This window comes from Eschscholzia californica, unplaced genomic scaffold, assembly GCF_041429995.1.
Source record: "Eschscholzia californica isolate CP2 unplaced genomic scaffold, dmEscCali1.0.p SCAF_5, whole genome shotgun sequence".
Taxonomy (NCBI): domain Eukaryota; kingdom Viridiplantae; phylum Streptophyta; class Magnoliopsida; order Ranunculales; family Papaveraceae; genus Eschscholzia; species Eschscholzia californica.
The window spans coordinates 29,730,985-29,851,079 of NW_028238472.1; the positions used below are offsets into that span (position 1 = coordinate 29,730,985).

Consider the following 120,095-nt stretch of genomic DNA (forward strand, 5'->3'; position numbering starts at 1 on the left):
TGAGCAATGTGAAATTTTTGCGTTGGCCCAAAGAGAATGAATAGGTTGAGTTTGACTTGACGCCTCACGTGGTTAAATTCACAGTCCACTGACCTAACACGAAATTTGGCCAAGACAAACATCTAATACTCTTAGTATATTTTTGAATAGCAGTAGATAAACAAATACAATATTTCTCCTAAGTTAGGGTTATGCCATGCTTGGTTTGCAACACAAAGTACTCTCCTCTAGTCCTCTTACTGTCTGATATCCACTTGGGATTTAGATACATCACTGCTGTGGAGGTATAAAGTAGACCAATGTCGTTTGTCATACTATCTAGTATTTATTTTATAGTAGAATATAGATTTAGTACAAGCCATATCTGGTATCTTCCCCATCATTTACTTTTATAAATTACATTTATGTTTTAACTTTCTAAAACATTCAATGTTTATTGTTCGTATTACGAATTAGATTTTGGTATAAGTTTCAATACATGTTACCTCTCTTGAAAAAAAGATAAAATACAACTAGGATCTTGCATAGGTATGAGTTCCAATGTCTACATGTAAATTTGATTGTACGTGTTATGAGATCATCAACTCCATATATAATATGTTCTCATTGAGCAACAATTTTCTTTAATATTTATCTTCCATTGTACGCTCCTTGTGTCTCATAGTTTTGCATTGTTTTGAAAATTTGTCATCTTGTTTTAACTGCACAGAATGTTTTTTGGATGTATGAGTTTAGTTTCTCACATGGAGGAAATGGTCGTCATCAAATTGGAGCTTGCAGAGGTTCATTTCATTGTTGCAAAATATAAAGTCACGGATCCGATTCCAAACTATTTATTTTTCTCCAAGACCAATTTCCAAGGTAAGCTATACTCTATTTAGTTCAGAAGATATAGCGAAAAGTCAAGAAATGGAAAAAGCGTTTCTTGATAGATGTGCACTTCACTATCATGAACTGAAGGATAGTAATAATATGATGAAATTTGTTCGAACATTCGGTTCTAAGGACTTGAAACAAACTCTTTCGCAGTCTCTTCACTCTCGTGGTTATCTTATGGAGCTTGTGTTCCTAGAGGCGGAGTCTGGATATTTCAGTGAGGCTGCTAACATAGCACGGCTCAAAGGTGATCTCCACTTTTAGGCTGATATGTTTGAGAAGGCTGTCTGGGTTAATGTTCAAAGAATCATCAAGGACAATTCTAAACTACGTCATATGGAAGATCAACACATTTCCACTTCTTATAAAGACGAGCATCATGATATATTTTCCATTCTTCCTCTTTTCTACAATGAAATCTACGCGACTTGTTACACTCTGGATAAGTAACAAACTCGTCTCGATGTGTAACCCCCACGAACCTTTCCGAGGGATGGGCTCGTTTGTAATACTGAAGGAGTGATGTCCTTTCAAGCGGAACCTTATCACTCTTAATCGTTACCCAAATATTCTTTTTCCGAGTCTTGCTTTGGTTTCTTTCAGCATGGTTCTCGAATTCAGCTGGTTTAATCTTATTTGCTCAACATCCATGAATCCAAAAAAAAAGTCACATTAAGGTACTGTTTGTTTTTTGGAAGTCTAAAATCTATTTGGATATGATTCATATTTATGTATATTTTACAAATTTTATATGAAATAATGCATATGATTTTGTGAACAAAGTCGATGTAGAATTTTATATTTTAACAACGTCATAACTTAAAGCAACTTTTCCTATCAAATCCCGACTTATTATGTTTAGTGTTGTTTGATTGATAAATTTAAGTAAACACTTTTCTAGCGAACAAAATAAAAGTGTTAAATTCAAGATACATATGAACCATGGAATTAAGATCCAATGGATTGTGTCTATCTTTGAAAATCTTCAAACTAGATTGGACCATGACATCAAGCAATCTAGGGTTTGTGACAAAGATTTTATAGAGCTGGTGGAGGATATTTTTGGGGTGCTCTTTATATAGAAAGTTGTACTATTCATTTTTACAAGAATGAAAAATAGAGTATATTTTAACGGTCTAAATATAATAGAGATATCTTATAACGAGATCACCGACTCCACTAACATGACATCATCTGTTTTCTTTATTTTATGTTATTTAGATATAATTGTTTGTTATTATGTTGACAACTTATTCACCAATTTATTCTGACCTTACAAATATTTATTTTGGCTACAGATGTAGTTTCTGTCATGGAGGAAATGGTCCTCATTAAGTTTGGGCTAGTTGAAGGTCATTTTAATAATATTTTTCCAACATTGAGATCACGGGTTCGATTCCAATTTATTTTCGTTTGTGGAAAAAGAAACTTTGGAAGTAGTGTATCATAATGAGGCGATATGAATATGTTAACTGATAACTTGGGCAATGGGAAGTTTTTAATATTTCAATCTTTTGTTTATAGCAACATCATTTTGTGATATTATACACCAGAATGGTATGAGTCCAAAATTAGGAGTCATCAGACTCGACTGAATATGTTAACTAATAACTTGTGCCCAACTGAAAAATCAGGAGTCATCAAACTCAACCGAAGTGACGTCCTCCAGAGTGGTCTGGGTCCAAAACGGTGAAAGTGGACACTTTGAACCCAAACTTAATCAATGGTCTCATATTTTGGGTTTTGTATATGTCACTTCGAAATAATATTTACACTCTAAATATATTCGTGACATGATTTAAGTTGCAGCTTAATGGGTAAGAGCTATGATCACGTGTAAGATGTCAATGGTTTAAATCCTCAACTAAGCGCTACAATGATTTTTTTGTCGAACATGCATTATATCGGGGGCCACTTTTGAACTCTGCTTAGGTCCTCCCAAATGTTTTGACCAGCCCTGAATATTCATTTGCATCTTGTAAATTAACTTTGAATAATTGTGACTTTGGGACATCCAAATATTATCCAGCGCATAAAGATTTTCATCAATTAGATGTGATTTAAGGGACAACCTCGTTTAGAGTTCAAATCGATGTGTTTGTTATCTTTACTCCTCCCCCCGATCTTTATCTCCCACCGCCGACCACCACCGCAACCAACTCTGACCACATCCATTTCCAACCACAATTACCATCATTTCATTCTCCTTCTTTAGGTACAGCCTTCGCCGAAATAAAGAGAGAGTAGAAGGTGAGGGGGAGAGAAGTGGTGGTGGTGCCAGTAATTGGAAGTGGTGGTGGCACTAATGGTCGGGCGTGGTGGTGATGTTAGTACCAGGAAGTGATTTTGATGCTAGTGGTGGTCGAAGGTCAAGTTCAAGATCAGGAGGCAGCAAAGTAAATAAATTATTTTGGACTCAAACATAGTTTACTCCTATATAAAATCTAATTGACTAAAGTTTTTCTGCCTTGGAGAATATATTAGATGCCCTGAAGTCAGTGCCTTCCGAGGGGTTTATATGAATACATGGGATCAAGGACAAACTTTGAAAAAGAATGGTCAAACAAAGGTTATTTTTTTTTGTATTGTGAGCGTACCTCGAACCCACTACCTACAAAGTAGAAAACTAAACCTCATGCAACTCCAATTATTGAAGTGATTTGATAGTTGTATTAGTGATCATTTGCTGGTTGGGGTGATAATAAGCAAATGATGTTTTCTTGTGATTTCAGTTGGGGTTTCCTTCTTGTGATTTTAGATTTTTCCTCCCATGAAATCAAATCCTTCATTAATTTCTAGTGTTTCTCTTGCCCCAAACATATTTACAATTTTATCTGGCTAATATCTTTTATTTTAATTTCAGCATTTGTCATTTTTTTAATCATTTGTATCCCGTTGATTTGTTTTTGATTTTTTTAGTTATATCCTTCCGCCTTTGAAGTGTAATTAGCTCAAGTTTCGTTTACAAATGGTTCAGTGTGTATGATACGACAGTATTATGTTATGAGCATGTTCCGTCCAAATGATATATAATTGTCTATTGCACTCGTGTAGTCTTACTGTTGAGGAAAAATAAGTTCAATCTTGAGCTTAGATAACTTAAACTATGTGGATTTTGAATTTAGACTTGGATCCTTCTACTATGTGCTAGCTAGCTCCAAAATTTCTAACTTCGAAAAGAAAAAAAATTTAAAGCACATAATCACAGACAAAGTTCAACTCTCCTCATTAATTTTTCCCACTCCAAGATCATCTTTCGCAAATAAAGAAAGTACTTAAGGTAAATAATAAGTCTTTAAAAAGTCAAAGTTCAACTCGTCTCGCTAATTAAAGTTTAGGTAAAAAATTGAATAATCCTTTAAAATTCTATCTCAATTTGAAATTTATGGAATATTTATTATTATTATTTTTTGTTGCAAGCATGCAATGTTTCTTATGGAAGACGCTATTTGATTTTCCTCTAGGATTCTTGTAGATGACGTTACAAACAAAATGAATTCCTTATATGCTTCTTGCTCTCGTTCACATCCAACTTGTTCATGGGAGATTTTACACCCCCCCCCCCCCCCCCCCCCCCCCCCCAACACACACATTCTTGATAAAGGGTCCCTCCTTTAAAAGTGCCCCCCAAATTTGTCATTTTGGTTAGAAGAGGCCCTCCAGAAAAAAACACTATACCTCTAGTTTGACCTAACGATAAAGTTAACGCCGTTAGGTCAAAATTATTCAAACCAAGAAAAAGTCCCCGGACCGATCAAAAGCCCCACCCCTCTATCATCTTCCTAATAACCTTTGTTTCATTTTATTCTTCTTCAATTTATCTTCTCTATCTCTCTCTAAAATGTATCACTACCGCCATTTTCATCTTCATCTCTCCCTCATTCTCTTTCGGTTTCTCATTCTTATTCTCTCTTTCTTTCTCCCTTTTTTCATCTTCATCTCTTCCTCATAATCCTAGGTTTAGTTTTTTTTCGATTTTTTGAAACTACATGGTTTGAATACTTGAATCTACTAGCTAGCAACACAAGGAATAAGATTTGCAGACCTTATTTGGAAGCATTTCGTCTAGAAGCAGGTGAAAATCGAGAGAGAAAGAAAACCCCCAAGTGAGTTTTTCGGTCGCACCAGATCTAAAAGCTACTGGTGGCATATACGGTGGGATCGAGCTGTAAATGTTGCATAATTCGGCCTGAGCCCACCGAAAATTGGGCTAGTAGCATCAGTAGATGCTAGACCAATTTTCTGTGGGCTTGGGCGGAATTATGTAACATTTTACGGTGCGCTCAGGACGAATTATGTAACATTATACGGTGGGCTCGATCTGTAAAAATTGCATAATTCGGCTTGAGCCCACCAAAAATTGGGCCAGTAACTCTGTTTCATCTTCTTCTTCTTCTTCAGTTTATCTTCCCTCTCTCTGTAAAATCTATCACCTCTATCACTACCGCCATTTTCATATTCATCTCTCCCTCATTCTCTCTTTCTCCCTCCCTCTTTTCATCTTCATCTCTTCCTCTCTCATCTTTCATCTTCCTCAAACCCTAGGTTTAGTTTTTTGGATGTTTGGTTATCACCAAAGTGGAAGAAGAAGAATGTTTAGGGATTTGAATTTTGGAGAGACTTAGGGTTGAGATATGTAGATTGCTAATGAGGGTGATATACACCCTTAAAGTGGATTTTTTAAAAACATTGCATGGGGGACCCTTTAACCAAACAAGGCAATGACTATTTACCAAGTCAATGAATTCATGGGGAGACCTTTTAACAAAAATGGGAGGCCCTTATAAAACATCCCCTTGTTCCTTTCAATTTTATGTTACTTGACCATTAAGTTGAAGGAGCAACCTTAGAAAAGGAAGTGAGTCATAATCAAGGTTTGGTTTCTGATTTTCAATTTTATCTTTCTTTTTTTCCTTTTAGTAGTTCAAACCTAATTGATTTTCATTGTCTCTCCTTTTATTATATTTGTTACCTTTAGTTTCGGATTAACATTTTTTTTCTTTCTTATTCAACAAAATAAAAATGTTGCATTCCAGATGTATACTCAATCATGAGATTCAAGAACCAATAGATTGTGTTTGTCTTTCAGACTCTTCATTCGAGATTGAGCATGATAAATAAATAGACTTAAACATGAAAAGAAAGTTACTTTTTGTTGAACAATTAAATATATATTTTAAAGATGAGTAAATTTCTGATGGTCTAAAGAGCAATTTTGTTCATCATACCTTTTGTTTCTTTTATGCTCTTTAGATTTAATTTTTTATTTTTGAGAAATCGACTGCGATCTACGTTAGTCGTTACAAGGCATTGGCACATCATGAAGATCTGATAAGCACAATAACCGTCTAAATTGAACCATAATCAAAGAGGTCTAAAGCCCGACAACATGAAAGAGGCCTAAAGGATGACAAATATACTACAGTATATTATATTTAGTACATATATATATATATATTGCCTAAATTACATCGAATAAATCTTGATGGAAAACTGTTTCCACAGAGACTCGATCCCACTACCTCATGGGATTAAGAGGGGTTTCAAACCGTTGCACCAAAGAGTGGTGGACCTTTACATTTAATTGTTATGCCTCATTTGAGCAATTTGTTCAATTACTTTGACCTTGTAGAGTTCCCTTGTGGGTACACAAGTGAAGTTTCTCATTGGTGTCTATCAAATCTTATTCATCTATTTATCTGTCCTTCTAAATACATTCTCATTTTAATTTCAACCTTTGATTCATGTCAAAAAATTGTTCCTCCCTCTGTTTCACCTCGTCTCTCCATTTAAATACTCCCTCCGTCCCATTTTGTTTAGTTGTTATTCCTTTTATGAATGTCCTAAAATGTTTGGTCACTTTCCTTTTATAACATTCATTTAATTATTAAAATGACGAAACTTCCAAGACTACCCTTTATTTTGAATACCATTCAAAGGTTTTAATTGTTTCTATGCTTTTACTAGTGTTGTATTAAATGAGATCCCCTTATATTAAATGAGGGTAGTTTCGGGAAAGTCTTTATATTTATAAACAATAAATACTATTTCTTAATAAGTTGAACTCCCCAAAACTACAAACAAAATGGGACGGAGGGAGTATTTAATAAGCTCTAATGTTTTTTCTCTCTCTTTCCCCTCAGTCCCCATTCAATAAGCTTTAAATTTCTGGGTTATTTCCCAAATCACCCCTTAGTTTATGACCAGCTTCCTGCATAGACCCCTTGTTTATCGAAAATACCTGGATGACCCCCTCTTTGTTGTTGCCGTCCATTGACCATTAAAATCAGATTTTTCTTTCTAAAATATATATTTTTAAATCTTTTCTCTCTCTAAAAACTCTTTGTGGTTCATCTTCTCCAAATTGATTTTCTCTCAATTTTTTTTCTCTCTCTCATCAACCCAAATGTTCATCATCAAAACACTTTCCCTCCCCCTCTCATCAAAACACCTCATTAGCTTTTTTGTTGATAAAATCTCTAGGCCTAAGACTGTGGAGATTGAAATATGAAGTGTAAAGGGAGAAAGAGATAAAACCAACCCACCATTTATTTCTCTCTAAAGTATTCGCTCTTAACTGTCTCTAAAATCACTAACTTAGGATATAAGATTTACCCTAAGTGATAGCTTTTTCTTCAGATCTAACGGCTAGTACCAGTGTACTAATGTAACGCCTAAATTTTGTTTGTTGTTGATGACGAATGATGATGTGGGGATTCAATCCCTAAATTTTGTTTGTGGTTGATGCAGAATGTCAATGATGAATTTTTTATGATGATGATGAATGTTGATGATGAATTTCTGACGATGAACATTTATTTCTGATGATGATGATGAATTTTTTGTTTATATATGAAAATTTCATATAATATATAAAAGATTTCTTTTGTTAACATTGTGTTCATATATGAGGATTATACTTGTTTATTATTATTTTTATAAAGTTCAAATAATATTTAGATAAATTTATCTTTTTTGTTATGACTGAGCGCTAGGTACTAAAATAATTCTTGAACATTTGTTACTAAATTTTTGCTATGGCTGATGTCATAATTAAATTGTGTTCAGTACTGCAATACATTGGCAAATATATCATCTTTTGTTATGGATTTTGGTGTAACTAAAACTCGGCTTTTTGTTATAGTATGTCGGCCATACAAAGTTCGTAGCTAATGGTACTTGTGAAGAGACTTAATTATGGAGATCGAGTCGTAGCAAAAGGTCATTTGTTATGGATATTTCTTGTTTTGCTACGCTTTTTGTCCATAGCAGAGAGCTCTCGATCAATATTTGAACTTTTTCATTGATCACTTTATTCCTTTCAGGAGGAAATTTTCTCCTTCGGCTTGATTGTAGGAAAGCTTGGGTCACCTTGTAGTTTATGGACTATGACTCGAGGGTCAATACATGTCATATTAGCGAGTGGCCATGTGAAACATGTCGATGGCCATGTGAAACATGTCGAGGTTACATTTTGGAATTTTAGAAAGGACATGCCCTTGAGTTTTATTAGTTGGTTGTCTGTATAGGGGGTTTAGTGGTTTCTTGTTCTCCCAAGATAAAGGTGCTCTAGTCGTCAGATATGGTTCTACATGTTGATGACCAGTTCTCCTGTTAGATTTTTACCCATGTCCATGTTAATACTTTTGAAAGTGTATTGAATATGGGTTGATATCGGACCCGGTTTACGACCCGCCAACCCGCTTACAAAGAATGGCCGATATGGTTGCATTCACACTTAGTGTGGGGGAAAACATTGATGGAGGTGAGTCATGCACCTATGGAGAAGCTATGAGGAGTGATGAATCGAGGCAATGGTCTTTTGCCATGAATGAAGACATTGAGTCTCTTAATAAGAACCGGGCTTGGGAATTAGCTGAGAAGCCTAAGGGTCAGAAGTTTGTTGGCAGCAAATGGGTTTTCAAGAAGAAGGAAGGAATCCCATAGGTGGATGATGCACGATACAAAGCACGGTTAGTAGCCAAGGGATTTACACAACGAGAAGGAATTGACTTCAATGAGGTATTTTGTCTTGTTGTTAAACAAAGCTCTATTAGAGTATTACGTGCTATGGTTGCTTTGTATGATATAGAATTGGAGTAACTTGATGTTAAGACTGCGTTCTTACATGGGGAGTTGGAGGAACAAATTTATATGCGTCAACCGGAGGGGTTTGAGATTCTCGGGAAAGAAGACCAGGTCTGTTTGCTGAAGAAATCCTTGTATGGATTGAAACAATCTCCTTGGCAGTGGTATAAGCGGTTTGATACCTTTATGTTTAAAAATGATTATGATAAAAAAAATATGATAGTTGTGTGTATCACAAGAAACTATCAGATGGTTCTTATGTATATCTACTCCTATATGTGGATGACATGCTGATAGCTTGCAAGGATATGTCGGAACTTCACATGTTAAAATGTCAGTTAAAGGGTGAGTTTGAGATGATAGACTTAGGAAACTGCTCTCTTCTCAGAAAACGTACATCGAGAAGGTGTTAGAACGTTTTGGTACGACTGAGGCAAAACCTGTCAGTACTCTATTGGCTGCACACTTCAAGCTTTCGGGGGAACTGTCACCAACAACTGATGAAGAGACTGAGTACATGTCTCGGGTGCCTTATGTAAATGCAGTTGAGAGCATTATGTATGCTATGGTGTGCACAAGGCCGGATATTTCACATTTTGTTAGTATAGTAAGCAGATACATGGGAAGACCTGGGAGAGGTCATTGACAGGCTGTGAAATGAGGTATCTGGGAGGAACTGCGAAAGTTGGTCTAGTTTACGACAGAAGGGCTGACACTTCTGGTTCTGTAGTTGGATTGGTAGATTCAAATTTTTGGGGGGATGTTGATAAGAAGAGATCGCTGACGGGCTATACGTTCACACTGTCCGGGAGTGCCATTAGTTGGAAATCAGTGCTACAGTAGGTAGTATCCCTGTCTACAACGGAAGTTGAGTACATGGCAGCAACAGAGGCGGTGAAGGTGGCAATATGGCTGAGTAGTTTAGTAGGTGATTTGGGCCTGAAGTAGGAGGTGACAAAGGTCTACTGCGACAACCAGAGTGTGATTCATTTGACCAAAAATCAAATGTATCACGAGAGAACTAAACACATTGATGTCAGGTATCACTTCATCAAGGACGTGATTAGAGAAGGGAAGATCACGATGAAGAAGGTGTCTACCGCAGATAATCCAGCGGATATGTTGACCAAGGAAGTTACAACTTTAACGTTTAAGCATTGCTTAGACTTGATTGGGATTTCCTGATGTTGAGCCCTGGCAGGGCGGGAGTGACGACGGCTCAGAGCTGCTGAGCTATGATGGTGGCAGATTTAAGTCAAGAGGAACATATTCAAGTCAAGTTAGAGAATTGTTGAAAGTGTCTTGAATATGGGATGATAGCGAACCCGGTTTACGACCCGCCAACCCGCTTACAAAGGCAATGGTAAGCGGGGCTGATATGCGAAGCAGGGCTGTGAGAGAGCTGGTCTCCGAGACAGAGCTGGAATGCAGAGTAATGCTTATGTCGATTATTAATGTTAGGGTATCCATGTGTATTTCGGATTTAGAAAGAGAGAGTCGGTGAGGCAGTAAGATTAGGGTTTTAGTGTCTATATAAACTAAACCACTAGGAGATATCAGTAGCACAATCTCACGAATCTCTTGTGTAAGTTGTTTGCTTATCATAGTGGAAATCATCGCGCCGTTCTCGCCCTGGAGTAGGTCTCACCAACCGAACCACATAAATCTCTGTGTTCTGTTCTTGATTGTTCTTTATTTCTTATTACTTTCTTGGATTACTCGTTATTGATCACATTAAACCCTAATTGTCATAACAAATACGTCTTCCATTGTAGTGTCATTAAATTTTGTTAGTTTTTTTTAAAGCTCTTTATCTGGTCTGAGACCTTTTTCTAAAGGCGTCTACAATAGTCTCCTGGTACTGTGAGGGATATGTACATTCTCTCTATTAAATAATGGCCATGTTATCACGTACTGGTTCTCCTCTCCGGTGATGAATTTGGTATTGGTTACCAGAAAGTCTTTCCAACTTCTTGCTACCGGCGAACTGCTCGACAAAAGTATCGGTCAACTGGGCGAAGGATGGCATGAATTTGTTGGGGAGGTTCGTGTACCACTGCAACCGAGGACCAATGAGACTGAACCCAATTTTTTTTTCAGATGCATGTTTCACGTAAACCTCTTGGAATAACTGTTGTTAACATTCTTTACCTCTAAGAGGCAATGCAATCATTTGGATCAGAAGTAGTTTCATACATCTTCATTTTTGGGAAGGAGAACTTCTGTGGCATTTCCACTTGTGTGGTGGCGTTGAGAGAGGGGGAGTCGGCATAGAGGGAGACTTTTCTTGAATTGAGTGGGCATTCCTGGAATACGTCTGATTAACACTTACATTTCTGCCAACTTCTTTGTCATTGCTTGTTCTAGAGGAGTGCCGGTAATTGGAAAAGGAAGCGGATCAGAGGATAGGTTAATATGAGCCCGACCCATTGGTTATGTGATACATAATAAGCATAGTAGATGGAGAAGAATAGCAGAGAGGTACACCGGTTGCTTGCGGTATTTGAAGAGTGTGATGCATGTGCCAGAAGACATGTAATGGTGTGACATGAGGTGTCATATGTGAGAGTGTAGCGTCGGGTACTGAAATTTGTTCTCCAACTGTTTTAGGCATTTGTTAACTTCAAGGTTTTCCGCCTATTATAATTGCGGGGGTTGGTCTCACATCTAGCAAGGGCGGATTCTAGAGCCTCCTCGACTCATTATAGAAAGTTTTGTGATCTTTTCTTCAATCAACTCGTTCTCTGCTCTAACTTGTTCTCTTCTTCCAACACTTCGAAGCATTTATTTTTTTTGGCATATGGGCGATAACTGGGGAAAATGTCGAGAGGAGCAGATGTTATGTTGTCGTCCATTTGGTTGATTACCTCTATTGTTAGTTGTTGAGGCCCCAAAGTGGACGCAAATTGTAGAAGGTCGAAAGTCTAGGGTCGGAAGTCTGAAGGTCAAACACGTGAATGCCATCTGAAATTCCAAACATCGAGATCTTGATTGATGGGCACCAAAAATGTCTAGAAGACATCTGCAAAAGGAGATGAAAAGACAAAAAACCCGTGAAGATTTGGGACATGGGGGTGGTTGAAGAAGATACCCTTCAATTTAGATGACAATGCATTCAATTTTTCGGATAAGATAAAACGTGAAGAAGATTGCTCATGCCGAAAAATGTCACCTCCGGTTATCAGTCAGAAAATTGAGAGCTTGATGCTGGATCGTCTGATTGAATGATACTCCATCTAGATACTCTTCCTATGAATCCCGCTTTTTGTTCCCAAAAACCTGAGGGGAAAACCTGCAAAGAGTTCGGAAACCTCTCCGATGATCAAAACAGTCAAATTGCCCTTTGCAGATAAAGCTAGAGTATTGAATGATCCTTGTGGAATGTAATGGGCTTACCTTCGTGAATGTGACGAGGTGCCCTTTTAGGCTGCTTAGAACCGACTGTGGTAAACGGTGTGGATGAAGCGGTTTTGATCCACTGTTCGGGGATTAAGACTATTGTACGTAGTTAGGGTGTCCTTTTTAGTTTATCTCGTATCTAGGATAATTAGAAGTTCTTCTGTTCAAGGATACTTCGTAGATATCCTGCCGAATTGGTAGCTCTTCTAAAAGATGTTTCCTCCTTTGAGACTCTTGAAGCCCAAGTTAAGTAAATACATAGGATCGTAACCGACTGAGATCTTTAGTAAGATTTGGGATCAAGTCCGTAAGCGTGCGACGCGCTTCTACCTTCCCATGTTCAGGGTGTAAGGCATCGGTCTAGCTTAAGTCCACCCCTATACTTCTTGAGAATCCCAAGGAAGACCTAGTTGTGTTATTAGGCGAAACAGAGTTAGAGCTCCTTAGAGAATTTAGCCGACCTCCCAATTATGGGCTTAGGTGGCGGATCTCTTTGGGCCTAACGGTCCTGTTGCCTTGGAACGGGTTAACTTGTTGGGCTTCTGGTCTATTCTTGACGTCAGTCAACTGTTGACCATTTTATGTATCATCACGAGTCTTGCCACTCCTTAGTCGAAACTAGAGAAACTAAGGAGTAGAAGTACTCCGAAGTTATATACATTAAGTAATTTAAATAAATAAATAAATCATAAAGGTAGTAGATATACCTGAACCAGAATTATTCGTAAAGCTCGGTCGTTCTTTGCGTATTTAGTTTCCTGAGCTCCGTGTTTCGGGGTTGTTCTTAACTTGACGTGACATCAATGTGTAGCTCCAGAAGTCTCCACTTGTCGGGGATGTCTTGCTAGGGCAGGCTTGGTTGAGAGATCTCAAGAGTTTATACACGTGTCGATTTATGTGTGCTACGTTTTAACCTCGTGCCTTGGGAAGTAAATTTCCATTTTCTCGCTTGATTTTTGACGTCACAGATTTGATCCTCTGATCACGCGCTTTCGGCGTTGATCTTTTAGGTAACTGCTCACAGTACCTTCGCTGCCACGCGTGGGGTACGTGGCCTCTTCTTGTTGGATGAACGGTTGAGTCTTGTCAAGTCCCATTAATTCTCCTCTGACTTGGTCATCTTTTCAGTCGTGATTTGACACATAATTATTATGACTTAGTGCGTTACCGAGGTACTTTAGTTTCCTATTCAATGTTCTCTTCTACCGAGCAGACCACTTGATCTTCTTCTTCCACTATAAATAACCTCCCCAAATCTTGAGTTTTCTTCAAGAACAACTTCTTCTAAGTAGTTATTTTCCCTTGATTTTCCCTCTTTACTTCTGATCATTAGCGAATTCACGATGTGACCCCTATATGAGTTTTGTCTTTAAACTTCTTTGACTAATCTTTTCCCTCGAAGAGAGGGTGACTTAGATGCCGATTGGGGCTCCGCCACGATTAGGAAGGAAATTAAGTGGTGGAAAATTCTTTCCTCAGTTTCATCTCTTTATGAAGTCTAGTCGATGAATTGTCTTTTCAGGGCCAGATGAAGTAGGTGAAACCTTCAGAGTCGTTTCCCTATAGTTTAGATTCCTTCCTCTTTTTCTTTATTCTTCTTTCTTCTCTTCTCTGTAGTCTTTCTTTCCTTTCTTCTGTATAGTTGCTCTTAGGGGAGATGACTGGATCTCTTCCCTTTTGCAATTTCCTCTGTAATAGACCTAAGTGGGTGTATCTATTTTGATGTCCTTGATTGTAATTTCTTTTGTAATAGTTTTTCTTGATAATGAATAAAGGATGTAGTGGTTGCCTTTAATTATTGTTTTAATTGCTTCACTTGTTGACGACTTTTCGTTTATCCACGTAAAGTTTCATTGGTCTTAACTTCTATTTACTGCTTCATTAAGACCCTTTGGCGACTGCGCCTGTTCGATCCGGCTCTTTAACTATCCGACTCTATAAATATTATCCTAATGGAAGGTGGGGGACAATTATATCTTTCTTTATTGCTTGTTTGATGGTTCATGGGACTCTCGTTGAAGGTGATATTGGTGTGGGTTCTTATATGATTCTCGATGGTCCCGATTTCGTCGTAAGGCATCGCTGTATTGAGATTGGAGCTCTGGGTTTTGCCATTTCCCTCTGTCTAGTTGACTTAACTAATTTCAGAGACCGGGAGACGCTCCTCTATGTTGATCCTTTTTGTGACGCCCCGTGTCCCAAACTAGGCACGACCATGCCCCGGCAATTCACTGACGAGACAGAAATCCGACAGAGTCTCCTCTGTAAATCGAACCGGTCGCACCTGTAAAACCTGTCATGCAAACCATACATTCGCATACACAAAGAAATAAACTATCGAGCGGAAGCTAAACAAACTCAACTCAGTTTTGGGTCGAAACCCGAACCACAAAAATACAAACGCCTCATAAAACGCCGATACAACTTATAAACAACTCTAAGTGTTTTACCTATTTACATATTAGAGTTTGGTTTCTGCAATAAATACATAACTTGGAAATAACGAAAAACCATATAAAACGACAAATTAAACTCCACTAGCCTAGTCAGACAAGATCACCGGCTGGAATACACACTCCGCCTCCAGGCTACAATCAAGAACCTGCACACTGACAACTGGTAGGGGATCAGAATACTCACCGACACGAGTTATTCTGGTAGGAGACCAATCCAAAATCCATCACGTTTTCAAAAGTTCCTTTAATAAGTTGTAAACATCATGACATAACGAGTTATCAACCCAGTTACTGTATATACTATATACAAAACCATTTTCCTTAATCTAGCAAGCAATAACAGTGATTAGCTGCCCACCCATGGTGTACTCCCAATAAGAGGAGAGTTCCTCAGGAGAGCCTAGAGTGCGTTAGATAGTACCAACCCATTTAGGCACTAGCTAATGCACTACGTCTCCTCGAGAAAGAGACTAACCCCTAGCCGGTAAGCCCCTCACCCACTAAGGGACTCCGCAATCATTGAAGAGTTTACCTCATGATACATATATACCTTAAGTATCTAAATACGTTTTTGATCACCAACTTCGAATAAGAGAGCCGTCCCCCAATTACCATGGAAGAACCTGAACCTCATTCTCTTCGGTACCCTCTCATGCATCTAATGCGATCTTTCAAAATCAGTTTCATTCATTTATCAAAACCCATATTCATATTCAATTCATTATCTTATCAAACATGGAAGTGGAACAACCAAGAGTCGTATCGCCCCAAAGCAGAGGGATTCCTAATCAATCACCTCCCAGACAAGCGGTCAGGCGTACGTCCCTGAGCCTCGAACTGGAGGCACGAGCATCAATGGCCAGCAAGTGAAGCACTCTACTCCCACAGGTCTCATGACTAGTGTCGCCCACCTCACCGGTCTCACACGAGTCACACCCGTGTCCACATGTCATCCTACCCTCAATGGCTACGTGCCCGTAGGTTGACATAATCCGCAGTCGAGTACATACAAGAAAATCCCAAGTAGTTCACAATCATCGTAAAATCAGTTCGAAAACATTTCTCATCGCATCAAAACATTTCAAGCATATTTCAGTTCATCACATAAATAAAGTTTCATGCTACCTAAACTCTAGTTATAATGGCGCATATATAACTATAAAATCTAGCATATTCATTGTCTATAAAACCATGCTGGATAAAGGATTCAGAACCCCTACCTGGCGGTACTTCTGCTCCGCCAAAACCGTAGCAAAATTGTCAACGATAAGCTCCGACTCCCCCTCTACCAAAACCATAAAGAACCGATACAAACATTAGGTTCTAAACGAAGAACCTTCGCATGAAAAAACAACAAATAAAAGAAAACGATGAAAACTCAGAATATAAGAGAAAATGCGCCAACTTCAGAAGACTTCGAGTATAACCAAATTTATCGATTCCTAACTTCATACCTCTGTATACTGAATACCCAAAATATATATAAACCAACCGACCAACTTCCTATAAACACTATTTTACATTTTAGAGTCTTCATAGGGTGACAAATCATATAATGAACCTCATAATATAAATCTTAACTGAAATTGTCCATTCATATGAAATACGACAAAATTCGGGTAACCATCTCTATTCCAATTCATTTCCACACTATTCCAAATATGAAATCCGAGCACTAAAATAATTCGGCAACACCCCGTCTATATTTGGACACCCCGAAATAGTCTATAATCTCCTAAACATGTTTCTGAACACAAATTATTCGAAGAAATTGAATAATAATCGTCTAAATAGCTCCAAATTTCGATCTCAAATGAAATTAGTATAACTATACAGTTATCGATATAACCATCAATACAACCATCAAATTTGGACGAAATTGAAAATTCTAAACCGCTAACTATGTAGAACAAGTCGAATAGAATTACCTGACACAAATTTCATTGAATTCCGACAACTGAGCGCGAAGAAATTGACGAAAGAAATCGAACCACCATCCTACGGCCAAACCCATTTTTATTCACTTCATTATATGCTTCCTTAGTAAATGGTTTGGTTAAGGAATTAAAAGGGTATAAGAGGTGGTGGGGTACGTGGCATTGTGTGGGTAAAGGATTGAATTCCTTTTAAACGTGGGGGACGTCATGTGTACAACATAAAGTGGTCATACCATTTAATTAAATCTAAGTCCTTAATTCATATATAACTAAACAAATAGTCCCCTCATATTTGTACCCAATTCCAATCTCCATTACTTAACATTTGACCCTTAATATTTCAACAAAAAAAAAAAAACATTTGACCCTTAATTTGACTTTTCCTAAATGCCAGATAGTCCCTTTTCTAACCGTAGTATTTTATTTCTTTTACCGAAAACATGGGATGTTACACTTTTTGCCCACTGATTCATTCACTGAGGGGCGTCTTAAGGGATTCTCGTCCGGTGATAGTATTCCTTTCCTACCAGCGAGGGGCTGGTCGACCTCTGGCTCTAGTCATCCGTGCTTCAGTGAATTTAATTGACCCTCCGGCGGCTATTCCTTCTGCTTCTTCTCCCTCTTCTTCTTCTTCGGACATGTAATTAATTTTATAATGAAAAATTTCCTTCAACCATTTATGTTCTCTTTTTTATACTATCTTGCTCTACATGTGAATTCATTCTATGAGAACGTGACTTAGTGTAACGGTGTATGTTTTAATTTTCCCTAGCTATTTTCACCCAATTTACTAATCTTTCGGACGGGTTTCTTCTTAGCTTGTTCCTGGATATAAATTGAAAAGACGAGAAAAATTTGTTATATCCTGTTAGCATAATCCTAGGCTTACTAATGCGATTTTCCTAACTTACTACATCCGGTATGAATGTCTTTCCTGCTAAACAAGAACATAATCTTGTAGGGTTTTATACTAGGGTTATTTCCCTAATGGCCCCCAACTTTGTGACCAGCTTCCCGCCTGACCCCCTACTTTACGAGAAATACCCATATGGCCCCCTTCAGTTATAACACCGTCACTCTCTCTCCTCCATCATGTTTTCTCTCTCAGTCAAGTCATGCAACATCATCTGTTACGCCACCTCATCACCTTCTCCGGCAAGAGTCGCCGGCCTGCCAATTTCCGGTCGGCGACTCTCGCCGGAGAAGGTGATGAGGTGGCATAACAGATGATGTTGCATGACTTGACTGAGAGAAAACATGATGGAGGAGAGAGAGTGACGGTGTTATAACGGAAGGGGGCCATATGGGTATTTCTCGTAAAGTAGGGGGCCAGGCGGGAAGCTGGTCACAAAGTTGGGGGCCATTAGGGAAATAACCCTTTATACTACCTAATGTTGTTAGAGGAATCTCAAACATTTATATGTTTAACACTAGGCTTTCAGGATCACATGTATGAACTAGTGATGAGTTAATAATGGAAAGAAGAATACTATATTCGCTTTCCTCGAATTCGATTTCGTTGCCTTTTCGGATGATCAAAAGCTTAAAAGTAGTAGTTCCTCCACTTGAGACACCGAGTAGGTTGGCTTGAACTCTCTCCCTTTAAGTCAGCTAGGACCTTGATGAAGGTTGAGACGAAGAACTCCTTCTTCTTGACTAGTTAAAAAGAACTGAGAGCTTTTTCTCTACAACCTTCTCTCTGTAAGATGTCTGAGAGAGATGATTTTTTTCTTGAGAAAATTTCACACTTTTCTATTTGTCTAATGACCCTTATATAGAGAAACCCTAAATAGGAATCCTATTCCAGTTAGGTTTCAATCGGGCCCAGAAAAGATAAACATCAGAATCCCATCTAATTAGGAATCCTAGATGGGAAGGGATTTCCAATATAGGGTTCCCTTGATGTGGTCGTCCAGAGTAGCCCATTAATATCCCCAAACTTTAAATTTGCTAGTCCTCGAGCAAAGAAAACAAAATAAAAGCCTAACTCACTTTCGGAGGAATCTCGGTTGCATTTAGCATATGTGTAGAATACACCCACAAAGTTCAAGATTTCCAATAGACAAAAGAGTTCAACTATCGATGCAAATAAGATGATGATTAACAAGTGAGAGACTTGAGTATGTCAAACATATGTGTAGACGGTAAAATGTCTACGGGTCGGAAAGTCTAACAGTCAACGGGTTTGACGGTCAGAAGTTTTGTCGGATCGGGTCGGATGCTTCGGGGACCAACTACGTGTCGAAAAGAACCTGCACACAAAAAGAGAGAAGAGATCGTGAAGCCTAAGGGACACCGGGATGGTGCCGGCCTAAGGGGGCTCCGACGGTCAAGTCAGATACTCGATCAAATATAAATAAAGTGAAAGTGGGCGATAGGGAGGTAACCGCCGTCGGAGTGCTTAGGTGTCGCGGCTCGTGGAGTTGTCAGAACAGATCCCCACAGTAATGATATACTTACTGTAATTAAGAGGGTGATGGTAACGATGTATTCTCGTTAACTTGCTGGTGGTAAAGGGATCGGCAATAAGGTGCTGGTCGTAAGTGGATCGGACGGTGAGGATCGTTGGATGGATGATGGCGTTACGCCTAGCGTCTTATCGCTAGATGAGTGATGCGGTAAGGAGGTGGTGGTATTAGGATGGTGATATGGCCAGCTAGTTACTGCTGGATGGGTGTTATGGTCAGCTCGTTACCGTTGGATGGGAGATATATCAGTCCAGAGAGCTCTTATGCAATAAGGTGGTGGTCGTATGGTGTTGATACGGTTAGTTAATTGTTGTTTGATTTGTGACTGTCAGACTCCTATCTCCCAACTTCTAAGACGATGAGTCAAAGACTTTGAGAGGATCAGAAGATCTTTGAGATGTTTATGAGAAAGCAAGTGAGTGGAGAGAATGGATTAGGCTACTCGAGTACTGTTGTCGAATATTCGATGCCTTGTCTGAGTGTTGCTTCTCGTATTTATAGTGGTGGAGAGGGATTGCCTTGATGACGACCAGTAAGTAACTGACGTATTCATTCCAGAACGTTACTCATGGGAGGTACGTTAAGGGATAGAGTATCTGAAGTATCGACCTTCAGATGAGTATTTGAATTTCTTGAGGGACGGCTAGGGTGTTACCACGTGTGCGATAAGCTACTGGCCGGTAACGTCCGTCTTTAAGTGGGAGATACGAGATATTCAACACCAACGTGGTCAGGGGTTGTGCAATAATCCTCTGGCCGTAAGATAGCGTAGTACTGGCAGGTAGCTATCGTGTGACACGTGTCAGATATGCTTAGTGTCAAATGGGCAGGGGTTTCGCCGGCCAGAGTAGCGACATGGGCCATTATCGGGCCTTGTGATCGGGTTTCGCGGATTTTATCCTTACGAAGCGGTTGTTCCCTTATGTGTGATGACAGGAACTGTCTCTAGGACAATCAGCAAAGTGGCAGAAACAATAAAAGGATGGACGTCAGAGTCGAAGTCCAGACCACCAGAAGAGTTCCGCACTTCGACTGGGGGCATGAGGAGGCTATAAGAAGACTATGAAGAAACACAAGAACAATACAGGTTAAGCAACCCTCACCTGTCCAACAGGCAACTAAAATCACCAAGCACCTAAGTTGAATGACGAACACTTCTTCATTTGACAACAACGAGTTCAACGTATTGTTCCTCAAAATTGATTTAGAAGGAACAAAGTCCCGCACTTATTCCTCAAGTTCGATGTAATGTTCTTTAAATCTAAGATATCACTTCCAATGTAAATAAAAATTCTAGAAATAAAATCTCAAGTATTTATCCAGTACTTACTTGTGTACAAACTTTATTTCTGAATCAATATCGGTGTCATTTCACTACAAGGGCATCTAATTGCTTGTCTGGAGAGGAACAGTAAGTCGCTGGACAATCCCAACACGCAATAAAGTGATGGCCATATCCGTTATATAAGTTAGGATTTTCAATCCATTCAAGTTGGGACAACAAGCTGCTAAGCTGTCACCTAAACACAATAAAGTGTTGGTCGTATCCCTTATATAAGTCAGGATTAGTAATCCATCCAAGATGGGACAGCAAGAAGCTAGCCGTCTGCTGAACACGGTAAGTTAATGGTCGTATCTCTTATATGAGTTAGGATTGGTAATCCATCCAAGTTGGGACAGTAAGTTGCTAGCCGACACCTGAACACAGTAAGGTGCTGGTCGTATCATTTATGTGAGAAAGGATTAGTAATCCATCCAAGGTGGGACATCAAGCTGCTAGTCGTCGCCTGAACACAGTAAGGTGCTAGTCGTCTTCCCTTCATAAGATGATATCAAAACCACCCAACTAAAAATCATAGTACCATGTCTTTAAAAGAAGAATCACAAAGAAATCCAGTGGGTTCACCTGAACCATCAAATTACAAGAAGTCTAGTTGAACCTGAAGTCAACTCTATAACAACATATACTCGACGTGTGTCGTCCAAACAAAAGGGCTGAGCGCCTAACGACACACGACGACGACTACATATAGTTCGTCACTAAGGAAAAGGAATCAACAACACACATAATATTTTAAACAAGTCAAGACAAAGGAAAGCACTAATGAGGCGAACCATCACCGCCCCTCATCACCTTGTCCATATATATCGTCATCTCTCCCGCCCGCTGCTCCGCCAAGAGCTCCTCATGACAAATCCGCCAGGCCTCTACGTTATCATCCATACCCATCCTTCGGGTCCATTCTCTCGGTACTCGACAAACAAGTCTGCACGGGTCCGTAACGCCGCGTCAGTCGCGATCTGATCCCTCTCACGAGGGAAGTCATCAACAAGTTGCTGGTTGTAAGCAGCTGTTCGCTCCATCACGACGTACTGCCCCCGAAGATCTTCCAGCTCTCTCTCCCGATCACGCAGCGTGTCACTTTGCTCCTGAAAGGAAACCACCTGTCTGTCGTAACGAGTCTGCAATCGGGAGAATGATCCTGTCAACTCCGCAACTCGGTCCACACTCTCGCTTAACTGACGATGAGAGGAAATCGATGCCATGAGAGCCTACCAAGAGCCAAACCAAAGATGAGCATGTAAATATAACAAGAAATAGCTGCAACTTGAATAAGAGACAAATACCTGGTATTGGTGCGAAACACCATAGTCCGCACCCCCGCAGGGACCGTAAGCAAGGAACTTCTGATGATCCTCAGAAGAGAGCAGCTGGTCTCCTCCAGTAGACAAAAAAGTGGAACCATCAAAGGGAGAAGCAGAAGGATGATGCCTCCACATGGAAACCCCACCAGAAGACCCAGATAGGGGTATCGCCGAGTAAACTGGCTCCGAAGCTGGGGCCTCCTCGGTAATAGGAGCAGACGAAGAAGAATGCGGAAGAGAACTCGAACCGGTACCTGCCTTGGACCTCTTCCTCTGGCCACCCTTCCGGATGTTCGCGTAAGGAGCAGGGATGTAACCAGATCCCACCATTTGCGACGATGCGAACGACTCTGTACTCGGGGTCTATGTCTAAATTACACTCATTACTCGGAAATATGATGCAAGAAGGTATGCTAGCCATATTAGGTTCAAGGTAGTCTCTAAGACTTCTAAGCCGTCGATGAACCTCATACCCATCATTCCAACTATCATTCCCATAAACATCCATTGAAGCACAATTAAAGCAAAATGCAAGCAATCACAAGTGTTTAATTCGACTACTACTATCAATAATAGACAAGATGCAAATACACTTAAGCCGCTCAAATAAGTAAAGGTTAGGGAATGATACTAGAGGTGGTGTTCGTTACCACAATTTGATCCTCTTCCCTTTTCTTGTGTCTCCCTTTATATCCCCAAACTTGTTAACTTTCGTCCTTTAGAGCTCCTTGATGCACCCGAAAAGGTTGCACACCCAAGCGGAGGTATCAAGTAGTAATCCAACAAATCCGGGATCGATCCAAGGATAGGAAGGTAGTTTGGATGTCGAAGGGTCTTATCCCCAGGTCTAGATATCAAATGCTAACTTAGACTAAAAAGGAAAGGAAACAAAGATAAATGGGGGTTTTAGATTGAATCAGTAATAAAAGAAGAAAACGAGTAAAACTAAACTAAACAATGGAAGTAAACGGGCGAGAGAGATTCGAGAGAAGTGCCGGAGAAACAAGAGTCGGGAGACAAATAAGTGAACGAGGTGTCAAAGTCCGGGAATCCATAATGACAAACCTACGACTATATGTAGTCCGATCTAATGTTTCAAAGTATAATCGATGTTCGACTCCTAAGGTAGATGTCTCTAAGTACTACGTATATCCGGAGATCATACTTAGTCAAACAAACGTCAAAATCGGTTTATCCCGAGTCAACGAAAGTGTTGTCTAGTCGCCTAACTATGTGAAGTGCATGACAAGAGACATGAAATTATGACTTAGACTACGATCGTATCGAATACTTCGTTTCGTCTATTAATGCGAAGTGTTTGACAAGACACATGAAAATACGATCAAAATGATAATCGAAATAAATGAACATCAATTTATAATCAAACATCATCAAGTCATATTAAACATAATCACGAATTCATCACATTTCATCTCGTAAAATCGACACGCTAAAGTTAGCTAAACATGGTGATTGAATAAGAAATGGAAAGAAATTGATGAGAGAATCCCCCTTTTTCGATGTGGTTCGAGGCTAAGATTGTCGGAAAATATGAGTCTTTAAGGTGCAGCCGATCTCCCCTTAGCAAATTATGGGTTCCCCATAGCAGCCATCATCATCTTCTCCATTTAGAACTCAACCTCCATTAAAGCTAAACCCTAGCTTTCTCTCTCTAGAAATTTCTAACCCAAACACCAAATCAAACACATGGGAAGCAAGATCAAGACATGGGGAGTAAAAACCCTAAGGTTTCCGGCCAAGAAAATGGTCGGAAACCCTAGAAAACTCTGGCCAAAGAAGGGGACTAAATTCGGCCAAAACCCTAGATCCGACCAAATGAAGATGCACCCGACCTCAAGCAGCCGTGTCCCGTGAGAGCTACCCGCAGCCGCATCCCGTAAGCGCGTCCCGTTGAGAAGGTGTTGCTCGGAGCAGCTCTGGTCGCGTCCGGTACCAGCAACTTCCATTCGGGTGCGCTATTGCTGAGTTGCTGTTGTTCGTGTTGTTGCTGTTCTTCCGTTCCGGACTGCTGCTCCATCCCGAGCATGCTGCTGCCGGCTTCTTGAGCAGCTCCAACTGCTGCCGTGCAGCCCGAGCAGCTGCCTGCCGAGGCTAGGCCGGCCTAGTGTGCTGGCCGGCCCTCCTCCTTCCTTTTCTCTTTCTAACTCTCAACCCTTCAAGCTCTTGAACCAAAAACCCTAAAGTTCCTAGCCTCCTCCCTTCTCAGTCTTCCTTGGTTGATTCTTTGATGAAAAAGAAGATGAATAGTAGCTACCCTTTTGACTACTCAAAACCCTAATCAATCTTGAGTTTGACTCAGACTTGACTTTGAAGCATAAAGAGGGTGCCTCCAAGATTCTTCCTTGTCTTGTTCTTCTTCTTTTCTTTTGTGGGCTTTGGGCTTGAACTTGGTTTTGATTTAGAAATCAAGAGGTTCCTTCATACTTGGTCTCTACAAATCTCATTTCAAGAGGCGACTTTGGCATGCATCTTCGATAATTTCTCCGTCCGAACTCCGATTCAACTTCCATTTTTACCGTCGGACTCGTCATTGACTCCACTTGTAATTTGATTTGCTTGAAATCTTTTTCTCTTGTTTTCGGCACATGAAATGATAGTGATAATTCGCTCTCTTTATTCCAAATTACATGTTTAACTCCAAAAATGATACCTAACAAGAAAAACACATAAAATATTATTGATAACACTCGAAATGACTAATTAGTCTAAGTTAGGCTCTCAAAATGTGACATTTTCGTGTCACATCAAGATCCCCAAACTTAAACTTTGTTAGTCCACCAGAAAATAAAACAAAATAAAAGCCTAACTCACTTTCGGAGGCATCCCGGTTGCATTTAGCGTATGCAACAAGCCTTTAAACCTCTAGGTTACCCCTAGAGGACGAGTGTTGTCTCGTGAGGGTTTCCATAGATGACACCCACAAACATCATGACTTCAAATACACAAGGGTCCAACATCCAAATCATAGATAAAGATGATTCATATAGTAAAGGGTTTAAGCATGTCAACACATAATGAATCAAGTAAACAAGCTCATGTAAAAGCTAAAGACATCTTCACTAATGATCTTACCCTAAAATGCAAGTGTCATACCATAATGAGTGATGTGACACGAAAATGTCACATTTGGAGAGCCTAACTTAGACTAATTTGTCCTTTTCGAGTGTTATCAATAATAATTTTATGTGTTTTTCATGTTAGGTACCTATTTTGGAGTTAAACATGTAATTTGGAATAAAGAGAGCGAATCATCACTATCATTTCATGTGCCGAAAATGAGAGAAAAAGACTTCAAGCAAATCAAATGACAAGTATAGTCAATGATGAGTCCGACGGTGAAAACAATATTCAATTCGGAGTCCGGACGGGGAAGATGTGGAAGAAAGAAGTCCGAGGGTATTCTAGTCCGTTGTAAGAATTTGAAGATGTAGAGACCAGGATGGAGGCACTCTCTTGGTTTCTAAATCAAAGCCCAAAACCAAGTCCAAGCCCAAGAAATATTAAGAGAAGAAGAATTGGGTAGAGATTTTATAGGCACCCATTTGTGGTCTAAAGACTTAGTCAAGTTTGACTAAGTCTAGGGTTTGACTCAAGTTAGAGTAAGGGGTCAAAGGCTACTATTCATCTTCTTCATTGATCTTCAACCTTGGAAAAGAGTTAGGGAGAGAAAGAGGCAAGAGGGTTAGGGTTCTTCATAACTAAGTAGAACTTGAGAGAGAGAAAAAAAAAAGAAGAAGGAGAAGGAGGAGTGCCGGCCAAGGCAAGGCCGGCCTAGCCTTGGCCGGCAGCAGCTCGAGCTGCTCGGGAGAAGCTGCTAAGCAGCATGGACGGGACTGCTTCACGGGAGCTTCCACAGCAGCAGCGAACAGCAGCTTGCTAGGGCACGAGAGGAGCAGATCCGGCACGGGGCTTGGCTAGAAAACGACCGGAACAGCAGCTCCGAGTTCTCTTGCACGCGACCAGCAGCTCGGATCTTCATGCAGGGCTGGGGTTTCACGTCATGGAGCACGAGACGGTTGTGGGACGTGCGCGGCAGCTCGGAACAAGCACGGGACGGCTCGGGACCATTTTGGCCGGATTTTGACCATCCTTTGGCCGGAATTTTCTAGGGTTCCGGCAACCTTCTTGATCCGGAACCTTAGGGCTTTTATTCCCCATGTCTTGATCTAGCTTCTCATGTGGTTTGATTTCATTTTGGGCTAGAAATTGCTAGAGAGAGAAAGCTAGGGTTTAGCTTCAATGGAGTTTGTGATAAATGGAGAAGATGATGGCGGTCGCTATGGGGAACCCAGAATTTGCTAAGGGGAGATCGGCTGCACCTTAAAGACTCATATTTTCCGACGATCTTAGCCTCGAACCACATCGAAAAAGGGGGATTCTCTCATCATCTTCTTTCCATTTCTTATTTAATCACCATGTTTAGCTAACTTTAGTGTGTCGATTATATGAGATGAAATGTGATGATATCGTGATTATGTTTAATATGATTTGATGTTTTGATTATAAATTGATGTTCATTTATTTCGATTATCGTTTTGATCGTATTTTCATGTGTCTTGTCAAGCACTTCGCATAGTTAATAGACGAAACGAAGTATTCGATATCGATCGTAGTCTAAGTCATAATTTCATGTGTCTTGTCATGCACTTCACATAGTTAGGCGACTAGACGAAACTTTCGATGACTCGGGATTAACCGATTTAGACGTTTGTTTGACTAAGTATGATCTCCGGATATACGTAGTACTTAGAGACATCTACTTTAGGAGTCGAACATCGATTGTACTTCGACACATTAAATCGGACTACACATAGTCGTAGGTTTATCATTATGGATTCCCGGACTTCGACACCTCTCTCACTTATTTATTGCCCGAATCGAGTCTTACCGTCTCCCGACTCTTGTTCCTCCGACTCTTCTCTCGAATCTCTCTCGCCCGTTTACTTTTATCGTTTAATTAGTTTATTTATTTTCTTTATTGCTTATTCAATCAAAACCCTCGTTTACCTTTGTACTTTTTCTTTTTAGTGTAAGTTAGCTTGTAATATCTAGACCGAGGGATAAGACCCTTCGATATCCAAGCTACCTTCCTATCCTTGGATCGATCCCGGCTTTGCCGGATTACTACCATGATACCTCCGCTTGGGTGTGCAACCTTTTCGGGTGCATCAATGAGCAACATCTATGTTTCGAAGGAACACAACTTTGATCCCTAGTTTAGTACATTTCGCCTCGACTTCGGCCTCACGGACATACACTCCAAATATGAAATCGCTCAAGAATGGTTCACTCGTATGTGTGAGTGTGATCACTAACATGGACTCAACACATAAAAAGGGGTGAGGACAACATTCTGGAACGAATGATCTACGAAAATGAATTAGCCACTAAATAGAGTGGGGAAGCTCACTCGCCCTTCTCACCCATTCTACCCTCTAAGAATGCCTTCTAAAGTTTAGCGAATACAAAAGATAGATGAAATGGTGGATTCCCGAGAATGTCGACCTTTTCATGATAGAACCTCTTAAGCAATTTCACATTTGTTTCTTGCTTCGAATACTTATTCACTAACACATATTTACAAACACATTACTCACACAAAGGAGCTAAGACATGCTCAAACATACTCATAAACTACTTTTATTCCATTTTTGCTTTCTTTTTTCTTTCTTTTCTTTTCTTTTTTTCTTTTTTTTTCATTGTTTTTTTCTTTTTTTTCTTTTTCATAACACAAATACAATGAACCAAAACAAAATACAACACACACAACTCTATTCTTGCAATCAAATTTTCATTTCATTCTTGCTTTTGACATTCTTCATTATTTCTTCACATGTCTTCATTCTCAGGATATAAGATGATGGATGGTGATGGAGTATACGCCTCCCTCTAGTTGGCATTCTCATCGGGTTTCATGGACTATAAGGGCAAGGTTAATTCGCTATCCTAATGTCACTCCTAGTGGCTAAGGAAGTTGACACGAGATCAAATGAGCTCTTTTAATAGTTACGAGGTTGAGTAGCTCTTCATTCTACTCGGAGTTAGTGCGGAAGAGTACACTCGAAGGGCAATTTAGAATTTGAGCTCTCAGATGGGTTAAGTCTCCATTAATGACTACTCTAGGTCTCTTAGAGATGTTTCTTCTTCACTAAGATGTCACTCCTATAGTATAACACATACACTCAAAGACTCGACTTTCATGCAAAGACCATTAGCAATCACAAAACTCATCAACTCGACGCATATGCATCAACATTCTTAAAATTATCACTATAATCACATGCAAATCTACTAAAAAATGTTCAAAATTTTTTCAAATTTTGGCTAATTGAACCCTTTTGTCTTTGAAACCCATGGTCATGCATTGGTTATGGTCAAATCCCGCATCCCCAAACTTAAAACTAACATTGTCCTCAATGTTCTAAGCATAAACTCACCAAAAGATAAAGAGGCACATCAATTTAAAGAGAACAGTGGAGAGATATTACCATAACCGAAGGAGATAAAGGATGATACTACCAAGACTCATGTATAAGAGGTTCCAAGTTGATGCCAAGCTCGCGCCATCCCCAAACTTGGAACAAACCACGCCTTAGAAGTAGAACATATAAGAAATGCTCATAAAATATCCAAAACGTAATGAGAATGAAGCACATAAAAGACATGACCATATAAAGTCTACCATTAACGCGGGTTTACACGATTACATTGAGCTATGCAATTAGCCTTTGATTCTCTTGTTTTCACACAAGAGCACGAGTTATGTCTTGCGGAGGGTTTCCAGAGATGATACCCACAAACATCAAGGCCCAACTTAGTCAGCCTAACGATTATAAAGCAAAAGACGGAAGATTTGGGGGTCAACCCAAAGAAAGCTATATACAAATGGTAAAAGTCTCACAAAAATATTTAACCAAAGAAGTGCACGTGAGACGAAAACCTAAAAGAGGTCATCCCCAAACTTAGTGGATGCACGGTTCACTAAGTTAGCATGAATGCTAAGGGCGACGACTAAGAAGTCGTCAAAAGGATCGATATACAAATGAAGGGTCAGGAAGTCAGTCGAAGGTAAAAAGTCAAACTCAAGCTTATTGGATAAAACATCCACTAAGTCCCTAGACATGCTAGGGAAAACATCGGAAGTGTCCCAGAAGGGGTCAACAACCGAGTCTGAGATCATGTGGAAGGTCGAACTAGATTCTAAGGATAAGGCAATAGGCTCAGGGGCCAATACAAGGTCCATAATTTCCTTAGGTAAATAATCCAACAAGCTATCCGCTATCTCTCTAACTTTTACGTTATCGACGCCCTTAAAGGCATCAGGAGCCTCAAAGTTGGTTACACCACCATTCCTTCCTAATATGGCATCTAAGACTGCCTCCTCACAAGTGTCAAAAATTGGAAAGTTCATAATAGTTTCATCCCCGAACTTGCTCATAAAGCCCTCATCTTGAACATCAAGGTCTACTGTAGTCCTATCATGGTGAGATGACGAAGGTCGGGAGAGTAAGCAATAAGGGTCATCGGTCAGTTCATACTCAAAGGGTCTATCAGGAGCTTCTTCAAAATTTAACTTAAGACTAGAGTTAGGTGTATTACCCTCACCATCATTCATAGTATCTTCTTGAGTTTGGGGTGCGCAAACCCCTTCCTTGTCGACGATAGGCTCCAACTCAAGTCTATCAACAATTTTGAGAATCCATTCCGTGATCTCTGCTACATCTCGATTGAACCTAGTCTGATACTCCAAAAATGCTTGGAGACTATCTTTAGATGTCTCCTCGTAATGAGCCACATGAGTATAACTAGATAGAGACTCTTACGGAACACGGCTTATGGGACAATACTCAGTCAAATGGTTTAAGCTCGCACAAATAGCACAGACCGGGTTAATGGTCTCCATGGTCCTTTCTTCACTACCTTCATGTAAATACATAGACTCGACTCTTGGATGGAATCATTGAGTCGGGAATTATCATCACGAAGTGAACCGTCCATATATGCTTGTCGATAGTCACGAAGACTTCGACGTGGTCGATGAATACTAATGTAACTACGGTTATCATCAAATGACAAATCCATACATGAAGGTGTGGTCATCCCAAATTCTTGTCGATAGTCTCGAAGACTCCTACGGGGTTGATTACCCTCATGCTCGTAATCCCTAACACCATATCTATCACGAGTCTGACCGACTCCATACATTTGTCGATATTCACCCATGGTCATCCTAGGTCGGTCAGACTCAACTCGCCTATTCCTATCACTAATCGAACCATTTCTATATAAGTTTGAGTAGTCTTGACGACTTCTAGGTGGTCCACTAGTGTGGGAAATAGTTAGAATAATGTCATCATCATCATCATCAAACGACAAACTTGCCATGATTTCACAATCTTCAAGGATGCTAACACACAATCACAAAATGGAGACTAACACTAATAGAACTAAACAATCACGCACAAGTAAAACAGAAAAGTTAGAATGCGAAACTAGCAAATGCTCCTTTCGTTTCGTTCGTTTTTCCTCTTTAGCTTCTTGATTCCTTCCTTTTCCTTGGCCTTTAAGAGCACACTGACTGTCTTGAGCGTCGGAGCGGTTTTCGAACCCTTTGCAGGTTTTTCTCCCTCGGGAACAGGCGAACAGGAGCAAGAAGCAAGGAGCGAAGATCAAGGTGTAGGGTTTTGTGTATCCTATACACTATCTAGTGTTCTAAGCGGAATCTCAAACATCATATGTTAACACTAGATTTCCCAGGATCATATGCATAAACTAATCAATGAACTAGAAGAGGGATAAATACCTTGACGCGTTTTTCCCTCGAACCATTCCAATCGCATGTAAAGATCAAGAGCTCCAATTGTAGCTCCTCTACTTGAGACACCGAGTGAATAGACTTGATCTCCCTTCCTTTCAGACTGCTAGGACTTACTAGAAGGTTGAGAAGAACTCTTCTTCTTGACTAGATTGATAGAACGGGAGCTTTTTCTCTATATTCCTCTCTCTCCAATAGCTGTATATTCAGAGAGAGAGAGAGAGCTGTATAATTTTCCTTAGAGAAAAATCCACACCTTTTCTGTTCTCAACTGACCCAATATATAGACAAACCCTAATTAGAATCCCATTCAGATTAGGTCTTTCTATTTTCGGGTCACAGAAAAGATAATTACCAAAATACCCTTTTGGGGTATTTTGACAAATCCCTTTAGTGTGGCCGGCCGGCCCACTTGCTCTGGTCGGCCATCATATGGCCGGCCTTATGAGCCTTCCCCGGGGCACCCCTTTTAAGGCCCGGTTCTTTCTATCTTGATCCGAATCTCCATTCGAACCCTTTCGGCCTTTCTAGTTGGATCCCATCCATCTTTAGCCTCTTCCCGTCTAGTCAAGTCTCTCCGATCAAGCTACCACTCTTATGTGTAACCCGTTGTAGGATCCGGTCTATGTTAGCCGCGAATCAACTCCTTGATCCGACGATCGTAGTTGGCTTCTAGCAAAGCATTACGACCCCTAATTGGACCGGACTTGATGATCTTCACGTGTGGTCATCATTATCCTAACTGACAAATTGATCGCATTGCCACCTTGGTCGAAGGACACTCCTTCGGAAGGACATCTCCTTCAGACCGAACGGATATATCCTTCAGTCTCCCACTTGTACTTAAAACAAGTGCAATGCTCGATTCCCATGTCTCTTAGTATCTCATCTGATACGTCATATCTTTCAGACTTTCTTGATCTGGAGAACAACTGTCAATACAAATGATTAACTCTTAATCCATTTGAGTGTGGCCACACATTTTCCAGTTGCTTCTCCTCAAGTGGCCCGGAGATACTTAATCCTAACTTAATAGGAGGACATCATCCAGTCTTGTACTCCCACTTAACTCCATGTCTATCCTGTCTCCCCCAGTATGCCGCCTTTATAACCTCCTTTTACGGCGCGGCGTTTGACGGTACCAAAGTTCGACATTCCTTACATAAGATGAGTGGAGCACTCATGTTTACGGAATCTCTCCAATCTCGCCTATGAGAGTTTGTGACGTTTTTCAACTCCCTGAAAAAACTCTCATCTTTGGGTTATCCAGTGTAGATTCCCCAATCATACACCCATGTAATTGACTTAAATACCATATTCCTATAGCCCATGGAACTGCGCTATCAGTCAATTCCCATGCTAGTCTTCTTGAGTCATTGTTGTCCATGCAATGACCTGGACTAGGGACTGAATAATGAATCTATTCCATGTTCACTTATTAGGGTTCCATTTACCAGATCACGTATCTGATAAACCTACCTGGAATGCTTCATTATGTTTGGACTGTCAATTAAACACTAAACTATTATTTAATGACAGAAATAATTTATTTATTTCTTTTATTGAATGTAGCTAATTGATTACATGAAACTCCTTTCATTAATCCAATTACAACTTAAAGCCATTCATCGATGCGCTTTATACCTATGCCCCTTCTATGACTCTCATACTTGGGCTAAGGCAGTGGTTTAGTTAACGGATCGGCAACATTGTCATCCGTATCGACTTTGCAAATGACCACATCTTTTCGCTCAGTGATTTCCCTAATCACGTGGTACTTCCTTAGGATATGTTTGGATTTCTGGTGTGTTCTTGGTTCCTTAGCCTGGGCGATAGCTCCATTGTTGCCACAATACAGAGTAACCCCATTTTCTATGCTAGGAACTACACCAAGTTCGGTGATAAACTTCTTTATCCAAACTCCTTCCTTGGCTGCTTCCGAAGCGGCAAGGTATTCTGCTTCTGTGGTAGAGTCTGCTACAGTAGTCTGCTTTGAGCTTTTCCAGCTTACTGCTCCTCCGTTTAGACAAAAGACATAACCCGACTGCGATCGGAAATCATCTTTGTCCGTTTGGAAGCTCGCATCCACATGGCCTTCTACGATTAGTTCATCTTTCCCGCCATATACCAAGAAGTGATCCTTTGTCCTTCTCAAGTACTTCAGGATATTTTTGGCTGCGGTCCAGTGTTTCTCACCTGGATTAGATTGGTAACGACTACACATGCTCAGAGCATATGAGACGTCTGGGCGAGTGCAGACCATGGCGTACATGATAGATCCTATTGCCGAAGCATAAGGCACCTTCTTCATGTGTGCTAGCTCATCAGGATCTCGGGGACACTGAGTCTTGTTTAGCGTCGTACCATGTGTCATGGGTAGGAATCCTCTTTTAGAGTCTTCCATCTTGAACCTCCCAAGAATCTTATCGATATAAGTCTCTTGACTGAGTCCAATCATCCTCTTCGATCTATCTCTATAGATCTTGATGCCCAATATGTATTCTGCATCTCCTAGGTCTTTCATTGAAAAACACTTCCTAAGCCACTCTTTTACGGAGTTAAGCATAGGAATGTCATTTCCAACGATCAGTATGTCATCCACATACAGGACCAAGAAAACTAGGTTGCTCCCACTAACCTTCTTGTACACACAAGATTCCTCTTCATTCTTCAGAAAACCAAACTCTTTGATTTTCTCGTCGAATCGAAGATTCCAGCTCCGACTTGCTTGCTTCAACCCGTAGATGGACCTTTGAAGCTTGCAAACCTTTCCAGCATTCTTGGAGTCCTCAAAACCCTCAGGCTGTGTCATGTACACATCCTCTTCCAGTTTACCGTTCAGGAAGGCGGTTTTGACATCCATTTGCCAAATCTCATAATCGTAATGAGCTACAATTGCTAGAACAATCCTAATGGACTTAAGCATCGCGACAGGGGAAAAGGTTTCTTCGTAGTCTATTCCTTGGACTTGTCTGTAACCTTTTGCCACGAGTCTAGCTTTGAAAACACTCACGTTTCCATCCTTGTCTGTTTTCATCTTGAAAATCCATTTGCATCCGATGGGTTTTACTCCATCGGGCAAATCAACCAAGTTCCAAACTTGATTCTCAGACATGGATTCCATTTCGGATTTCATGGCTCCCAGCCATTTTTCGGAGTCTGGGCTCGTCATAGCTTCTTTGTAGGTGCTGGGTTCATTATCCTCTATCAACAACAACTCTTGTCATTGAGATAACTCAATCAGCCTTGCGGACCTACGCGGGGCTCGAACAACAGGTGAGACACTCTCAACTCCTTGAGGGTTCTCCTGCGAATCACATTCGCTCTGCGCGGGAGGATCTACCATCTCTTCCTCTCTTTCCTTTTCTATCGGCTCAGAATAGTTAGGAATCGCGACTTCTGACATCGGTACAACGGTGTCAGTTTGTTGCTCGGATCGAACTTCTTCGATTTCTATATTTCTCCCACTTGTCTTCTTGGAAAGAAACTCCTTTTCAAGGAAGACACCATCACGAGCAACAAACACTTTGTTCTCTGATGGGTTGTAGAAGTAATACCCCTTCGTCTCTTTTGGATAACCAACAAAGAGACACTTGTCTGATCTTGGTGCTAGTTTATCTCCTTGTAAACGTTTTACATAAACATCGCAACCCCAGACTTTGAGAAAAGACAACTTTGGAACCTTTCCAGTCCATATCTCATATGGCGTCTTTTCTACAGCTTTTGACGGAGCTCGGTTTAGTGTGAAAGCAGCCGTTTCTAGAGCATACCCCCAGAAGGTGTTAGGAAGATCGGCTAAGTTCATCATCGATCGAACCATGTCCATCAAGGTTCGATTTCTCCTTTCGGACACACCATTCATCTGAGGTGTTCCTGGAGGAGTGAGTTGGGACACTATTCCGCAACTCCGAAGATGATCCTCAAACTCTTGACTCAAATATTCACCACCTCGATCCGATCGAATGGCTTTTATTTTCTTGCCAAGTTGATTCTCTACTTCATTCTGGAATCGTTTGAACACTTCAAACGATTCCGACTTATGCTTCATAAGATATACGTAACCATATCTAGTGAAGTCATCTGTGAACGTTATGAAGTAGCCATAGTTACCTCTCGCAAGTGTACTCATAGGTCCGCATACATCTGTATGTATCAGTCCTAATGGTTCACTCACCCGATCTCCTTTCCCCTTGAAGGACGATCTTGTCATCTTGCCCACTAAGCATGGCTCACATGTATCGTATGATTCCAAATCACACGATCCCAGAAGTCCATCTGAATGAAGCTTCTGCATGCGCTTCATGTTAATGTGACCCAAACGACAATGCCAGAGATAGCTTTGGTTAGAATCATGAGTACGAAGCCGTTTCGCGTCTATGTTCAGGATTTCGTCTTCTATGTTCACAACATAAAGACCATTACGTAGCTTAGCACTGGTATAGAACATCTCACCTTTGTATAAAGAACAACACTTGTCCTTTATTATAGCATGATATCCCTCTTTGTCTAACACTGACACAGAGATGATGTTCCTTGATATAGTGGGTACATAATAGCAATTATGCAGCATTAATATCAATCCAGTCTCTAAACTGAGCTCAAAGGTTCCTACAGCCACAGCAGCAACTTTTGCCTTATTTGCGACTCGTAGAACCATCTCGCTCTTTGTCAGATACCTGACCTCCTTGAGCTCATCTAATTCTGAAATTATATGTGCTCCACATCCGGTATCAAATACCCATGAAGGAGAGTCAGCCATATCTGCCAAATTGACCTCTATAACATAGGCACCGACTTCCACTTCCCTTTCTGGTAGCTCTATTACGCTTTCTTTATTTGAAGCATCGAGAATTCTTCTCTGATCTTCTTCCCAATCTAGAAAGTCGTATAGATCTCTATCTAAACATGAACTAATACTATATGCCATCTCTACCATACATAAACATAATAAGGATTTTGCTAAGTACTACATTCAATGTTTACGCAAAAACAGTTTTTGCCATATTATTCAATGAAAACCGTCCCCTTTTGAATAATACGATTTCAAGATCCCATTCCTGTGAAGTTAAGCGTACTTTGGCACTGCCCTTAACTTCACCCTCCTGGGTGAGTAACTCCTTACTGATCATATCTCATATGACTCTTGGTTGATGAATAACACTTATGTGTTCAATTCATCCTTTTGCCTCGAAATCCAAAACTCTTTTGCTGACTCGTTGAGAATAACCATTTAGACATATAGACCTCTTCATAGGTCTACCCGTATTGTCCCGAGGTAAAAGATGGCACCCTGCTTTGGCATGACCCACCATCGATGAACAAGGGCTCAACAGGTGTCTTAATCTGGGTAGGCATTACTCAAAATTCCTTTTGGGGACTTTTACGTTTTTGTTTGCATGCATTACTGTGAACTCTAACATAATCATACACCACATAAAACGTAAGACATGATCCTAGTATGGCCCCTAACCTAAAAGATCTAATCTTCTTAGGTTCTTGCTTGTTTTGCCTCTGTTCGCCTGGATCTCCATCCTCGAACCTCCATTGAATTCTCCCACTCGAACCATGATCTCATCCTTTGGTTCTTCAATGGACTCTATTGGACCCTTAACTCTAATTACAAGACTCAACGATTCGCAGATCGTATAAAACTTGAAATTAAATTAATTACATCGGGCACCCATCCATGCTTAAAAACAAGATAGAACAATTCTATGGCCATACTAGAACCCGCATTCACATTCATACATACATAATAATATGACACTCATAAAACACCCAAGTATGTATGAGATTCGCTTCCTTAGGTCGAATCTAGGTTTGCTATGTTCTAGATAGCTATTCGGGAGATACTACCGACATCTCTATGTCTAACGTGCCTTAAGTCTAATTTTCTCAAAATTCCGACTAATAGCTCATTTTGGTTTTATCCTAAGAGATTATGAAATCGTTTTGGAAAAACTCCGTTTTTAGGCTTTTGATTGGCCCGGGTCGCTTTCGGAAAAAAAAAAATATGGTTGAAGTTGGAAGAAGAAAAGTCAAAACCTCCCACTCAAGTCAAGGCCCAAAAAAAGCCCGAGTCAAACTCTAAAGACTTAAGTCAAACTTGGTCAAACACCCGCGGACCAGTCTCGGTTTGACCCAAAACTTGGCTCGGACAAGTGTTTAGCACCGGCCGGACCGAGAAAACATGTTCCAAGCATGTCGGGTACCCGGTTTGGACGCGTCCTGGCCCTAGGCCAGACGTGCTCCTTGGCCACAGACGCGTCCTAGACGCGTCTTGGTGCATCAGACGCGTCCTAGACGCGTCTGGACGGTCAGACTATGTCTCGGCCTATGGCCGAGACCTTCTCAGACTCCCTGTTGCATATGGACTGGGATTCCAGACGCGTCTGGGATGTCCGAGACCCAGTCTCGGATTCCCAGTCCCACTCGGATTCCGTCTCGGTCCTAGACCGAGACGGACTGGGATTCCAGACGCGTCTTGCACGCGTCTGGGCGTCCGAGACTTCATGTCTCGGACTCCCAGTAGGACTCGGACTGGGACTATCCCAGTCCGGTCTTTCCACATCTCGGGATTCTGTTTCCCGAGATGTCTGGACTGGCCAGACGCGTCCTGGCTGGTCCGGACCGGCAGTTTCTATTTCCAAAATAGAAACTGCCATCCGAGCATGCTGTCTTCTCCCTTTCTCAACCCTAATTTGCTGTTTTTGATGAAAAATCATAAAAAAAAAAAAAAAAAAAAAAAATAGGTTTTGAAAACTTTTTTCAAAAAACTCATTAACTTTTAAATTCCCTTTTCGAAAACTCTTTTCAAAATCGAAAATTTAAAGTTCTCCCAATTGAAACACTTTCAATTTCTATCCGATTACATCTAAATCTAATTTAAACTAATCAATTTTATGTCTAAATCCATATTTAAACATAAAACCATCTAATCAATCAAGTTCGAATCTAATTCGACTAGTCAGAGATAGTTTCATGCAACCGGCTCGTGATGCCACTGTAGGGTTTTGTGTATCCTATACACTATCTAGTGTTCTAAGCGGAATCTCAAACATCATATGTTAACACTAGATTTCCCAGGATCATATGCATAAACTAATCAATAAACTAGAAGAGGGATAAATACCTTGACGCGTTTTTCCCTCGAACCATTCCAATCGCATGTAAAGATCAAGAGCTCCAATTGTAGCTCCTCTACTTGAGACACCGAGTGAATAGACTTGATCTCCCTTCCTTTCAGACTGCTAGGACTTACTAGAAGGTTGAGAAGAACTCTTCTTCTTGACTAGATTGATAGAACGGGAGCTTTTTCTCTATATTCCTCTCTCTCCAATAGCTGTATATTCAGAGAGAGAGAGAGAGCTGTATAATTTTCCTTAGAGAAAAATCCACACCTTTTCTGTTCTCAACTGACCCAATATATAGACAAACCCTAATTAGAATCCCATTCAGATTAGGTCTTTCTATTTTCGGGTCACAGAAAAGATAATTACCAAAATACCCTTTTGGGGTATTTTGACAAATCCCTTTAGTGTGGCCGGCCAGAACAGCCCACCATGGGCTTTCTATGGCCGGCCCACTTGCTCTGGTCGGCCATCATATGGCCGGCCTTATGAGCCTTCCCCGGGGCACCCCTTTTAAGGCCCGGTTCTTTCTATCTTGATCTGAATCTCCATTCGAACCCTTTCGGCCTTTCTAGTTGGATCCCATCCATCTTTAGCCTTTTCCCGTCTAGTCAAGTCTCTCCGATCAAGCTACCACTCTTATGTGTAACCCGTTGTAGGATCCGGTCTATGTTAGCCGCGAATCAACTCCTTGATCCGACGATCGTAGTTGGCTTCTAGCAAAGCATTACGACCCCTAATTGGACCGGACTGGATGATCTTCACGTGTGGTCATCATTATCCTAACTGACAAATTGATCGCATTGCCACCTTGGTCGAAGGACACTCCTTCGGAAGGACATCTCCTTCAGACCGAACGGATATATCCTTCACAAGGAGCAAAGAGCTGGAGCGAGCAGCAAGGAGCTGGAGCTAGCAGCAAGGAGCTGAAAACAGAGCAGAGAACCAGGGCTGAATAGAGGAATCTCTCCTCTCATAACAGAATATACCATCATAACGGAGGTTGTCATGCATCAACTCCCTTTTTCATCCTGATTTAACGGGAGGCCAATTTTCAACATCAGCACTTACTTAGTAAGATCTTGTATATGAATGCAGTAATAGTACTTATTTGAGAGGAAAGAAGCAGGACTATGTGATGAAGCGAGACTCTCTCAAAGAACAAGACTCTATGAGAGAGAAAGTAATGGTCGTCTGATCGTCCTTCCCTGGTTGTCAGATTGCCCAGGAGAGAGAAAGTAATGGCGTGTACTCGTTGATTGTAAGATGATAATGTTTAAGCAAGTACTCGATGTGCTTGCCCGGGATAAGATGATCGAGTGATTTAGATGGGAATTGGATGATAGTATTAAGTCTATACTCGATGTGTTTGCCCGGAATCAGATGATCGGTATCATTCTTGGTTCCGTCCTTTTATAGTGTCTTGGGTCGACTGTTACCTGATGATGAGTTGTCATCTTTAATGGTGGTAACGCATGGGTTGTCACCATTAGTTTGGGTTTCATAACCCCTAACGGATATATCTGGGGTACGGTCATCTTGAATGACTGTAATGTCTCTTCAACGGATATTCGAGAGGAGGTCTGTTGAGGATTTAAGGCGGATCTCTTTATCCAGGGTTGGATGTGCTTCTTAGGTCTGCTGAGAAGGCGAGGGCGGACCTCTTCTTCCAGGGCTAGAAGTGCTCACATATTTCACCCTGGTGAAGAGGCGAGGGCGGACTTCTTTCTCTAGGACTGGAAGCGCTCCTTTATTTTGGCGTTGCTTCGGGGTGCCCGAAGATAAATGGGTCGGGCCCATTAGCCATTAGTTCACGGGGTTGGACAACGAGTAAGCCCATTAATCGTAAATTTCTTGGGGCATTCTTGGTGACGTATTTTGGCCCATACAGGGTTTTTCCGTAATTAGGCAATCCTAGAGGAATTAAACTCCTTTTATGCTTATCTTTTCTGAGGGACTTTTTAGGATTCCTTATTTGAGTAGGACTCTACTAAGGTAATGCCTATATAAGGACCAGTTCTAAGTTCAGAAAAGGGTGTGAATTTTTCTCAAGAGAAAACATCATCTCCCTCACAGTATACACCTAATAGAGAAAGAGGGTTTTAGAGAAAAAACTCTCAATCTATCTATGGAGTCAATAGAAGAATAGTTCTTCTTCTCAACCTTCGATGGAGTTCTAGCTGACAACAAAGAAGAAAGATCAAGTTATTTACTCGGGTGTCTCAAGTAAAGGAGCGACAATTGGAGCTTTCATCTTCTTCGGGATAAAGTTAATAGAATCTAGTTCATGGGAAAGCGAATCCAGCTATTCTTCTTTCTGTTTCTAGTTCATTATTAGTTCATGCATATGATCCTGGTTAGTTAGTGTTAAACATATGATGTTTGAGATTCCGCTTACAACACTAGTTAGATGATTAGTATGTATTAGATACGTCAAAACCCAATAGTGGCATCATGAGCCGTTTGCATGTAACTAGTTATTACTAGAACGAAATAGATTCATACTTGATTTATTAGATAGATTAGTTTAAATATAGATTTGGACAAGTTCTTGAATAGTTTGAATAAGATTCGGACATGTTCTTGATTAGTTTGAATAGAGATTTGAACACGTTTTGATTAGTTTAAATTAGATTTATATGTAATCAGAACATGGTTTTGAAAGGGTTTCAGAGCATAGAAATCTTGGATTTTGAGTTTGTTGAAAAGAGTTTTCAAAAACTAAAGTTCTAGGGTTTTGGGTTTTTGATTTGGGATTGAAAAACCACTGTTTTTATGAGTTTATCATCAAAAACAGCAGCTAAACAGTAGCAATAGCAGGAAAAAAGGACGAAGAAGACAAGAGTTTAGAAGTTTCTAAACTCTTGTCCCGGGCCAAGCTGGTCGGTCGCGTCTAGGACGCTACCGGGACGCACACTGGATGAGTCCAGGACGCGCTCCAGACACATCCAGGACGCGATCCAGTCGCGTCCTCTCGGACTAGGAGTCCGAGATATACTCGGACCATGATCCCGATGGATCCGCGTTCGAGCATATCTGGTCGCGTCTAAGACTCGACCAAATATGCCCGACCAGACGCGTCCAGGACGTGCTCCAGACGCATCCAGGACGCGATCCAGCCGCATCAAGGACGCGACATTATCGCGTCCTCTCGGACTCGGAGTCCGAGATATACTTGGACCAGGATCCCAATGGATCCGCGTCTGAGCATATCTGGTCGCGTCTAAGACTCGACCAACTATGCCCTACCAGACGCGTATAGGCATACCTAAGTCATCTCGGACTTGGAGTCCGAGATGATCAAGGATACGAAAGGATCGGTCTAGGTTTGAGACCTCGACCATGCTTCCAGATGCGTCTACGACGCGTCTGGTGCTTCCTAGCTTCTCAGACTTCCTGTCTGAGAAGGCAACAAATCGGTCAGACGCGTCCAGGATGCATCTAGAGCACTGAGACGCGTCCAGGACGCGTCCTAGGCCAAAGGACGTGTCTGGCCTAAGGCCAAGACGCGTCGGGACCAATGGGTCCGACACGTTTGGAACGTGTCGGTCCGGTCCGGCCAGTGCTAGGGCTAGGTCCTAGACTTGTCATGGGGCAACCCGGGCTAGTCAAGGGGATTGTTGACCAAGTTTGACTTGGGTCTTTCGAGTATGACTCGGCCTTTAATCCGAGTGGGAGGTCTTGACTTTTCTTCTTCCGATTTCAACCAATTTTTTCGAAATCGACCCGGGCCATCCGAGGGTCTAAAAGGAGTTTTTATTTGAATCGATTTTAGAAATCATTAAGGAAGAAACATAACGTGCAATTGTCCATATTTTACGAAAATTAACTTAGAAGCATGTTAGACATAGATATGTCACAATTTCCCACAAATAGCGAACCTAGAAACGAATCTAGGATACATACTTTATTTTATGAGTGTCATATTTTGTATGTATATGTATGTGCATGCGTAGAATAGTATCCTTTAGATAAGTAATCGACTCTTGTTTCTAATCACATAGGAGTATATGCCCGAATAATACTTAGAGTATAGGGTCGTATAATATATTGATGAACCGAACGATGAGATCATGGTTCAAGTTGGAGTAATCAATGGAGGTTCAAGGAAGTAAATCCAAACGAACCATAGGCAAACAAAAGGTAACCTAAAAGATTAGATCTTTTAGGGGCTATACTAAGAACTAAGTAATTCCTTACGCAAATTCACATAAACTTTACGTATTAAGTCATAAGTGGTTACGATAGAGTTCACAGTAATGCATAATTGATAAATTACGTAAGAGTCCCCAAAAAGAATTTTGAGAAACGCCTGATGTGTCCAAAAAGGTACACCCGCAAGTATACGGGTGTCAAGTAGAAAAACCTGATAAGACCAGGATCGAATCCTCAGGGACTAAGTATAATTTATTCTAAAACTTGTATCTATGGTGATTTCTTTTTTAAAGATTGTTTTTAAAGTGAAATAACTAAAACAGAAACAATAAAAAGTTGATAATCGGGAAACTTATGAGAAGGGAGAATCTAGGATTTCAGGATCCACTTTAGCAAGTATGACATCTAAGTTATGCAATTTAGATCTTCTTCTTATATAACTCAAGGAATAATAACCAACCTCGGATGATTTTGACTTTTCAAAACACTTACTTTAACACTTTCAATTTCGATACGTATCACGGGTACTCTAACTATTAGATATCAAACGTAAGCATGAAACATTAAAGACCTAAAGCCTAACTATGAAACATCAAACATAAGTATAACTAACGAAAGGGGTTATCGTGAAAGATACGCGAAGAAATCAAAGTATTTAAGTACTTAAAAGTGATTAAGTCAGAAAATCACACAAAACTAAAGCTTAACCTTAACCCTAGATCGGGAAACTTAATTACTCATGATGGATGAGAGCATAATAATGATTAAAGAGAAGAAAAATAATAACATTAAAGAAAGAAAAAGAATCGAGAAGAAAACACTTTTTTTCACGAAATTTTACTCTGCGCAGCCAAACAGACCCTTAGGGAAAATAATTTTCTCGTCTTCTCGGAAAATACTTTTCTGTGGGAAAATTATTTTCCTCAACTGATTTTTCTCTCTCTCTACTGTTTTCTCTTTCTTTCTCACTCTAAATTTTCTTTTTCTCTCTCTATAACAAGAATAGAACTCTCTCTTTCTCTCTATAACCGAAACAGTAAAGAAAGAAAAGATTTAAAAGCTTGATTTTATTAATTCGAAATCTCTCTCTCTTTTAACAGTATCTCTCTCTCTCTTAACTCTTTGAATCTAACCTTCTCTCTCTCACAAAGAGAAGAATCAAAAGAAGAAGAAAAAGAAAAAAGAAAACTCTCTAACTCACTTTCTCTTTCTAGCTCGGTTTTAAGCTTTAATGGAGGATGCCTCTATCTCTCGGTTTCTTCTCCTTTTATAGGGTGGTTGAGTCGGTTCCTATCTCTCTTTCTTTCCTTTTTTTTTTCTTCTTCATCGAGTCAGTTTCTTCATCGATTTGTTAAGTTTCTCGGCCAAAACTATCACTCTGTGTCGTTTTTAGAAACCGGAAAAAAAAAGACATTCGGGTAAAGCTTGGTGTACTCTTGACCGTGACAGAATGTAGCCCGCTACTTCTCCGGTCCATCCGATTACTTGCTGGATGCGCGCCACGTGTCCCTCTTGACTCTTGGTACATTGAAATTGACCCGAACTTTGACTCGCTATATTTTACTCATCCGAACTCCGATTTGACTTCCGTTTTGGCCTACGGGTTTGTCTTGAACTCTACTTTCCATCCGAGCACTAATCTTGACCATGAAATCAGAATCAACAAATGACCAAAATACCCCTAGTCTGCATTTTCTCCGACTTTTATCCGTTTCGCACACATAACTCTGAAAAAAGTACCTGAGTAGAAAAAGGAGTAATTCATGAGAGTAACTGCCCTAGATAGGCTAACTTGTCCAAATTAAGAGACTAAGATGAGACATTTTCATGTCTCATCAAACATCCCCAAACTTAGATTTTGCTACTCCTCGAGCAAAATAGAAAAATAAAACTAAACCTAATTCACCACTTTCGTAGGGAATCACGATTGCACTTAGCACGTGCAACAAGCCGTTAAACCCCTAAGTTACCCCTAGAGGACGAGTGTAGTCTCGTGAGGGTTTGCAGTGAATCTACCCACAAAATTCAACATTTCAAAAATCAAGAAGGGTGTAAAAATACATGATCAGGAATTATTTATCCAAGAGATTTTTTAGGGTTAATAGAAATGCAATCTAAGTCAATCAAACCATCCAAAAGCTAAAAATCCATTCACTGGTAATCAAGACTCTAAGTGAACGTGACCAGCCATTGTGAATATCATTTCGGTTCTGAACAGACAAGACCTCGATTACCGTCTTAATACATTTCGCCTCGACTGTTGCTTCACGGTCATACACTCAAAAATTCAAATCACTCAGAATTGGTTCACTCAATGTGTGAGTATGAGTATGAAAGAAAACTCAACACATTACAAAAGCTGGACTAGAATTTATGATGGACGATTGATCTCATAGAAAGGAAACAACCACTAATACGGGATGGAGAAGTTAACCTACTCTTCTTACCTGATCTTCTTTCTAACCGTGTTTCCTAGAGGTCATTAGACACTAAAAATGAACTAGAACTCCTGAGAACTCGACTTCTTCAAATCTTCAAGAACTTTTTCAAGGGATAAATACTTAAATCAAACAAACACTTTCCCCTTCTTTTTTCTTTCTTCAAGGGATAGCCACTTTTTTCTCTTTTGTTTTTTTTTTTTTTTTTTTCTTTTTTTTTTTTTTGACTTTGACTTTGACTACTTCCTCCTTGATTTCAATTCTCTTTATTTTCACTTTCATGCCTTATTCTCAGGATTCTAACTAGTGGATGGAGTTCCTATTTTCCTCTAGTTGACACAATTATCAAGTTTCTCAGACTACAAGAGAAAGGTTTGCATTCCTGATGACACCCTTAGTGGTTGTGAAATTTAAACTCAGGAGATCATCTGAGTTCTTTTTAATATTGCGAGGTTGAGTAGCTCTTCATTCTACTCGGAATTAATGCAGAAGAGATCACTCAAAGCTAAAAGAAAGGCTCAGAATCTCACACGGGTTAAGTCTCCACTAATGATTAATCAGGTTCTCTCAGAAGCGTCTACTCTTCACCTATCTAACACTCACATGGCTGGTGCACAGACAATTTCAAGACTCAACTTTCATGAACAAACCCTTAGCAAGCAGGAACCAACTAGAATTTATAACTATTAACAAGCAAAAATAACTAGATTCACAAATCTAGAAAATTAAAAATTTGACCCTTTTTAATTTTTTAAATGAAGGACAAAAATTCAATCCCCATCTTCAAACTTAAACCGAACATTGTCCTCAATGTTCTGAAGACTATGCAAAAATAATGGAATGAGGGAAGGATATTACCAGATTCGGATGTCCTATATTCGGGTTGCCTCCCAAAAAGCGCTAAGTTTAACGTTTTCAGCCAGACGATGAGGATTCTGAAGAAAAGCTAATGAAAACCTACTGGATGAGGGGCTACTGACTCGCCATTAAATAATAATCGAAAAACTTGAGGATCAACCCAAAATACAAAATCACCAGTGAGGCCTAAATTCTCCTCTATGAAATAGTATGACACAACAAGAGAGACTTTCAGGGTGAAGATACCATCCCCAAACTTAGATAATTGTAAAATCACTAAGTTTGCAAAACAACCTATAGGACTCTCCATAAGACTTGGATCTATACTCAAACTAGGAGTTTCTAAAATAGGATCATTGGGCCTAGCCACTACATTAGGTTCATGCTCCTTAGGTTTTAACTCAGGTAAAGATTCGGACAGACCTTCTAAAATTTCTCTCATTATTGGGTCATCAGTGTCCTTAAAGAACTCTAGGGCTTCACCTACATCGAGTGAGTCGTCACTCATTTCCCTTAGCCATAGTTCATCTTCCCATTCATTTTGTTCCAACATAATATCATGGGTAAGTTGAGCAGAAGATTTAGGCACATGAGATACTACAGACTCAACTCTTGGTTCCTCTAGAAGTGGCTCGAGTGTCATCTCAGAATCAGCAATAGACTTAAGTGGTATCTCTGTGGCTGGCCAAACAATTGGCTCTGACTCTAGTGTAGTATCTATCTCATTACTACTACCCTCATCATCAACATCTAAGCCCAACAACTCTAACAGAGTCTCTAATGGGTCCCTTACCAGAGTGGTCGGTAATGCATCCTGAACTAATAAGTCTATCAAGTTCAACTCACTAAACTCGTTTTCATCATCAGGGTGAAGTCCAGCATTAAAAATACTCATCTCTACAGTCATATTTCCAAATGACAACCTTAGAAGACCACTTATACAATATATGACAGCATTTGATGTAGCTAAAAATGGCCGACCTAGTATCACTGGGATTTGACTATTAGAGTTATGGACATGTTCCGTGTCTAGGATAATGAAGTCAACAGGGAATATGAATTCCCCAACCTTAATCAGGACATCCTCAACAACACCACGCGGGTGTCTAATAGAGCGATCTGCTAACTGAAGAACCATAGGGGTTGGTTTGATCTCTCCTAATCCCAACTGTAAATACACGGAGTAAGGAAGAATGTTGACGCTGGCACCTTGATCCAGTAAGGCACGTTCTACTTTAAAATTTCTTATGGTGCATGGTAGTGTAGGGCTTCCTAGGTCCTTGTACTTTGGTGGGATATTCTCTTGGATGATTGAACTAACCTTCTCAGTGAGGAAAACTTTTTTATGCACATTCATCTTACGCTTCCTAGTGCATAAGTCTTTTAGAAACTTAGCGTAAGCTGAGACTTGTTTAATTGCATCTAGTAATGGAATGTTAATGCTAACCTGTTGGAATAATTCCATTATTTCCTCAAGCTGAGACTTCTTCTTTGGCTCTACCAGTCGTTGAGGATACGGGGCTTTAGGGACATAGGGCTCAGGTACCACAGGTGGGTTTCAGGCTCAGGTACCTTGTCAGGTTCTCCCCTAGGGATGTTGGTTGGTAAGGAGGAGGATTCAGGATTTGATTCACTATCTTCAGGCACTCCTACCTTATTGTCAACTACCCTACCACTTTGAAGGGTGGTTACTGCATTAGCTTGTCCCATTGACTGTTTTCCTATAGAAGTACCTTTTGGATTTTGCTCAGGCTGACTAGGAAACATTCCTTTTTCCCTCTGACTGAGGGCTTCTGCAAGTTGACCTACCTGGGTTTCTAAACTAGTTATAGACTGGGTGGTCTTTTGCATAAATTTTATTTGGGTCTTAGCTAGTCTATTCACGGTCTCCTCTAGAGATTCCTTATTCTGAGAAGTGTATTGGGTACTCGATTGGCCTTGATTTTGATCATAAGGATTCCTAGGAGCATTGAAACTAGGTGGGTTCATAGAACAGCTAGGCTAACTTTGGTTTTGACCTTGATATTGATTTTTGGACCATGAGAAATTAGGGTGATTTCTCCATCCCGGATTGTAAGTGTTCGAATAAGGGTCAAACTTCTGACGATTTTCTGGCCTAAAGTTTTGATAAAGAGCATTAGCTTGTTCTCTGCCATCAGAACCACAGAATAGGGGACATTTGTCCCCTGTATGAGATGGGTCTCCACAGACGGAGCACAGATGTAAAATGGGTTCATTTCGAACACTCATGGCTTGAGTGGGATCTTCCCTGAATGCTTTAGGCTGACCAAGCTCTAGGGCTTCGATCCTTTTGGCTAGGGTGGACAGTTTTAGTTCTGAATCATCTACTCTATAGACGCCATCTCGATTTGGAGTAGGATTTGTCCCAGTGGGGGGTCCTCTAGAAGTTTCCCATTGCTGGGATTTCTCAGCTAGATCTTCTAGAAACGCCATGCACTCATCGGCAGGCTTATGGGTAAAGCTACCGCCACAGAATGCCTCGACCATGGATGTAGTGGGATAGTTTAGTTCGTCATAAAGAATCTGGACTAACCTCATTTGATCGAACCCATGGTGAGGACATTGAAGTACAAGTTATTTAAATCTCTCAAGATATTTATAGAGAGATTCTCCTTCTTGTTGCATTCAACTATTAAGACTTTGCCTTAAAAAGGTAGTTTTATGCTTAGGGAAGAATTTCAAAAGGAACGAACTGCTTAATTCTTCCCATGTAATAATGGACTGAGGTTGTAAGGCGTACAACCATGATTTTGCTTTCTCTTTCAAAAAAAAAGGGAACAACCTAAGTCTCAGGACTTCAGCAGACATATTTTGGAAGTTCATGGTCCCACAGATTTCTTCGAAATCCCTAATATGGTAGTAGGGATTCTCGTTCTCAATCCCACGGAAGATAGGGAGCATTTGGATTATGCTCGGCTTTAACTCGAAGTGAGTTGTAGCCTGAGGCAACCGTATACATGATGGCTGACACGTTTTAGTGGGGTTCATGTAATCCTTTAGTGTCATAGGTTGGGTTCCTTCCCGTTCTTGGTTCAGATTCTCACCCATAGTGTCACTCACAGAGGGTTTTTCTAGAAGACTTAAATGGTTTTCTCTACTAATGAAACGACCTCTCTGATCACGATATCTATCGGGCATAAACTAGAGACCAATGACCACGGAAACAAGTGGACTGTTTTTTTTTTTCGAAAACCACGGAATCACTACGAAGATCCTAAGGAAACAAACACAATCAAGCTGACTCCACCAAGCAACCTAAACAGAATCTAGCAACAAGTTATTAGATATAGATTTAGTGAATGGCTTGTCAGATTTGCCTAATAATCTAGACAGTTCCTACTTCGCCACAACACTTGAACTCTAACTGTTATAAAGGTTACTCGATCAGAGTAGACGGTAAACAATTCTCCAGGAAGACAGCCAACGATGAACGTTGTAACAACCGTCTTCCTTTGGCAAACGTTTCCTCTTCTCGAGGCAGCATTTTTGACAAGAATTACTCACACGCTTTCTTCTGAGAATGCCCAGATAAAAATCGAGTTCTCGAGTTGTTTATGAATGTCCTATGAGCTCGATACCCTAGGGTCACTGTCTAAATCAGATTTTAATTATTAACGAGGCTTAGGATCGTGAATGTTGTTTCCTAAATGGGCAAGAGAACGGTGATGAAATCCGAACTCCTATCTTGTAATTGGGTTTTGTGCCCTTACTAAAATGCTTACACTAAACATTTCAGCAAAACAATGAGGCAAACAAATTCACACAATTACCCACTTACAGGAGATTCGTGGGTGATCAGAAAAATTACCTCCCTTTCTAGACGGGCGATGACCTTCGCAGACGACCCGGACCACTATTCCCTTAAGTGTTCGAATCCGAGGCTTCTTTTTTTTATATATATATATATATCAGAAAAATTCCTTTTGAGTCCTTCTTCTTGTTGCACCTCCTCTTTTGATCCTTAGTATTCTGCACACCAAAGAAAACTGAGAAGCAAGTCAAAGAATTCAAAAAGAAAAAAAAATTACTGAAAATAGAAACAAGATTAGAACAAATCCGCTATTAGTCCTCGGCACCGGCGCCAAAAACTTGATGTGTCTAAAAAGGTACACCCGCAAGTATACGGGTGTCAAGTAGTAAAACCTGATAAGACCAGGATCGAATCCTCAGGGACTAAGTATAATCTATTCTAAAACTTATATCTATGGTGATTTCTCTTTTCTAGATTGTTTTTAAAGTGAAATAACTAAAACAGAAACAATAAAAAGTTGATACTCGGGAAACTTATGAGAAGGGAGAATCTAGGGTTTCAGGATCCACTTTAGCAAGTATGACATCTAACTTATGCAATTCAGATCTTCTTCTTATATAACTCAAGGAAGAATAACCAACCTCGGATGATTTTGACTTTTCAAAACACTTACTTTAACACTTTCAATTTCGATACGTAAAATCACGGGTACTCTAACTATTAGATATCAAACCTAAGCATGAAACATTAAAGACCTAAAGCCTAAATATGAAATAACAAACATAAGTATAACTTATGAAAGGGGTTATCGTGAAAGATACGCGAATAAATCAAAGTATTTAAGTACTTAAAAGTGATTAAGTCAGAAAATCACACAAAACTAAAGCTTAACCTTAACCCTAGATCGGGAAAGCTAGTTACTTATGATGGATGAGAGCATAATAATGATTAAAGAGAAGAAAAATAATAACATTAAAGAAAGAAAAAGAATCGGAGAAGAAAACATCTTTTTTCACGAAATTTCACTCTGCGCAGCCAAACAGACCCTTAGGAAAAATAGTTTTCTCGTCTTCTCGAAAAATACTTCTCTGTGGGAAAATTATTTTCCTCAACTGATTTTTCTCTCTCTCTACTGTTTTATCTTTCTTTCTCACTCTAAATTTTCTCTTTCTCTCTCTATAACAAGAATATAACTCTCTCCTTCTCTCTCTAACCGAAACAGTAAAGAAAGAAGAAGAAAGAAAAGATTTAAAAGCTTGATTTTATTAATTTGAAATCTCTCTCTCTTTTAACAGTATCTCTCTCTCTCTTAACTCTTTCAATCTAACCTTCTCTCTCTCACAAAGAGAAGAATCAGAAGAAGAAGAAAAAGAAAAAGAAAAAAGAAAACTCTCTAACTCACTTTCTCTCTCTAGCTCGGTTTTAAGCTTTAATAGAGGATGCCTCTATCTCTCGGTTTCTTCTCCTCTTATAGGGTGGTTGAGTTGGTTCCTATCTCTCTTTCTTTCCTTCTTTTTTCTTCTTCATCGAGTCGGTTTCTTCATCGATTTGTTAAGTTTCTCGGCCAAAACTATCACTCTGTTTCGTTTTTAGAAACCGGAAAAAAAAAGGCATTCAGGTAAAGCTTGGTGTACTCCTGACCGTGACAGAATGTAGCCCGCTACTTCTCCGGTCCCTCCGATTACATGCTGGATGCGCGCCACGTGTCCCTCTTGACTCTTGGTCCATTGAAATTGGCCCGAACTTTGACTCGCTATATTTTACTCATCCAAACTCCGATTTGACTTCCGTTTTCGCCTACGGGCTTGTCTTGGACTCTCCTTTCCATCCGAGCACTAATTTTGACCATGAAATCAGAATCAACAAATGACCAAAATACCCTTAGTCTGCATTTTCTCCGACTTTTATCCGTTTCGCACACATAACTCTGAAAAAGGTACCTGAGTAGAAAAATGAATAATTCATGAGAGTAACTGCCCTAGATAGACTAACTTGTCTAAATTAAGAGACTCAGATGGGACATTTTCATGTCTCATCAACGCCTACCCAGAATAACACACCTGCTGCGCCCTTGTTCATCGATGGTGGGTCTGCCTCCCCAGTGTGTCATCTTTTACCTCGGGACAGTACGGGCAGATCTATGAAGAGGTCTACATGTCTAACTGGTTATTTTCAACGAGTCGGCAAAAGGGTTTTAGATTTCGAGACAAAGGATGGATTGAACACGTAAATGTGTTATTCATCAAGCAAGATTAATAGGAGTATGATCAGTAAAGAGTTACTCACCCAGGATGATGGGTTAAGGGCAGTGCCCTAGTACGCTTAATCTCAAAGAAAATGGGATCTTGGAATCGCATTATTCAACCGGGGACGGTTCATTGAATAATGTGGCAAAAACTATGTTCTTGCTACGATAATAAGTTTTAGGATTTAGCTTTTTCTTTTAATGTAGAGTATATCTGACAATTAGAAAATAGTTTTCTAACCTTCGCTCATTCCTTGAGAAGGAATAAAACGAAAGTTATTTTCTCGATTGGATTAGAATCCGAGAAACGCTCTCGAATTCGAAACAAAGAAAACGTCTGAGAATATCCCATTCCTAATGTCCGCTGCTACATTAGTTAGATAACTGAAAAGAATATTGAGGAACGTTTGAATCTAAGAAACAAGTTCTTCAGATTCAGCAACTAAAGTAATATGAGAAGAGTTCTTATGATTCATAGGGACAAAGGGTCAGAGTTTTAAAAGCAATGGCTAGGCCATTACGGGAAACTACCCTAAGTACTTGGAAGACAAAAGAAACGGAATTGCGAATTTGGGTTCTTGTATCTTTGTAAACAAAGTTAGTTTGCCAAGTATAGTAGACTCCCTTCATCATGTGTTTAAAACCTGATGTGCAGCTCAGTAGGAGCTCAAGGGAATTACATACTTGACTAAAAGGATAAAAGGTCTAAGAGGAAGTAGAAGCAAGTAATTGTTAAGGATGCTGAATTGGATCAAAGTCTTCTTTTCGACACTTGTCTAGCTTAGAACTTAATAAGTGTTATTATGTTCTTCTAGAAAGATCTAATATTTTAAATCAGTGTTAAATTAACAAAAGTTGGTTCTAGGAGAACTGAAACGTTAACAATGATACTATAGGCTACAGATTCAAACCGGTCAACTCTTGCTTTTACATTGCGTAAAATTGACATAAGAAACATGAGGAAGATCCAATGGTATGGACTTCCAAGTCTAATGATTTTGAGTCATACGACACATGTGAATTTTATTCAAAAGGACTATTTGACAAAGTCACTTTTTCGAAAGAAAGTTGTGACTAGTGAACTAATAGTCTTCATACATACGGGTGTATGTAAAACTATTAATACACTAACGAGAGTTAACCAGAATCCACTTGACAAAAATATAAGTCAGTCGATTAGATCGAGATGGTGAAAGACAACGTATTTCTGTATGAATAAAGAAATATAGGGGATTCTTCTACAACCCATCAAAGAACAAAGCGTTTGTTGCTCGTGATGTGTCTTCCTTGAAATTATGGTTATTTCCAAGAAAACAAGTGGGAGAAATTTAATATATCGAAGAAATTCGATATGAGCAACAAACTGACAATGGTATTACAAACTAACGGTGGTATACGAATGTCAGAAATTGCGGTTCCTATCTTATCTAGCCGATAGATATGGAAACAGAGGTAGAGATCACAGATCTCGGAGATCCTTCCGCATAAGTCGAATTAGATTCGCAAGAGAGTCGTCAAGCAGTTGAGAGCGTCTCAAAGTTGTTCAAACCCCTCGTAGGCCTTGAAGGCTCATAGATCTGTCTTAGAGGATTGAAAACCTGTTGAAGAAGAATATGAGCTACCTACAAAAGCTATGACGGAATCAATCTGAAATATGGCTTGGACCCATAAGATCATAATGGAATCCACGTCTGAAGTCAAGTTTGGAACTTGATCTATTTTCTTAAGGGAATAATTCCCGTTAAGTACAAATAGGTTTTTCAAAGAGTTTGAAAAACGTACAAGGATGGAAACATTAGTTTTTCCCAGAGCTAGACTAGAAAAGAAGGTCAAAGAGTTCTTGGTTTAGACCATGAAAAGACCATCTCTCAAGTCAAGATGCTTAAAGCCATAATGATCAATCACTAAGCAAAAGAATGTGCACATGACACATTCCGAAGGAGAGTTCACCTGAAAGCTAAGTGACAATTGCAAGCTTTAGAAATCCATCGAAGGATTGAAACATGCAAGTAGGAGTAGGAATCTTCGATTCTGCAAAGTAATCAAAAGTTGGTTTCTTTAAAGAATGAAGAGAAATCTTGAATTCAGGAAGTTCAAGAAGGTTAGTGGGAGTGATCCAGTTTTCTTTGGTCCGGTATGTAGACGACATACTAAAGATTCAGAACAACATTCCGATGTTGAAAAAAGTTTAGAACTGACTCACTAAAAAGGACCACACACAAAGGTGAAAGGCTTTTGGGCATCAAAGATCTATAGGAATAGATCGAGAAGATGATAAGACCCGTTCAAGAAAAGTCTTGAAAAGTCCAATTTGAAAGACTCTAATAGAGTATTTCTACCCAAGTCTCATGGAACATAGCTTGGCAAGATTCAGAATTCGAGATATTCTGATGAACAAGCATGCATGAGAAAAGATGGTTATGCTGAAAGCATAAGATCGGTCATGTTAGACATTATTAGCGTTCACCTTGACGTCTCATAATACTTAGAATATCTATGGTCGTCACCAATCAAACCTAGATAAGATTATCTGGATCGCATAAAGTTCTTCAAAAGAATTTTACGCGGTAGGGAAAAAAACGGTTGAAAGTCATATGTTTCAAACTTCTAAAATAAGATGACAATCTTGACATGGAAGAACAGTAAGCTGGAAGGATTCCAGGCAAAGACTGTTGCAAACTTTACAAACAAAAGAAAATAGTTAACACTTAAGAAGCTTTAATTTAGTATTAAAATACTAAAGATTATCATCGGGATGATAACCAGCAAAATCCACATAGATTAAATCTACTAACTAGACTGTCACCTAAGACTAAAAATGGAAGTGATACCAGGGTCATAGGCATTAAGCTTTCATGAAAAGCTTAGACTAGTAAACTTGAGGGTGTAAGGAGTTACACGGGATGGCTCAAGATTTACAAACTCTTATTATCTGAAATAATTTAATTATTTCGTCGTTAAATCGTGGTTTAGTATTTAACCAACAGTCCAAAAATAGTGAAGCATTCCAAGTAGGATTATCAGATAGTTGATCTGGTAAATGAAACCCTACTAAGTGAATTTGGAATAGATTCATTATCAATTCCCTAGTCCAGGTCATTGCATGGACAACAATGACTTACGAAGACTAGCATGTGAGATTGACTGATAGCGCAGTTTCATGGGATATACGAATTGGGAATTCAAGTCAATTACATGGGTGTATGATTGGGAATATACACTGGATAACCCAACATGAGAGTTCTTCAATGAGTATTGAAATATGTCATGAACTCTCATAGGAAAGATTTGAGAGATTCCTTAAACATGAGTGCTCCACTCATCTTTTCCTCCTAACAAGGTTAGGATTAGTATCTCCGGGCCACTTGAGGTGAAGCAACTGAAAATGTACGGCCGTACTCTAATGGATTAATAGATAATCATTGGCTTTGCAGTTGTTCTCCAGATCAAGAAAGTCTGAAAAGATATGACGTATCAGATGAGATGCGAAGTGACATGGGAATCTAGCATTGCACTTGTTCTAAGTACAAGTGGGAGACTGAAGGAGTGTCCTTCGACCAAGGTGAAAATGTGTACAATTTGTCAGTTAGGATGACGATGACTTTATCCGGAAGATCATCTAGTCCGACCCAATTAGGGGTCGTAATGCTTAGCTAGAAGCCGCTTACGATCGTCGGGTTATTTCGGTAATCTGCGACTAACATAGACCAGATCCTACAACGGGTTACACCAAAGAGTGGTAGCTTGATCGCTGAGAGTTGACTCATGTGAGCTTGCCTATAGATGGATATGATCCAGTCTGATAGTGCTTATAAGATAGAAAAGAATCGGGCTCGAAAGAGAAGTCTGAAAAGGCGAAAAGCACACTTTATGGGTCGGGAAGGGAACCCCATTAAGGGATTCCCCTGGCAGGCCATATAAGATAAGTGGGCCGGCCAAAACAAGCCCATAAGGGGCTGTTATAGCCGACCACACTAAGGGGAGACTTTAATTAGGGTTTTTCCCTAATTAGGGAATCCTAGAGGAATTAAACTCCTTTTGTGCTTATCTTTTCTGAGGGACTTTTTAGGATTCCTTATTTGAGTAGGACTCTACTAAGGTAATGCCTATATAAGGACCAGTTCTAAGTTCAGAAAAGGGTGTGGATTTTTCTCAAGAGAAAACATCATCTCTCTCACAATATACAGCTAATGGAGAGAGAGGGTTTAAGAGAAAAAGCTCAAGAAGAATAGTTCTTCTTCTCAACCTCCAATGGAGTTCTAACTAACAACAAAGAAGGGAGATCAAGTTATTTACTCAGGTGTCTCAAGTAGAGGAGCGAAAACTGGAGTTCTCATCTTCTTCGGAATAAAGTCAATGGAATCTAGTTCGTGGGAAAACGAATCCAGGTATTCTTCTTTCAGTTTCTAGTTCATTATTAGTTCATGCATATGATCCTAGTTAATTAGTGTTAAACATATGATGTTTGAGATTCCGCTTACAACACTAGTTAGATGATTAGTATGTATTAGATACATACAAAACCCAACACCTTGAACTTAGGAACTTCTTTTTATCCTAGATACGAGATAACTACAAGGGAAACCCTAACCACGAATAGTGGCAAAACTTCCCTAAACGGCGGATCACAACCGCCTCATCTAGACCGTCTAATCACAGTCGGTCTACCTCAGCCTATAAAAGGGCCCCCCCATCGTCCTCTATAGAGGACAAGCTTTCACAGAATCTCTTAACCAGAAAGATCACCCCTTACACACCCCTTACACAAAGTTCCCATACTCGCCCCCAAAAGGTTCAATCAATACTCAATCTTTTACTGCATAGAGCAACCTGACTGTCTTGAACGTCGGAGCGGTTTTGGAACCCTTTGAAGGTTTTCCCCCCAGGAATCAGGAGCAGGAGCTAGGAGCAAGAGCGAGGAGCAGGAGTTAAGAGCGAGGAGCTGGAGCGGGGAGCGGGGAGCTAGGAGCGGGGAGCTAGGAGCGAGTAGCGAGAGCGAGGAACGAAAGCGAGGAACGAAAGCGAGGAACGAAAGCGAGGAACGAGAGCGAGTAGCGAGAGCGAGTAGCGAGAGCGAGTAGCGAGAGCGAGGAGCGAGAGCGAGGAGCGAGAGCGAGGAGCGAGAGCGAGGAGCGAGAGCGAGGAGCGAGAGCGAGGAGCGAGAGCGAGGAGCGAGTAGCGAGAGGGAGTAGCGAGAGCGAGTAGCGAGAGGGAGTAGCGAGAGCGAGTAGCGAGAGCGAGTAGCGAGAGCGAGTAGCGAGAGCGAGTAGCGAGAGCGAGTAGCGAGAGCGAGTAGCGAGAGCGAGTAGCGAGAGCGAGTAGCGAGAGCGAGTAGCGAGAGCGAGTAGCGAGAGCGGGGAGCGAGAGCGAGGAGCAAGAGCTGGAGCGAGGAGAAGGCGAAAGGAATCTTATTCAACTTAACAGAATATTTGATCATAACGGACGCTGTCATGCATCAAGTCACGGTTTCATGTTGATTTAACGGAAGACCATCTTTCGACATCAGCATTTGGCGCTAGAATGAGCGCATCTCTCCAGCAATACCATCAATTCGGTAACCCGAATTTTCTCTCAATCTAAAACTAACCGTTTTCTTTAGCCCTTCAAGCAACCATGTCTCCAGACGACCACACCCCTCTAGGGTCTCAGGCCAGGCTTCCTAATCCGGTCGTACTCATGGACGAAATCCAGTAACTCAAGGCGGATCAGTTGCAAAAGGAGGAAGAGATGAAGCAACTGCAAGAAAGCCTTCGCAAGGCGGAGACAGCTAGGAAGGAGCCAACAACAGAGGAAAGGATGGAGGCGACCAAGATTCGAGCTCGTAAGCTATTCTCCACACCATTCAACACTTTCTTATCTGGGACAACGACTGGAGAATTGGTGCCTAGTGACCAGATGTATTTAGAGAGAATACTATATGACGCCAGAATATTGAATCCGAACCGACCATACGTCCCTAAGCCCACAGGAGTCGGCAAAGGATGCACTGATGACCCAACCGTCTATGAGGTGCTCATACATCAGGTGGCGGAGCTAAATCGGGCCAGAGAAAAAGAAAAGCTATCAGTTAAGGCAATAATCAATCAACCCCCTCTCAGTAAGGAAATATTAGAGGCTGAGAAGCCCAAAAATTTCAAGTGCCCCGAGCTTGAACACTATCACGGTCTAGAAGATAAAATATTTGTCAACAACCATGCCGCGGTAATGAATCTCTGCCCGACCAACCGAAACGTATGGTGCATGGTCTTCGCTACAATCCTGAAAGGACCAGCGGAGGCCTGGTACCAGCCCCGGAACACGGAGTTCATAAAATCAAGAACGATCGAGCTTGACGAAACAACTCTGGTCCAACTATGCCCGTCACCTTCAGGGTTATTTAAGATATTTAATGTCAAAAATCGAGAGTCAATTCTACTCCTTAGTTTCTCTACTGTCGACTAAGGAGTGGCGGATCTCATGATGATGCACAAAATGTCTAGTCGTTGACTGATGTCAAGAAGTCAAGAGTAGACCAGAAGTCCAACGGGTCAACTCGGCTTAAGGCAGCAGGATTGCTGAACCTACAACGCTCCGCCCTTTACGCCAAGCATTGGGAGGTCGGCCAGGATCAGCTAAGAGGTATGAGCCCTATTTCGTCTACAACACGATCAGGTCAACCCTGGAATCTCTAAAGGAATGAGGGGGTCCACGTAAGCTAGGTCGATGCCTCACGCCCTAAACTGGGAGGGAGAAGTGTTCCGCAAGCTTACCGACTTAATCCTAGAATCTCCCTAAAATATCCCAGTCGGTTAAAGATTAATGGTTATTTACATATTGATACTGATGCAATTATTGGAAATGATCAAAGAGCGGATACATTTGAGAACAAGATTGTCGAACACTTGGACGAACTTACAAAACAAAATCTTATTCTGAAGGGTCTTAAATGTACTTGGAGTGAGATTAACAAGCAATGCTCGAAGTTTTGTGGTCATTTGGCATTGTTGCAAAGGAACCCAAAAAGCGGAGAAAATGATAATCATTAATTACTCTTAATATTACATTTTTTAGCCTAGTGTCTTTACTTTTTTTTCTTAACAACATTATGAACTTAATTTATTTTTTTTTGCAGTTAAAGTCTGCATATGAATTGTTTCAAGAAAACAATGGCGACAAAGCTTTTGTTACAAAATTTTGAAAGACCATCCCATATGATCATCAAACTTATCTAATCTTCAGCAAACAAAATAAAACCTTCTTTCGACAAAGACCAACAATATCGCTCTACAATCCAACAAAGACCACTTGGAAGAAAATTGTATGGGCCAAAATAGGTCACCAGGAGTGCCCCCAGAAATCCACGATTAATGGCCTTACATGGTGACCAATCCCATGAATTAATGACCAATGGGACCGACCCATTTATCTTCAGGCATCCCGAAGCAACGTTAAAGTGCGGGAGTACGTCCAGCTCTGGACAAAGAGGTCCATCCTCACTAGCAGGCCAAAGTACGGAAGTGCATTCAGCTTTGGATAAAGAGGCCCGTCCCCACTCCCTCAGCAGACCAAAACACGGAAGTACATCCAGTTCTGGATAGAAGAGGTTTGTTCTCTCCTCCTCATCTGACCTCTCTTCGAATATCTGTTGGGGAGGCGTTACCGTCATTCAAAATGACAATATCCCTGATATATCCTTTGGATGAGAGTTACAATATCCCCATTCATGGTAACAACTCCGTGCGTTACCGTATTCAAGGCAACAGCTCACCACCAGGTGACGGTTGACCAAAATGAACAGTTGACCACAAAACTCTATATAAGGGTCAGCTGGTAATCGACTAAGGCATCCAACGACGGATAACAACAACCGACTTCCAAATTCACTCGTAATCAAACCACTTATTTTCTCTCTCTTATCGATCATCCAAACCACTGACAGTCAACCATCATCTGCTTAAGGAAGACGAACGATCATTCTCTAATCCAACCATCATCTGCCCAAGGAAAACGAGTGATCATTCTCACTCCTAACGATCACCTGCGCAAGGAAGACGGGTGACCATTCTCTCTCCTAACGATCACCTGCTCAAGGAAGACGGTTGATTATTCTCTCTTCTTATGATCACTTGTTTAAAGAAGGCGACTCATCTTTCTCTCTCCTGACGACCAACTATTCAAGGGAGACGACTGATCATTTCTCTCACCACACGACTAAGGGGTGCAGGCGCTTTAATTTGCTCGACGACCAGAACTAAGGCAGGGATACACTTGGCTGTATCACCTTTTCTCCCAACGACCGACTCTCTTAAACAACATCTCCAACTCCATAGCTCCAACTCTGCTTTACAGTTTTTATTTACTCTTTGCCAAGTTTACTGACTTGACCGTCAGAGCCCCCTTAGGCCTGCACAATCCCGATGTCCCCTAAGATCTCACGGTCACGTGCGTTGTTGTCTCTTTTGTCACAGGTTAAGCCCAAAGACGTTGTCGGTTCTCGTAAAATTATTAACAGGTGGAGGTTCGACTTCCGGTCAACCACCCGGTCTCCGCTGACTTCTTGACCCCGCGAATTCTTACCCTCACAATTTGGCCCTAAAGGAAGGGGGATCTCTCCAGCAAAATCATCAATTCGATAACCCGAATCTTATTTAACAAACTGTTCAAACTAACTATTCTTTCGAATCCATCAGGAAATCATGACGTCAGAACACGGCACCATCACGAATTCAGGGATAAAGTCGCCTCCCCCAGAAAACAGGGAATCGGAAATCAAAGAATCAGAAAAAAAAAAAAATCCAGGAGAAAGAGGAAAGGACAGCGGACCTAACCGTACCAGGGCAGATCGGGGAAAAGGCCAGCGAGGTGACCTACGTTGGGAGTACTTTGGACGAAGTCGAGAAGGAAGAAGACTCAATGTCAGATAAGGGAGCAGACCTGTAAAACAGAAAAAGAGAAACTTCGCACCGACTAAACTGGTCGAAATAGCCAAACAAGTCGAGAAGCTCTTAACGTTAGGAGTCATAAGGGAAGCACGATATCCGGAGTGGTTGGCCAACGTAGTACTAGTAAAAAAGAAGAACGATACGTGGAGAATGTGTGTAGACTTCACCGATCTGAACAAAACCTGCCGGAAGGACAGTTTCCCGTTACCATCTATAGACCAGCTGATGGATTCCACAGCCGGCCACGAACTACTCAGCTTTATGGATGCTTTCGCAGGATACCATCAGATCGCTATGCACTGGACAGATCAGGAGCACACCTCGTTTATAACTAACCGAGGGCTATATTGCTACCAACAAATGCCCTTCGGTCTCAAAAACGCTGGGGCTACATATGAACGCCTAGTCAATGGAATATTTGGACACCAGCTCGGAAAAACGGTCGAGTGCTATATGGACGACATGATCGTGAAAAGCAGAATCTGTAGGGACCTAATACCCAACCTCAAGATCGCCTTCAATAGACTTCAGGCCTAAAACATGAAGCTAAACCCCGAAAAATGTGCGTTCGGAGTAACATCGGAAAAATTCTTGGGTTTCATGGTAAGCTACAAAGGAATAGAAGCCAACCCGGCTAAAATCACGACACTGAGAGACATGCCCAACCCGAAAAGTCAAAAGGATGTTCAACGATTAACGGGAAGGCTAGCATCTCTCTCTAGGTTCCTTAGCAAAATGGGGGACAGGGCTCTACCCTTCTTCAAGACTCTCTGAAAAATACCGGATTTCTCATGGACGGACAAAGTAGAAAATGCGTTTTAAGAATTAAAGACGCACCTGATGGGGCTACCACTATTGGTCAGGCCCGCCCCTGGAGACGAGCTTACCGTCTACCTCGCGACTTCGAGAGAGGCAGTCTCGGCAATGGTAATCAAGACCGTAGGAGCAGTGATGCACCCCATATACTTCGTCAGCAAAGTGTTGGGTGGAGTAGAGCCGAACTACCCGACCGTAGAAAAATTGGTGTGCGCGCTCATCTTGACGGCTAGGAAGCTTCGCCCCTACTACCAGGCTCACGTAATGATTGTACAGACGGATTAACCACTCAGAAACATACTCCGGAAAATGGACTTTTAGGAAGACTAACTAAATGGGCAGTAGAGCTGAGTGAATTCGACATCAGATATGAACCACGGACTGCGATAAAAGGACAAGCGTTGGCGGACTTCATAACAGAATGCTCGGTCGCAGCATCCGACATTGGGCCAGAGCAGGTCTGGACCCTTTTCGTAGACGGAGCTTCGAGCGAATCCACGAGAGGAGCGGGGGCAGTGCTGATCAACCCTGAAAAGGAGAAGACTTTCCAGACCACTACGTTCAAATTCGCTGTGACCAATAATGAAGCTGAATACGAAGCCCTGCTGGCAGGTTTGAAACTAGCTCTGAAAGCTAGAGCTGTTCATATTCGGGTATATAACAATTCCCAGCTGGTCGTCAATCACGTCAACGGGGATTATGAAGCATAAGGGACTGACATGATAAAGTATTTGGAAAATGTCAAAAAACTAATTAGACGCTTTGAAAAGTTTACCCTTGCCAGGATACCTCGAGAAGAAAATACGCAGGAACGCTTCGAGATATACCTTGCTTGGAGGACTGTTATACCGAAAATCTCTCATTCACCCTTACGGCGTTGTTTAGCAAAGGATGAGCAAGAGTACGTAATGAACGAGATACACGGAGGGGTTGCGGGGAATCAAGCGGGCCCAAGAACATTGTACAGGCAGTTGACCTTAGCCGGGTATTACTAGCTAGGAATGCTAGAGGACTGCATCAAGTATACCAAATACTGCGAACCGTGCCAAGTGTACGCCAACGACTATCGACTACACCCCACCGAGCTAACACCGATCACGAGCCCCTGCCCTTTTGCGCAATGGGGAATTGACCTAGTGGGTCCCTTCCCAGCAGGAACAGGGGGAAAAAGATGATGCTAGTCATGTTTAGATTACTTCACCAAATGGGCAGAGGCGGTAGCATTAACCAGGACTCGGGCGAAGGAGATTATCAGCATATTATGGATAAACATAATAACCCAGTTCAGGGTTCCAAGAATTCAAATCATGGATACTGGGCCCCAGTTCAACAATGAGGCCATGAAGGAGTTTCTTGCGGAATATGAAATCAAACCAGCTTACGTCAGCCCAGCACATCCCGCCGGAAACGGACAAGTCGAGGTAACTAACAAAATTCTGGTTAAGTACATTAAAACCAAATGCCATGAAAATAAAAACTGGGTGGATGAACTCCCGGAAGTATTGTGGACCTACCGCATTACACCGCGAAGAGCCACAGGAGAAACGCCCTTTCGGATGGTATACGGCATGGACGTCGTGCTACCCGTGGAAATAGGTAAACCGAGTCTAAGGATAAAACACTTTGAGCCCGAGACCAATGAGCAGCTAGCATTACAACATCTAGGCCTAATCGACGAAGTCCGAGATCAGGCAGAGCTGAGAAACCTTGCTTTCAAAGACACAATGACTAAATAGCACCGATCTCACATGAAAATAAGAAAGTTGATATCGGAGATATGGTATGCAGGAATTCAAATTTACCCAAAAACCATCGGCAGCCAAACTCTTCCCCACATGGGAAGGGCCTTATAAGATAGTGAAAGTCGTGGGTCCCGGTACATATAGATTGGAGAATACATCAGGACAGATCCTAACACATCCCTGGAACGCGGAACATCTCAATTTCGCCTTCCAGAAGAAAAACGTTGATGTACCTTGAACACGGTGAAATCAGCTAGGCCCACGAGGCAGTAGATAAACCCGTCTGTATGATGTTAAATTAAATTCACTCGATCAAAGATCTCAAGGAGGAGTCCTAGTCAAACTCACTTTGCTTTGGCAAAACAGGTAGCTCTAGTAGCTAAGGCGACGACCAGAAGCCTTAAGGAGCAGTCCTAGTTAAAACTGAAACTTTACACTCGAGTAAAACTGACCCTTCACCAAGGTCCCAAGGAGGAGTCCTGGTTAAACTGACCGTGCTCAAGCCAGCAAATTAAAAAGCTCTGGTAGCTACGGCGACGACCAGAAACCTTATAAGGAGAAGTCCTAGTTAAACTCACTTTACTCGAGTGAAATGCGGTCCCCACTGAGGATCCTAAGGAGAAGTCTTAGTTAACCTACAGCCCTGGCAAAGGTGACCGGGGGTATGAGGAGAAGTCCTTGCGAAACTAGTAATGCTTAAGCAGATAAAATAGTCCTGGTAGTGAAAGCAACGACCGGGGGTGCAGGAGGAATCCCGGCGAAAACTAGTTGCGCTCAAGCCAACAAAACCAGCCCTGGTAGCGAAAGCCATGACCAGGGTCCAAGGAGAAGTCCTAGTTAAGCTAGTTGTGCTCAAGCCAACGAAACCAGCCCTGGTAGCGAAAGCCACGACCAGGGGTCCAAGTAGAAGTCCTAGTTGCGCTCAAGCCAACGAAACCAGCCCTGGTAGGGAAAGCCACGACCAGGGGTTTAAGGAGAAGTCCTAGCTAAACTAGTTGTGCTAAAACCAACGAAAAACATCCCTGGGAGCAGCAGCCATGATCAAGGGCAAAATCCAGACCCGAAAATTATACAGTTACACTAATTCGGGTTCTATTTTGCAGGAGGAATTAGTAAGCCTAGGTCATACTAGACTAAGTCTAATTTTTTCCTTTGTGCAGGAGCGAACATTTGGAGCATGCGTAGTAAGTCCAGGGTAAATGCATTAGTAAGCTAGGTTTTATATTAACAACGATAACTAGCCAGTTTTGCAGGACAACCGGAAATGAGAAGGATAAAGATGAAAGTAGCTCAGCAATCGAGAACAGAAGAATCATAACAGATCAGAGAAATAAAACTAAAATCCAATTAATAAAAGAGGTTTATTACAGAAGAAATTGCAACCAAATTACATCAAGAAGAGTGCGGCCATTCAAATCTATTATAGGAGAAATTGCTGAAAATTAAAAGAAGTTGAAGGTAAGAAAGTGCCAAGAGGACCGAGATCACCCCTATCTTGTGGATCGAGGTCAAAACTTCAAAGGGGCACCCCGGAAAGGTATAATTTAGCACGAAGGATCCTCTGCTGGCGGGAATGCCATGACTGGCACCTGGGCAAACCACCATTTTTGGGGCCTGACCCAAATTGGTATCCCGGGTAACGATTTCCATTATTCGGAAAAGTTACCTTTAACTATCTCCATCATCGGAAAAACATCCCCAAAGAGAACACGAAGCATGAATTCGAACAAAGACCTCATCTCAGATCTCCAATGAAAACAGAAGGTAAAGAACAAAGTTGAAAAGTATTTGCAAAGGAAGGATCCTCTCTTCTTCAAACTTTTGAAAATGAGGAGTTAAAGAACCAAAGCGGGTTATTTATATTGGGAAAAAATAGCCAAAGGGCTTCTCGAAAACAAACGAGGGGTCATTAAAGTGAAGACCGAACAATTCTCAGAACGTTCAAGGGAATAATGACTAAAGGATATGCACAACTCAAGCCGGGTCAGATTAAAAGTGATATCAGCGGGTTTCGAGGAAACACGTCAACTCCCCCACTAAGGAAACGCCACACATCCACGCATGATGACGGAACTATCGTTCGCAGTTACCTAAAGGTGTACTGCCGAAAACGCGTGATCAGAAGATCAGGTCTGCAACGTCACAGAATCGCGCATGAAAAGGAAATTAATTGCTTGAGCAGAAGTCGAAACGTGTCTCCGGAGAACAAACCATGCGTCCTTCGATACAAGACTTGAATCAGTTCTGGTAAAAACAGCCTTAGACAAAAGAGGTTTTACCATCAGCAGCGTCCATCAGCCCAAGACAAACATAGCTCGAATTAGTTCTGCTTTGGGAAACCAAAAGAAAGCCCGAGCTTCACGAAACGGCTCTGGTCCAGGCAAAATGCTCGACTTCAGGGTCTTCAATGTTTAAAACACACGAGTTACTTCTACTCCTCAGTCTCATTATTTTCGACTAAGGAGTGGCGGGACTCATGATGATGCAAAAAATGTCCGGACGTTGACTAACGTCTGAAGAGTCAAGATCAGATCTGAAGTCTGCTGGGTCAACCCGGCTTAAGGCAGCAGGACCGCTGAGCTCCTGATGGTCCACCGAATGTTCCCCTAATTGGGAGGTCGGCCAGAAGAAACCAGCCCTGCAAGATGCCCTTGGCATAGACAGATCAGCCATGGGGTCTTCAAAGGAGTGAGGGGGGTCCACACAGGTTCGGCCAGTGTCTTACGCCCAGAACTGGGGAGGCAGCAGTGCCAAGCGACCTACCGACTTAATCCCAGAACTTCTAGAAGGATCTTAGTCGGCCATACATCTCGAAGTGTTTAAGCCAGTTTGGACTCCAAGTATCCGAATGAGGAAACTTCTACTTTAGATCTATCACATCGGCAAGATATCTACAAAGAATCCTTGAACTTAGGAACTTCTACTTATCAAAGATCCGGGATAGACTCTGAGAGAAATCCTAAATACTCAAGAGAGGGAACTTTCCCTTCGGTTTGACGGCAACCGCCTCACCACCGCCACTAATCACAGTCGGGCTAACATCGCCTATAAAAGGCCTCCCACATCGTCCTTCACATGACACGATCTCTTTACCCTAAATAGATCACAAGAAACTCAGAGTTCTCATAACTCGCCCCCCAAAAGAATCAATCAATATTCATTCTTTTACTACAAAGAGCACCCTGACTGGTTTGAGCGTCTGAGCGGTTTTCGAACCCTTTGCAGGTTTTCCCCCCTCGAGAACAGACGAACAAGAGCAAGGAGCTGGAGCAAGGAGCGAGGAACAGGAGCCAGGACCTGGAACAAATAGTCGCAGAGCAGAAAGCAGAGCTGAAAGCAGAGCTGAAAGCAGAGCTGAAAGCAGAGCTGAAAGCAGAGCTGAAAGCAGAGCTGAAAGCAGGAACATAGAGCTAATCAATACCCAACATAACGGAGGATTCATACATAACGGAGGTTGTCATGCATCAACTCCCTATTTCATACTGATCTAACAAAAAGCCATTTTTTGACATCAGCAAAGAGCATTCGCCAAACCTGCCCCGCCTTGACAAACAAACTTTGTCTTAACTGGTAGCTCTACCCTACAAACATGCCTCAGAGCACTAACTTCGCTTTATGAAACGCCCGTTCAAGGTGGCCAACGCTCCACATATAATCGTCGATAAGATGAAGCACCCGCATCAAGCGTTGGCTCTTACCAACTGACACTTGGTGAAGAACGACACTGCTTCGCACACGAAGGAAAGCATAGCCTCACCACCGGAGTCTACTGACTTCTCAATAAAAAAAAAAGAATGTTCCTAACATCCCAGTATCAACAAAAAAGATAGTTCGAGGCAAGGGAAAGTGGTAGAGTAACACCAGTCAGTAATAAAAACTGACCACAAAAAACGAGGTGCGCGAATCCAGAGAAACATACCAGATGGCGCGAGAATATGACGAGTACAGACCAAGTTAGCGTGTTGTTGACCCCGGTCAACAGTCGTTGACCCACTCAGCGTGTTGTTGACCCCAGGTCAACAGTAGCTTACCCAGTCAGCGTGACTGTTGACCCCGGGTCAACAGTATGCTTACCCAAAAAAAAAAGTGTTTTTGCAAATAATTTTGCAGACTAATCTCTTTGGTCCGTTTCCTCCAGAAATTCTACACAAAATATCGGATCAATCCGACGCTATCTTGTCAAACCGCGAGCGGCAAACTAACTTACTAAACGCGACACTTCTCGCGAACAAGTACCCGCGGGACGCGGGCGGGGCTACAAATCAGGCTGTGACTCGGCCTCAACGACTTCAAACAACTCTCTAAGTCTCCGCACTCCGTCGACTTAGAGAGTGGGGGACAAATTGTATGGGCCAAAATAGGTCACCAGAAGTGACCCCAGAAATCCACGATTAATGGCTTTACACGGTGACCAAGCCCATGAATTAATGACCAATGGGCCCGACCCATTTACCTTCAAGCATCCCGAAGCAACGTTAAAGTGCGGGAGTACGTCCAGCTCTGGACAAAGAGGTCCGTCCTCACTAGCAGGCCAAAGTACGGAAGTGCAATCAGCTCTGGATAAAGAGGTCCGTCCCCACTCCCTCAGCAGACCAAAACAAGGAAGTACATCCAACTCTGGATAGAAGAGCTTGTCCTCTCCTCCTCATCTGACCTCTTGATGTGACACGAAAATGTCACATTTGGAGAGCCTAACTTAGACTAATTAGTCATTTTCGAGTGTTATCAATAATATTTTATGTGTTTTTCTTGTTTAGGTACCATATTTGGAGCTAAACATGGAATTCAGAATAAAGGGGGCGAATTATCACTATCATTTCATGTGCCCAAAATGAGAGAAAAAGACTTCAAGCAAATCATATGAGAAGAGGAGTCAAAGACGAGCCCAACGGTGAAAACGGAAGTTAATTCCGAGTTCGGACGGGGAAGTTGTGAAAGAAAGAAGTCGAGGTTCGGTCTTAAAACAAGGATTCTATGAAGGCACCCTCCTTTGGTTATAATTCTAGAAGGCACCCTTTTGATTTCCAAGTGAAGTCTAAAACATAAGCCCAAAGAAGATGAAAGAAGGAAGAGATTTTGGAGGCACCCAATGGACTCAAGTTTGAGTCAAAGTCAAGGTTGACTATGTCTAGGGTTTGAGTCAAATTCACTATTCATCTTCTTCCTTCTGATTTTCTAACAAGACAACTTTGAAGGGAGAGAGAGAAAAAGAGAAGTTAGGGTTTTAGGGTACTTCTTGGTTAGAGAGGGTTTGAAGGAGTAAGAGAGAAAGAGAGAGGAGTGGTGCCGGCCAACTTGGCCGGCACCATGGAGGGCACGGGTTGGATAGCACAATGGGAGCACGGGACAGCCATGAAAGCTTCCTGAGTAGCACGGTAGCAGCAGCAGCCTTCACGGGACGCGTCTGCAACCTTCACGAGATGCAACAGCAGCTTACTCGGGCTCAAGTGCACAGCACAAACAGCAGCTCGAGCTGCTGCAAATCTGCACGGGACGCTACGATAGGAGCACGGGACGCGACTTCTTTGCTCGGGAACGGCAATGGGATGCTCGGACTTGCTCGGACTGCGGCTCCATAGCACGGCATGGCTCGGATTTGAGCTATTTGGCCGGATTTCTTGATTTTTGGCCGGAACCCTAGTTTTCTTTGATCGGATTTTTCATGGTGTTCCTGACAACTTTCTTGATCCGAAACTTTAGGGTTTTTACTCCCCATGTCTTGATCTATCTTCCCATGTAGTTTGATTTGATTTTGGGTGAAAAATCTTTAGAGAGAGAAAGCTTGGTGAAGCTTTAATGGTGGATGTTCTTGAGATGGAGAAGATGATGATGGGTGCTATGGGGAAATCTGATTTTTACTCGGGGACACCCAAAGTTCACTATTAAAGGGAAATCTAGAAAATTGCTACGGGGAGATCGACTATACTTAGAGACTCATTTTTCTCGACGAACCTAGCCTCGAGCCACATCGAAAAAGGGGGATTTCTCATCATCTTCTTTTCATTTATTACTTATTCACCATGTTAGCTAAATCAAGTGTGTCGATTATATGAGATGAAATGTGATGAATTTGTGATTATGTTTAATATGATTTGATGTTTTGATTATGAATTGATGTTCATTTGATTCGATTATCGTTTTGATCGTATTTTCATGTGTCTTGTCAAGCACTTCACATAGTTAATAGACGAAACGAGGTATTCGATATCGATAGTAGTCTAAGTCATAATTTCATGTGTCTTGTCATGCACTTCACATAGTTAGGCGACTAGGCGACACTTTCGTTGACTCGGGATTAACCGAATTAGGCGTTTGTTTGACTAAGTATGATCTCCGGATATACGTAGTACTTAGAAACATCTACTTTAGGAGTCGAACATCGATTATACTTCGACACATTAGATTGGATCATACGTAGTCGTAGGTTTATTATTATGGATTCCCGGACTTCGACACCTCTCTCGCCTATTTGTTGTCCGAATCGAATCTTACCGTCTCCCGACTCTTGTTCCTCCGACTCTTCTCTCGAATCTCTCTTGCCCGTTTACTTTTATTGTTTAGTTTAGTTTATTTTACTTGTTTGCTTTATTCTCTTATCACCTAATTCAATCCAAAACCCCCGTTTACCTGTATTCTTTTCCTTTTTAGTCTAAGTTAGTGATATCTAGACCGGCGAACGAGACCCTTTCGATATCCAAACTACCTTCCTATCCTTGGATCGACCCGGCTTTGCCGGATTACTACTTGATACCTCCGCTTGGGTGTGCAACCTTTTCGGGTGCATCACCTCTCTTCCTATATCCGTTGGGGAGGCGTTACCGTCATTCAAAGTAACAATATCCCCAATATATCCGTTGGATGGCAGTTACGATATCCCCATTCATGGTAACAACTCTGTGCGTTACGATGTTCAAGGCAACAGCTCACCACCAGGTGACGGTTGACCAAAATGAACAGTTGACCACAAAACTCTATATAAGGGTCAGCTGGTAATCGCCTAAGGCATCCAACGACGGATAACAACAACCGACTTCCAAATTCACTCGTAATCAAACCACTTATTTTCTCTCTCCTATCGATCATCCAAACCACTAGCAGTCAACCATCATTTGCTTAAGGAAGACGAACTATCATTCTCTCTTCCAACCATCATCTGCCCAAGGAAAACGAGTGATCATTCTTTCTCCCAACGGTCACCTGCTCAAGGAAGACGAGTGACCATTCTCTCTCCTAACGATCACCTGCTCAAGGAAGACGCTTGATTATTCTCTCTCCTTACGATCACTTGTTCAAAGAAGGCGACTCATTTTTCTCTCTCCTGACGACGAACTATTCAAGGGAGACGGTGATCATTTCTCTCACCACACGATTAAGGGGTGCAGGCGCTTTAATTTGCTTGACGATCAGAGAACTAAGGCCGGCATACACTTGGATGTATCACATTTTCTCCCAACGACCGACTCGCTTAAGCAACATATCTAACTCCATAGCTCTAACTCTGGTTTACAGTTCTTATATACTCTTTGCCAAGTTTACTGACTTGACCGTCGAAGCCCCCTTAGGCCGGCACAATCCAGGTGCCCCCTAAGATCTCACGGTCACGTGCGTTTTTGTCTCTTTTGTCACAGGTTAAGTCCAAAGACGTTGTTGGTGCCCGCAAAATTATTAACAGGTGGAGGTTCGACTTCCGGTCAACGACCCGGTCTCTGCTGACTTCTTGACCCGCGATTTCTTACCCTCACAAAAACACAAGCAAGGAAAAAAATAAAGTCAAAAGTGGTGAAAGTTCTACAACTTATGAGAGTTTTGGAAAGAGAGAAATGCGAGTCATGAATTTAAAGATAAACTTCTGCAAGAGTCCATAAATGTGTAAAATAAAAATACAGACGTGAAAAGAGAAAATATAATCGTTCAACGCCAAAAAGAAGAAAATCTGCGGATGCAAATCGGGGTACAATTTATGGACAAAGTTACTTTAAACATGTGTCCGAACAACATGTTATTAATAGGGAATTGGTGGAAGACTGGATGAATGAGATTTAGATTAGTTTTAATTTATTTTAATTACAATAATTCAAAAATTGAATTTGGGAGCTCCTGTTGGGAGCCTGACGTTGAAATTGAAAAAATTCAAGGGCTTCCCAAATTGGGAGTCGGAGCCCCTATAGTGGACTTGCTCTTATATAATTGAACCGAGAATCTATTATATAAAAACAACTCAGTCGGTTATTTTGGATAAATCTGGCCGTCCATTTTTGTGGGAGTTGGACAAAGATCACATCCGACGGCTGGTATAAACCCCTTTTTATGTAAATAAACTCAAAAGAGAAGGGTAATAGTCATTAATTTTTTTTTTTAACATCGTTAGGATATCCCTAAAAAAACTATTGTCCCACTTTCTTCTCATTCTAATTTTCTCTCCCACCATTTCTCCAACAAATCTTCCCACTAAATTAGTCTGTTGCTGGATTTCCACTAAATAAGTTACAATATCTATAGGATTATATTTCTCTCTCTATTCTCTGCAATTATATTTCTCTCTCCATTCTCTGCAATTCTCTCTTCTCTAAAATTATCGAAGTTTTTAATTTGTAGGAAGAATTTGATAATGTTACGGTGTTAGCCAAGAGGGATTTGTCGCGTCCGTTGCACCGCGGGGAAACCTAGTACAATTTAAGAACCAAGAATATAACATTTAAGAACCGGAACCGGAACCGGAACCGGAACCGGAACCGGAACCGGAACGGGTTATAATCCGGTTCAGAACCAACCTCGATTGAGGTATTACCTTACCAGTAGGGTTTCTGTTTCTTGTCAAGTTCCCTTCTCGATAACAATGGATTCTCAAATCTAGGGTTTCATCTTTATTTCCCTGTAAACGTTACACTTGATGATTTTAAGGTTTTATTAAGAACCCAAAGAAAACCATGAGGTACTTTCACTACATTTTAAAATCTCGAAACCCTAGTTTTTATTCTAGAACACTCAAAGAAATTTCATTTATTGGGTGTTTACGATCAAAATCAGCTCTATTTTCAACTTCTTCTTTCTCAAATCTTTTCGACAAACCTAATACTGGGATTACAAATAAACGATCATGGAATCGTTTTAGTTTTGCGCCGGAATCAACAACATCAGCTGCGCAAGAAACAAAGATAAACCCTAGTGAGAGAGTATCGGGTATTGTTAATGAAATTTCAGGTTTAACTTTACTTGAAGTAGCAGATCTGACGGAGGTATTGAGGAAGAAATTAGATGTAAATGAAATGCCAGTGATGACTATGATGATGCCTGGAATGGGAATTGGTGGTAGAGGTGGTGGTAAAGGAGGTGGAGCTTCAAAATCAGAGGAAAAGAAGGCTGAGAAAACAGCATTTGATTTGAAACTTGACGGATTTGATGCTGCTGCCAAGATTAAGATTATCAAGGAAGTTAGAACTTTTACTGATTTGGGTCTAAAAGAAGCTAAAGAATTGGTTGAAAAGGCTCCAACTTTGTTGAAGAAAGGAGTAACTAAAGAAGAAGCTGAGAAGATAATTGCTAAGATGAAGGAGGTTGGTGCCAAAGTTTCAATGGAATAAGGTATTTTCTTCTCTTTCCTGATTATGGGTCTGAATCAAAAATCCAGAGAAATTAATGGTTTATCATTTGGATCATTTTTTTATTAACTTGTTATGCTTAATCTTTCTGTAATTTCAGTTGTTGGATTGATAATTTTATAGCATTTGTTCTCTAAGCAAACTGAAATAATGATTTAGCTTGTACTGGTGTAATACGGCCGATAATAGGGATTTAGAAGATGTACTTAGTAGTTAAGCCGTAAACATTCATACTGCCAAAATGAGAAAAAGTATCTTAAGTAGGATGCTCGGCATGTTACTTTTTATCCGTGTTTGCTGAGTTGCAATGCAATAAAACTACTGAAATTTATTGATTATCTTAGTTACAAAATCAATGTTGTCTAGTTTTGATAGAGACTACAACGGAACATCTCATCTAAAGAACATAGTACGAAAATTTAATTAGGCATCTTTGTTTCCTAGTTCCGTGATTGATTGAGGCTTTCTAGGACTGGAAGCACAATATTTGATTAAGGATGAAATGAAACTTATCTAGACTGAAGAGGGTATGATCACACTCAAAGAGTAGTTATAAAAATTTGTAGATGCAAACTACTCGCCACTCGGGGGTGATTTGCTAGATTTCTTGAACCGTAAACATCCGAGGTAGCAAAAGACGCCTACAGCCCATCATGTGGCTTACGCTCGCATTATGAGGAACATTGATTCTTTTTGTTTGTGTGACACTTGAGACTTAATATTCTTGTAGGCTGTAGCGTGGTGAAGAACTATGTCATATTTTCTTTCCTGATGATGACTTTGCTACTGCTACTGGGCATCATAACAGTCACGCGTCACAACCATGTCTTGAGTTTCTATTCACATTTCCTTATCCATTTTTGCTATGAAACACCACATACTCCTTCAGTATTTGTGTTTTGTTAAATATTCTGGGCCTGGCAGACGCTCGGATGTTCTTTTCAGACACTTATATGTACATCTTGTTTATTTGCGCACACCACATTAGGACCGCTTAGTACTATTCGTAAGTGAAATGCTTTATTTACAATGTAAAAGATTATGATACGATTCTGGTGACCCGTGTTACTTATATTTCCTTCTAGGTCTAATTCAAGCTAGATTGGTTTATCACTATTAAGAACATTAAATTTGGGACACTTCACTTATGGTTGGTACCATGTTCTAATTATTTAGAATATCATTCCATCGTGGATCGTGTACAAGAGTAGGAATCATGTGTCCTTAGTCATGTATTAGTCTTTTTAGCACTTGTGTGGTAAGCGTAAATATATAAAGTTCCAACTTTGAACTTTACATGTGGAGTTATTTTGGTATCATTTATAAGTGCACAACCTTAGTAAGTGGTAAAACAAATCCTCGACCTTTGATTTCTTGCTTGTTAATTGCAAATAAAACAAGCACCTGCTTAGTCAAGCAAACAAGATGATTTTCAATACAAATAACCCCTATCTGTTTCTTACTAAGGAAAGGCCCCAAACTCGAAATCTCTGTTTCCTAACTCGAAATCAAGTAGAACAAGGAAGAAATGAAGCAGACCTTATTTGATGATCCATGTGCTACACCTCCCATATTTTTTCATTATTCAAATTCACTTATGTGAGTGATGAATCAAGTTTATATGAACAGATGACGTCTAGAGGGCAAAATAAGGAAAAATTTATAACAGTTACTAGGGTATTTTCGTCCTAATCTGCAGGTTTAACTCGCACACTTAAACTTGAAGGACAGTGTTTTTTTGTCCATTGGGGTTGAATATCACCTCATTTTAATACCGTGGTGCACTAATATTTCACTGTCAAAATACCCCATATTGTTATATGTTGTTTATTTCGATTTGTTTCGCTTCTTTTATTCCACTGTGGTCTATGTAGTCTGACATGAAACAATTCCAAATATATATGATTGAATCGGATCAAACTTTATTTTGAGGAAGAGTGTCGAGCTCACAAGGTTTACTTTGGGTCCAAATTACTACCTGTAACAAATTCTAAGTAGTATAAGGTCTAATTGACCAATACCTGCTGAACTAAATAAAGGAAGGTAGTTGGAACCTATTGGAGGGCGGATGAGATCACCATGAGAGTAATTTGCAGCAGCAGCAACAGCAGCTTTAGAATGCAAATGGTGAAGCTGTGAAACACGCTTTTGGAGTTCTCTGAAGCAGCTGAGTTTTTTATTCTGAGTAGAGAGTAGATTCTGGGGAGTCTGTATGAATGAGTTTGAGACTCAAACCTTTTGTGCCGGGTGACACCAATATTATTGGTCATGAATAGATAGGACGCTGGAATTTAGGAGAGCTCTTACAGCATCTCCAATGGGACACTCAAACTCTAACTCTTAGAGTGTCACATAATCTTTTGGAGTTTTTATTAAAAATCCTTCTCCAATGGAACACTTCGTTAGACACTCTATTATGAGGTAGATGCATTTATTGTAGAGAGACTCACTAGAGACACTAGACTCACTCTAAAACTTTAAGCCAATAGAAACTCTTGTTTTAAATCTACTTTTTTTCTTATTGAATTTAAGAGTGATATCTGTATTAAGTAGAGGTATTTAAGAGATTTCATTGGAGACAAAAATATTTGGAGTGTCCTATACTGTTATTTAGGAAAGAGGATCTAAATTGACACTTAACAACGAAGACTTTTAGAGTTTTTGTTAGAGCGTCCCATTGGAAATGCTCTTAACCTCTATTTATAGATCTACGCTTTGATATTTACCCATAATATAATTATGTCCCAGCTACATCTCCTAGCTACATAAAACCTTAAATGTAAAAGCAAAGGGTTTGTCACCTTTCGATCTTCTTCTCCGGTGGAACTTTTTGACGACAGTCTTGAAAACCCTCACCCATTTATCCCGACTTAGTTTTATTTCCTACTATCTCTCTCTAACTCTCTCTCTCTCTCTTTAACAGTCTCTCCCTCTCTAACACTCTCCTCTCTCTCTCTCTCTCCATCTCAGCCTCTCCATCATCACTTCTCCCCCTTCGTATGGGGTTTTTAGACGAAGGGGTCTCTTCGTCGAAAAAGCCGAGACAAAGGAATCCTAATGATTCTTTTGTTTGGAGGATATGAAAATATAGAAGAGAAAAGATCCATTTGGGTAACAAAATCAGATCAACGAACAAAATTTAAAGTTTATTTAGAAACAAATGCATTACAAAGTAATCCCTCGCTGAAAAGTAATTAAGCGAAAAACCGTAATCTCCTTCTAAGTGTGGTATATTTATTATTTGGGTTATTTCCCTAATGGCCCCTTACTTTGTGACCAGCTTCCCGCCTGGCCCCCTACTTTACGAGAAATACCCATATGGCCCCCTATTTCCGTTAACTTTAACTTTCCGTCACTCTCTCTCCTCCATCTCTTTTTCTCTCTCTGCCATGTCACGCCACATCATCTGTTACGCCACTTCATCACCTTCTCCGGCAAGGTCGCCGGCCGGCCAAATTTCCGGCCGGCGACCTTCAAACTAAAAAAAAATAAATTTTTTTTTTCTTTCTCTCCTCTCTCTCTCTCTCTCTCTCTAAGAACTCCGGCGAAGGAACGATGTGGCGTGACATGGCAGAGAGAGAAAAAGAGATGGAGGAGAGAGAGTGACGGAAATTTAAAGTTAACGGAAATAGGGGCCATATGAGTATTTCTCGTAAAGTAGAGGGTCAGGCGGGAAGCTGGTCACAAAGTAGGGGCCATTAGGGAAATAACCCTTATTATTTCCAACAAAAAAGTTCTAAACATTTACTTCTTATTGTTCCAACAAAGGTAGTTCTTAAGGGTTTTTTAGGAGAGAGAGAGAGAGTCTCGCCTGACGTCAGCAAGCGATCATCTCTTCCCTTTCCTTTTCCCCAAAACAAACCCTAAATCAACCACTCCGGAAAAAACCGCTTCCACTTAGGTGGAACAATGGCAACCTCCATCTTCGTCTCACTTGAAAAATCAATGTAGATGCATCTTTTACTAACATTGCCTCTAATATTGATACAAGTTTAATAGTTCACAATGCAGACTCAAAATTTTTAGCAGCATCTGTAATTTCGTCTAGAGCATGAAACAGTGAGGAAAGTGAAGCAATAACTATTCTCAATGGTCTCATTTGGGCAAAGAACATAAGCACAGGTGGATTATCATAGAAAGTGACAATATTAACCTCGTCCGACATCTAAAAAACCGTCGTCATAAAATCTAATAGCAATCGTTGATTCATGTTAGCAGGATAAGAGCAATCAAAGGCAAATTGGAAAACGTCACATTCAACCACACTAAAAGAATCCTCAATTTGCAAGCTGTCAAGTTAGCTAAAAGCGCTCGAAAGAAGAATAGATCTAAAGCTTGGACAAATGTTCCTTATAGTTTAGTTCATATGTATTGTAACGACACTCAGATTCAGTAATAATAAGAATTGTTCATCAAAAAAAAATTCTAACATTTATTAGATTTAGTTATATGAAATAGAGGGGAATTGGTCTAACACTCCGAATTGTATCCTTAAAATAGATCCTATTCCACTGTCCTCCAAAATTTTGTTGGAGATCCATTGTATAAGAGAGGGTGTGCATTTACAATAAAAGGATAGATTTCTACGTTTATTTACACAACGTGCCACTGACAAAAAGTTGAGCGTTCTCTCTCTCCGTTAGTACATGTCACTATCAAATTTACTTATTTTTTTCTAACTAACCGTGTCCTGCCACATGGTCTTTCTCTTACCAACTTTTTCTCTCTTTTAATTAACTACCTAATTTCGAGTTTGGATTGTCCCATTTTAGTGTCATGTTTCTAAAAATAAAGAAACGAATTTTTCGCTCTTTCCAACAATACTCATACTATAAATTTAGTGACAACTTTATTTAAAAGTAAATTCAACTTTTTCATTGTAAATTACAAAAGTTAATGAGGTTACAATTGGAAAAACCATGTTAGTTTTTAAAGTCAAACTCCAATTGATGATGTTCCCTTAAAAAGTCGGGTTTTCAAAATAGGTCATTCTTTTTTGGGTCTGAGGGAGTACTTCTTTGTCCTCCATTTTTTTACTTTCTCTCTGTATATTTTTTCCCTCTTTTTTTTGTTAAGATTACTTTTTTTTCCTCTAAAATCTTAACTATCAAAAAGAAATTTTCCCTCCCTATTTTTCTGTTTACTTCCTCTCGCACCTATTTTCTCTCTCCGATCTCAACAAATTTCTTTCTTTTATTCTAATAGTTTCTTTCCAACCTTTTTATTTTTTAATTTCTTATTTTCAAATTCCTTTTATACTTTCTTTACATTCCCAACATATTTTCATTCCATTTTATACTTTCTATCTTAACAAATATTTTTCTATATTTAATTATTTTCTTTCTATCTAGCTTTCTCTCCTTATATTTTAGGCAGATTATTTTATGATTTCTGAGTTTTCTTATATGTAAGAGACAACCACAAATGTGCTGCTCATAAAATAACACCCCCAAAATTCGTTTGGTATTTGAAAACTTACAGGACATAATCAAATGTCCTATACAATATACGTTCCTTCCAAAACATTAGTGATTGTGGAGAAAGAATATGCCATTTTGTTATATACAGTACATAAACAAATGTCTTGTACTGTAAATATGATTATGTCTTATATACATTTAAATTCATTATACTTTCTCCCCGTAAAGTATAAGACATTTTGTTATGTGTATATAAACAAATGTGCGGTACATATGATTATGTCTTCTCACTTTTTGATTTCTTATACTTTCTGAAAGGAAGTATAAAACATTTTGTTATGTAAAGTACATCAAATGTCATGTATTATAAATATGATTATATCTTATAAAATTTTCAAATTTCATACACTTTCTATAATTTGCAAGTATATGACATTTTGCTATGTACAATTCATAATTAAATGTATTATACATATGATTATGTCTCATACGATTTTCATATTTCTTATATTTTCTGGAAGAAAGTATTTGGTATATAAAGGACATAGTCAAATGTTATGTATTGTACATATGATTATGTCATTTACACTTTTCAAATTTCTTACGTCTTATGTGAAGAATGCATATATTTTGTTATATACAATATATAATCAAATGTATTGTACGTGTGATTATGTCTTGTATACTTTTCAATTTTCATACCGTTTGTAAGGGGAAGTATATGACATTTTGTTATATACAGTACATAATGAAGCGTCATGTACTGCACATCTGATTACACTTTTTCGAATTTCTTACAATTTTTTAGGAGAAAGTATAGAAAATTTTGTTATATACAATACATAATAAAATGTACTGTACATATGATTATGTCATATATACTCTTTTAAGTTTTTCTTATATTTTCTAGGAAGAAAGTATATGACATTCTGTTCTGTACAATACATAATCAAATGTCAACTACTGTACATGTGATTGCGTCATAAACACTTCTCAATTTTCTTACAGATTTTAACAAGATTAACATTAAATTTTTTAACATTAACAAATGTATAAAACTAGCAATCCTCATTTATCATAATTAGAATTGTAAAAAAAAATACATAATCCTTCCTAATATCACGATCAAATGTATCAGAAAATTTCACATACGTAAATGAAACAGATTTTGATTCACATATCTGGATAATTTCAATCTTATAGATTACTTTTTTTTGTTGAAATCGTATAGATTACTTAATAAGAACAACAAAATTAATAGAATTTAGGAGAATAAGCATAAAGATCGAACGCCCAAAAAGTCATAGTGTTTTTAAAATTTGTTCTAAACCCAACACCCGAATTAAAATTTCTTCTCAAAAGTTTCATATGTGGTTCTAGATGTCTTGAGTCTCCTGGTTTAGGTCATGTACCAAAACATTAAAGTACTCTTGTACTAAAATGTTCAACAAAATTTGGGTCTTGAATTCAGATCCAAACCACTTTGATCTTCACTTAGAGAAAATCATGATACAAACATGTTGATTTTAAGCTTGGTGTATTTTTAGAGAGATAACAAAATCAGATCTAAATTTATTGATGAATCTATCTCTAAAACTAGTGAACCCTTCCAAAATCATAATCTGAACTGGTTGGTGATCAATCCCTCTAAGAAAAAAAATCTAAACAGGTCTAAGTCTTGAAGAAATTTCCATGGGCGTAGTTGTGTTTTTTATGAAAACCCAAATCCCCAATAGTCTAAATCTAAACAGTTGTTTTCTTGAATCTGAAAAGTAGGGAGAGAATTTAAGAGATATAAAGGCGCAGAGAGAGACAAAAAGCTAAAGGTGAGAGAAGTGGATAGATAAACAAGCTTGAAGAGTGTTAAGGGTATTAGTAAAAAGATTAGCTGTCATTTTTTTTTCGTAGACCTACAAAATTCTAACTATTTGGACCTATATCCTATTTTTTCCTGACTTGTATTGTTGGCTTATTAGAGGGGCATTTGTAAATCTTTGACTAATTTTTCCATCTTACAATGAAGATCAGTAAACAAAAGGGAAATTTTATAGACAATACCCTTTATTGTTAAAGGCAAGGTATTTTACAAGTTTGACTTGGTCAATTCATTATGACCAAATTTGGTTGAAGGCAATGCTTCTACCTTTAAGAGTTAAATCACCCACCGAATAAAAAGTTGTCGGCTGGTAATCTCCGGCCAGTTCGCTGATGACCTTAATTAAAATAAGTCCTTCTTCCCTCTCATCTCTTTCTATTGCCGGCAAGGTAACAAGTCGCCTTATTTAATTTTCAGTTTTTAGATCAAGAGAAACAATCTGTACCAAATCTTTCTTAAATTATTCAAGTTTGCAATTATGCGATTAGAATGACAGTAACTTAATCCAGCTACTGCTAACAACTCTTGGTTGGAGTGGTAAGAGGTATAATCTTCCACCCTAGAAGTCAAGAGTTCGAAGCACACGCTTAACAATTCAAAAAAAAAAAAAAACTTAATCCAGCTACTTTGCTCAAAACCTAGCTTTATCTGTCGTTAGTAAGACTTGAAATTGTCGAATTTTTCACAAATTGTGTGGAAAATCTCGCTCGATTTTCCTTAATCAGAAATCTTCCTCCGATGTTGATTCCACATCAAGTAATTTTCAGTCTGACATTGTTAAATTCAAAGCAATAAATTTGTCAAAGAGACCGTCTACGCGATGTATTTTGGTTCATCTGCCAGTGATCTTAGTTCCTTGGATTTTCAGTCCCCTCTTATTGTTGGAGTTATTCCGATGATGAAGTCGTCTGCGGTTGGATCTGGTTCTATGGCCAGGATGGGGGCTTTTGGGTTTCTTCATTGTCGAAATAATTGGGTTTCTTCATCGTCGAAATAAAGGGTCTTCCACCCTTGAATTTTTTTCAAGGAAGGAAATGGCTCCCAAGTAATGTGTTTTTTCAAAGTTCAGTTAGTAATGAAGTTGATAAAAGTGGTACTATAACTTCAATTGATTGATAAACAAAAAGATAGAGATAAGTCCATCAGAATTTCAGAAGAGCTAGTTCTTAGAGAATTCATCAATGGTGGTGAAAAGTCAACTGCTTTCGAGATTAGAAACGTTTTGGGCAGAAGAAGCTAAGAATATTTTTACAGCATTGACGGTTAATTTATTGTTTCCATCTTGCTTGGCTGAACCTAGATCAATTCCATCACTTTCTATGTTTCCAACACTTGATGTTGGTGTCATAATATTAGCAGAGAAGGTAACAAATAAACTTTGCCCTGATTTCTCATTATTTTAGTTACTACTCTGACCTTCTCTTTTGTAACAGGGGTGAAATTGTCAATTGGATTAGGTCAAACATTGGTAGAGCCGTAGAGGTATTGCCTCTTAAACGCACATTGTCTTTAACCGAACTAGGGATTGTCATTAACGAGATTGTCTATAACAACTTTGAGCATTGTCTATAAAATCTCCCAAAGAAAAAGAGAAAAATAATATAAAGAGAAAAAAGCTATGAGGCCCATGACGAGGCCCAGGCCCAGGCCCAGTTTTATTGCTAACCCAAGGACTGTGACTGAACAAGTAGTAACTGGTTACTCGATCAGGACCATCACCCATCTGCCCTATCCGACTCTCTTATTCCTTCACCTTCTTCTATTTTCTCTCTCTTTCATGACTCTAATGGCTTCCTCCCTTTGTTCCTTCTCTTCAATCTTCAACCAACCCAACTCATCTTTCTTCATTAAAATTCAGAGATATCGTTGTCTAAACAACCTCTTCTTTCTCTCCAACAAACCCACATATCATCTTTCTCCTTCTTCTCATTTTCCATTACCCACATTGAAAAAATCTTCTCTCAATTTCCCCAAAAACTATTCACAAATTCACTCCCCTTCTCTCTCCACCAACAACTCTAATGGTCCTAGTCTCCATGATTTTATCTCTCGAGCTTCTATTGCCGCCTCAGAAACTCAACCAGAACTGTGAGTTCTTATTCTTTTTCTTCTTCTGCATTTTACTCTTAATGTGTTTATGTTCTTGTTAAATTTAATCTCTTATTTTTGTATATTATCATATAGTCTTTTAATTGTCTATTTAGATTAAACTATGAAACTTAAATCATCTAAAACTTTATAATGTGGAATCCCAATTGCCCAATCTGATCAATATGATAATATCATCACACTAAAGTTCATATCTTTATTGCTACCCATGTAGATTCTTTCGCATTTTCTCGAGTTCGGGTTAGTAGGTTCATTTGTGTTTAACAAGTTCAACTCCTACCTTAACCTTTGTAAGTATTACTCATTCAATTCATTCATGGAATAAAAAATTGTGCCTTCCCTTACCTTTCAGATGAATAAAAAACCCTAAATTCCATATGTTCTATGAATACACACAACCTATACAAATGTAGCTCAACCAGTGAGTGATGCTTCTAGTTTCGATTTTACTGTAACTCCTTTTTTTAGTAAAGAAGTGGGAATGAATCTTTACTGAGAAAGAATAGGAAATAATACAGAGTTTTTAAATGGACTCCCAAAGACAAAAGAAAACTGTGGAACAGGTACAGAAACTCGAGACGACTACATTCATAATTGCATCCCAAAAGTCAGTGAACACTAAGATTGACGCCCATGGTTTTCATCTTGACCAGCTATAAAGTCTACTTTTGACAAAAAAAAAGATTTCGTATCAACTTTCTTCTCTTTGAAGGTTGCTCAATTCCTTAACTTCCAAATTGCCGAAAAATAGCAATATTGATTAAATCTCAGACTTTCTATTTGGAATTCTTATCATCTTTTGTTGTGTCGTTGTCGGATCTTCAATCATCTTTGTTAAACACCACAATACATCTCTTTGGTTAAAGCATAGTCTTGATGTGTTTAAAATTGACTAAGATAAGCTTGTTTATACAATTATTCAGTGGAAGTTTGTATTTGAACTTCTATGGTTACTTCCCTTTCGAGGTTTTGGGAAAAAATTATGAGAACTTCTCTGCGTGCAGTGGTCTGGATCTTTTATGAGACAAGCTTACGGAGGCTCTTCTGATATATGGTTAATATTGAATAAACCAAAAGTAATCTGCTTTTTTGTTCTATTTCTTTTGTCTAGCCCTGTATCAGCTGCTTCGGAAGTTCTTCCAAGGGGCCGAATTTACCACGAGACATATGGGTGTCAAATGAATATCAACGATATGGAGATTGTTTTATCTATCATGAAGAATGAGGGATACAACGAAGTTGTTGATGTTCCAGAGAGTGCAGAGGTTATTTTTATCAACACTTGCGCTATTAGAGACAATGCAGAGCAAAAAGTATGGCAGAGGCTTAATTATTTCTGGTTTCTAAAGAGGCAGTGGAAAATCAATGTTGCTACTGGGAGATCACAATCGAAACATCCTCCCAAAGTGGTTGTCTTAGGATGTATGGCCGAGAGGTTAAAAGATAAGATACTTGATGCAGATAAGATGGTTGATGTAGTATGCGGGCCTGATGCATATAGAGACCTTCCTCGTTTATTAGAAGAGGTCGACTATGGTCAAAAAGGGATTAATACTCTTCTCTCCCTTGAAGAAACTTATGCTGATATTAGTCCAGTAAGAGTTTCAAAGAACTCTATTTCTGCATTTGTTTCTGTTATGAGGGGTTGCAATAATATGTGCTCATTTTGTATCGTTCCTTTCACCAGAGGGAGAGAACGATCTCGTCCAGTGGAATCAATTGTGAGAGAGGTAAGTGAGCTTTCGAATGAGGGAGTGAAGGAGATAATGCTTCTTGGTCAAAATGTTAATAGCTACAATGATACATCTATGCTTGACCAAAATGTCGAACCAGAGTCTAAATGGAGTTTAAGTGAGGGGTTTTCAAGCATGTCCAAAGTAAAGAAGATGGGATTACGGTTTGCTGATCTTTTGGATCGACTTTCAGTAGAGTTTCCTGAGATTCGGTTCAGATATACTTCTCCTCATCCAAAAGATTTCCCAGATGAATTTTTATATTTAATGCGAGATAGACATAATATTTGTAAGAGTATTCATTTACCTGCTCAAACAGGAAGTACAACAGTACTTGAAAGAATGCGTCGAGGGTATTCTCGTGAAGCATATTTGGATCTGGTTAAAAAGATTCGAAGCATTGTACCTGATGTAGGAATAAGCAGCGACTTCATATGTGGTAAGAGTTCCTTTAAGCTTTATATACTCTTCATACTTAAGTCATACGTGGTCTTTGTTATTTTTCAACTCAGAGTGAAATTTGACTCAAGATCTGAATTGACTAGAGTGAGGTTTTATAATGTTTGCCTTGTCTGACACTTGTGTATTTTACACGTCTGAGTTGCTGAATCGGGATTGTTCACGACTCTACGAGTCGAACATAAAATAAGTCTGATTTGAGATGCCATTTGTCCGAAATAATCTGGAGTGGCTATCACGCTCCGGACCAAAACAAGTCAGACTAAGATGACTCGGACTTAGACAAGTCACACTCATGTGAGTTAGATTCAGACGATTAAAAAACCACAGTAAGGGACAGAACAGAGATTAAAGGCTAAGAAGGGCCAATATAGCACGAACTCAGTTATTTTTTTCGACAATTTGTTTACATTTAGTCTTTATACTCCGCTTATAGTAAAGCTTCTTATATGTGTGTGTGTGTGTGTGTGTGTGTGTGTGTGTGTGTGTGTTCAAATAGTGTGTGTGTGTGTGTGTGTGTGTGTGTGTGTGTGTTCAAATAAAAGTAGTACTAGCATCACTTAAGAACTACGATTTCTTTTGTTTAACGGCAATTTAGTTTCGCCAATTAAGAATTTCATCTAATGGAGGTTCTTGGGACTATACTTTTGCTAAAAGAATCTTGATTTCTTTTCTCGTCCAATTGGTACGAATGGTTGGTCTATTTCTCAAACTCAATAAGAAAAGGAAAGTTTCTCGATTATAAGGATGCTGTTCTCAACAAAACGAATTTGCTAATATTTTTGAAATTCAAATCAGCATTACCAATGTTTAGCAAAACTAACGGACCCTCCATTTAGATTTTGTAAGAGAAACCAGATGCATAAATAAATAAAACAATTGTGCTTTCACATGGGTTTGAATCTATGAAACTTGGGTTGTCACCACGCACTCCTACCAGAACATTTTCTTGCTAGTTTTTGCTTACCCGTTAAATTTAGTGAATAATCTTTGTAATCATGGCCCCTCGACCTAGCTGTAGTTCCGTCCTTGACTTCAGATCCGTGTATTTCCGAGATCATAAATACTAGCGGTGCAGCTGAGATTTAATATCTGTGTCACAGGCCTCTGTCTTGTTTATTTTGAGGCTTATAAGATCAGTAACATGGTTCTTGTCTAACACTTGGGAAGTATTTTTACAGGATTCTGTGGAGAAACAGAAGAGGAGCATTCTGATACATTAACCCTTCTAAGAGCTGTTGGTTATGATATGGCATACATGTTTGCATATAGCATGCGAGAGAAAACACATGCTCACAGAAACTATGTTGATAATGTTCCGGAAGACGTGAAGCAGAGAAGGTTAACAGAGCTTATCGAGACATTTCGTGAGACTACTGGTCAATGTTATGACTCGCAAGTTGGAACTATTCAACTTGTGCTAGTTGAAGGACCAAATAAGCGAGCTCCTGAGACAGAACTTATCGGCAAGAGTGATAGAGGACATAGAGTCGTGTTTATTAATGTTCCAGTTCCACATTTTGACAAAGGTGGGAGGAAAGAAATCGCTAAGGTTGGTGATTTCGTGGAAGTACGAATATCAAAATCAACAAGGGCTTCACTCTTTGGAGAAGCACTTGCTGTCACGAAATTGAGCTCATTTTAGGAACAACCAGATGTTGCTGTCGGAGAGAGAAGTTAAGGCAATCTTTAGGTTTCTTTCAAGCAGTCGTGGGATGGGCTATTCAAGCTAATGTCTGGTTCTCTTCGATTATTTTGGGTGTGAACAACGATTTGAATTGTTCAGGAATGGGAACTGAATCAACAGAGTGTTGAAATAGATTTTTTTCTGTAAGATTTTGATTGGAAGTTGGCCTGAATGGAAGGTAGAATAAGAGAAGGAATGGAGCTATCGTTTAGCTATGAGTCTGTTACTAGTTTGAGGAATTATGTTAAAGTAAATCATAGGCAAAATTATGAACGTATTAAGTATAAGTTACTTGACAGTTTTCTTGTGTTATCCTACTGCAAATGCATCTATTCTGTGGTGATTTCTTTTTTTTTTTTTTAGTATTAGCTGTATATCTCCTGAAGGAGAATTCCAACTTTGATTCAGAGTGAAGGAAATTTTAGAAGTTATGTTGTGTAATGTCTCTCTCTACAAAACTAGTTTTCGTCACTGCCGAAACACTTAAGGCAAAACTCCAGGGGTCTGTGCTCTCTCTCTCTCCCACACCTTATCCAACGTTATGCACCCATCGCAACCGAAAATCATATATAAACTCTATCCCCATTTCCTCCTGAAATCAATTGTTTTGATAAAGACTCCACTGATTTTCGGTAAGTGGTGAAGAGGTTATTTTTTGGTTGAAGAAAGTTAGGACATTTTGTTTGTTTGATATGTATGCATGGTACACAAATCATTGGAAACAGAGTTCTCGACCGGCAAAATGGCAAGATCTGCCTCGGGAGAGTGAAAAGGAGCTATTAAAGATTTGGCCGAGGGTGACGAGTCGGTCTGAGGAAATCCGATCGACGAAGATGATGAAGAAGGAATTGGAGAGGACGGTCGAGGGACGAACAGTGGCTCCAAAGATTGTGGCAGTCTCGGAACCATGACGCGGGATCGCATAGGAAAATCATAGTTTGGATGGCTGAGACGTGTTATCTGTCTTTGATTGTTACTCCGAGATCTTGGGGAAGTACGCTTTGACTGCCTACTAGATCGAGAATGTTGGCAAATAACATTCAACTTTATTTTAGGGCAAGAGAAGAAGTTCTTATTTTTAGGGTTTTAATCAAATTATTTCTAATCTAGACTATTGGTATATCAACTCTATCAACGGTCCGCACTACTGATAACGCCTTGGGTGGAGGATGAAATAGGGCTCGAGAAACTTTATCAACGGTCGGGACTACTGATAACGCCTTGGGTGGAGGGTGAAATAGGGCGAAGAAACTTTCATTAAGCCATGCTCTTTGCCCCCCCCCCCCCCCCCCCCCACCCATCGTGGCCGGTTACGTCGGCTCTCGGCCTATCGTCTGCCGGAAATATCGGCCCAAATAGCATTTCTCATTAAAAAAAACACTAACTAGAACTTATAGTTAAATTCTATCTAACATTTCAAGAATTAATAAAGTGAGAAACAGAAAATCAACCAACTTACAAACCATATTCACAACACCATATACCTTACAAACCTAATTATACATGTAGTCAAGTGAGAAACAGTTTTTTAAGCATTTTAATTAACTCACTCACTCACTCTTATACTAATACCCAAGCTTTTTCAATTGTGTGAAAGTTCACAAGGAACCTCGCAGATAACAATAATAACATCCAATCTTAAACATTACAAACTGACGTCGAATTAACCTTTTGTAAATTTTTACAAATATGTTGTAGTGCTTCCTCATCCAGTAGTATAACGTGAAGATATATAGTTTCATCTCAAGATTAAACTTCACCGTTTGAGCTTGAGTTCGCTAGACTGTAATATGATTAATAAAAGATTTTGGTGAGCATCGACTTCCCTGGTCGTCGTTCGCCTAACCAGTGTTGCATATGGACTCCAATCGCATCCAAATACAAGCTACTCCTACCATGGAATCCAACCACCTTCCCTTCTGTTATAGTTGAAGTGAAATATGTCCCAACTTCCTCACCATAAGGCCCATACTTCCCTCTACTTGTGTAAAATGTTAATGATTTAACAACTTTCGGTTGTTCATCTTTTGTTATTGAAGCATAATAGCCACTGATACAAGTTATCACTTCGTGCGGGTAATTTAATTTTATCTACAAAAATACATGAATCACAAGTCACTTGTTAAGATACTAGTAGAGTTTTACATTTGTAACCTGCCAAAACTAGTATAAGTTTTAGAGAACTAGTTAGGGTTTCTAATACTTACTCTGTTAGTACTATCTCCACCACTGCTTCCATGTCGTACAGACCAAACTGATTGTCCATTCCTGTCATACTCAATCTGTATGGAATGAATTGCTTCTCCTTTTGTCAAAAATATCTGCTTAACCCCTGTAAATACACCATCATCCCATGGCCTACCTCCATCCCCACCCCATGGACCCGGCCCACATGGAGCCGGCTCTTTCACAACCCCGAAAGTTACCTGCAAAATTTCGCCAAATTCTTGTTTGTACCCACGGATCAAATCGAAGTAAGCTATAACTTTAGCTAGTAAAAGTTTCACTTACTGCATCTTCTTTCTGTCCTCTCTTTGCTTGTACAAGCTTATTAGACCATTGAGGATTATCCATCTCGGCTACCGGCGTCGTGGTCGAACTAGTACGAGGTCGTTGTGGAGCCGTAAATTTTCCTTCGATAACATGAACTCCAATACTATCTACAAAGTATCCTCTCTTTCCATGGAATCCAACAATTTTCCCTTCTTTTAAGTTGGAGGAGAAAGGGGTTCCTTGTTCATCTCCATATGGTCCATAGCTACACTTTGTAGTGTGAAATGTAATTGATTTGATCACTGTTGGTCCCATGTACATAAGTGTTCCATAGTATCCAGATATGTGAGTTAAGATCTCAAATGGGAAATCGAAAACTATCTGTAAAAAACACAATCTTTTATCAGAAGGACTGCCTCTAACATATTTTTAGTCCATTTCAGATTTTAAATTTGAGTAGATATTATCTAATTAAATTACCATTTTATTTTTGTAAGTGCAAACATTGATGACTAAATGACTCTGTTTGCCGCCTCTTGGTAGTGGTTGGATATCCACTCCGAAACCCAAAGGTCGCAGGTTCAAATTTCAGTGGAAGTAAAAATTAATAATTTATTGAACTTGGGCTAAATAAAGTAAAGATATGAATAAATGAGTTTTAAACCCCATACGACGGACTTAAGGGTCTTTATATGACCTTTAGGGTCCAATATGTCTTTATTGATGACAACTAATGGACTTCTTCTGTCCATAATGTATGATGCATCCATGGCATATAATGTAATGTTATAACTCTTGCCGTTCATTTTCGAAAGAAAAACATTGAGGGGTATAATATAAATAAATAAGACTCATTTGATTGTCATAGGAAAAGGTAAGCATATATAACATTTTAAGTTGAGTAACTTACCTTTTCCGACTTAATTCCCGCGGTACCACCATTCTTGCTTCCCCATACAGCAAGCCCATTTTTATCGTACAAGACTTTTATAGATACAAGAACAGCACTACGTGTTATGTTCACTTGTCGAACACCAGTATATACTCGATCATCAAATAACGTACCACCACTACCGCCCCAAGGTCCATAAGTCACAACACTTCCACCCTTTGGTGTCACGCCTTTCTCAACATACGAAGGGAAAGAGAGAGCCTGAATCAAAACAATAAGGTACAATGAACACACATACAAACCTAAGTTGCTCAAGGCAGCGCCTCAAGTCTATGCTACAGGCTCAACTTTTTATTTATATAAATATAATTGAGAGACATCACCTTTTCATTTGATTCTCCTTCACTTGAATCTGAACCACTCAAACTTTGAATTGAAAGCTTGTCTGGTTGAGCCTTATTGCTGCTTTCTCGTTTCTTTAGAGCAAGAAAAATGTCATATCCTTCTTGATCATTACTATATCCTTGGATTACTTTGTATCCCAATTTATTGGTTCCAATTTCAGTTCCGGTTCCAGATGCGACGAAGTTGTGGGATGTAATTAGAGCTTTAGATGGAATTAGTTCTTGAAAAGGAAGATGTTTCATATGTACACCAATTGAATCAAGATACCAACCAGAACGGCCATGAAATCCAACAATCTTGTTGTTAATCATTGAAAACGAAAAATGGGTTCCATGTTCATGGGTGCCAAATGGGCCGTACGTTCTTTTGTTGCTTACAAACGATAATGATCGGAGAAATATAGGGCCCATTATTTTGCTACTACAGTAATATCCACTTATGGATGTCAGGAACTCATCTGGGTAATCGAGGATGACCTGGAAGGGAAGACGACGAGGAAGTACATTTAATTTTATAAGTAAACAAGTACCGTTTGAACCAAAAAAAATAAACTAGTAGCCTAGTAGCGCAGTAATAACCACTAGTTGGAAGTTCACATCAATACCCCCAAACAAATGAAAGGACTCAAACTAGCACTAGCACGACAGATTCTTGCATGACCAAGCCTGTGCTAAGCCAGGTTCTGTGTCCTGAGTCGTGGTCCTTCGTCATGTCAGACCATTTTCCGGTCTATATAACCCAAAGTGTTACTTTCTTCGAGTCGGGTCTGGTCTGGTCTACCCTTAGCAGGGTTAGGGTCAAACAAATAATAAAGGTTGTCTTTAAAGTTTTCCTAGAATATTACCTAGATGAGTAGTAGTTTTATCTGCACCTAAAGCCCATTTAGATGTAAGTTTCCATCTCTTTAAAATTGTATGGAGTATCACGTTAAGGTTCAAAAAAATTAAAATGGAATATAACCTTCTCTATCATGTCACCACCATTTCCACCATGCTTGACCGACCATATCGAGCTTTCTTTATCGTCATACTCGATTCGAATGGAGTCAATACCTGTTCCATAAGCGATAATAAGTTGTTTGATGGAACTATGAACTCCATCATCCCATCGACCTCCTCCTTGGCCTCCCCACGGTCCAGCGGAGATGTAGTTTGTCTCTAATCCGCTTGGATCATAATTCTGCTCCATAAATTAATGTAAGGAAAATAGTAAACCACGGAGCAACAATATATATTCTAGTAGTCATGACGAAATGATTATACTAGAAAAATAGACACAACAACTAAATAATTGCGGACAACAAAAAGTATGAATATTGGAAGAAACCAAAAACTTAATTAAAACAAATTTTTTTCGATGTTGATACCATTTTCAGCAGAGTATCTAGATATGCAAGTAGTGGAAGGATGAAACGTATGAAAATTTTGGATTTGAGCTGCCGAAGTTGATGAAATTGATCGAGTGGGAGGTTTTTATGAAGGAAGTATACGTACATAGAGGGGAACTAGAAAAGAGTTAATTGAACCGGGTCAGAATAAGTGTCAATTTTAGTGGGTATTTTGTTATTCCAATTCTAATGTTCTCATGTAAAGAAAAAGCAGAGAATAGGTTCCAATTTTTACTTCCACAAGCTTTATTTTGATAACAGATTGACGATGGAAATTGATGGGAATCCTATAATGGGTAATGGGTCCCAGCTAAGTACAATATTTGAACCAGAATGGGTTATCCTGGTTCCAGCTAAAGCTAGTAGTATTTCGTTACATGTACTTTGAGGATCTTTTAGGAACCAGAAGGGTTCGTTTGATAAGAAATGGAACTAGTTTAATACCGGAACTAAATATCTATATAATAAAACAGAAGGGAAAAGATGACTGGGACAAACATCATTTTTTAATAAAGGATATTGTCTAGAAGTCCTTCTCAAAATTTAAAATATAGTACTTCGTAGAAATAAATATACCTATTTAAAAAACAATAATTGTTGCCTTCTTAGAAATAAAATAACTAACTTAAGAAAAAAAGAAACAAAATAAATTTCAAGGGTTAGAAAGAGAAATTAAAATCTCTCTCTTTTAATACAATAATAACTATGTAAGAGAATAGAAACAAAACAGTTAGAAGTTCGGCAGTAAAATGTATAAGGTTATTTACGTCTTAGTCACGGACGGAGGCATATGAAGACTAACCCAGGCTATAGCCTGGGTTGTCTTATAGATTCCGAACCAAAATGTGAACAATTATGTGACCTAGAAGGAAGGTAGAATATTTACCTATTATAGATTCCGAACCAAAATGTGAACAAATATGTCATGGGTTCGAGCTTACCCATAAGCATATTTTCCATCTTTTTTTTGGGGGTGTTCCTTTGACAAGGAATAATCTTTTTTTGGCCCCAAATTTATAAGGAAATCTTTTTTTACCCTTAACTCATTCTTAGGTGTCGTTTGACACTCAATTGTGTCTATACTTTATTTTTGCTACAATTTTTTTGCGATTTCGTTATATTTTAATTTTTTTGTTATTCTAAATTTTTTATTATTTTCTTTTATCTCTTCACTTCATCTATTCTCTTCTAGATTTCATCTTTTTTTGTTTCTCAAGTTCGCTCTTTTCTCTTAGTTGTTATAGTGAAGGGAAGAGTCTCCTTTGTCAGAACATTTTCTCTTCGTACATGAAAACTTAGTATTGTATCATGTTTTGTTTGATTCACTTTGTAAGACCAAAGAGTTTATGTCCTATTTTTGTGTTTTATCATGAATAACTTCACAAAAAATCGCTTCTCAAATCTTAGGCATGTTTATTAGTAAAAAAAAAACAATTATCATAAAAATTAAACTTATAAAATGGTTAAACATATGAATCAATTATAATTGAATAAAAAATGTTTTTTTCTTTTGCAAGCGCTGATGCTTTCTAACTACAAATTTAATACACAAAAAATATCTCTATCTTTTGCAAGTAGTGAAATCCTTCACTCTCAACTTTTCCTTTCTTTTTTTCCCCCTTTTTTGTCTTTCCTCCTTTCATCTTTTTTTTTTCCATTACCACTTCAACCATCACTATATGCTTCTTCTCGACTTCTTTATAGCGAAGTTGATATCTTCAATTTTTGTGTTTTTGTCACAAATCTAACTTCGAAATCTTTCTTCGCTTCACAAATTTTGAGTATGTGTAACGGTAGATAATAGAAATTTTTATTGTAAAACAATAAAAGAATGAATCAATTATAACCAAACAAAAAACGTCATCATTTTTTGAAAGTACTAATGTCTTAAAATTACATACACGAAACTTTACGTGAGTCAGCCCTGCCTAAAATGAAATCCTGGCTCCGCCCCTGGTTTTAGTTAATGCAATAAGATAACGATGTCAAGCAAAAATGATTTTTCCGGTGAATCTCAAGAAATGGTATATGAAAAAATTATTTATTTGATACATTTCAAAATTTGTATTTTTTTGGACGTTTGGCTTGTTTCATGTTAGTAGTGGACTTATTGTACTATTATGGTCCATATTTCAGACCTTCCACCAATACTTCGTAAAATTTTCTTGGTGACAGATGAAGTTAGCGAACTTTTCACTATTCACCTCATCTCGTTCATCCGGTTAATGCAGGTATACATAGTAAAGCGACAAGTATCAAAGTACGTAAGAAAGTTCAGAAATATTTTAGTGACGGTTGGATAGAAACTATCAAACGTTGTTATTGATATACTTTCATACAGGGGCGCCCTTGACATTTTGGTGGCCCGAAGCGAATAAAAAAAATGTGGCCCTAGATCGTATATGTATTTAAGGGTATGTGCTTGTACCTAAAGTACAATGATAGTTTGATTTCAAATGTATAATTGATTTCACTTAAATTTTGAGTAGAAAAAAAAATTAGTTTTCCTAAACTCTCACCACCTATTCTCATCTTCACACTGGTAAGGGTTGTCGGCGTACTACCATCGCATGCGATCCTTCAAAAAAAAATTAAATCATTTTCTTCTTTCTCGTCTTATCCTACCACCGACCACCACCGTCATTTCTCACTTTCTTTCTTCCTCCCTCACTCTTTACTGCTCTGGTTTGAGAGAAATTCTTCAATAGATCAACGTCTTGATGAACAAACTTTTTCCTTCGCTGGAAGAGAGGGGGGAGAAAAAATAGAGAGAGACTGAGAAGGAGGAAGAGCGAGGGGAACATGATGGTGGTGATTAGAGGTGCTAATGATGATTACTGGTGGGAGGAGAAGAGGAAGGAGAAGAAGATCTGAACTTTTTGAAGGTTCGTCGGCTATAGAAGTCTACCTACGACCCTTGTGCCTGAGGAGAAGAAGTGGGTTTTGGAGATATTCCACTAAAAAAATTCTAAAACCTCTTAAAATATTTTCCTATATCATCGACCTGATAACCGTGTTTCGAAGCAAAGTAGATTAAACTTCGGTTATTCTTATAAGTTTGTTGATGACATTTTTTATATTTGTTTAATTTTGTGAAAAGATTTGAGAACAATTTACTTTTATAGCAACCAAAATTGTTAACCTTCGTCGAAATGGGAATAATGGGAGCTCATATCTACCGTGAGATACAACAATAGAGTTGATGTTTATATGGTATGTAGGGAGAGAAAGAGTGGAATTTTATATGGGCGCCCATGGATTGCTGAATTCTTTCTCTGAAAGGCCTCTAAAATTGGTGGCCCAAAGCGAGGCTTTGCTCGCTTTGGCCCATGGCCGGCTCTACTTTCACACCAAAACAAAAAAAAAACTATAATTTTTATTTGTTTAGTATAGGGAATAGTTATAATTAGAAATATTATGATATGTGTATAGGTGCTCCTACTTTCTTACTCAGGCATTCTTTCTCTCTTTGTGCCCCCATGGACTACGCGAGTTCGAGGTACCCTAATCTGTGTTGGTCTGTTGGACTTGAATAGTATGGACTGAGGCTAGTCCAAGTGCCCATGGACTGTTGTGTCTGAAATCTATGAAAAGTGTCAAGAGCGAAGGCGGGTCGCCGACCCCTTTAAGGCACCCGAATACTAATAAGAAATCAAGACTTTCTACAACAATGATAATATTTAACAAACTAAATAGTGGTGTTCTTTCTTATGTTAATAAGAGAAAAAATAACAATTACAAGCCGTGAAAGAAGAAATTCAAAATGTTAGGTTTTATTGGTTTTTGATTTAGTTAGGTTTTATTGGTTGATTCTTGCATATTGGAATCTTCAATTCGACCTTAACAAGAGTATGAGAATAGAATGGTTCAGGGGGCTTAAAAATCCTTCCTCTAAATCTACAATTATTGCCATAATTACTCTCTCTCGTGGGACAAGTTGCCATAATTACTGTGAAGTGCTCCACTAATAACCCTCATGATAAGTAATTAATATACTTGGATTATTACAACATCATACAAGTGGGCTCTTTTAGGCTTTGTACGGCATTAACTTTGCAACGGTAAAAATATAGTTTGTGAATCTCTAGACATTTTGTATTGTTCCAAGTGTAATTAAACCCTAATGTCACGGCACCCTTGGCCTTGGTTGCTCAAATTAAACATTTATTACTAGCCGTTGGAAATGAGTGCTTTAAACTCCAAATGACATTTGAAAAGGAGGCACATGGACTTCTTTTCAAGTCTTTTTTTTTTGTTTTGTTGATAAACATGGAAAAACAGAGCTAAGAACAACTATAATAACCGGTCTCCGGTAGAGCCTGTTCTGAGATCCACATCCAATTTCCTTCATTTGTGCGCTTCCATTTCGCTAGTTGATCTGCTTTGGTGTTACCTTCCCTCGGAATAAAAGAGTAGACCACTTCTTCTAAATTTTCAGCTAGCTGATAAATGAGCTTCAAAAGATTTTCTGATTGCCAATGAATCGACGAGTCTTCCTTACGTAGTTTCCTTATAATGTTTAGATTATCACTCTCGATATGGATACGGGGAGTTCGATTGTGGTTGGCCCACTGCAAAGCCTTAATTATTGCCCAACATTCACATTCTTCCGCATTCTGCCCCCTAATATTGTATGCTGCTGCTACAAATTTAGAGTGGTCATCGTGCATAATACATCCTACACCGACCATTTCTGTTACTGCAATGAAAGAAGCATCTACATTGATCTTGACAAACAGTTTCATTGGCTGAGTTAACTGACTGTTGATGCTTGTATGTTCGTTGTTTTGTTGTCTCATAATGGTTGATGCGGAGCCCCGAATCTTGTCTATCACCAACTCATGATGGGTAATAATATTTGAAAAGCATTTATCGCACCTCGCCTTCCATATATTCCATAAGATGTTTGCGAACAGACCACTTAATTCTTCATCTATATCCTTCCAAGTAATAATCCATTCCTGCAGACTAGTTATATTCTAGAGATAATATTAAAAGTGAACCAAACAGATTTAGCAAATCCACAATGCAAAAGTACATGGTTCATCGTTTCCAGTTCAGTACAGAAATCACAAACATATATATTACCAATAAACTTTCCTATTTTGTTTCTAACCGGTAGACTATACGTACAACATTTCCATACATATAGTTTGATTCTGGGTATGATTGGCATCTCCCATATGAATTTCCATTCCTTAGTTTCATAAGGGTACCTATCAGTACGTAAATGGTATTGAAATTACCAGATTTGGTTAACGACCATCTAGTTGTATCATCCTGGTGTACCTGCAAAGTAATACTCAATATTGCACTGCATATATTTTCGTTAGAACATTGAGATAAAATATTCGTATTCCAATGGTTATTGCTAATAAGCTGAGCCACTAGAGTGAGTTGGCAGTTATTGATATTGCTCAGCGGTGGGGGGTGGTTTGGAATCCAGTAATCATGCCAAATGTTAATATTAGTACCTGTATTGACATCCCAGAAGATGAGATTGGACAACTTTACTAAGATGTTTGGATATGGATTTCCAAAGCCAGGAGTGATGATTTTTTGCCTCTTTCGGAAACTGCTCTTTTGCTAAGTATTTAGCTTTAAGAATAGAGGCCCAAGGGGAGGTGGGATTTTTTATGAGGCGCCAGGCTAATTTGCTCAGAAAAGCTTGATTAACTAGGTCAGGAAAGCGAAAGCCGAGGCCGCCAAGATTTTTGGAGAGGCAAATAGCGGACTAGTTAATAGTGTGGATGGATTTTGTTTTTCCCCACCAGAAAGCCCGTTGAAGAGCCTCAATGCGTCTGCTTACAACTTTTGGGATGGCAAAGCATTGCATTTGGTATCGGGGAACAGCCGCTGCTATTGTGGAGATCATAATAGAACGTCCAGCTTGGGAGAGAAGGGAGGCTTTCCATTTTGAGAGCTTATACTGGATCTGGTTGGTAAGGGAGGAAAACAATTTAGTTTTATTGGCTCCAATGAAAAGGTGAGTTCCCAAATATTTATCAAGAGCAGAGGATTGATGGACTTTGAGGTTTCTGATAATCATACGCTTGAATTTGGGATGAGTGTTTTTCGAGAAGAAAATAGAGGATTTTTCGAAATTAATCATCTTTCCAGAAGCCCTGCAAAAGGTGTCTAGAATATGCTGAAGCGCGGAGAGATTAACAAAAAAATTCTGGCAAAAAATAATACAGTCATCAGCAAAAAGTAAGTGTTTGATTTGAATGTTGGATCGGGGTATCTTGAATCCCTTGAAAGGATTGTCACAAAGATTGGTTTCTAGCAGTCTACTAAGACCTTCCATGGCAAGAGTGAACAGAAAAGGAGTGAGCGGGTCACCCTGTCTAATGCCCATACTCACATTGAAGGTGGGACCCGGCCTCCCATTAATAAGGATGGCCATAGTCGACGTCGAGATGCACTCATGAATCAGCTTAATCCAATCCTCCGAGAAACCTATATGACGCATCACAGTCCCTAAGAACTCCCACTCGATTCAATCAAAAGCTTTAGACATGTCAAGTTTCAGAGCAAAATAGCTTTTAGATCCTTTGATGGTTTTGAAAGAGTGAGCCTGCTCTTGACTAATAATGATGTTGTCCGTGATCTGTCTGCCCGGGACGTAGGCCGCTTGGAAGGGCGAAATAATCTCAAGGAGGAGAATCTTGAGACGGTTAGCCAGAATTTTGGTGATAATCTTATAAGTGGTGTTCATTAAACTGATCGGCCTATAATCAGAGGTGGATTGAGGGGATTTGGTTTTTGGGATAAGGCAAATATGGGTGTGGTTCACTTGATTAGGTAGTCGTCCTTCTTGAAAGAAGTCAACTACCAGCTTTATGACATCACCTTTCACAGTATCCCAATTAGCCTTATAGAAGAGAGGAGGGTAGCCATCAGGCCACGGAGCAGAATCCGACTTAAGAGAAGTAACCGCTTTGTATATATCGATGTCAGTAGGAGCGCGAGTAAGACTGTCATTCTGAGCAGGGGTAATCTGGCAGGGAAAGAGATTGAGAATTTCAGGAGATCATATTAGAACCATTATAGGTGGAGATGTATTGGAGATTGGAGGACAAAGTGTTAGATATATCGGAGCCTCGTAAATCCAGGAGCCATCATTACTCTTTATGGCCGAGATGCGGTTTTTCTTATTGCGATTAATAGCTTTCGCATGGAAAAATTTGGTGTTCCGGTCACCCAGGTGAATATTATCATTACGAAACTTTTCTTTCCATAGACTCTCTAGTTGATTATAGCCCTCTTCATGATTGATACTCAGAGTTTGGCAAGTATCATGATCATGAGCCTCTTGAAGGGCCTCCGTCAACTGGTTAATCTTAGAATCTAAGTGACCAAAAACCTTTTCAAGTTGCTAATGCCTTTAAAATGATACCCTTTGTGTTTGTCCACTTCATAAGTTAACAAATTTTGCCACTTATCCACCACCATTTGGCTACTCAGACATAGAGTTTGACTTCATCATGCCTTCGCTATTTTATATAATAAAATAGAAAAATATTGGTAGAGTGGGAGAAATTTTGTCAACATCTTTATGGTATCTTTATACCAGCTCGACATACTTTAAAACATTATTTTGTTGTTTTTAGCATTTTACCAAATAATCTCGCAAGTTTGCTAGATGTTTCTTAAATTTAAAATGTTGACATGTCTTGAAAATAAGATACTCCACTAATTGGTATTTAAGACATCTCAGCTTCACCGAATCTTCAAAAAATGCTTAAACTTCCTCACTGGAATCTTGTTAGGTGAATGTTGTGTGCTTAGAATTTTAATGGTGTCTTGTATTTAATTTTAAATGTAATGTTGTTGGTTTATTAGATGGCAACCCCCTATTGGGTAGACTATAGAGAAGATGGTTATTGTTGAATTTTATTTTCATATTGTCAATCTTGAGGTTATGATAATACTATTTATTACATTGACATTTTCAGAGCACTAACATGTAAAGAGAATTTGGGTTAGGAGACAAAGGTGAAAGAGTTCTGCATGCGTATCTCTCTCTCTCTCTCAAATGGATTTGGGGAAGAAGGGAAAAGACTCTCATGTGCAGCTAACATGGCTGGCTACAAGTGTAGCCAAATCAAGATCAGACGGACGATCAGAAGTCAGACTACCCTCGGAAAGCCTGCCCCTGCTAGCTAATATCTAAATTCCTATATCTCAAGAATAAAGACATCCAAAGAAAAGCTTATTTTTCGATTTTCTTACCAAACACTATATTTTAATTTCACATGTGAAAATATTGATTTTTTTTTTCTTTCGAAAAAAAAAATTTTCTTTTTGTAAAAACAATAATTATTTTTACATCAAAATATTTTCATATGAACTAAACTGACTCTCGGTCATTTTTTATTGCAACTGATTAAACTTACACGATGAGATCTAATTAAACTTGTAACATAACTCCACTCTTTGAATTTAAAGCGCCCAAAGAGCACCTCCAGAGAGGAACTTCATTTGCTAGCTCATTTATTTTAGCATTTTCTTCAATTTTTTCTTTAGAGCATCTCCAATGCAACACTCAACAAAAACTCAATTAATCTAATGTGTTAAGTATGAGTTGAGTTTCTCTTTCCTAGATTGCACTATTGAGATACTCAATTCAAAATTCATCTCCAATGCAACACTAAAAAAAATCTCAACATTTACATTAGATTTACTTTTGGTTCTTATTTTAATATATGAAATGTTAATGTGGACCAATTGAGATACAACAATAAATGTTGAGATACTCAAAAGAAAACTCAACAATTGTGTTTTCTTTTGAGTATCTCAATATTTATTGTTACCACATCATATTGAGACTCTAGTTGAGTGTTGCATTGGAGAGTGTTTTTTGTCAAAAACTCAAGTAGTCCTATGTGCCAAATTGAGTTTTATAAGTTGAGTGTTGCATTGGAGATGCTCTTAATCTTTGAAGGAAAGCTTCAGAAGACAACCACTATTCATTCACTCATTCTAGCATATTCAGTATTTAATAGTTTTAACTTCTAATTTAGTTATTTAATATAACGAAAACTCGTAAATTTAAATAAATTTTATTGAAAACACATATATTATATTTAAAGACATATAGGTATTATAACAAGGAAATATTGCATTACTCAAAAATCAATAAATTTCGAATTAAATATAAGATTAATTGTTTTATCTTTATTTATAAAAATATTAATTATGCTAATCTATTATTCAATATTATTAATTTAAATAATCACATTTATCGACCAAACTAAAAATATGAATAGATTTGGGACATTAATGTAAATTTACAAAATGGTATTGGAAATACATGTGGGAACCACACATGGACTAAGGACTAAAAGTAAATAATTTAGAAAAATAATTTCTTCATTGTTTTTGAAGTCTTGAAGGATGGTTGGAGGTTTTTCGGGGGTCTTCGAAGATACGGTGAATGGTTGGATATGCTCTAATGTTCATCTCTAATTCCTTATAATTTCATCTCACATTGGTTTTTTTCTTTCTTTTTTTGTTAATTCATTGTCTTTGGTTGTTTGTTCAAAATACACAAATTATGCTCTGCAAAATTAAAAAAAATTGTAATATTACGCAAGAAAATTTCCAGTTTTGTCGTGAAAAATTAACTTCAAGAAGCACATTCAATTTGTCTCATTTGCGAGTTTTGGTAACTACATTTGTTTACCGAAGTGATATCTTTACATTATTGCATAATAAAAGACTCCAATTTGAAATTAGACTCGGGTTTGGATGTAATATTCGGGTTATTTCTTATTCTCCCCTAGTTTGTGACCAACTTTTGTTTTGGTCTCCTTACATAAAATCGTCTACTAACTTTAACCCTAATGTTTTTTCCTTAAGTATCCTTCTCCTACAAATCAATTGTCACGAGATTTTTTTATTTCTCTCTTTCTCCAACTTCCTTCTCTCTAAATCTTTTTGCAGATCTGGAAAAGATCTCGAAGATCTGCAGCAACAACAAGTTTTTTTTTTGCAGCAACAGCAAGTTGTTGTTGCTATAAAAAAGCAATATTTGCAAGTAATGAGAATAATCAAAGAACATACAGTATTTGCGAGTCGCCGCCGCTATAAAAGCATATTTTTTTATATTATCTAATGAAGAAATCACAACAGCTAATGAGTATTCAAGTATTATATAATCATTAGCTTCTGTGCTTCCATCTGGTTTGGATCAGTTAGAGAAAAAAGTTGTAAAAATTAAATGAAAACCCGAAGGAGAAAAAATATAATCACCAAATACTAAGAATTTGGTATAATAAGCATGTGCAATTACATTTTGAAGACGGTTCTGTTAAATCACGATTATATAATAATCGGAGATAGATATTGAAATAATTGACACGACAATATAACGTGGTTCGGTCGGATTCACGACCTACATCCACGGGGAAATAACTGTTCGTTAATAATCACCACATACAATTGTGGGGTTGATCGGTTACATTGGTCAGACATAACTCGATAATTTAATCCCTAGAACCCTCTCCTATTTATAGATAACTTAGGGTTTAGAGTTTCCTAGTTTCTCCTAAGTAAACCAGAAAATAATATAAAATATATCTAATATTATCATTAGATAGTTACAAGAGATATTATGAATATAAGAAAGTTAACATTATGGATCTTCATATATCGTGAAATATCTTCACATATCTTGAATTATTCTTGATTGTGGGATCTCGTCTTCTCGATCCGTCACGTACATAAACGTGTTACACACGTATCTCTTTTCATCAACACATTTTCATCGTTGGATCTGTTTATAGCGATCCCTCTTATATCACTTTCCTATTACCCCCCCCCCCCCCCCCCCCCCCCCCTTTTACTCGCAAGTTGGACCACGTAAATTTGGAAGTGTCCGATTTGGAGAGAAAAAACTTGTTGATTCTTTTTATTTGTTTCTGTGCAACTCTCGGATTTTAGATGCTTGGTGAAGATGAGTGAAGGATAATTAAGTCACAACGAAAACGCTGGAAATGCGATCATAGATTGAACGAAAAGCAATGACAACGAAACTAAATGTATTCCTGTCGTGTATGTAAAGTTAGTCATTGTATGAACAATGTTAAAGAAAATGTCAACAACAAAAAGGTTGTGATTATTAATATCGACAAGAAAGTTATCGTCGAATAAAAATATCAAGTATTTAATTCAATATGTCACAACAAAATTAAAGTGTTGTGTTTAAAGTTGACAAGGAAATCATTGTCAAGTTGCCAAAAAAATGTGTAGAATTAACAACTATAATGATGGTGTCGGAAAAATTGTCGACAAAAGATTTCTTGTCGTGAAAATGTGAAAGTCGCGGTTAAAATTCCGAAAGAAAGCCCAAATTAGACGAAACAAGTCTAATTTGGAAAAAAATAAAAATCATCACAAAAGTATGATCCTGAAAATGTCACGGTTGAATTCGAAATTAAAGGTCAAAATAGAATACTCTATTCATTGAAGAGAAAACCAAAAATATAATTTGGTACAAAAGAGAAGTCATCATAGACAAAGTATGATTTTAAAAATATCATAGGTGAAAACGGAAAGAAAAATAGATGAAACTAGTCTATCTAATGTCAAAAATCGAACAGAGAAGGTAACATAAAAATTGCGTCACAACTAGAAACATGTGGATACAAGTGACAGTAACACTCTGTCACAAAAAAAATATTCCAACAACAAGAAACTGTGGCAAAAGACTGTCACAAAACAGTGGTAAGAGAAGCTGTCACAAATCAATAATTTGGGGAAATTGAAATCTCTTAATAGGGTTTTCCAAAATCAGAAGTCGATTGAAAACCCAAACCTAATCAATTGTAGGTTGTTATCATGGGAGAAATCCAGTCGATTTGAGCCAATGTAAGGCGTCGACAGTGGTGTATTTCTAAAGAGAGAAAGATAGGTGGTGGTTAAAACCGTGAAAAAAAATGGCGATTCTCCACCGAACTGAAAGGGAATAGTAGGTGGTTGGTACAAAACGATTAAATGTATCGTTTGTCAACAGAAATATTGCCGCAAAGTCCATCAAATCAAACCCTATGAATTATTTCGCAATGTAGAAGAAGAAGATGATCGGGTCTAGCGAGGTCAAAGTCTGCTGACTTGGTCAGCAAAGTCAAAAGGTTGGTCTTGGTCACGCTGTCAAAGGATGTTGACTGTGGTATGTTTGGGTGTAAATCTAAGAGAGAACCAGTTGAAATTGTCTCTTGTGGTCCAGAACAGGGTCTGGGAGGTCGAAAAATGGAACCAAATCGAGTGATTTTGGTTCTGAAATTGGTATTTTCAATTTCAGCCTTAATTTAGGTCTAAAAAAATCAAAAAAAAAAAATTGGAAAAATTTGAAAATGAATGTAGAACATACCTTTGTTAGAGGGAAAGTGCTTCTTTGATGAACTTTAATAATCACAAAAAATCATTAAATAATCTCGGGTCTCCTATTCTTGGTTAAAATATCTCTTCTACTTTTACTTGATTTTCTCGTATTGTAGATGAAACATAATCACAAGAATAATCTTGGAAAATTTAAACAAATCGTCAAAGCGATTGAACAATAAAATAATCACAACTACCTGCTCTGACATCATATCAAATGAGGGTATAAGCGGAAGAAAAAATATGTGAAAAATTTGTAGGAATTTAGGTCTGGGTCTCTTAATTTGAGATTGAGGGAGTAGAAGTTTAAATCAGGATTAAAACTACCTGCTCTGACATCGTATTAAATCAGGATTATATAATAATTGGAGATAGATATCGAAATAATTGACACGATAATATAACGTGGTTCGGTCGGATACTCACGACCTACATCCACGGAGAAATAACTATTTCATTAATAGCCACCACATACAATTGTGGGGTTGATCGGTTACGTTGGTCAAACATAACTCGATAATTTAATTCCTAGAACTCTCTTCTATTTATAGATAACTTAGGGTTTACGGTTTCGTAGTTTCTCCTAACTAAACTAAGAAATAACATAAAATCTATTTAATATTACCATTAGATAGTTACAAGAGATATTTTGAATATAAAAGTTAATATTATGGATTTTCATATATCTTGAAATATCTTCACATATCGTGAATTATTCTTGATATCGGATCTCGTCTTCTCGATCCGTCACGTACATACACGTGTTACACACGTATCTCTTTTCTTGAACACATCTTCAACATCGGATTTTTTTATATCGATCCGTTTCTTACATCACTTATCCTATTAGGGTCAGTCATGGTGATTGGGGAGTGATGGGCCTAGAAAGGTTACCCTAAATAGGTCACTACCCGCAAGTGCACGGTAGTCAAGTAGTAAAATCCCGGTAAGACCGGGGTCGATCCACAGGGACTAAGTGAAACTCGTTCTATAACTTGAAAGTAACACGGTTTTGTTTGAAAATTGTTTTGGTGATGATAAAATCAAATACTGAAAGACAATAATTACTTATGATACAAGGGAATCAATGGGGAAAAATCTTAAAGTTCGGAATCCACTTTAAACATTCATAAATTCATCCCTTCCTATCATGATTTTCAAACTCTATAACTCAACATTTAGAAAAATGTCATAATCTAAACATCGGAAAATTGAACCTTTTAAACAAATATTAGCCAAGATGAATTATGTTCAATTTAAATCCTAAATAATCATATTCCAACAATCGCCTATCAAACGACAAGTATAAATCATCAAAGAAACTTACTTCTAAGTATGACCTATCAAGCTATAAGTATAAACGATGAAGGTATTATTATTATTTGATGGAATCAACTAAACATAGTTAAACAATGATATACATTAGTGAAAATCATGGCTAGAAAGAAAGAAACTATTTATTCATGTTTAAAGTTTCATCCTCACTCTAGAGAGATAAATTAGCAACTCATATTAAACATGAACATCATCATATAATCATAGAAAATAATCTCTTTATATAATAAAGAATAAATTAGAGAAAATCACCCAATAAGAGTTCTTGCTCCCTCTCTCTCTCTCCAACACTCTATTTTCTCTCTCACAAAGAAAATAAGAAGATGAAGGATGAAGATCACTCTGTTTTTCTAGTAGAATAGAAGATGATGATGACTCAATAAATGATGAAGAATCTGTAAATATTGTTGTAACAGTCTCCCTTCTTCTTCTCTCTCTCTCTCTCTCTCTATAAAATGTTTAATAAGCCCTGAGAAGAAGAAGATTAATCCCCTGGTTTTCTAGTTTCAACCCCTGTTTTAGGTCCAGGAGAAGATGATTTCATGTCTCTGTTCTCTATCATATATATAGAGAAGAAGAAAAACCAGCAACTGTCTTCTCTCTCTCTATCAAATCTCTTATCTTATCAATCGTATCTATTTCCTTCTCTGTAAAATCTTTATTCCATCTTCAAACTTCTTTCTCTCTGTATAATATATTGGAAAATCGACCAACTCCTCTCTTTCCTTCTTGAAGAAAATAAAATCTTCAGCCAAAGTATGTCCCATCTCTCTCTCTCTACTGTAGAATACTTGTTTCAATCTCTTTCTCCAAAATATATCAATTATAAAGGAGAGAAAATCTTTTATCCTCTGTCCATCTCTGTTTAAGAACTTCCATGTTCAATCTTTCCTTCCATCTATGTTGTCTTCCTTCTTTCTCAGTAGAGAATCTCCAATCAATCCCTCTTTTTCCTTTTCTGTAAAAGCTTAAAAACTTCTCTCTCTATTTCCTGTTTGAGTTTCTAGAGAGAGAAAAAAAACTAGACTTATCCCAAACTTCTGAAATCTCTTTCTCTAATAATCTTCTTTGTTTCTAAAACTAAAAGAGATGAAATCCCTTCATTAATCTTTCTCTTTTAAAACACTTTCCATCTCTATCATACCTTCCCTTTCTTCCTGTTTTAAATTTTCTATAGATAGAGATGAGATAAAGGAATGGGAATTGAGTTCCCTCAAATCTGGGCACAAATCAGCGTGGGAAAGATGTCTCTCCAAGTGAGACCGATTCAGCGCATCGCGGTACATTGAAGCTATGCGACACACCTCTTCCAACGTGGACATGTGTGCTGAGAGAGTTGTAACCGGTTTAAATCCTTGCGGCCCATCGTATTATCACGCTTTGCATCACATAGGAACAAAGCTTCGTTCAGATCCCGAATTTTCTCTTACATCCCACCAATGTACCGAAGTTTACCTCCTACCCGTCAGATTTGAGCCACGTATTCAATAGCTGATCTAGTCAACTTAATTTTATTCCAACTTTGACCTGGTCAAACTTTCCCGTTCGGACTCCGATTGGACTTCTGTTTTCGCTCACGGATTCGTCTCGGACTCTACTTTGCAACCGAGTACTAAAATTGAACAAAATTATCAGACTACTTCATCACCAAATGACCATAATGCCCTTAGTATGTCTTTTGTCTAATTTTAGCCACTTTTCGCGCATAATTCCTTAGAAGATACCTGGACAAGAGAAACAAACAAATCATCAGAGTAACGGCTCGTACTGGACTAACTAACCCGAGTTAAGAGATTCAGATGGGACATTTTCATGTCTCATCAGGGAGAGACCCTTTCCTTTTGGTTCATTTATGTATGATGGAGTTGCTTCACGTGGAGATGATTTTGTACTAAGCCATTACAAGTGTGAAGGACAATGATATTACTTCAACAAGTCTTTCTAAATTCTATTTGCAAGAGAGGCATCACTAGAGGACAGTCTCTATTTATCTCTCTACACTATAACATGATCCATTTTTGTAAGAGTTATATCTCTCTCTACACCAAAAAAAGAATAAAAAGAATGAAACATGAACCTTCTTGTACAGAAATTGTACAAGTCTTCTTGTTCAAAACAAAGAAGTATTCACGAAATCAATCTCTAGTTTCTTACGATATTGTAAGTTATTTTCCTCAACTGGTTTTCCTACAACAGTCCTCTTACAAGGAAGCAGATAGCTGAATAATAAACATTCAACAAAAACATAAAAGAAGAAAAGATCCCCTTAAAGAGAGAGAAATGAAAGTTAGAGAGAGAAGCAGATTAATTAATTTTTGAAGGATTTCCCTAAAAATATAGAGCGAAAGGGATGTTAGAGAGAAAAGAACGGTAATTAATCTTTGGAGGAGAGGTAGTTAGGGAAACAAAAAATCTGTTGTTAAAGTTAACTGATGTATGTAAAAGATGAGGTCAATCTTGAATTTAGGAAGCTGGTCACAAATTAGGGGCCAAAAAGAACATAACCCTTAATTTTGTTTTGTAGTTTTTTGTGCAACATGTTAATAATTTTTTTTTTTTTTTTTGTAAAGTTGTTCGGATCATATTAATATATCAAAGTGTTATTACAGTACAAAGGAAATAAAAAGAAAGGGATTCTACTCCAAGATTCAGATTTATTCTTCTTCCTCGCTCGCTTCGCAAGCCTGTCTGCTGGCATATTATATTTCCTGTTGATGTAGTTAAATTTCACTCTATTAATCTTATTTTTGGTTTCATGGATTTTCTTGATGTGTACTCGCGATTGCCAATGAACCTCATGCTTGGGATTCTGGATATGACTAATGATATTAATGTTATCACTCTCTATGATGATGTCTTTGTAATTATGTTCAGCCGCCCAGAGAAGGCCGTTAAGGATAGCAACTGCCTCCCCTTCTTCACTATTTCTGCTCCTGGATATAGACGTATGAGCTTCTATGAAATTTGCCTCCGCATCATGAATAATTAAACTTATACCTGTCGTTTCATTCACATTAGTAAAAGATGCATCTACATTGATTTTCAACCAAGAATTTTCTGGGGGATTCCATTTAGTTTGTATGGGTTTGTTGTTTTTATTATTGGATAGCATATTCTTAGGGAATTTATAGATCGTTTTGATGATATGGGAGAGATCAGTTATTTCGTATTGAAAACAATGATCACATCTAGTTTTCCATATTATCCACAAAATCGTGGATAGAAGATTCTGATAAGCCGCATCGCTAAATTGAGGGGTGTGTCCCCATGAAAATATCCATTCTGTTAAGTTCACTATATTCTCTGATATAATGTTAAAATGGAACCAAATATTCTTAGCTAGAGGACAATGTAAGAGTGCATGTTCTATTGATTCAATCGCATTACAATTAGGACAAATAAGGTTGTTATAGATAAACACCCCAATTGGAAGTTCATATGGAACATTCCTAATGTACCTAGAATTCAAATCTTTATATGGAAGATGCAACATGTTAATAATTGGTTGTTGGTAAGGAGAGGTGTTCTTTTGGCAAAGCAACATAATATAAAATCGCATTTTTGTACTATATTTCCAATACCAAATTGTTTATGAGGGCTATTTTTAGAGATTTAAAATTAAATCTTAATGTATGGAGGAATTAAAAAATAGTATACTCGTCCAAATTTCAAAAGGTAATTTTTATCTCTTGTTCTTCTTCTTCTTCCTTCAACCCTAATACTCCATCAACAATACCGTCATTTCTTTCTCCACTTTCAACTTCAACTACAACCACTACCACTGAATAATTAAAAAGTTCATCTAACTGTCATTTTTTCTCCTGTTAGAGCACCTCTAATGGGATACCCATACTCTAAAACTTAAGTGCCACTAGGAATTTTTAGAATTTTATTAAAAAATCAGGGACACTCCATTAGATACTCCATGATGATTTTGGAGTATTTACGATAGAGCCTCTCAAGAGGGGTACCACAAAATTAAAGTGTTTTCTTGAGTGTCTCTAGGTGCTAACTCGTCAAACTTTAAAATTTAAGCTAATAGAAAATGTTTTTTAACTACCTTTTCTATAACATCTAGGAATGACATGTGTGTCAAATAGAGCTATTTTAGAGATCTCTACTGGAAACATAAATAATCTAGAGTGTCTCTGTTTCGCCACTTAGGAAAGAGATTTTTTATTGACACCTGACAACAAAAATTTTAGATTTTTTGCCTGTCCCGTTGGAGATGCTCTTGGATTTTTATTTGATATGTTTACTGTGTCTTAAGACATTGATGGTGGTATTTTAACGGAGGAATATGATAGATTCCAATCTAAGTTATCTAACCAACAATATAATTTCTTTCAAATAGTCTAAATTAAGATATCTCTAAAGAGGTAAAAGAAATTAGTTATTGGTGTTTGTTTTCGAAGAAAAAAATATACTTGTAGGTCAAATTTTTGTCTCTCTTTTTCTCGTCAATTTGCAATTTGTGCCCCAAAAGATATATCAAATTTCTCCCGGATGAGATAAAACACTTCTGACCAAAGGAATTTCCTTAGGGACATATCCAAGTATGTTGGTTGTTATGTTAAGGAAATTTCCCCCTTTACAACAGTAATTTGGAATTATTAATAAAATACTGTCAGGAGAGAGAGCATTTTTGCCATATATCACATGTGTTATTGGCACACATGCAGTTTAACTTGGTTCTCGTATAAGTTGGGGTGTAAATCAGTTTTAAAGAAATGGATGTGTAGTTCTAATGTTGATGTTTTAGTAGTCTTTATTGAAAAATAAGTTTTTAGTTAGATTGACAATGGATCGATCATGCGAACATTTCAAAACATGAACTCTAGTAGAGGTCAATTGCGCTTATAATCCCCGATGTACTAATATAATTAATGAATATAATAATTTTGTTAATTACTATGTTTGCAAAAAAAATAGTTATTTGGGTATATAATTTCGCATCCCTTAGGTCGAAATTCCGAATCCGTCCCTCCTCATAGGTGACGTCTTTTCTGAGTCTGTACTAAACACGCATAGCTACTTTTTTTTACGCCCAACACCTAGGCAAGTGCTCTTTCTTCATTCGAATTTCAAATGATTGGGAACTTCAACCATTTAAATTGTCCTCATAAGAAATATGTGTAATTTATTCATGTTTAGGTTTCGTTTTGTTGCAAGAGCAATAATAATAACAAAGAATCAAAGAGTTATTACAATAAAGATGGGACAGAAATTAAGGAATGACAGTAAAAGTTTTAATGCTTTTGTGAGTTCGAGCCCATTTGGCTAAGCTATCGGCCGATATACTGAACTTTTCTGTTGATCAAGGTAAATTTGATTCCGAAGAATTGCAAAACTGATTGTTGGATACTTCTTATGTGAGCTCTAGACCGACACTTTGATTGTTGTCGATTTATCCTTCAGATGTGAGATTATATCCTGATTGTCGCTTTCGACCTGAATGTATTTGATGTCATTATTTGCCTCCCATGAGTACTGTTTATGATTGCTTCGGCTTCGCTTTCTTCTGCAGTTCTAGCTCTACCTGTATTAGTAATGGCTATGACATATTGTGCATTGTGGTCATGAATTATGAAACTCATGCCTATGATTTCGTTAATGTTAGTAAAGGAAGCATTAATGTTTAAATAGGGTTTTTTCAGGCGATATCCATTTACGTATTTTGTTAGTATGACCTATTGAAATATCTTTTTATATGTTAAGATATCCCATATAATAGATATTAGGAATATTCAAATATTAGAAACTAGTAAGAAATTAGGAACTAGTAAATATATTAGTATAAACTATTAAGAAACTAGGAAAATATTAGAAACTAGTAGTATTGTAACTCTATAAATAGAGTCTTATATTCCTTTTGTAATCCATCAAGGAATAAAAATAATTTCTTTGATCAATTTCAACTTGGTACCAGAGCCAAGAATCTTAAATTTGTGTTTGGGAATTTATATTGATTGAAAGAGAAAGAGCTTTCACCTTCATCTTCATCTTGTTTTTCCGGTTTAGCTAAAGTGAAGGGCATCTAATGCTTCCGCAATAATGACTCGCAATAAGGCAAATTCAAATTTTGCTAAAGTTGTTGGTCAATCTGACAAAATTACTTATAAGTGTACTCACTGCAACAAATTGGTCATACCAAAAGTCATTGTTATGAACTATTAGGCTATCCAGAATGGTGAGATCATAATCGAATGAAAAATTCTATGAAGACCCTTCTAGATCCAACTGTTAAGCAAGCTTCATCGAAGGTAACCACTATAGGTAATGTAGGGAAGACTTTGAATATGTCTACACATGTTTCGAATAGTACTTGGATAATTGATTATGGTGCTACAGATCATATGACTTTTGATTCTAGACAGGTCTCAACCATTAACCAATCTTCACATAAATATGTCTCTACTGCCAATGACACCTCAGCCTCTGTTGTAGGGGAAGGACCTATAACTCTAACGAACACATTGAACTTAGACTCTGTTTTGGTTGTCCCATCTTTAGATCATAATTTATTATCAGTGTCTCAAATAACCACCACTCCATTTTGTGTTGTCATCGTTTGGCCTGAATTTTGTGTATTTAAGGACATTCGGACAAGGCAAATAATTGGTTCTGGTGTTACGCGAGGAAAGTTGTATTACTTGGATTTAGTATCTGAAAGCTCTAATAAATTGCGTCAGGCATTAGTAGTGAACAATTCTGAAATAAAAAATAAAGATGAAATATGATTATGGGATCGCTGTTTGGGGCATGCCTCCTTCGGTTACCTTAAGAAATTATTTCCATCGCTATTTATTAAATGCGATATTTCAAGTTTTCAATGTGATGTTTGTGCACTTGCAAAAAGCCATCGTGCATCGTTTCCGTTAAATTTAATAAAAGTCCAACTCCTTTTATGGTCTTACATTCCGATGTCTGGGGTCCATTTAAGGTTCCTACTTTGGGTGGGGCACGGTGGTTTGTTACCTTTATTGATGATTGTACTAGGATGACTTGGGTGTGTTTGATGAAATCTAAAAGTGAGGTAAAGTTATTGTTTCAGAAGGTTCATAAACTGTTTAGTATTCAGTACAACGCAAATGTCCAGATACTTCGTAGTGACAATGGAGTAGAGTATATGGGTCATGAACTTCAAACGTATTTGGTTTCTCATGGTATTGTTCATCAAACTACTTGTCCAAGTACCCCTCAATAAAATGGGGTCGTTGAAAGAAAGAATCGTCACTTGTTAGAAGTTATCAGGGCTATGTTGGCGAAGCACATATGCCATTATCTTATTGGGGAGAAGCACTTCTTGCTGCAACCTATTTAATAGAGTATCATCTATTACTATTGAGTTTAAGACTCCTTTTCAAGCTCTATCGGATGTTACAACTTCTTCGACGGTTTCAAATTTACCTCCTTGTGTCTTTGGGTGTGTAGCATTTGTTCATCTTCATGAGCACCAACGTACAAAGTTAACTCCAAGGGCATTAAGATGTGTATTTGTTGGGTACGGTGCAAATTAGAAAGGGTACATATGTTATCATCCTCCAACCAAATGAATGTTTGTTACATCGGATGTTATCTTTCATGAAGATTCTAAGTATTTTTCACCTGAGTCTGAACTTCAAGGGAAGAAAACTAAGCAGGAAGTTCTGACTCTTGATTATGAAAAAACGGATAATCATGTAGAAGAGAACAAAATTGGATCTAATATTGAAGTAAATTTGATTCCTGAAGAAATAATTAGAGCTGAAATTGAAATTTCAGAATTACCAACACCTGAATCGGTAATGGAAGAAAGTGTTAATGAAATTGTTGAACAAATTGATTCACCTCCAATTGAAGTCGTTGAACCAATGGTTAGTAATACACCAAACCAATCAGTTGTCGAGGATGTTTCTGAAGCACCTTCTGAACCACCTAGGAAAATATTACTGTCGCGTCAAACTAGCGGTATTCCTAAACCGACATATGAACCTGAGCTGTCTAGTAGAGTCAAATATCTTATGAGTCAGTATGTGTCAAATCATCGGTTGTCGGAATCAAATAAGTCATTTGTAAATCAATTATCTACTGTATATATTCCTAATAATGTGCAGAAAGCCTTATCTGATTCAAAATGAAAAGCAGCTATGAATGAGGAGATGAAATCCTTACAAAAGAATGACACTTGGGAGCTAGTTGATAGTCCAGAAGATAAAATCCAGTGGGTTGTCGGTGGATTTGTTCAGTGAAGTATAAAGCAGATGGCACAATTGAACGTTACAAAGCGAGACTAGTGGCAAAAGGCTACACTCAAACTTATGGAGTCGATTACACAGAGACATTTGCTCTAGTTGCAAAAATCAACATTGTTCGCGTCTTGTTACCGTTAGCAGCAAATTTAGATTGGCCACTACAATAATTTGATGTAAAGAATGTTTTTTTGCGTGGGGAACTATTAGAAGAAGTCTTTTTGGACCTTCCACCGGGATGCAAGATACCAGAAATACATAACCAGAAGGTATGGAGATTGAAAAAATCATTATATGGATTAAAACAATCACCAAGAGCGTGGTTTGGAAGGTTTACAAAGGCTATGAAGGAATTCGATTATCGCCAAAGCAATTCTGGCCATACCTTATTTATAAAATGGCAGAAAGGAAAACTCAAAACACTTATTGTATATATTGATGACATGGTGGTTACTGGGGATGATCCTGAAGAACGAAAGACTTTACAGAATTACTTATCTAAAGAGTTTGAGATGAAAGACCTTGGTCCGTTGAAATACTTTCTTGGAATTGAAGTATATATCTCGATCTAGTAATGGAATTTTCCTATCCCAAAGAAAGTATACTTTAGATTTTTTACATGAGGTGGGTATGTCAGCGTGTGAGCCGATTGATACACCTGTCGAAGAAGGATTAAAGTTGTCAGAGGAGCCTAATCAGATACCGGTTGATAAAGGAAGATATCAACGACTGGTTGGAAGGTTGATGTACTTGGCGCACACGAGGCCAGATCTTGCATATGCTTTAAGTATTGTTAGTCAATTTATGCACAATCTCGGTGAAAAACACATGAATGTTGTTTTACGCATTTTGTGATATTTGAAGGCGGCTCCTGGAAAAGGTATTTTGTTTACCAAAAATTCAAGTTGTCGAACTATTGATGTATACACTGATGCAGATTGGGCTGGGGAAGTAAATGGTAGGCGATCAACTGCGGGATATTTTACCTTTGTTGGTAGAAATCTTGTTACGTGGAGAAGTAAAAAAACAAAACGTTGTTGCACGTTCAAGTGCAGAGTCTGAATTTAGAGGAATGGTTGATGGCATATGTGAAGCGTTATGGTTAAGACTCCTGTTGGATGATTTAGGATATCATTTTGAAAGACCAATTCAATTATTTTGTGACAATAAAGCAACATGTGATATTGCTCGCAATCCAGTCCAGCACGACCGCACAAAGCATGTTGAGGTAGATCGATGTTTTATTAAAGAAAAGTTGGAAGACAACATTGTAGAGTTACCAAAGATCCGATCTGAAGATCAATTGGTTGATGTTCTTACCAAAGCAGTTTCAAGTCGAATATTTTCGAAAATGGTAGACAAGTTGGGCATGTACGATATCTATGTACCAACTTGAGGGGAAGTGTTGAAATATCTTTTTATATGTTAAGATATCTCATATAATAGATATTAGGAAATATCAAATATTTGAAACTAGGAAGAAATTAGAAACTAGTAAATATATTAGTATAAACTATTAAGAAACTAGTAAAATTAGAAACTAGTAGTATTGTAACTCTATAAATAGAGTCTTATATTTTTTTGTAATCCATCTAGGAATAAAAATAATTTCTTTGATCAATTTCAACTTGACCTCCCTTTTGTTCCATGTTTATGATCATAGGAAAAAAACAAAGTTTGGTTTATGACATAAGTGGTGGATGTAATCCTGTACTGGAGACAGAATTCACATAGCTTTTCATATGAACCGAAGAATGATGACATGCAGGGGCGGAACCAGGATTCCATACTAGAGAGGGCAAGCCTAAAGTCTCTATAGAGTAAAGTTCTACATATACTGTGTATCGCCTTACTAGATTGGATAACTCAATTGAGTATTAAAATATAGACATATTTTTTATCAATTATTTTACATCTTACAGATGTAAAAATCAACCCATTTTATTAATCTAAGATCTCTGTATAAGTAGAAAAAATTACGAACCCAAAAGTGTACCTAAGTGAAAACAATGGTCTCTAGTAAAATGACACTTCAAACCAAAGTGAAAATAGAAAAAGAAACAATAGTGTTGGCAGTGGGTTTTGAACCCCTGTCTATCACTTGTAATGCATCCTGACTTTCCACCGAGCTAAAGTACATTACTGTCATATAGTTAGCTTGACTCATATATGTGGAGACCAGGCCGGGCAGCTGCCCAGCCTGGTCTCCACATAGTTCCGCCCCTGATGACATGAATAGTACTTCTATCATGGTTATTTGTATCCCTAAGTATTTTCCACGAGATGATCCAGTCTACTATTAAGCTAGTCAATTATAATACAATTTATACCTTGATATGTAGGATTTGTTTGGCGATATCCAATCTAAATAAAAAAAAAATATACTTTGTTCTCGCTCTCTATGAATGTAATCACCCATTTCAAACAATATCATACAATTAGTTCTAAAATAAACACTTTTTGTTGAAATGTTATAAATGTATCTAGTACCAATTAGAAAAGAGTCGCCAGGTTAGGTCCACTTTATTAATCTAATCCCATTTTCTTCTGCCATAAATTTAATCCTAAATTCTAAACCTCAAATCAATAGGAGCAGCATAAACAAATAATAAAAATATGTATGATTGGTCTAGTGAAATTGAGGGAAAGAAATATATTTTTCTATAAAACCTACTAGCAATTTTAGTATTCGGCCAAAGAAGGGGGATAACCAAAGAAGGGGGATACAAATAATTAAAATATGTAGGATTGGTTAGTGTAATAATGTGAATAGACCAAGAAGGGGGATAGCCAAAGATTTGATGACCCATAAAGGGCCCAAGATCTGTACATATGAGTGGTCATGGTCTAATGGGGGTGTGCCCATGTTGGGTGGAGGAGGGGTAGGTACCTAATTTGTTTTCTTTTGTTGGTCTTCACATGCAAATATTGAGTGATTTGAACAAGACAGCAACCCAGACAAAAGCAGCTAAAGAAACATGGCATCAATTACCAGACGAAAAAGAAAAAATAAAGGTCAAAAGAAGAAAAAGGAAAGAAGAATCCAATACTCCCAAATCTCTTGTTATGCCCTTCTCTCTTCTTCATTTTTATTTTATTTGTAACAAGAATACTAAAATCTGCACTTCTGTTTATGTTTTAGATCATCTAAAACGTAAAATAAGTTGAGCTTTCTTCTTTCATTTGCATATTAAGATGACCAAAAACAATCCTTCGAAATAAATAGTTTATTTATGAGATTCTTTAATATGGCATAAATCTGGACATTTTACGGATACAGATCAAATTTCCTTTGTAAGGAGATCTTGACTCCACATTTTTATTAAGTTCTTTGTTTGCAAGAAAAATTAATAAATTACTATGCTATTTCTTCTGTTTATGATTGATGATAACTGCCATAACTATTAATATTCAATTACAATATTTTATTTTTAAAGTACTTGGTAAGGCGTGAATTGTCATCAAATGATCAAAATTTAATCGAAGTAGGTCTGATGCAAAGGCAGAGGATCCATGTGTAGACCAACTGGGCCACGAGCCAAGCTAGAAATTACAGATTAATAAGGCATGATGGAAACTTATTTAGGAAACAATCTTGGATCAGCTGGTTTACTCTCTAGTTGGCGCGTGAGAGGTTCCAATGTCGAAACTTCCCTCCCACATAAATCAATCTTCTTCTTAACTGAGCTTCCAAATATGTTTGAAAAAGGCACAATTTAGTGCACAACAACTGTTGGTTGGTCATACTCACATGAGATTCAAATCACATCCTTCACTTCCTATATTTTATAATTTTTCATTGTTCTTTTCTTTTTGTTCCAAACAAGACTATCAATACACACCCAAAGATTACTATAAATTCTAAAACACTAGTTGTTTTGTTTCCAATTTTCTAAATTTAACCAAGAGAATTACTAATAATAGGATTTTATATGTTCTTAACGAGACTCTCAAGTCTCAATACACACAAGATAACTATGAACCATAAAAACTAGTCCCTTTCAATCAGCTAACTCCATGAATCGAACTTTCACTTCCACTTTCTAAAAAACTTTAGCGTAGCCCTGTCATTTAATACATTATGTTAACAAATCTTATATAGATCCACATTTATATGAAACTAAAAATTTTGTGCGTATATTATCTACGGCAAATACATACAACTCTATCATACGATTGGGTTGTTAGAGAATTTTATGTGGATTGATATAGTGAACAACCGGTCAACAATCCTCCTACATGGGAGTTACTCTTTTATACAATTAACAACGTTGTGTATGAAACAAAAAATTCAAAAATACAAATTTTCAGGTCTGTAAATCTTTTACAAACTGTGAGATGCTAAAGTTGGTTTGTAGTCCTTGGGTGAATATAAATTTTAATCAACACATTTCCATGTCAAATATGTATCTGTCAATTTTCAACAAAAAAAAAATAAAAAAATATGTATCTGTCAAAACTTACACATACAACCAACTATGTATAAAATGTCATCACTCTCAAACAACAAAAACACTATTATCACCAAACACATGTCTACATCACTACATTAATATACGATGGTGACAAATTGCACCTTAATTTCTTCTAATTAACAAAGCGCCGACGTATTTAGTTCAAAATCTACATCCTTCTATTGTGAACAAGGTTCTACCTATTAATAAAATACGAGCAAATTTAATAAAATATGAGTAAATTTAATAAAATATGAATTTCAATCATAACAACGCCGACATACACTATTTTTTGTTTTTGCATTGTCAACGTGTCTCGAAATCGTGACCTCTAAAGTATAAGAGTAAACCTCTTACCACTCAAATCAAGAGTTATAGACTCTGGTTGTTTTACGTCGTGTTTGGTTTGGTTTAAAATAAGTCAAAAGTCAATTTTAATTCATTTTAAATATTTATTAAAATCTTATACTTTTTGTTGAAAAAATAGTAACTCATTTTAAACTAGAAATATTATTTACTTTTAAGAAAAGATAAACCACATTCATATGACTTCTACGTATTAATTTTAAAAGAGTTAGGTAATGAAAAAAAAAAATTGTCAAATTACTGATTTTCACCACTCTAATGTCACTATTGATGATAAAAATGGTCATCAGTTAATTGAGGTCACTAAGTCAAAAAAAAAAAAGATCAAAAGTCGAACGAATCAACCCATATCAAGTCAGCAGTGAGTTGAATTCAAAGGAGGTTTGTCACTCAATTGTAGAACTAGGGAATTGGTACGTTTGTCTTAGGGGCCCTATGCCCTGCCCTGACTAAAATACAATCATGTGTGCTCAGGGATTTAAGAAAAAGGCTAGAGGGTCCACGTAAGTGGAACCGATACTTCAATCCCGCAACATCGTAAAGTGGGGGGGGGGGGGGGGGGGGGGGTGGTGATGAATGCGTAATGCTTTCGGACTTAATCCCGAAATCCTTTTATTAACCTTGGGCTTTAAGAGTCTTTCAAGGAGTAAACTTATCCTAAAGAATCTACAAACTCGGAAAACAACATATCAAGTGGTCCTTGAACAAGGGAACTTCTAAATATCAAAAGATTAGGATTATCCCAAAGAGGAACCCTAATATCTTCGAACTACGAAATAGTAGTTTCAATACAATACGGTGGATCTTAGCCGCCTCAACACACCGCCTATCAACAGTCGGTTAAAGAAGCTAATAAAAGGTAATCACCTTGCCTCAAAGAAGGAAGAATCACAACGAGCGAACAACTCTCTCAACACTGATGATCCAAAAAATGGTCATCAGTTGACTGGCGTAAATAAGTCAGGGAAGACTAAAAGCCCAACTAGTCAACCCGTATCAAGGCAACAAGATCGATAAACCCGAAGAGGTCTGCCAGTTAAGCCCATAACCGGGAGGTCGCCATGATCGTCTTAAGAGCTTCAACCTTGTCCTATCTCAAATACAACCAGGTCTGCCCTTAGATTCGCGAGAAGGCTAAGGAAGTCCACGTAAGCAAGGTTGATGCTTTAAGCCCTAAATATGGGAAGGCAGAAGCGCCCCAAACACTTGCCGACTTAATCCTAAAATCTGACTACATATCGCAGTCGATCCAAGATCTTAAGTATTTAAGTAACTTGGGCTTCAAGAGTCTTTAAAGGAGGAGACATCTTCTAAAGACCTAATAACTCGGAAACCGAATCTATCGAGAATCATCGGTTAGAGGTGATCATAAATATCAAAGATACGGGATAACTCCAAGATAGAAATCCTAAACATCTTACAACACGGTAAATCTCCACTGTCCTAATTAAGATCACCGTCTGTTAGAAGTCGGTCTAAAGCAGCTTATAAAAGGGCACCAAATCACCTCGGATTAGGTATATTCCAAAAGGTTCAATCAAATCTCAATTCTTTAAACTGCAAGGGCAATCTGCTTAAGCGTTGGAGAGATTTCCAAGCTCCTTACAGGTTTTTCCTCAGGTTTTCAGAAGCTGGAGTGGGAATCGAAATAGCAGATTCATCAATCAAACACGATTCTGACTGATTCCAAGGTTGAAAATTTTTGACATCAGCAAACAGAACACTCACACCACAATCACAAGCTGAGTCTCGAGCTTAAAGATCAACCAAAAGTCCAATTCCCAAACTCAAGATCACTTACTCAATATTTAACTGTACGGGTATTTAACTGTCTTGAGCGTCAGAGAGGTTTCTGAGTTCCTTGCAGGTTTCCCTCACCCTTCAAATCGATAGGAACAAAAGCGTCATTCGACGTAGCGGTTTCATCATTCCGTCTGATTCCAATAAGACAAATTTTGTAAGCAATTACCACCACTGCACATTCACCGCTATAACAACACCAACACCACCACCACCATGCTAACACCACTTCATTCCACCACCACTATCACCACTAACTCACCCTTGCACATCCTTCACCACCACTATATCACTACCACTATATCACTACCACTGTTGTCATCACTCCCCCACCACCACTATACCTCCATCAACACAACCATCCCCACCACTTTTTAACCACTAACACTACGACAACGACACACGAGACCAACACAACCATGAACGATGTTTAATGCCACCATTCCTCGTAAAAACAACTGCTACTACAGTATTACCACCACTGAACCATCCCCAGAGATTTTAATTCAATAAGGCATATGTATTTGGAATTTAAATTTCATATCGAGTATTCATTTTTGACCAAAATTTGAATATAACATAGTTTTACCAAACACAACATTATAACTTTCCTAAACATAAACATCTTTAATATTTGGGTACAAACTAAGACTCAATGCAACTCAACTCAATGTAAAAT

General features: G+C 38.7%; 3 protein-coding genes, 1 long non-coding RNA gene and 1 pseudogene across 6 annotated transcripts; 3 read left to right on the plus strand and 2 right to left on the minus strand.

The window, feature by feature from the left end:
* Positions 1–25,617: 25,617 nt before the first annotated feature.
* Positions 25,618–68,910, minus strand: LOC147538149 (uncharacterized). Its single transcript, XR_015225907.1, has 2 exons — positions 68,237–68,910; positions 25,618–25,738 (listed from the first exon to the last, which is right to left on the minus strand). It is a non-coding gene; the product is annotated as an uncharacterized LOC147538149 (long non-coding RNA).
* Positions 68,911–71,557: 2,647 nt separating this feature from the next.
* On the plus strand, positions 71,558–72,670 carry LOC147538150 (Ribosomal protein L12 family protein). The gene has a single exon (XM_086643852.1). The coding sequence runs from the start codon at positions 71,711–71,713 to the stop codon at positions 72,362–72,364; it is 654 nt and encodes a 217-aa protein (XP_086499978.1). The 5' UTR covers positions 71,558–71,710; the 3' UTR covers positions 72,365–72,670.
* Positions 72,671–80,430: 7,760 nt separating this feature from the next.
* LOC147538151 (thylakoidal processing peptidase 1, chloroplastic-like) lies at positions 80,431–81,180 on the plus strand (annotated as a pseudogene). Its single transcript, XR_015225264.1, has 2 exons — positions 80,431–81,042; positions 81,112–81,180. The product of XR_015225264.1 is annotated as a thylakoidal processing peptidase 1, chloroplastic-like (transcript).
* Positions 81,181–81,369: 189 nt separating this feature from the next.
* Positions 81,370–86,107, plus strand: LOC147538152 (Methylthiotransferase). 2 transcript variants are annotated; one of them, XM_086640697.1, is made up of 3 exons: positions 81,370–81,766; positions 82,899–83,959; positions 85,161–86,107. In XM_086640697.1, exons 1-3 carry the CDS (start codon positions 81,456–81,458, stop codon positions 85,622–85,624), a joined length of 1,836 nt encoding a protein of 611 aa, XP_086496823.1. In that variant the 5' UTR covers positions 81,370–81,455; the 3' UTR covers positions 85,625–86,107. The 2 variants fall into 2 exon arrangements, 1 of the variants encoding a protein (XP_086496823.1); XR_015225263.1 differs by having other exon boundaries at positions 81,376–81,766; positions 82,899–84,434; positions 84,479–86,107.
* A 950-nt stretch (positions 86,108–87,057) lies between these two features.
* Positions 87,058–91,028, minus strand: LOC147538153 (jacalin-related lectin 3-like). Its single transcript, XM_086640696.1, has 7 exons — positions 90,823–91,028; positions 90,417–90,635; positions 89,435–89,932; positions 89,070–89,312; positions 88,178–88,540; positions 87,874–88,092; positions 87,058–87,757 (listed from the first exon to the last, which is right to left on the minus strand). The coding sequence occupies exons 1-7, from the start codon at positions 90,949–90,951 to the stop codon at positions 87,461–87,463; spliced, it is 1,968 nt and encodes a 655-aa protein (XP_086496822.1). The 5' UTR covers positions 90,952–91,028; the 3' UTR covers positions 87,058–87,460.
* Between the last annotated feature and the right edge of the window lie 29,067 nt (positions 91,029–120,095).

What these genes read in the sequence shown, in the direction of transcription:
- LOC147538153 (XM_086640696.1), bottom strand. Translation starts at nt 90,951, where the DNA reads ATGTACGTATACTTCCTTCATAAAAACCTCCCACTCGATCAATTTCAT. An exon ending in CGGGAATTAAGTCGGAAAAG is followed by an intron (nt 88,541 to 89,069) that starts GTAAGTTACTCA and finishes TGTTTTTTACAG; the next exon opens with ATAGTTTTCGATTTCCCATT. An exon ending in GAGGACAGAAAGAAGATGCA is followed by an intron (nt 88,093 to 88,177) that starts GTAAGTGAAACT and finishes GAAATTTTGCAG; the next exon opens with GTAACTTTCGGGGTTGTGAA.
- LOC147538152 (XM_086640697.1), top strand. Translation starts at nt 81,456, where the DNA reads ATGACTCTAATGGCTTCCTCCCTTTGTTCCTTCTCTTCAATCTTCAAC. An exon ending in TCAGAAACTCAACCAGAACT is followed by an intron (nt 81,767 to 82,898) that starts GTGAGTTCTTAT and finishes TCTTTTGTCTAG; the next exon opens with CCCTGTATCAGCTGCTTCGG. An exon ending in AAGCAGCGACTTCATATGTG is followed by an intron (nt 83,960 to 85,160) that starts GTAAGAGTTCCT and finishes GTATTTTTACAG; the next exon opens with GATTCTGTGGAGAAACAGAA.
- LOC147538150 (XM_086643852.1), top strand. Translation starts at nt 71,711, where the DNA reads ATGAGGTACTTTCACTACATTTTAAAATCTCGAAACCCTAGTTTTTAT.